Source organism: Procambarus clarkii, chromosome 17 (assembly GCF_040958095.1).
Source record: "Procambarus clarkii isolate CNS0578487 chromosome 17, FALCON_Pclarkii_2.0, whole genome shotgun sequence".
Classification (NCBI taxonomy): Eukaryota; Metazoa; Arthropoda; class Malacostraca; order Decapoda; family Cambaridae; genus Procambarus; species Procambarus clarkii.
This window is the reverse complement of record NC_091166.1, coordinates 43,922,346-44,066,524: the sequence shown is the minus strand read 5'-3', so window position 1 is coordinate 44,066,524 and position 144,179 is coordinate 43,922,346. Positions and strand designations below refer to the sequence as shown.

Sequence of the window (144,179 nt, the reverse complement as noted above, 5' to 3'; positions counted from 1 at the left end):
GAGCGAGAGCGAGAGAGAGAGAGAGAGAGAGAGAGAGAGCGAGAGAGAGAGAGAGAGAGAGCGAGAGCGAGAGAGAGAGAGAGAGAGAGAGAGAGAGAGAGCGAGAGAGAGAGAGAGAGAGCGCGAGAGAGAGAGAGAGAGAGAGAGAGAGAGAGAGAGAGAGAGAGAGAGAGAGAGAGAGAGAGAGAGAGAGAGAGAGAGCGAGAGAGAGAGAGAGAGAGAGCGAGAGAGAGAGAGAGAGAGAGAGAGAGAGAGAGAGAGAGAGAGCGAGAGAGAGAGAGAGAGAGAGCGCGAGAGAGAGAGAGAGAGAGCGAGAGAGAGAGAGAGAGAGAGAGAGAGAGAGAGAGAGAGAGAGCGAGAGAGAGAGAGAGAGAGAGCGAGAGAGAGAGAGAGAGAGAGAGAGAGAGAGAGAGAGAGAGAGAGAGAGAGAGAGAGAGAGAGAGAGAGAGAGAGAGAGAGAGAGAGAGAGAGAGAACAGTGATATACCTAAAATAATTAACATATGTTAAGCCGCGCATATATTCTCAATTTAACAAAATCCCAAAGCTAACCAAATGACAGAAACATATTAACAACATCACCCCGAACCATAAGCTAAGAAGTTAACATTTCTCAACCCAAGAATTTAGCATATTTCACACAGAGAAGTTACAATATTTCACCCCGCCTTAAGGAGTGTAACCAAGCAGACCTGCATTAGAAATTCAGATTCCAGCAGACCATATAAGCAGACAAGGGACCCACCACACCTCGGCCCCACCCGCCTGGGTGTGTGCTGGGCAGATGGGTCTCAGCCGACACAAGCCATGGTGACCAATGGTCAGGAAAAAAAGGTAGTTTATGAAGAAAGGGCGAATTGCCTGTACGACTGTTTAGTCTCTGGAGGGAATATGAGGGCAGGATTAAGAGGTGATTTACGGGACAAGCGCTGGGATATGAGGACAAGGAGCTGGGATATGAGGACAAGGAGCTGGGATATGAGGACAAGGAGCTGGAGTATGAGGACAAGGAGCTGAGGTATGAGGACAAGGAGCTGAGGTATGAGGACAGGGTGAAGGAACGGTGCCCAACCACTTGGATCATCGGGGGATCGAACGCCGAACTGCATTAGTTGTCTCAAAAATGAACCAAAAACAATAAACCAGAAAAAAAATCCCCCAAATGTCCCCAAGTTCCCCAATTCTTGTCCCAACTATCAGTACCTTAAATTATTGCAATCGGCTCACAATCGAATGGTGCCGAGTTCGATTCCCAAACCAGGCAGAAACAAATGGGCAAAGTTTCTTTCACCCTGAATGCCCCTGTTACCTAGCAGTAAATAGGTACCTGGGAGTTAGTCAGCTGTCACGGGCTGCTTCCTGGGGGGGGGGGGGGGGTGGAAAAAAGTAGTTAGTAAACAGGTGATTGACAGTTGAGAGGCGGGCCGAAAGAGCAAAGCTCAACCCCCGCAAACACAACTAGGTGAATACACACACACACACCACAACACACACACACCACAACACAGCACAACACACAATGCTACAAACTAAGAAGTATTAACAGGAAATACAAGAAATCGCTCACCATCTTCCATAGTGAGGAAGCCGAATCAGAAAACACATACAGCATGGCCGGGAGAATCACCAGAGGACACATAACATGGGAGGGGAACCGGACCAGGGGACACATGTAACACGGGCGCAACACAACAAGATGAAACACGCGGAAACTGGAAGCCGAGCTAAGCCGTCCTCACATAAGAGTTGTTCTGTTGTTTCACGGCGCGGAGAGCCAGCAGGTGGAATGCAAAAGGTGTTAGAGAGGGGGACTAACATATGCATACATGGATTCAAATGCAGATACAACACACAGAAAAGGGGGTTGAAGGGGGAGGGGGGTGGGGTTGGATATCATTGCTCAAGATAACTGATGGGTAAAAGCCGGAGCCCAGGGACTAGAGCTCAGTTTTTTTTCTAACACTCGGGAATGTTAACAAGTCGTGTTGACGCCAAATTTACGATCAAGGGACGTGATTCCTCCGAAACCTGTACATCTGTCATCAGCCATCTTGACGTTATCTTGAGATGATTTCGGGGACTTAGTGTCCTCGCGGCCCGGTCCTCGACCAGGCTTCCTTATTTGTTACACTCCCCCAGGAAGCAGCCCGTAGCAGCTGTCTACCTCCCAGCTACCTATTTACTGCTAGGTGAACAGAGGCATCAGGGTGAAAGAAACTATGGCCACATTTTTTCCGCTTCCGCTGGGGATCGAACCCGGAACCTTAGAACTACGAATTCAGAGCGCTGTTAACTCAGCCGTCAGGCCCCAAGCCTGTCTAGAGGAAACTCTGAGGAAATAAGAAAAGCAAGAATAGAATATATACATGTAGCTACTGCTGTAGAGGTCTCGAGAGGCATGTGAGTGCTGCTGTAGAGGTCTCGAGAGGCATGTGAGTGCTGCTGTAGAGGTCTCGAGAGGCATGTGGGTGCTGCTGTAGAGGTCTCGAGAGGCATGTGGGTGCTGCTGTAGAGGTCTCGAGAGGCATGTGAGTGCTGCTGTAGAGGTCTCGAGAGGCATGTGAGTGCTGCTGTAGAGGTCTCGAGAGGCATGTGAGTGCTGCTGTAGAGGTCTCGAGAGGCATGTGGGTACTGCTGTAGAGGCCTCCAGAGGCATGTGGGTACTGCTGTAGAGGCCTCGAGAGGCATGTGGGTACTGCTGTAGAGGCCTCGAGAGGCATGTGGGTACTGCTGTAGAGGCCTCGAGAGGCATGTGGGTACTGCTGTAGAGGCCTCGAGAGGCATGTGGGTACTGCTGTAGAGGTCTCGAGAGGCATGTGGGTGCTGCTGTAGAGGTCTCGAGAGGCATGTGGGTACTGCTGTAGAGGTCTCGAGAGGCATGTGAGTGCTGCTGTAGAGGTCTCGAGAGGCATGTGAGTGCTGCTGTAGAGGTCTCGAGAGGCATGTGAGTGCTGCTGTAGAGGTCTCGAGAGGCATGTGAGTGCTGCTGTAGAGGTCTCGAGAGGCATGTGAGTGCTGCTGTAGAGGTCTCGAGAGGCATGTGAGTGCTGCTGTAGAGGTCTCGAGAGGCATGTGAGTGCTGCTGTAGAGGTCTCGAGAGGCATGTGAGTGCTGCTGTAGAGGTCTCGAGAGGCATGTGGGTACTGCTGTAGAGGCCTCCAGAGGCATGTGGGTACTGCTGTAGAGGCCTCCAGAGGCATGTGGGTACTGCTGTAGAGGCCTCCAGAGGCATGTGGGTACTGTTGTAGAGGCCTCCAGAGGCATGTGGGTACTGTTGTAGAGGCCTCCAGAGGCATGTGGGTACTGTTGTAGAGGCCTCCAGAGGCATGTGGGTACTGCTGTAGAAGCCTCCAGAGGCATGTGGGTGCTGTTGTAGAGGCCTCCAGAGGCATGTGGGTACTGCTGTAGAGGCCTCCAGAGGCATGTGGGTGCTGCTGTAGAGGCCTCCAGAGGCATGTGGGTACTGCTGTAGAGGCTTCCAGAGGCATGTGGGTACTGCTGTAGAGGCCTCCAGAGGCATGTGGGTACTGCTGTAGAGGCTTCCAGAGGCATGTGGGTACTGCTGTAGAGGCCTCCAGAGGCATGTGGGTACTGCTGTAGAGGCCTCCAGAGGCATGTGGGTACTGCTGTAGAGGCCTCCAGAGGCATGTGGGTACTGCTGTAGAGGCCTCCAGAGGCATGCGGGTACTGCTGTAGAGGCCTCTAGAGATGTTACGTTACTACCGTAGTGACCTCCAAGAGAGGCTTATCCAACAGAGTCTATGCGGGAGTGAGGTCTATACCTCTTTAATAAAAACAGTTCAATTTATCCTGGCATATCTATCTTAAGTTCGCATCCTCTGAGACTATGTTGCACCACGAAGTTTCTCTCCATCGCCTCTACCAGCTTTGACCTCCATGTGCGTGACGGGGGGAGCCAAGAGGCGACGAATCCCCCCCTCCCCAATCGTGCCCACATAGCTTTTTACCCCCCCCCCCCCTCCCCCCCAGCCCCAATCCTCTCCTTCCAATCCTCCCAGTCCACATCCGTTCCACTTTTAACCGACTTCTCCAGTCGCCACGACATTTATCGAGCCTTACGTTATTTGACAGGAAGGCAGGAACGTTGGTTATTGAAATGTGCACCAGGGTGCTAGGACATCCCCCCCACCCCCCCCTCCCCAGCCTTCCTAGCAGTGTTTCTGTCCTTGCTGCGTTGCTGGGACCAGCTAGGCACGCGCCCAGAGAATGGAGAAAAGAATGGGATTGGAAAACGACGCGATAACGAAGGAAATGGAAAACTTGGGTGAAAAATGAATTAGGGAAATGCAGAAAAGTTTGAGAAATTATATAAAAAAATGAAAAACAGAGAAATGGAGGAAAAGCGAATTGGAAATTATGGTAGTATCTTGGAAAGGAAGGAAATAAAAGGGAGAGAGACATAATTTGGAATGTTCAGAGGAATGTTATGAAACAAATGGAAAGGTAGGAAAGTGAAAGAATATACGAAACCTATATTAGAATGGAAGGGGGAGGGAATGCGGAAAAGAGGGAAGAGGAAAGTGGGAAGGTGAACGAATATTAAGAGCAGGAACAGTTAAGTGTTCTGGATGTTCTATCTTGGTCTTCCGAGAACACATGGATTAAGAACACTGCACAACACGTTTTGGTCCAAGGGGCAACTTACATAACTTCATCCTTCTTGGTGAGGTATTCGGTGGGTCAAGGTGCCTAGGCTTCCTTTCACCTCTGCCGCTGAATATGTTGACAGGTTCAACGAAACACGTTTTAGTGTCAGGTCACATAAACCTGTAAAGTGAAGTTTGGAGAGTAAATTGTTCAACTTCCTTCTGAAGTTCAGAACAAATGATATATAATGATTCATGCTAATATATCTGACTTATATATATATATATATATATATATATATATATATATATATATATATATATATATATATATATATATATATATATATGTGTGTGTACTCAGATATGTCTAGCCGCTTTCCCTCTCTTGCCCGTTTCATCTCCCTTCTTCTTCTTCTCCCCATTATTACGCAATCCCCCTTCCCCGTCCATTCTCTTTCCCTCGACCCTCACATCCCCCCCCTTTCTCTCACTTCTACCCTCTTCCCTCCGTCTCTCTCAGAATATGCTATATTGCAAACAGCTACCCGGCTGTGCTCAGGTCTCTCTCTCCGCTCTCCCCCTCATCTCTTCCCCTCTTCCAACATCCCTCTTTTATCCTTCTCTTTCTCTCTCTCTATCTCTCTCTCTTTCGGAAAAGTTAATATTACAAAGCACTGAAATTGATAAATAAGTAAACAAAAAACACAGCCTCTATTTCAGATTTGACTTCATTATATCGCAGGGAAGGAGGGAGGGGGGCGCTGTACATGTCGATATTTCTGAAAGTGTGGCACTGGGGCCAACCCCGACTAGCCTATGACGCTTTCATACCCTCCATGTGTCATATTAGAAACCTGGATGAGAGACTATGCGAAAGACAAAGTCCTCCAGCTTTGACCAAACATTATTATCCATTGCTATGAGACACACAAAACAAATTTTGCTCTAGTAAATTTAAATTACTCATCAGTGAGAACAGCCACCCCTTTCCCCAGTCAAGCCGCCCACAAAGTCCCAAAACTTAGAGTTAAAAACTATAAGGGGGAATCCATGGTGCTGAATCTCCTAAAACCAATTTAGCTCCCTAACCCCCCCAAACACAGAGAATAGGAGCAAATGCCATAGAAAACGCGCGCCCGGGAACCCCCGCTACCCCCCTGCTAATGTATATTCCAGTCATATCACCCAGACAATAGCAGAGCATTGAAATAAAAGTTTATTGGGCGTCCTTTTATTTCCCTCTCTTGCAATTAAATTCGAGACTATTCGCCCTTGTGAGTGATTGCAATTAAACGTCTAGAAAATGGCAATAAAAGAAGGGACAAAATACCCCTATTGCTGTTGATATTGTTGCTGTTCAAGATGGGGGTTTTTTCCCTTCCTGGGTAGGGGAAAAAAGGGGCAATGGTGGTTGCCTTCCATGCAACTTGACCTTAGATGGAACGTGACCTCAGATGGAACGTGACCTTAGATGAACGTGACCTCAGATGAACGTGACCTCAGATGAACGTGACCTCAGATGAACGTGACCTGAGATGAACGTGACCTCAGATGGACGTGACCTCAGATGGAACGTCATATTTCCACTGCGAATAATTTTTTTTCCTCGAAGCATTGACGATTAAGGTATTAATTCTGGAATGCGAATTTAATCATTTTCAATTGGTGTAAGCTCCGTCCATGAACGTGGGGTTGACGACGGGGCCAAACAATTGTCTTCAGGGTGGGAGATTTATCTCCCACATGGGATGCTGCGCTAAATTTAACATCTTTAACATCTGGTACGGTTCCAGCGGTTCTTTTGTTAACAGGAAGACTGGTAATACGAACACTGGGAAACAACCATTCGACTTCCAATGGACTTTTCAACGGCTTACAAGCGTTCCATTCAATAGAACTAAGGAAACTGTAGTTACTATATATTATAAGGAATATATACTGAACGCCAATTTTTTTTTATAGCGTTTCTAAATGTATACTTTTATACGGTTTAGCTTCGGCTCCTAAACACTGGATATTCAGAGTTTAAATTTGGAATACTTAAAGAGCTCTATGGTCATAGAGACTCAGAGCTCTATGGTCATAGAGAATCAGAATTCTCTCACGATAATTTACCTCAAGAGGAGTTTATATAATTATCGCGATTATCTCTTACTTTCTTCCTAAACTTTCCACATTAATAACTGGGCTAACTAATATTTAAGCTGTGGTACCTCTCCTCAACCCTTCTTAAGCCTTACCGACAATCGCTCAAATAATATATATATATATATATATATATATATATATATATATATATATATATATATATATATATATATATATATATATATATACACATATATATATATTAAAAAACAACCCATTCTCCTCTCTAGACAGTACTTTGTGTAAATATGTGGACCATCGTACATATAGTGACATAATGGACAATTAGATAGTAGCATTTGGTACTATTCACTTTATAAAATCTATAGAAAATCAAAGTAAAAATCAAACTTAAATATTCCTAGGCCTAGTATAGCATATATCTGTACTATATTAGGCCTATAGCATGTTTAAGTTAGGTTTTATTGAGAGCATAAATAAAAAAATCCTTTAATGGTTTGTCCAAATTCAATAGTGTCAAGTTCTACTCTCTAACAGTCCACTATGTCAATATGTACCCCCAATATGTACCCCCTAATATGTACCTTGACCTTGAGGTTACCTTGAGGTGCTTCCGGGGCTTAGCGTCCCCGCGGCCCGGTCGTCGACCAGGCCTCCTGGTTGCTGGTTGACTGTAGGAGGGTGACTACTTCCTATCCTTCCACACATGTAGTTCTATAATTGGCCACCAGGGCGCATCAACGCCAAATTTCAAAGAATTCATCTCAATTCATCACCCAGACTCCCCCCCCCCATTACAATAGAAAAGCTCTACAAGGAAAACACAAAAACATAATCCATCTCTGAGACAATCTTTGGAGGAGAACGGGTATCGAACCAGACGCGCGCGCCTTAACCCGCTGGACCACGACGTGTTAAATATTACATAGCCTGGGGAAAGTTTCACGAAGCTGTTACGCAAGTACTTACGAACGTGTACATCTCTTCTCAATCTTTGGCGGCTTTGTTTACAATTATTAGACAGTTAATGAGCTCTGAATCACCAGGAGGCTGTTTATAACAATAACAACAGTTGATTGGGAAGTTTTCATGCTTGTAAACTGTTTAATAAATGCAAACAAAACCGCCAAAGATTGAGAAAAGATGTACACGTTCGTAAGTGCTTGCGTAACTGCTTCGTGAATCTGGCCCCTGGTATATCCGTCCGGATCCACTTGGGGGGGGGGGCTTCAGGGCACCGAGCAGGTAGCCAATCCAAGTTTTACAAGAAACCAGCATACCCTCCCTTCTCATCGCCAAGACACTGGTTCGATACCCCATACTGGTCCAAAGATTTTCTCACAGAAAACTATCTTATCATTTTTCCAACTAATGCCAATTATCAAGCGATACGGAGATATATTAACTTGAAACTGACACCCAGAGATAAAGATATAAAATATCTATCAACAAATCTATGCATCACACACACACACACACACACACACACACACACACACCAGTTGATTGACAGTTGAGAGGCGGGACCAAAGAGCCAAAGCTCAACCCCCGCAAGCACAATTAGGTGAGCACACGGCCCAAATGTGTCTCATTATTGTCCCCAAATCATTCCCAATTTTCCCATGCCCCTAATTCGTCCTAATTTTCACATATTCTTTCTATATTCGCATGTTTCTTTCCTCATCTGTGTGTCACCCCCCCCCTCCACGGCAGAGGATGCCTCAACTTAGTCTATCTCCTATCTACCTTATCCCCAATCCCCTTCCTCAATCCTACCTTCCCTTTCCCTCCTTCCCCTTTCCCTCCTTCCCCTTCCCTCACCTTCTCCTTCCCTCACTCGCCTCTCCTTCCACCCCTTCACTCCCTCCCTGCCAACACGGAATCCCAAGTTTTTTTTTCTCCTCCTCCACCAGACACCTCGAGAATTTTCTTATTCCAGATTCCACTCCCTCCTTCACCGCGCCGTCCTCTGCCTCCTCATTCCCTGATTCCCAATTCCCAATTCCCACCCAACAATGTCTCTCGCGCGAACGCTGCCACGCCGAGATGGAAAGAAAACTAATTTTGGGAATTCATTTCACCCCTGAGTGGGCAGGAAACAATGGCTGAAGGAGGTGGTATATTATTTCGAATAATTACAATACTTGGTGCATTGAATTTTGTGGAGAACAAGGAGGGGGGGGGGATGGGGGGACAGGGGGGTATATTGGGGACAGCCCCCACCAAGAGTCTGAGATGAAATGGGTCGTCTGCTTTCTCGAAGACCTTTGGCACACACCTTGTAGTGGGTGAGTATGGGGGGGGGGTGATAGTGGTTGTGTACTGGGGAGAGGTCGGTGATGGTGGTTTGGGGGGGGGGTGATTGTGGTGGTGTTCTGTGGCTGGTAGTGGTGGTGTTCTGACAAAATGTCGCCAGGGTGGGTTCACTCGGTGCAAATGGTCTCCGGGTAAGGATTGTACACACACACACACACACACACACACACACACACACACACACACACACCTGGAGAGAAGGAACTTCGTGACAAATCGCCAACATGGGTTCAGGGAGGGTAAATCTTGCCTTACAGGCTTGATAGAATTCTATGATCAGGTGACAAAGATTAAGCAAGAAAGAGAGGGCTGGGCGGACTGCATTTTCTTGGATTGTCGGAAAGCCTTTGACACAGTACCACATAAGAGGCTGGTATATAAGCTGGAGAGACAGGCAGGTGTAGCTGGTAAGGTGCTCCAGTGGATAAGGGAGTATCTAAGCAATAGGAAGCAGAGAGTTACAGTGAGGGGTGAGACCTCCGATTGGCGTGAAGTCACCAGTGGAGTCCCACAGGGCTCTGTACTCGGTCCTATCTTGTTTCTGATATATGTAAATGATCTCCCGGAGGGTATCGATTCATTTCTCTCAATGTTTGCGGACGATGCTAAAATTATGAGAAGGATTAAAACAGAAGAGGACTGTTTGAGGCTTCAAGAAGACCTAGACATGCTGAAGGAATGGTCGAACAAATGGTTGTTAGAGTTTAACCCAACCAAATGTAATGTAATGAAGATAGGTGTAGGGAGCAGGAGGCCAGATACAAGGTATCGTCTGGGAGAGGAAATTCTTCAGGAGTCAGAGAAGGAAAAAGACTTGGGGGTTGATATCACGCCAGAGCTGTCTCCTGCAGCACATATCAAGCGGATAACATCAGCGGCATATGCCAGGCTGGCCAACATACGAACGGCATTCAGAAACTTGTGTAAAGAATCATTCAGAACTTTGTATACCACATATGTCAGGCCAATCCTGGAGTATGCAGCCCCAGCATGGAGTCCATATCTAGTCAAGGATAAGACTAAACTGGAAAAGGTTCAAAGGTTTGCCACCAGACTAGTACCCGAGCTGAGAGGTATAAGCTACGAGGAGAGACTACGGGAATTAAACCTCACTTCGCTGGAAGACAGAAGAGTTAGGGGGGACATGATCACCACATTCAAGATTCTGAAGGGAATTGATAGGGTAGATAAAGACAGGCTATTTAACACAAGGGGAACACGCACAAGGGGACACAGGTGGAAACTGAGTGCCCAAATGAGCCACAGAGATATTAGAAAGAACTTTTTTAGTGTCAGAGTGGTTGACAAATGGAATGCATTAGGGGGTGATGTGGTGGAGGCTGACTCCATACACAGTTTCAAGTGTAGATATGATAGAGCCCAATAGACTCAGGAATCTGTACACCAGTTGATTGACGGTTGAGAGGCGGGACCAAAGAGCCAGAGCTCAACCCCCGCAAACACAACTAGGTGAGTACACACACACACAAAAGCCTGCAAAACCTTTGACCCAGTACCCTATAAGAGGCTGGTGCATAAGTTGGAGAAACAGACAAAAGTAACTGATAGGGTGCTCCAGTGGATAAGAGAGTACCTAAGGAACAGAAAGCAGAGAGTTACTGTGAGGGGTGAGACCTCAGACTGGCGTGAAGTCACCAGTGGAGTCCCACAGGGCTCTGTACTCGGACCTATCCTGTTTCTGATATACGTAAATGATCTTCCAGAGGGTAGATAAAATCAATTTATTTAACACAAGGAACACACGAACAAGGGGACACAGATGGAGAAGTGAGTACCCACAGATGATCCATAGAAATATTAGAAATAATTTTTTTTAGTGTCAGAGTAGTTAACAAATGAAATTCATTAGGAAGTGATATGGTGGAGGCAGACTCCATATATAGTCTGAAATGTAGATATGACAGAGCCCAATAGGCTCAGGAATCTGTACACCGGTTGACTGACTATTCAGAAACGGGACCAAAGAGCCGAAGCTCAACCCCCCGCAAGCACAACTAGCTGAGTACCCACACTGAAATCTCATACAAGCACCCATATAATACACCAGTACAAATACACCAATATAAATACACAACAATACACACTACACACATACACACTCTGCACACCATTCAACTCATCACAATAAAAAGTGAAATTACATCAGCCGACGAAACAAGACAGGAAGAGGGAGGGGTGGAAGGGTAAGCCATTCCCCCTTGAGATAGTTCAATGCTTTCCACTTCCTTTCTGTCTGTGAAGATCCCAAGAGGAAAAGAGTAATTACAATCCCTTCACCGCTGCCACAGACACATCCACACACACAGACGCCGCCACAAGCTTCCCGAGCGGCAAGTGATCGGGAGATGTGATCAGGAGATGTGATCGGGAGATGTGATCAGGGAGATGACTGGGAGATGCTTCAGCCCTCATTATGGGCTCCAAAAAAATCGTGCGCGTGTGCGGGCGCGAGAGAGTAGAGGAGACGGAGAAGTACTATCAGAAAAGTCTTCGGAAAAGACACTATGAAAACAGACCACCAGAAAGGCTCTAGGAGACAGAGACTAGGAGACACAGACTAGGAGACAGAGACTAGGAGACAGAGACTAGGAGACAGAGACTAGGAGACAGAGACTAGGAGACAGAGACTAGGAGACAGACTCTAGGAGAAAGACTCTAGGAGACAGAGACTAGGAGACAGAGACTAGGAGACAGACTCTAGGAGACAGACTCTTTAGTCTTTCAACTAAAAAAAAAAAACAAAAAATTCCCCGGAGGCCAACCTAGGGTAAAGTCGTGTAAAAGGAGATAAAGAATTAGACAAGAGGGCGTCGGATGATAATTCAAGACGGCTAATGAATGCTGATTCGGTTCTTATTGCGTGTCTGGGGTCCAGGCGGGAAATGGCCGGTAATTTGAGACTAGTGTCAACATATTCAGTCCAAACTTTTCCTATTTAGATGTGCTGGTTCCTTGATGGTGGTGGCTTTGTGGGAGATGACTGTGGGGGGGGAGTTGGGGGTAGGTGGGGGTTGGTTAGTTGGATGGTTGAGGGGGGGGGATATATAATGGTTTGAGAGGTGATGGTGTTTGGTTTACGGGCTATTCATGCCCGTGCTACCTCTTGGGTGGCTTAATCTTTATCAATCTATCAATCGGTGGTGTTTGGGGTTGGAATGGGGGCGTTGGGATGGGAATTATTCAAGCAAAAACCTAACAGACATGTTTCGGAAAACACAGATATGTCTCTATTGACGCTGGTTGTAAACTAGTTGGTTGGTCGTGTTCTAGGGAAGTGTATTAGGCAAAGGATTGAAATGAAACGTGTGAAGAATTCTGAGCATGCTGCAGACGTCAGAAGCGAGGCTGTTGCATGCTGCAGACGTCAGAAGCGAGGCTGTTGCATGCTGCAGACGTCAGAAGCGAGGCTGTTGCATGCTGCAGACGTCAGAAGCGAGGCTGTTGCATGCTGCAGACGTCAGAAGCGAGGCTGTTGCATGCTGCAGACGTCAGAAGCGAGGCTGTTGCATGCTGCAGACGTCAGAAGCGAGGCTGTTGCATGCTGCAGACGTCAGAAGCGAGGCTGTTGCATGCTGCAGACGTCAGAAACAAGGCTGTTGCATGCTGCAGACGTCAGAAACAAGGCTGCTGCATGCTGCAGACGTCAGAAACAAGGCTGTTGCATGCTGCAGACGTCAGAAACAAGGCTGCTGCATGCTGCAGACGTCAGAAACAAGGCTGCTGTAGGCTGCAGGTCTTTGACGTCTGCAGCCTATTTTACCCGCTAGTCCTCACACTCAAGTGATACTTTACCAGGTATAGTTACCAGCCACTCAAGCGCTTGCTTGGCTACCCCAGTAATCCTGCCGCCCCCCTTCAACCCAGTAATCCAGCACTCAAATGCTACCGCCCCTCAACCTGTCCTGGGCGCCCCCAGGCTCCTCTGAGCCAATCTTTCACTGATGCTATCTTTTAGTGCCACTTGCAACAAATATATTCACCTTCATTAGGGTTGAAAACAGGCCCATTCTTTTCCTTAATCTTCTCCTCTTTACGGGAGATCAGAAACATGGAATATCTGGCTGAGATTGTGATAACCTCCTTGGACTCAAGAAAGAGCTTTCTTGATATCTTAAAACTGTTCTGCGTGGGTGTCAAATATCTCTGTTCTTCAAGAACTTTCTTGGTTTTGCTCTCCTGTTTGTTCTTTGCTCAGTTTAATTGGTTTTTCTTGTTTTAATTTATGTTGGTCTAGACTTCTCAAATTTTTTGCTTGTACCTATGATTGTTTTGTTTAAGTATTTGCTTGGGTTACAATTTTGTTGAGATTATTCTCCAATTCAGCGTTCGTTTGACGATTAGTTGTGTTTAAGTTGCAATTTAACACTGTTCTCTCTCTGCATTTATCTGTACCTTTCTGCAATTGTTCAAACTTGGGCCTTTCAAAATCTTCGGCTCCTCTCACGAGAAGCCTGCACACACACACACACACACGCACACACACACACGCACACACACACACACACACACACACACACACACACACACACACACACACACACAGTTACGAGGAAAGGCTGCGGGAAATGCACCTTACGACACTGAAAGTCAGAAGAGTGAGGGGAGACATGATCACTACCTACAAAATCCTCAGGGGAATTGACAGGGTAAACAAGGATAAACTATTCGACACTGGTGGGACGCGAACATGGGGACACAGGTGGAAACTGAGTACCCAGATGAGCCACAGGGACGTTAGAAAGAACTTTTTCTCAAGAAATTGATAGGGTAGATAAAGACAGGCTATTTAACACAAGGGGCACACGCACTAGAGGACACAGGTGGAAACTGAGTGCCCAAATGAGCCACAGAGATATTAGAAAGAACTTTTTTAGTGCCAGAGTGGTAGACAAATGGAATGCATTAGAAAGTGATGTGGTGAAGGCTGACTCCATACAGTTTCAAGTGTAGATATGATAGAGCCCAGTAGGCTCAAGAACCTGTACACCAGTTGATTGACAGTTGAGAGGCGGGACCAAAGAGCCAGAGCTCAACCCCCGCAAGCACAAATAGGTGAGTACGCACATACACACACACACACACTCCCTGATAGGGGCCCTGACGGCTGAGTGGACACACCTCTGGGGTCGTAGTCCTAAGGGGCCCGGGTTCAATCCCCGGCGAAGGCGGAATTCCCAGAGGAATTACTGGCCCACGTCCATGTCATATAATTTATAGGGAGCCGGTTGGCCGAGCGGACAGCACGCTGGACTTGTGATCCTGTGGTCCTGGGTTCGATCCCAGGCGCCGGCGAGAAACAATGGGCAGAGTTTCTTTCACCCTATGCCCCTATTACCTAGCAGTAAAATAGGTACCTGGGTGTTAGTCAGCTGTCACGGGCTGCTTCCTGGGGGTGGAGGCCTGGTCGAGGACTGGGCCGCGGGGACACTAAAGCCCCGAAATCATCTCAAAATAACCACAAGATAGATCATTAATGGGCAGTGAGGCTAGCCTCACATTCTATGCCCGTTCTCTAATTTTTTATAGAGAAGGTGGTGGAGGCCAAGACCGTCAGTAGTTTCAAAGCGTTATATGACAAAGAGTGCTGGGAAGACGGGACACCACGAGCGTAGCTCTCATCCTGTAACTACACTTAGGTAATTACACACACACACACACACACACACACACACACACACACACACACACGCACACGCACACACACACACACACACACACACACACACACACACACACACACGCACCACAAAATCCAATATACAAGCAACTCCCAAGGAAAAGGCATAAAGGTTGAACAGGACGATATAAGTCTGGCCGAATATCAGCAGGATATCCGCCGCCTTCCTGGAGGCTGGAGGCGGTGATGGAGGGGAGGGAGGGAGTGATGGAGATGTGGGAGGGAGTGATGGAGGTGTGGGAGGGAGTGATGGAGATGTGGGAGTGATGGAGGGGAGGGAGGGAGTGATGGAGGTGTGGGAGGGAGTGATGGAGATGTGGGAGTGATGGAGGGGAGGGAGGGAGTGATGGAGGTGTGGGAGGGAGTGATGGAGATGTGGGAGGGAGTGATGGAGATGTGGGAGGGAGTGATGGAGGGGAGGGAGGGAGTGATGGAGGTGTGGGAGGGAGTGATGGAGGGGAGGGAGGGAGTGATGGAGACGTGGGAGGGAGTGATGGAGGTGTGGGAGGGAGTGATGGAGGTGTGGGAGGGAGTGATGGAGGGGAGGGAGGGAGTGATGGAGATGTGGGAGGGAGTGATGGAGGTGTGGGAGGAAGTGATGGAGATGTGGGAGGGAGTGATGGAAGAGTGTAAGCTGGAGGGAGTGCTGAAGGAAGCTCCACCATCACCACCACCATCACCACCACTATCACCACCACCATCACCACCATCCCGTTCAAGCAATGAGGCGTCGGGCTAAATTGCTGCATCGCCTTACGTTTTTCAATTGGAAAATTTACATAAGGGAGAATTTCTGCGTGTGTTGCGTTGCTTGCAAGGCGTCGCGGGCAGGACGGGCTACACCGAGGCTGGGACAGAGGATGGGAAAGGAGGCGTGTGTGGTGGAACAGATGACAAGCGTTGAATGCGAGAGAGAGGGAACAGACGTGAAACTGCGTACGAGAAACGCAATGAAATGGGAGGGGGGCGACATTTAAATTTAAATGTGACAGTAATTTAACTTCACCCGCGATATGCGTACAGAATTAACAACTGAATTAGGCAGATGTATCGTCACTTCCAACCAGCACGGCAACATAATGTAACTAGAGGTTTGAACCCTGAACACCTTCTTAACATGTTCCCCAATACTCTAGCTTCCTCAAGGACCTACAAGACAGGTACGATAGCTCAAGGTACGATAGCTCAAGGTACGATAGCTCAAGGTGCTATATTTCACCTCCCAATTGTTCCTTTTCACGTTAAGACACCTATTCAAGTGTCAACCATCGTAGACTCTATCACTAAAGAAGGTAAAAATATATCTGGTTTCAGCGTGCGAAACATGTCCATCCCCAACCCACAGGCCTTCCACAACAGCCGCAGAAAACAGCACCAAGTTAATAAAAAAAGATTTTCACCTTCTTCAGTAGGTTAGATATATATATTAACATGTCCCCCAACCCACATATACGAGATGGAATGAGGTCACGACGTTTCAGTCCGTCTCGGACCATTAACAAGAGGGGACCGAAACGTCGTCGTACGTCCTTTATTTTCACGTATGTGTGTGTGTGTTGGGTGACTAGTTTTCAGCCCCGGTATTGTGACAGTGTCTTTATATAGGAGTTTGGCTAGATACACATAGGAGCTGCCTCGTATAGGGTAATAAGAGCTGCCTCGCATTGGCCAAAAGGAGCCTCGTATTGGCCAATAGGAGCCTCGTATTGGCCAATAGGAGCCTCGTATTGGCCAATAGGAGCCTCGTATTGGCCGATAGGAGCCTCGTATTGGCCGATAGGAGCCTCGTATTGGCCTATAGGAGCCTCGTATTGGCCAATTGGAGCATCGTATAGGGCAATAGGAGCCACCTTGTATAGGCCAAGAGGTGCTGCCTCGTATACGCCAATAGCAGCTCATATAGTCCAATACGACGTCTATAGTTTCCTTAATTCTTACATTATGAAAAACACGAAGAAATTAAAATAAAAATAAAACACAAAAATCCTAATCCAAGCATATCCAAGTGAGGAATATAACTGGTCAAGATGACCACGAATGAGAAAGCTAAGGTTTAGAGAGCGCCACGGGAGAAATGTTGTGAAAACTGAAATTTGAAAGCTGTGAAACACTTATCTTTTAAACAAGCTTGTTAAGCCAGTATTGATTGTTCCCGTTAAACAAGACTGTCAAGCCAGTATTGCTAGTTCCTCTTAAACAAGCTTGTTAAGCCAGTATTGATAGTTCCCGTTAAACAAGACTGTCAAGCCAGTATTGCTAGTTCCTCTTAAACAAGCTTGTTAAGCCAGTATTGATTGTTCCCGTTAAACAAGACTGTCAAGCCAGTATTGCTAGTTCCTCTTAAACAAGCTTGTTAAGCCAGTATTGATTGTTCCCGTTAAACAAGACTGTCAAGCCAGTATTGCTAGTTCCTCTTAAACAAGTTTGTTAAGCCAGTATTGATTGTTCCCGTTAAACAAGACTGTCAAGCCAGTATTGCTAGTTCCTCTTAAACAAGCTTGTTAAGCCAGTATTGATAGTTCCCGTTAAACAAGACTGTCAAGCCAGTATTGCTAGTTCCTCTTAAACAAGCTTGTTAAGCCAGTATTGATAGTTCCCGTTAAACAAGACTGTCAAGCCAGTATTGCTAGTTCCTCTTAAACAAGCTTGTTAAGCCAGTATTGATAGTTCCCGTTAAACAAGACTGTCAAGCCAGTATTGCTAGTTCCTCTTAAACAAGCTTGTTAAGCCAGTATTGATAGTTCCCGTTAAACAAGACTGTCAAGCCAGTATTGCTAGTTCCTCTTAAACAAGCTTGTTAAGCCAGAATTGCTAGTTCCCATTAAGCCAGCTTGCCAAGCCAGTATGACGCCATGACTAAGGTACCGGTGTACAACTGGGATATTCCCGTACAACCGTTTAATAAGCTGTTAAACCAGGTGGCCCAATCTTCCGATTTGCCACTCCGTTAAAAATACAACTGTCTTCCCTAACCTAACACGTACGAATCCCAGCGACTCGTCTAACCTATCGAGACCGATGCATAGAAAACGACAATATTATTTTCAAGTCGCATTTTTAACGGATTGGCCGAAACCGTAAAGAAATGCGACGGTTGGGTGAAAGAGAATAGTTTGGACAGATAGAGGTAGACAGTAAGGACGGGTTGAACTAGCAGACGTAGACTAAACTAGTCTACGTAGACTAGATGTAGACAAAATTAACGCGGGTATCATTCTCTGCTTGCAATCACCCTCTTCAAACAGCTAAATGAATAGAAACGAATACAATCTTTTTAAATTCTTTCCGGTAAAACACAGGCAAAATGGATCAAAACAAACACCTGAAGACCACCGGAATGTGTTGTGTGTTTGGAAAGCGCTATACGAGACACCATGAGGCCAGAGCCAGGAAACTGTGCCCAATCACTTCCACCACAGAGCGATGGAACGCCAACCTTGCAAGAAACAACGGGCTCACCATAGCCCGTAGTACTTGGAACTTTTAGTTCCAAGTGGCGAATCTTAAACAACAACAACCTTGTAAGAAGCAAGACTGCCGCTTCGCCGATCGGTCAATAGACAAAATACTGGAGAGACTGGTTAAAGATCCGCGCATTAATGGCATAGTTATGAGACCCAGTAAATAAGTTTATTAACGGAGAGCTGTTATAAGTTGTGATCATATAACTCATTCTTCCAGAGGGTGGGGATTCCCGGCCAGTTACAGCCATACACCGAGGCTACAGTAACTCATACAGTTACTACGGGCTCACCATAGCCCGTGCTACCTGGGATTTTTCTTCCAGGTAGCGAATCTTAAACAACAACAAACATCATACTGTTACAGCCATACATCGAGGCTATAGTAACTCATACAGTTACAGCCATACACCGACAGATGGAATCGGCGACAGTAATTTACCTCTGAATACAAAACATGTCTCCACCGCCACCACCTTCACTGTAAACAATGACAATCTTAAAAAAAATCTCAAGTCCTTAAAAGACTCTTCCTTTAGGTTCTAATAATGTAAGGAAATTGCATCAATTTACATATTTCTAGCAACAGATCAAATTAGTAAAATGGTTTTTGAGAGTCGTAGTCAGTCCTATCACACCGGCCTAACACCCTTCACCCTCACCATACACCCTTACCATACACCCTCACCATACACCCTCACCATACACCCTCACCATACACCCTCGCCATACACCCTCACCATACACCCTCACCATACACCCTCACCATACACCCTGCCAGCACCCACAGTTCCGTCTTAAGCCAAGCCGACCGCCACTTCTTCAGACGCTCAGACCAGACAAAGGGCGCCGTTTAAGACCGCGCCGTAGAAATCGTTAATTAGTTTTGCATTCAAATGACTCATTCGTATTGCCTCGCTTGTCTTTAATTATTGATCTAAAGGAAGAGAGGCACCTCCATTCCCCTTTGTCACGGTCACTCCCTATAACTATCGCTCGCAAGAACCCACTCCTTTCCCCCTTCCCAAACCTCCCCACAATTCAACCCTCTTCGTAACAGAATCCCAGAGCCTTGCAATGCAGCCAAGAGCTACAGACAGACTACGAGGCCACCCACAACAGCCCCCCACATCACAGCGTGGAGAGGGAAGGGGCCGCGACACACGAAATAAGGACGTTGGGGCTAGGAACGCCAAACGGATCGAAGGAAGTTGGCAACTTTGTGTAATTCTTGGGTTTGGGGGGAAGAGCGTTTCTCTTCCTTCAACCGGAGTTTGACACAAGAGGCTGCAGGCTAAATGATGAGAGAACTCTGAGGCGGGAATCATCTGGAAGAAGGGAAGAGGGAGGAGGAGGAGGGAAGGAGCGGGTGCAGAGGATGGAGATGATGGAGGGAATGAGAACAGACATGAAGGAAATGCAAACAATAGCAACTATTGACTCAAAACAAAAAACTCGGCATGGAAACAATGGAATTAGAGGAGAAGGAAATGAAGAATATCATGTTAAATACGAATGTATTTTAACATGATATTTTAATAAAATATACATATTTTAACATGTATTTTAACATGATGTTAAAATACGAATGTATTTTAACATAAATTCAGTAATATGAAACGCAAATGCATAGTAAAGTAGTTGATCGGTTGATCAAAAATAGAGTATCAAAAACACTTATCTAACATCTGAATTAGGTTTGCAATCTCAGTTCAATTTCTAATGTGAAAAAGCCCAAACAGGAGTGGATAAAGCTCTGTGGTTGAACGGGGCCACAGGGGGGGCTTCTCCCTACATGATGGCACACTTTTAGTCTGTCTGCTATCCGTAGAACAAAACATTTTCTTCACACGCCACACCCGCCTGCCCTGGATTACATATTCATTAGAATATGTAATTATCCCACATATTCATCAGAATATGTAATCACCCCCTCCCCCCTTTCCAGGCTCCCGATGGAGGGAAGGAGAAGGAACAGTGTTCCAAGAGGTTGGAACAGTGTTCCAAGTGGAAAGAGAGAAGTGTTCCAAGATTGAAGGGCGGAATGAAGGTATGATTCGGGGAATAAAAAGGGAATGAAACAATGAATGAATGAAGGAAATCACTAAAAATCACACGAACACTTATAATTATAAAGTCGGAAATTATTTGTATACATTATGATACACAAATAATATATATATATATATATATATATATATATATATATATATATATATATATATATATATATATATAGGGTGGTAGGAGAAAAGCACACAGAAACTGTATTGGAGGGGATCTAAACATTCCCTCTAATGCGTTATGCGTGGTTTCCTCCGAGGCTATGGGTCCCCCTTCTTCCAGCTAAAGGTGGTACTCCCTTCCTATATATATATATATATATATATATATATATATATATATATATATATATATATATATATATATATATATATATATATATATATATATATATATATGGCAACAACAATAGGGTGATGCCAACACCAATAATAGGGTCAGAGAGGCAAAAATTCCCAAAAAGTACAATTTTGACTAGCAAGTAAAAGAATATCTTCAGACCACCGGAGTGTCTAACCTCAGAAATATATAAAACATATTAATTACGCATGATAACAACCTGAGAATTTTTCTATATCCGTGATAACCAGACACTCGTTAATATCCTGTACTATAGACGATTCGATATCTTAGCTACAAGAATCCTGGCCAAGCGCTTTCGTAGGATTGCTAACTCTTTTGTATCTTCAAATTTATATTTGAATAAATTTCCAATATTTTGAAAAGCGACGTTTCGGGAATAGTGGAATACTATGTTAATGATATGGGACTCGTCGTCAGCTCACTTGGGCAGTCTTGTTCACCAAGACACAGGTTCAAATCCTCCCCTACACGGCTTCAATTGATTTTCTGGATAATAATAATTATAATTTATTTATACTAAATATTACAAAGGTTTTTTCTTCCCCCTCTCAGCTGCTACTCTTCTCTTCCTTATGAAAGAGAAAATTTTACTTTATATTTCATACACCAAAGGAAAATAATAATATATTCAATCTAAAAACGGTAATTACAAAATTAATTAATCCTATTAATCCTAATTATTTACATGCATTATTTTCATAGTCAAATAATGACTATGGACATAGTCAACCACACTAAAGAGGACATAAACATTTCATTCACCTGGAGAATGAAATGGGCTGTAGGAGACTCGAACCCTGACCCCTCCACAAGTGTGAGGCAGAAGCTCTATCGACTGGGCTATGAGTGGTCGCAATAAGGAAAACTAATAAGATCATATCAATAATTTATATGCCATGGGCGTGGATCACTAACTCCTCTGAGGTACAGTAGCAGTCAGGGGAAGTCGAAAATTCCAGTTGGCCAGCGGTTAGTTGTTTCTGAAATCTTTCCTTATTGAGACGATTCATAGCCCAGTTGACAGAGCTTCTGCCTCACACTAAGGGGGTCGGTAGTTCGAGTCCCCCCTTAGAGCCCATGTGAATGAAATACCCGAAATTTTTGGTCCCTCTCAGAATTTTTAAATATTTGAGAAATCCTACAAGGGAGAAAATTTACTAAAATGCTTCAGATGGACAGCAACAAACTTTCCATCTCTAGAAATGTAGGAGAAAATGGATTGAATAGAATTTAAACTTATTTCTTAGTTAATACTATTTAAGTTGTCAAAGTTTCAAAGTCTCGAAACTATAAAAGTTCTTCACTCACTCAACAAAAGTGACATATAACAACAGAATATAATACTACTACAATACTCTTTCTTGTATATAATATTTCAATCCATGCATAAATTTAAATACTACAACAGGGAAACAAATACAATAAGAGATACATTAACAATTACTGGTGTGACCTCAGCGTACCCAGTCTGAACTGATTAGGCTGGGTCACTACAGCTGTATAAAAATACAACCCACAACAATAACTTGCAAACAGCATGGAGTGTGCTAGTCTCCTAAACAACCGGGTTAAACCGCTTCAAATACATAGTTACGTTACATAATACATAGTTACGTTACATAATACATAGTTACGTTACATAATACATAGTTACGTTACATACGTTCGTTACATAACGAAACGAAGCGTAAAGAAATTTTGAAGAATAACACTTTACGACACTTTCACACGAACATAAACACGCACGAAAAATATATATATATATATATATATATATATATATATATATATATATATATATATATATATATATATATATATATATATATATATATATATATATATATATATATATAAAAGCAGAGAGACGCACCTCCACAAAAGCCTCGAGCATCATTTCAACACATCCCTAAATCCTTTATTAAAAAGCCTAGGTGAATATTTTCCAATTCAGAGAAGTATTTCCTACGTCCATTACCCCCTTGTGAAAATATACTAACAATCTCTCTCTCCACTATTATATTCTCCTCCGACTAAATGCCGGGCTTACCATCCACTTTCTTCAAGATTTTGGCCAAATTCCGCCCCTTTGTTTCTTTCTCCGGACGGAGCGATAATCAGCAACCACAGACATTAGAATAATTGCTATGTTGCTTCTGGTGAATTTCAGTTCATTATTGGTGACACTTTAGTCTATCAACGGAGGTGTATTTGTCCTGCATATGCATACGACACAAGGGCCCACAAGCCGCTGGCTCCCTGGCGAGGCATAATCACCTTCCCGGAGGAGAGACACAGGGTCGGTTCCCGGCCATGGGAGGGGTGAGTGGGCCACGTTCCACATGCCACGGGAAGGGAGAGTGACATGCGTAATTGTTGGATATTCTTGATTGTTTGCTATGACAAGACATCAAGAAACAGTGAAAGGTTTTATCCCAACGTGTCGCCGGCAATTTACTCACCACTTGAAAACCTTTTGTTGGGGGAGGGAAGGGGGGGAGGACTACGGCTGAGAGATAATGGTCGTGTCATTTCTTTCTCCTGCTGAAGGCGCTGACGCGGGTGGAGATTTGTTCTAAATTCTGCAAGAGCGTCGCGCGGCGGCGGGTTCTCTCCTGGTGGTGGTAGGGGGGTGTGGCGGTGGAACGGGTGGTGGGGGGGGATGGTGGAAGTAAGGGGGGGGGGGAAGGGGGGGGCGGTGGAACGGTAGTATGAAAGAGAAGGGGGGTGAGGGATGGTGGCTGGCTGGCAGTTTACACCCCCCCCCCCTCTCCTCTCCTCTTCCATTCCTTCCCCCCCCCCCGTCACTTCCTCTTCCCTCCTGTTCCAGCTTCTCTACTGAAGATTATGACTGGCGGTGACTTAACACTTTTCCATCCTTGGATTCCCAGATTGAGAATAAGGAAGATGGAAAAGGAATGGAAGGGAATGAGGGACTGGAAGGTGGAGGGGGAATGGAACGAATACAAGGGAATGTGGCAATGGAAGGGGATGCATGAGGGGGATAGGGGAATGCAAGAATGAAGTGGACGGGGAAATGGAAGGAGATGGGGAAATGGAAAGGGATGGGTGGATGGAGCATACCTGGAAAGGATTTCGGGAGTTCTTCTACTCCCCGAGCCCGGCATGGGGCTAGGCTCGACTTGTGAGAGCTTGGTCCAACAGGCTGTTGCTTGGAGCAGCCCGCAGGCCCACATACCCACTACAGCCTGGTTGGTCCGGCACTTCTTGCAGGAATTTATCTAAATGTTTCTTGAAGACCTTTGTTCCGGCAATATTTCTAATGCTTGCTGGGAGGGTGTTGAACAGCCGTGGATTCCTCATGTTCAGACAGTGTTCTCTGATTGTGCCTATGGCACCTCTACTCCTCACTGGTTCTATTATGCACTTCCTTCCGTATCTTTCGCTCCAGTATGTTTTTGATCTCTGGATTTGAACGTTCTCATAATCCATCTCATCCATTTTCCTATCAGTCACTATATTTGTAAATTCCCATATCTTTTACAAGTTGATTTCCTTCTGTGAGTAAGTCTGATTGTGTCCTGTACCCTGTGTTTCCTTTTAAGTTCCTTGTTTCCACCATACCTCAGTACCTGGGGCCAGATTCACGAAGCAGTTACGCAAGCACTTATTAACCTGTGCATCTTTTCTCAATCTTTGGCGTCTTTGTTTACAATTATTAAACAATTAATTAGTTCCGAAGCACCAGGAGGCTGTTTATAACAATAACAATAGTTGATTGGCAAGTTTTCATGCTTGTAAACTGTTTAATAAATTTAACCAAAGCCGTCAAAGATTGAGGAAAGATGTACACGTTCGTAAGTACTTGCGTAACTGCTTTGTGAATCTGACCCCTGGCACCGTTAAACATCATATTTTCCGTTGATCAATCGAAGACTATATTTATATCGGCTTGTAGCTTTTCAATGTTTTCTACAGAGGCAATTTTCAAGTTGATTTTTGCATCATCTGCAAAGGATGACACGAAGCTGTGACTTGTATTTTTGCCTATATATGAGATAAGAATGAAAAACAGGAGTGGTGCAAGGACTGTGCCCAGGGTTACAGAGCTTTTCACTGCACTTGGACTTGATATTATTTGATTGACTGTTACTCTTTACATCCTGTTTGACAAAGTTGAAATTCAACGCTCCACTTTACCCCGTTATTCCTATTGATCTAATTTAATGGGCTATCAATAGGAACTATTGAAACGCCAACCCTGCAAGAAGCCTGGCTGTCAATGTACCCTCCAATTACTTACAGAGATGGCATAATTGGAAAATTTGTAATCAATTACACCAATTATAGGACAACTGTAACTAACACCAATAATAGTAACCAATGAAACACTGTGAATAATTCTAAACACTAATATATATATATATATATATATATATATATATATATATATATATATATATATATATATATATATATATATATATATATATATATATATATATATATATGAATTCTCTTCCAAACACAACAAAGAAAAATGACATAATTACACCCAGACAAACACACATGAATCAAAAATCAAAGACTAACACATACTCACACCTCAAAATTCACACACCAACTCCCTCAAAACCCCAGACAAACACACACGAACCAACAATGAGATTGTACCACAGCCACACCCACAATCATCCCCGCCAAACTCTCACCCTCGTCAGGCCACAAGAACGTATATATATATCTATCAAAACAATCCCCCCCCCCTATATATATATATAAGGTAGATAACAGACCACATACTCCAGCCATATTTGTCTTGATAAAGGAAGCCAGTTTGGTCCCCCAGAGACCCACGGGCGTTATGGCAGCCCAATTCGGGCGGCACCGGGATTAGTGGATGATAAAGTATCGGGGAATCGCAGTTTTTTTTGGTTCGCTATAGCTCCCCTACGTACAAATTACAGGGTACTATGGGAAAGGTACAGCCGCTCACTAATATCCCCCCCGTTTTCTATGGTTAGGTTAGGTTAGGTTAGGTTAGGGTGCTTGGGTTCGTGGGGTTCCTGGTTGGGTTAGTACTTTGTTTTTTGTACGTTGAGGCACATGCAGTTCATGGATTGAGATTAGAGGGTAGTTGATGGTAGACACGAGGCCAGACATGAGTAGATGGCATGAGGTAGTTGATGCTGAGGTAGATAGTAGACGAAACATAGGTAGACAGTAGATAATGAAGAATTTAAATAATGGCATCACAATCGACTGGAGAGAACACACGTGAAAAATATCGAGGGATGGTGAGAGTGATTGACAGGACTAGTTGATGGTGATAGTGAGATCCACCACGAGTTGATGGTGATAGTGAGGGCCAGCACAAGTTGATGGTGATAGTGAGATCCACCACGAGTTGATGGTGATAGTGAGATCCACCACGAGTTGATGGTGATAGTGAGGGCCAGCACAAGTTGATGGTGATAGTGAGGGCCAGCACAAGTTGATGGTAATAGTGAGGGCCACCACGAGTTGATAGTGAGGGCCAGCACAAGTTGACGAGGATAGTGAGGGGCCACCATGAGTTGATGGTGATAGACAGACAATCAAAAAGACAGAGAGGGGGAAGAGAGTAAAAAAAATGAGAGATTAGGAGGTAAAAATGATTGAAGGAATGGGGGAGTGAGAGGGTGAGATGTAGAGGAATAGTGTGAGAGGACGGGAAAGGGAGAGGAAGGGAGGGAAGAGGTAGGGGGAGAAAGAGGAAAAGTAGTTAGAGAGATAATTAAGGAGGAGGGGGGGGGGGTGAAGGGAGAGATTAGTCATTCTTCATTTAGAAACATATGAATAATTCTTATTCCATAATAATTGTAATATATCACTAGCTAGCTAGCTAAAGAACGATATACATAGTCCTTCGCTATACATGCAACATCTAGTATGTATAATGTTATGATTTTAACGTAATGTATTTTCTTTCGGTCTATGACTCATGTATACATGAGGAAAAGAGTCAAAGAATCTTTCTAATGTCTCTGTGGCACATTTGGGTAATCTAGTTTCCACCTGTGTCCCCTCCCTTGTGCGTGTACACATCCCCCCCCCCCCGTGTTAAATAATCCGTCCTTGTCTATACTGTCAATTCCCCTTGAGAATTTTATATGTGGTGATCATGTCTCTCCGAACTCTTCTGTTTCTCATCCTTCTGAAGATGTGTTATTAAATACGAAAGTACTTAAGGACATTCCTGTCTTGATCCTTCCTTCGTGGTCTGACATTATCATATATATATATATATATATATATATATATATATATATATATATATATATATATATATATATATATATATATATATATATATATATATATATATATGTAGAACTGTAGTGTGAGTATGTAGCGTAAGTTCGCCATCATCTCCCAAACACAGCAGGGAGCATTCCCCCCCTTTTCCCAGCATCCGTAGCCTCCCCCCCCCTCCCATCATCCTAGCCCCCCTCCCCCCTTCCCATCATCCCAGCCCCCCTCCCCCCCTCATCCACAGTATAGACCACCCGGACATTTGCGGCAAAATAGTGCCATTCAAAACTTGCAGTGGGACATTCGGGAACAATCCGACTATCATACATTAGTTGGCCCATCATAATTACCAACTCCAGCTTTAAAGCTCTGCTTCTCTCTCCTCTCTCTCTCCTCTCTCTCCTCTCTCTCTCTCTCACTAACCAGCATCCTCACTATTCCTTATCTCTAACTGGCAATACTGGATCATCTCTATTAACGGAACGTGGATGTGCGTTACTCCCCGTGTCGTTAGGCGGTATGCAAATGAGGTTAATGATCTTTTATCTAAATATTGGGAGGCGTTAGCCATCTCCCGAGGCCCGAGCTCATTAGTAAAGGACTTCGGCGTAACTGCAAGAGCGATATACCGCACCTCCCTGGAGGCGCGGGCACCGCACCTCCCTGGAGGCGCGGGCACCGCACCTCCCTGGAGGCGCGGGCACCGCACCGCACCGCGCCGCACCCGCAATCATGTTTCTCGTAATACCATCACTGGTGTGCAATTCCTGGCCTTCGCTATCCGTTATTCAGCTTCCCGCTTACGACTCCCCTTTGGCTAGTCCCGCCTATCCTGTCGGCCGGATACTGCCTCCTATCGATTTGGAGATGAGCCGGCCCGATGTTAATGTTTTAATTCATAATAAATGACTGCAATTAACGGCCGCGAGATATCATAATTTTGAGTCAATGTGGTAAATTGCGTCGGGATCGGCAGGAGATTCGAACAGTGTCCGAGAGGCGCATCCGGAGCCTCAAGCCCGTCTGAGCAACCCGCACGGAGCCTTCCAGACGTGGAGAATAAGGTCCGTTTTGGATAGATTCCGTCCCCGGAGGAGGGAGGGATAGGCCGATGCGGCAGATGATGAGGGAAATAAAGATTAGGAGAAAGGGAAATGTGTAAGCGTAAGATACAAGGTGATTAATGGATATAGACAGAAGTGGAGCCCAGCGCGCATAAGAGAAGGGAAAAATAGTGGTGATTTGTGGCTGAGGAGCACGATGGGGGGTGTTGGGTGGGGGTGAGGGGTGTTGCTGGGGGGGCTGTTTGGTGGGGGGGCAGTTTGGTGGGGGGGGGGCTGTTTGTTGGGGGGGGGCTGTTTGGTGGGGGGGGCTGTTTGGTGGGGGGGCTGTTTGGTGGGGGGGGGCTGTTTGGTGGGGGGGGGCTGTTTGGTGGGGGGGGGGCTGTTTGGTGGGGGGGGCTGTTTGGTGGGGGGGGGGCTGTTTGGTGGGGGGGGGGCTGTTTGGTGAGGGGGTAACATTAGGCTTTTAAGGAGCTTGTTGAACGGGCGGAACAAATCTTTGGAATTGTGAAAGGAGGAGGGAACTTCCTTCATGACGAATGAAGAATGAGTTGAACAGGGAGTGAGGGAGATACTCGGGCTGTGAGGCAGGATATACTCAGTGTTACGAGTGGCGGGTATACTCTGGTATAAGGTGGCACCCCTGGCCTAGTATAACACAGTCACGGGTCTCTTGACAGGTAAAAAAAAAAAATGTAAAATGGACACACACACACACGCAGTAAGAGAGTTCACCCTATGTAAGGGCACCCTCCACGTCGATACCCAGGCGGGATGTTGCCTTTCACCTGATACATCTGTTCACCTAGCAGTAAAGAGGGTATGTGGCAACAGTTGCTTGTTGCTGCGGCTATAGTTTCTTGTGCACCCCCATTGTCATCCTGTGAGCGCAAAAATGATAAGAGAGTGCACAAAAGGTTTTGATCAGACCTCAACTCTGATTATTTCATTCACAATAACTTCTCTCCTGCACACCTTATAATGTCAGCTCGTTACAGAGATTGTTCCATATCAATAGCTCTGTATTTACAATGAAACATTATACATTAATGGTAGACTTTTTTGTCCTAATGGTCAATTATTTTAGCCATGGAGGAATGACTGGGTCAGAGGTATGCCTGTCTTTATTATAATTACTAGTCTTCACACTACACAGCTTATTCCTTAGTCTCATATGTCGTTAATCTACTGGAAGTGCAACATGGATACAGCACAAGGAATTCAGATATTTTATCCTTAGTAATAAGATGGTTTACCTTTTCATGCAGCGTAAGTTTGGATTTATCTTTTAAATGGATTAATTTGTATTATAGTTTGAGATGTTATATGTGTCCCTGACTTTGTCCACACACTTTGTACTTTACTTCATCTAGAGATGAAGTTAGAGGGTTAGAGATCGAGTTGGCAGCTTGGAATGTGTAGTTAGTTGTTAAGACCTCGACCAAAGAAGGTGATTAAGGTGCGTTTTATATGTTATAAGTAGAACCTTATACAAGCCCAAGTGCCAGAAATACTTGGAACCAAGTCTCATTCGAACTGTGACAACGTCTGTTTGTCTGCTGATTTTCTTACTTGCTGGGGCACGTAATAGTCTGCTGACCTTGTTACTTGACCTTGAAGTAATAGTTTAATAGTAATCAAGAGGGCCGCTGGGCCATTGATCCTCGGAAGCTACACAAGGTAGACACAACGTAGGTAGTCCCTCCCTCCATCACTCCATCATCTACCCAATCCATTATTTCCCTTCATATATCTCCATCATCCTGCAGCTTCCTCACATCATCTCCCTCACTATATCCTCACCATTCCCTCTCAACTCATCCTTATAAACCCAATACCTATAAACCTTCTCTCTCTCTCCGTCCCTCCCTTCCCCTTCACGTTCCCTTCCATCCTTCCTCCATTCCACAATCCCTCCCTCCCTTCTCCCCCCAACAAGGATTTAAACCCCGACTCTCCTAAGGGGGGATTTTTCTGTCCCCGTGACGTCACCCTGACTGCCTTCACCAGAATTTTCTCACCCAATAAATCCACAACTTAATGTAATTAGTCATATTGTTAATCCCCGCGCGACTACCGTAAATCCGATAGAAATCCTTCGCTATCTTAGGCACCCCCCGCCCCTCCCACCTTACCAAGCTCAGGATAAATCCCATCTTGATGACAATTTGGGGATTGTTGATGTTAGTGGGAATGTTTGGTGGTAATGTGGGAGTAGTTTATGGCTTTGAGACGTGGGAGGTTATATTCTTCACACACAAGATGCACTTGGATCCTCTAGACTGTGGCTGGTGTGGCGGATAGCACGGTTATTAGACCTTTTTCTCCAGGGTGGGGGGGGGGATTGAGGAAGGGGGATTGGGTAGGGGGTAATGAGAGGAAGGGGGAAGGACGTACGTGGGGGGGGGGGAGGGGAGGGGGGTACTGATTGGAAGGGACAGGAGTGGATAAGAATAATTTTTTTTTAGTTTATTTTTCGACTACAGACGAAGCAATGGCTACATACATTTACTTACATTTACAGGCTACATTTACTTACATTTACAGGCTACATTTACTTACATTTACAGGCTACATTTACTTACATTTACAGGCTACATTTACTTACATTTACAGGCTACATTTACTTACATTTACAGGCTAGAGACATTTACAATGGTAACCAGAATATGTCTTATTTTCTTCTGTCCTCCTTGGACAGGGTTAGAGAGCGGGTTGACAGCTTGTAGTGTGTGTGTAGTCAGTTGCTAAGACACCGACCAAAGAAGGTGATTAAGGTTTTATAAGTTATTATACGTCACATATAATACACACCTGGCTCACTACATAGTCAGTCTTGACTACGATAGGTAATGGGGGGTGGGGGGGGGGTAGTGAGGGGCAGGGAAGAGGAGGAGGAGGAGGAGGGGTTGTCTGCAGGGAGGGGCAGGGAAGAGGAGGAGGAGGAGGGGTTGTCTGCAGGGAGGGGCAGGGAAGAGGAGGAGGAGGAGGGGTTGTCTGCAGGGAGGGGCAGGGAAGAGGAGGAGGAGGAGGAGGGGTTGTCTGCAGGGAGGGGCAGTGGAAAAGGAGAAGGTAGAAGAGGGGTGGGATATAGGGTATTTACACATTTAGCAGGTGTTAAAAACGTATCTGAGAGAGCAAAATAAATCTAGATAAAACATTGAGGCGATTTATTGGACAGAACTCTTTTTAATGGACAGAATGAGCCTGGTCCTCCCAGGCAGAGAGAGAGAGAGAGAGAGAGAGAGAGAGAGAGACAGAGAGAGAGAGAGAGAGAGAGAGAGAGAGAGAGAGAGAGAGAGAGAGAGAGAGAGAGAGAGAGAGAGAGAGAGAGAGAGAGAGAGAGAGAGAGAGAGAGGTGAGAGAGATGGAGGTGGAAGAGGAAATGGCTGATAAAGAAGGAAGAGTGCGAAGAAACAGTAGAATGAGAGTAAAGGTAGGCGGAAAAACACGGAGAAAATTACGATAACAGAATACTCAATTACACACATTCTTAAACGAACGTAGGTTCGAACCCTCGTCACGGCCCTTGTGGATTTATTCAGAAAACTTAACATTTACATAATGGGATCAGTAATCATACAGATGCTACGTGTTGTACCTGGAGTTATGAAAAGTCACGTTAGAAAACCCGAAGGCTCTCTCCTCAATCTCCACTCAGTCCAACCACTTGGGCTGGACGGTAGAGCGACGGTCGGGCTACTTGCAGGTGTGGCTTCGTTCAATCCCCGACTGTCCACAAGTGGTTGAGGCACCATTCCTTTCCCCCCGTCCCATCCCAGATCCTTATCCTGATCCCTTCAAATGGCTATATAGTCATAATGGCTTGGCGCTTTCTCCTGATAGCTCCATTACCCCCCCCCCTACCCCCTCTGAGTTCACACTACGCAGCAGGGACAATTTGAACCAGTTTTTATAACTGCATTGAAAAAAAGGTGCACAAGAACTTATCAAGCAAGAAGACCCGACTTTTTTTCTACTTTATGTTTATTTTTCTACTGCATCTACCAAGTACTACTACTACTACTACTACTACTACTGCTGCTGTTGTATAGCTGCTGATGCTTCAACCACTTCCGGCAATTTGTACTGCATACATTTTCACCTAAGCTGACATAAGTTAGATGTAAAGAAGAACTTAGAACCTATTTTAAAGTGCATATTTTAACATGTATCACAAGTACAGTCTGGGTTTGCTATACAACATGAATGCTTTGATATGCTTGCAATATATGTCAGACTATTTTATGCATTCCCAAGTATACTTCATGTATAAATCAGTGTTGCCTAATGTATTTTCAAACTGTATGCCAGTAACCAACCCCTTCTCCTGTTGAGATAGTAGTTTGCGTAACAATGTTCACCATAGTACAAAGCTTGCCGTGCTAAGCAATTAGATAGTAGAACTGATTAGTAATCCAATTAACTATCGGAATATTGAAATTACCTGTAATTACCCCCTCAGCTTATCACCTCGTTTCCCTTTTAAGTGATTTAATTGTGTTATAAAGAGGAATAGTTTTCACGATTTGGTATTGTTGGGAACATAGATTACACGGAACTATGTATCCTCCTAATTACCACAATGGATTTCAGCGTGGGCTTCTGCACTCTGTTTATGTATCTTAGTTGCCTGTAAATTTGGACTAATAACACCATCTCCTCTCTCGAGTAAACGGGCTTTGCTTAAGGCGAGTGAGGTGTGTGTGTGTGTGTGTGTGTGTGTGTGTGTGTGTGTGTGTGTGTGTGTGTGTGTGTGTACTCACCTAATTGTGCATGCGGGGGTTGAGCTTTGGCTCTTTGGTCCCGCCTCTCAACTGTCAATCAACTGGTGTACAGATTCCTGAGCCTACTGGGCTCTATCATATCTACATTTGAAACTGTAGTGTGTGTGTGAAACCAGTGTGTGTGTGTGTGTGTGTGTGAGAGAGAGAGAGAGAGAGAGAGAGAGAGAGAGAGAGAGAGAGAGAGAGAGAGAGAGAGAGAGAGAGAGAGAGAGAGATAGAGACAGAGAGACAGAGACGAAAAGTGACTGATTTTACAAACCAAACAGCCAGACACACACAGACAACATAAACCAGAGAAAGGAAACCTACCCACCAACAAGACATGACTATGCTCTGTGCTCTCCCACACCAGCTGAAGCAAGAAAGAAAGAGTAAACACCCTCAATTAAAGACATCAGTAAAGCCGCTTTTCGTACCTCTTTTTACACTCTCAGTGACCCTTAAGTTAGCCACAAATAATGGCCAAAATCGGCGAACTTGTCACACAATTCCCCTCCTGTGTGCGATAGTTAGACCAACAATTTCTAGTAGTTAGATAATATTTTAGGTAATTTAAGGTGGGATTAGATACTGGTTTTAAGAGTAATGATACCGTAAATACTGTGGCGGGGGCGAGGTGCGGCGAATTAAGATAATTTGTGTGCAGGAACGGGATTAAGTAGGTGTCTCCTAAAGTTTGTTATTGATGGTGTAATTAATGTTGAAGGAACGTTTAACAATACAGCCAAGGGGGGAGGGGGTGCATGGGGAGGGGGGAGGAGGGGATGTAATGCACTCTCTGGCAACTACCATTCTTGACACACTGTAAAATGTACTCACAGAACTTAACGAGCAATTGCAACAGATATTATAACAAGTTAGAGTAACTTGCCATCATATTTTTGTCCCCCAGTGTAAAGATAATAATTAGATTAGACAAATCTAAATGATTCAAGCTTTAAAATGGTCTCATATTTTCATTAAAACTATTTTAAAAGGCCTTTTTTCTAAGGGCCATTTACCAAAGGAGCGAAAGACGCATTTACGAAGTTGATGCTGCAATGGAGTGTCGGAACATTATCCTCGTCCAACACTAGATAAACAACAAAGATGTCTTGTTAACTGTCGTAAAGCTGACGAGGCATCATATTTACACCTGGAATGTGTCCTCGATTAACGGTGATCAATGGTCAATTATGGGAAGCATTTTTGAAACTGAGAGTAAATCACTGTGAATTATATTTATTTAAATAACATATTAAGGCTTCATACGATGATTTTTTGGGAAGTTTAATATACTCACAACGCCACACACACACACACACACACACACACACACACACACACACACACACACGCACTTTTCCCTTTACATAACCTTGAACAATTCTTCCTGCTTGCCTTGAGGTTACATTGAGGTTACCTTCAGGTGTTCCCGGGGCTTAGCGTCCCCGCGGCCCGGTCGTCGACCAGGCCTCCTCGTTGGCAATGCTACCCCCTACCTTCTCAATTACATTATATTTGAATTAATTAAATATACAGCTTTGATACTAATATAAAACTGCATTGAGAAGTTAGGAGATGAATCTTCAAGCTTTGTGGAGGCTGGGAGAAAATCGAGGAATTTCTAGTGCCACTCCAGGGACCTGAAAGAGGTGGCTGGAAGTCCTTGGATTTAAGCGCCGTTTTCTTATGTCTGGAACACAACAAACTATTTTCTGTGTTTTGCCAGAGGAGCCAAGAGTGCTTGATCCATCCGAACCAAAGTGACACTCAAAAAGAGTCCAATTCTCTATACTTGTTGCGCCTCTGTACTTGTCGAAGGGCGCCAATCAGACAGCCACACCAGCTGTCAGTAGTCACTCACACCAGCTGTCAGTAGTCACTTACACCAGCTGTCAGTAGTCACTTACACCAGCTGTCAGTAGTCACACCAGCTGTCAGTAGTCACTCACACCAGCTGTCAGTAGTCACTCACACCAGCTGTCAGTAGTCACTCACACCAGCTGTCAGTAGTCACTCACACCAGCTGTCAGTAGTCACTCACACCAGCTGTCAGTAGTCACTCACACCAGCTGTCAGTAGTCACTCACACCAGCTGTCAGCAGTCACTCACACCAGCTGTCAGCAGTCACTCACACCAGCTGTCAGTAGTCACTCACACCAGCTGTCAGTAATCACTCACACCAGCTGTCAGTAGTCACTCACACCAGCTGTCAGTAATCACTCACACCAGCTGTCAGTAGTCACTCACACCAGCTGTCAGTAATATCTCACACCAGCTGTCAGTAGTCACTCACACCAGCTGTCAGTAATCACTCACACCAGCTGTCAATAGTCACTCATACCAGCTGCCTTCCACTCTTCCTTTGAGAAGTTGTACCATCTCGACCACATCAGAACGACCATGATTCAAGAAACAGAAAAAACGTGTGAGATTCTCTACACGCGGTCTACAGACCTTTTCGCACAAACTGGTCGATTCTTAGAACGTCTTAGAGTTCGATCCCCGATGGTCCAAGTGGTTGGGGCCCCTCACACGCGTCGGGTCCAGGGTTCGAGTCTCCTAGAGAGAGAGCTGACTGGATTGTTTATTTCCAGGGACGTCTGGATGAAAATTTATATATAGAGGTGAATATTGATGATAATTGTGCTGTGACGAGGTGACGGAGGGAGGGAGGGAGAAGGGAGAGAAAGAGAAGAAAAGGGAGAGGGCTAACACGAGACGACGTGGGATAGAATGGAACAGTTTTTGTTAAGGGGGAAAGGATGCGTTTGGTTAATATGTTAAGAGCCAGAGATGGGCTGAACCACAGAGGGAAAGGTGGTGTAGATAACTTTCCCATTCACCTATTTTCCTTTCCTATATCATCCCCCCTCCCTCCCATATTTTTTTCTTTCCCACATTCCCTCTCCAATCATCCCTTCCTACATCACCTCTTTATTCCCAATATATACTTTCTCTCCTGTACCTCCTCTTCCTCTACCATTCCTCCCTTCCCTCTCCCACACAGACTCTTCCTCTCCCACATCCACTCTCTCTCTCTTTCCCATAACAATCCCCGGGAGAGCGCTTAACCAGGCCAGGAAGCAATCTCTATGGCTCCTACGTCTTTCACAATCAGGGTCCTCCCTCTACAATCCTCCTCATCCCATGTCTTCCTCTCTCTCACTCCTCACCTCTTCCTACATTCCCCTCCCATATTTCCCCTGATATATCTCCTCCTTTCCATTCTACTGAAACAATAATTGCACAACCTATCCCTTATAGCCAAACACTTCTATACACCTCTACTCACATTCCATTTCTTTTCCATCTTTCACGCGTTCAATTTTAACTCCACTCTATTCGCATTCCCTATCCTACCGATCCCACATTCCCTAACGATCCAACCCCTTCCACGTTACATCCCCGTCCCTCCCCTTTCCACATTCATTAGCAACCCCCCCTTCCTCTTTCTTCCAACAAACCATTAACATCAACAATATTCAAAATGTCTTCAGACCAGAGACATATAATTTGCTCTTCTCTGTCCTTCCTCTGTTCTTCACTTTCTATCCATGATTTTTCTCTATTATCTCTTTCTGATTTTCCCCTCATTCTTCTCTTTCATATAAGTCATGTCTCAGTGAGTCTGTATTAGGTGTGATCCGTGTCTACCTTGTACCTGGTTGGGGTTCTGGGAGTTGTTCTACTCCCGAAGCCCAACCCGAGGCCAGGCTTGACTTGTGAGAGCTTGGTCCACCAGGCGGTTGCTTGGAGCGGCCCGCAAGCCCACATATCCACCATAGCCCGGTTGGTCCGGGAGTCCTTGAAGAAAACTATCCGCTTTTCTCTCGAAGATGTCTACGTTTGGTCCGGCAATCTTTCTTATACTGGATGGGATGATATGTTGAACAACCATGGATCTTTGATGTTCATGCAGTGTTCTCTGATTGTGCTTATGGCTCCTCTGTTGTTCAGTGGCTCTGTTCTGCATTTCCTTCCATATGAACAAATCCACAAGGGCCGTAACGAGGGTTCGAACCTACGTCCGAGACGATCCTAGACGCTGCCTCAATCCTTCCATATCGTTCACTCCAGTACGTTGTTATTTTACTATGTAACATTTGGGACTTAGCCCTCCAGGATTTTCCATGTATACATTATTTGATATCTCTCTCGTCTCCTTTCTAGGGAGTACATTTGGAGAGCTTTGAGACTATCCCGATGATTTAGGAGCTATATCGAGTCTATGCGTGCCGTGTATGTTCCCTGTATTCTCTCTATTTCAACAATCTCTCCCGTTCTGACGGGAAAAATGAGTAGCGCGCAGTACTAAGGCGGATAGCACAAGTGATTTAGATAGTACAACTATTGTGATAGGATCCCTGAAGATTCTCCTTCTTCCCTGGATGTGAAGATTCTCGTAATCCATCCTGTCATTTTTTTCTGGCTGATGCTATATTTGCTTGGTCTCTATATTTTAAATTGTGTATGGAGTCTGCCTCAACCCCAACACTTCCTTCCATTTGTTAATTATTGTGACACTGAAAAAATTATTTCTTATAATTTCACTGGTCTGTAGTTCAGTGCCTCTTGCTTGTCACCCATTTTGTATATTGGGGACCACATTAGCTGCTTTCTTTGTGGTAGATCTCTTGTTTCCAGTGACATATTATACACCATTGAGAGTGGCAAGCAAAGTGGTTCTGCACACTCTTTTGTTATCCATGGGGAGATTTCGTCAGGTCCAACAGTCTTTTCCTCCGAGTTCTGTTTCCCATAGTATTTCTAATAGGAATGTTCTCATCTCATCATAGTTTCTTGTTCGGTACGCCAACCCTTTGCTTTCTGACAATTTCTTTGAGTAGCTTACTCCTACTTCCATCAGATGCTCAAATGTTAGTATACTGTAGTCAGTCACTTCCATGTGGGCTTCCAGCTTCCCTTATATCTGACTCGTTCAGGATGAGTATCAGAGGAAGTCTGGCCGGTTCATGTTTTCCTCTTATTCTTGAGGGTCCCTTGACGTGTTAGCTTAAAAAGTTTCTTCTTGCCGCGTTCAATAGTTTAGCTCTCCAGGAATCTGTTCCATTACGTGGGCCTCTGGTCTCCCAGTCTATCTTCCCATGGTTGAAGTCTCCCATGATTTAGAGACTGGATCCGTTCCTGCAGCGACAAAAGCTTCTCTCTCTATTATATTAATGGTAGCCATGTTATTCCTATCATATTCCTGCCTTGGTCTTTGGTAATTTAGTGGGGGGGGGGGGGGCGTGTATTCCTATAGTTTCTCACCCCAACTGCCATGGAGCCTGCTGTGTAGTCACAAAATCCTTCATAGCCCAGGATATCCATCTCTTTGCAACTCCTAACCACTTGGGGTGGACGGTAGAGCGACGGTCTCGCTTCCTGCAGGTTGGCGCTCAATCCCCGACCGTCCACAAGTGGTTAGGTACCATTCATTCCTCCCCGTTCCATCCGAAATCCTTATCCTGATCCCCTTCCAAGTGTTATATAGTCGTAATGGCTTGGCGCTTTCCCCCCTAATAGTTCCTCATCAGCAGAGCGACTCCTCCAATATTCTTAAAAAAACACACTAAAGGACTCACTAAAACATAAAGTCCCCCCCCCCCACCACTTACACACATAGATAACTTGTTAGTATTACTAACCACAAAGAATGGAACTCGTTTTGTTCAACTTTGATACGCTCAATAGTACGATCCCAACCCATAACCATACTTAAATGCGTTTCCTCTGACCATTCCTGGAAGACCAAGGCGGCTCCGTTAACAAAACTGAATATGTTGTTTTGACATATCCATACATTAATACATTGATTGTAACCCTGACATATATGTGCTTCCGCCTACAGTTTAGACCTATTGTCTTATGTATGACCCTCTGTCCTGCGTGACAGTGAATACCAACATTATCCTCACTTTTAATAATCAAAATCCTCAGATTAGGCAAAATTGTAATTAATTTTGTCAATAAAGATGTTAATAATAATAATAATAACTGAATTCCAAGACTTGAACCCATAAACACAGGGACATATTTTTTTAATCGAGAATGAAGCATTTGAATTCCATTTACTCCTTGTAGACACATGTGAGAGAAACAGAGCCAGAAGAGAATAAAACGTTCCCAATGTGGTCAGAAAATCGCGGTTGGGACACTAAACAAACAAAATAAACTGTTCCAACTACGGTCAGAGAAGACGGGAAACGGAAATCATCAGATATCCAATATGACAGCCGAGGATATACTTCCGTTTTGTTATGTTTGGCCAATTTCAATGGGAATCTCGGAAATTAATTGTTGGAACTTTAGAGTCGCAGTGAAAAGTTTATATATATATATATATATATATATATATATATATATATATATATATATATATATATATATATATATATATATAATCTTCTGAAAGACGTATTTTCCGGAAAAGATACCGCCCTAGAAAAGATACCTTCCGGTAAAGATACCTTATGAAAAATGGCGATGTTGAAAGCAGGACAGTATAGGGGGTGGAGGGGGGAGGGGGAAGGGGGGGGGAACTCCTCTTCCTCCTCCTCCCTCACCTCTTCCTTAACCCCCTCCCCCTCTTTCCCCCTCTCCCCCCTTCCCCCTTCCCCCCTCTCACTGAAAATCGTGAGCTCCGTCATCAAGGAAGTCAAAATGTCTTAAGCCGGCGGTCTCTCCATCTACTTATCACCGACATTGACAGACATGTTCATTTTCACCGTCTAACTGCTAATTAACGCCCTTTGTGGCGGTGACAGCCTCCCTCACTCCACGATCCTCCAAAATATTTCCAAATTAATTCCAATTAGTGTCGCCTTATCATGCTAGAGACAGGATGCGCAAGTGAAAGACCTTGCAATTTTGGTTTTCTTCCTTGTTTTTTGAGTTAGGATTCGTGTGTGTGTGCGGGTGCGTGTATGATAGCATTCAACTTTAATTAGTCAAATAAACCGCATTTGTACTTATTAAGGCGAAAGCCAAAGAGGTTTATATATATATATATATATATATATGGAGATTCACTCGTTCGTTCGACAAGGCCGAAGTTAATTTCTCCATCGTTAAGAGAGGCAGCTGTAATTATCTCATATTCCCACTGATGCGTCGAGGCAGTGGATGCTGGGAGCGGCGGCGGGAGGAGACGGAACTCTCGAGATTTCCGTGATCTGCTCTAAAACAGAGAGACTTATTAAGATGATTGAAAGATGCTAATTAGAAATCGTAATGGATTCATCGCGTGGCAGGAAAAAGTGACCTCAGTCGCCAAGAGCTACAAGAGTCAAAACACCTTGAAACGGTCCGGGCCGGCGTAGTTATGGAGTCGGGGAGGTAGGCGGCCAGGGACCGCAGAAAGGCACTGGCAGTTAGTGCTTATCTGCGTCTTGCGGGTGGCACTGAGAGATACCAAGTGACACGGAGAGATACCAAGTGACACGGAGAGATACCAAGTGGCACGGGGAGAGATACCGAGTGACACGGAGATATATTCATCACGTGAAGCACAAACATCGCCAACTACCAGCTTCGTAACTTTGTGTAAAAAAAAAAAAAAAAAAATTACTCATCTAGAAACGGCCCCTTTCCACTACCGCCCACAAGATGGGTATGGGGTGCATAATAAATGAACTAAACAAGAAACGGCACTTTTGTTTTGCTTGCTTACTCACTTACCCAATGTTGTCAACTTAATCTGTGCCTTACTCACCATTCTCATTAGTTGCAGCTTGGCCTAGAAGGGGGTAGGGGAAGAGAGATGAGGATAGGGGTATGGGAGGTGAGGATATAGTAGATAGAGGAGGTGAGGAGTGAGGAAGATATGGGATGAGGAGGATTGCATATGGAGGATCCTTATTTTCTCACCTTGCAACCCATTTCTGCCACAGGGAAGGTCTTGGTAGTTTGCTGTCCAAGTCTTGGTCCAGCCTCTCAGCCAGATGGAAATCTCTTCCTCCCTCGAGGAGAAATATTCAAACAGCGTCACTTACCTGAAAGGAAAACAGACTAGCGTGAGACACCTTTGGAATGTATTGAGCGAATACATACGATCATATGCGACCAAAGCCAAAGAGATTACATTGGTCCTAAACCATCTTTGAATTCAAGAGAAAAATAACTCAAATATTTTGGAAAGAAACCGAAAACAGGAAGAAAGTGTCATTTATACACGGACCAAAACAAATGAAAGTCGCGAATTAAAACAAAAATGAAGGCACGGAGCCTGGAACCACATGGCCCGGTGTGACTTACAACCCTCCTGCGAGATGGGGTGGAGGAGGACCTTTTAGCATCACAGCTACTTTATTACCTCTCGTGTTCATGATGATATCCTCATAGTGCACCCCAGACAGAGTTTGCCAGCACAGACTACTGATCACACGCCCCCCTGTATGACTAACCATCCTGTATGATATCTTGAGGTTATCTTGAGATGATTTCGGGGCTTTTTAGTGTCCCCGCGGCCCGGTCCTCGACCAGGCCTCCACCAAGACTGGGGGATATTTAGCACCACGTGGCTAGTTCTTGACACAGTCTGTACACCCTAAACTGAACAATAACAACACAGCTAACAAGAACACCAACAACTTACAAGAACAGCAACAAGAGACAAGAACAGCAACAAGAGACAACAGCAAGAGCCCCAAGACGAGGCGCGGCCTGTTATCTGGTGAGGAAGGAAGCACAATGTATCCAACCCAGGTCGTATTCTCTCGCCTCTTGAAACAAAGGAAAGGTTTTTCCTCTTCTATTCTCCAAAATGGGTTCTCATTACAGGAATGGTTTTGAATCTTACCAGCCAAAGGGATACAGACGAGGGAAAGGGGGTGGGGGGTGGGGGGTGGGGGGGTGGAATGGTAAGTAGGGGGGAGGTGGGGGTATATTTGGAGGTTAGCTTTGCTCTACATTTGTCACAACACCCTCCCCCAGTGATAGGCGAGAGGAGTGGGGATAGAGAGAGAGAAGATGATAGGGAGAAGGGAAGAGAGGTAGATGTTAGGGGAGGGGGAGAAAGGGAAGGGGAGGGGGAGAAAGGGAACGGGAGGGGGAGAAAGGGAAGGGGAGGGGGAGAAAGGGAAGGGGAGGGGGAGAAAGAAAAGAGGTGAGGGAGGCAGAAGCTGGTGCTCCTCTACAATCGTTTCAACACTCGGAGACACACACACATACGAGAGGAAGAGCAAGGGGGAGAAGAGAAGGAGAGGGGAGAGAATTGGAGGTGACAGAGGAGAGGAGAAGCAAGAGAAGAGAGTAAGGAGGAGGATAGAGGAAGGTGGTTGACGCTCTCTATACAATGATCACAAAACCTTGGCACCCATAACGACGGTCGTTCATGCTACTATCCTGCGTCTTAATCACCCTCTTTCTGAAGACTGTATGTAGCCAAACACGAGGGACTTGACTGTGGAGCTCGGTCAAGTGTCTCCCGCCACTGTTGACTATTCTCGGTTACTTCGGTCATGGTACATCTTACTAAGTGCTTCAGAATTCCTCTTTTTTCATAACTCTGATGAAGTTCCTTTATATCTCACTGCTTTGTTGATACTCTGTCTCTCAAGCTCAACATTTACTGTCAAGCTCGACCCTCACTGTCAAGCTCGACCCTCACTGTCAAGCTCGACCCCTCACTGTCAAGCTCGACCCTCACTGTCAAGCTCGACCCTCACTGTCAAGCTCGACCTTCACTGTCAAGCTCGACCCTCACTGTCAAGCTCGACCCTCGCTGTCAAGCTCGACCCCTCACTGTCAAGCTTGACCCCTCACTGTCAAGCTCGACCCTCACTGTCAAGCTCGACCCTCACTGTCAAGCTCGACCCTCACTGTCAAGCTAGACCCTCACTGTCAAGCTAGACCCTCACTGTCAAGCTCGACCCTCACTGTCAAGCTCGACCCTCACTGTCAAGCTCGACCCTCACTGTCAAGCTAGACCCTCACTGTCAAGCTAGACCCTCACTGTCAAGCTCGACCCTCACTGTCAAGCTAGACCCTCACTGTCAAGCTCGACCCTCACTGTCAAGCTCGACCCTCACTGTCAAGCTAGACCCTCACTGTCAAGCTCAAGATTGAATCCTCCAAAAAAACATAGTACACTAGTTATAGTCCAAGGAACCCACAGAACACTAAGTATGGTCCAAGAAATCCTCAGAACACCTGAAGATTTTCACATACTTAACCCAATTTTTCCCAGTAATTGCTACTGGGTACGTGCCCAGCATGGCTGGTCGGGGGTGAAATAAAATAAAGCGAGTGTAACGTATTATATGACGCCAATGTGAGCCCCTCTCCCCCCCCCCCCATCCTGTAAATATAAATCTGGCAATACCATTCTGACTCGACTCTAAATTATTCGTATTTTTGCCATATCGAAAATGTTAAGTCCTGATCATGCCAAAATGTTACAAAAAAACTTGTAATCCAAAGACTTATTTATCAGTTAAACCTTCAAAATTACTGTTACAGTATTTTGCATCATACTTTATGTATTGTGTATTAATGATGTCTGGTGATCATTGTTAATGGACAAGTATGTGATGTGTTCGTTTGAGAGAGAGAGAGAGAGAGAGAGAGAGAGAGAGAGAGAGAGAGAGAGAGAGAGAGAGAGAGAGAGAGAGACGAGAGAGAGAGACGAGAGAAAAAGACACGAGAGAGAGACGAGAGAGAGAGAGAGAGAGAGAGAGAGAGAGAGAGAGAGAGAGAGAGAGAGAGAGAGAGAGAGAGAGAGAGAGAGAGAGAGAGACGAGAGACATGAGAGAGAGACGTTTCAACCCAAATGATAATTTGTGTGAATATTTCATTCTCAGACCAGAGAAATAATAATATTGTTGAGGTGTTTAACTAGACTCTGGCGTCACACTGGCTGCCTCTACAAACATTACCACTGTATCTCAGTGCTCCTTTCAACATTGTTCCATTCAACATTGTTCCATCCAGCAATGCTCCTTTCATCATTATTATTTTCAACATTGTTTCTTTCTCATCTCTGCTGTTGAACATCACAAACATTAAATCTCATTCATGTCGCCTCATTATATAATAAAAATAAAAAATGACTCCCTTAAATCATTATTCATCAATCAACGAGGCTTCTCGTTGATTGATGGATTTATTTTTCATCTTTTCAATTTTCATCTATTCCATTGCTACCAACCGCTCCTTGCGGTAGCTGCTACACCATTCCCAGCACATTTCTGGCACCAGTTCATTCTCCTCAACATTCCCAGCACATTTCTGGCACCAGTTCATTCTCCTCAACATTTTACAAATGACATTCTTCTTTATACCCATTCCATCGGTTCCAGCCAACCCCTTCCTCATCAACCATCAACCGTTTCACCCCCCTCCCCATCCCTCCCCAAATGTCCTTTCCAAGAATCTACCATCCATTCCCGTCAACCCAACTGGCAACCCATTTCAACGTCTTCTACTCACCCCTTTCAATTTTAAAAATCCAAGCAACACCCCCCTTTCCACCGCCATCAACCCATCACTACATCTACATTCATCAACGCCTGACACCCCCCAAATTACCCCAGGCTTCCTACAAACCCCCTCCCTCTTTCCCCTAGGTGAAGACCCTCTCGAAGGGGTTGAAGGGGGTTGTCGATCAGGAGAGGTTTACCCGAGAGAGCCTGAGACAGAATCAAGAGGTTCATCTCCAGCTTGGCAGGAACAGAACGCTTCTCATCAGCCCCGAGATGACTTGGTTAAGGCTGTATCGACTTCGAAATTTTAATGTCTCTCTGGAGTGCCGTTGTGGCCGCGTGTGTGAGTGTGTTGGAGGGGTGTTGGGGAGTGTTGGGGAGTGTTGGGGAGTGTTGGGGAGTGTTGGGGAGTGTTGGAGGGTGTTGGGGGATGTTGGGGGGTGTTGGGGGGTGTTGGGGGATGTTGGGGGGTGTTGGGGAGTGTTGGGGAGTGTTGGGGAGTGTTGGGGGGTGTTGGGGGGTGTTGGGGGGTGTTGGGGAGTGTTGGGGGGTGTTGGGGGGTGTTGGGGGGTGTTGGGGGGTGTTGGGAGGTGTTGGGGGGTGTTGGAGAGTGTTGGGGGGTGTTGGGGGGTGTTGGGGGGTGTTGGAGGGTGTTGTGGAGTGTTGGAGGGTGTTGGAGGGTGTTGGAGGGTGTTGGGGGGTGTTGGAGGGTGTTGGTGGAGTGTTGAATGGTGTTGGGGAGTGCTGGAGTGTGTTGGAGAGTGTTGGAGGGTGTTGGTTAGTGTTGGAGTTTCATTCCAATATCTCTTTCTCATCACCGCCCTATCACTCGATAAGAGTGAGAAACTACGGAATAATTGGGAAGATGAATAAAGCATGAAAAAACATTCGCTAATAACTCATCACTGGCTGACCGAATTAGGACTGTTGAGTAGCGATGAGCCAAATCATCATAACACAATACATGGTGAGAAAATGAGAAGTTAGGAATGACATGATGGGTCATCTCGTAAATTAAATGATGAATAAGGTAGGAACTAAGACACCTAAGTTACTAATGGTAATGAAACTCATTCATGCACCAAAAATGAGTGATATTGATCGAGTGATGAGTAATGAGTAGGGCAAATCTAAGTGATGGTAAAGCAGTTCGTCTGGTGATACCGATCAATGGGTGAGGGAGAGGAGATAAGCCTCCCCCATTGACTCTGGCAACATGAGTAATATTGATCGGTGGAGGTGCCAGTAGGAAGGATTTATTGATCGCTGGTAGCTTGGCTCCCCATGCTTCATTGACAGCGTATTGATCCAGTCATTTATTGCATACATTCTCTTGTCTCGTGGGGTGTGTGGTGATTGGGTGGAGTGGTAGTGGATGGGTGGTGGTTGATGGGTGGTGGTGGTGATGGGGTGGAGTGGTAGTGGATGGGTGGTGGTTGATGGGTGGTGGTGGTGATGGGGTGGAGTGGTAGTGGATGGGTGGTGGTTGATGGGTGGTGGTGGTGATGGGGTGGAGTGGTAGTGGATGGGTGGTGGTTGATGGGTGGTGGTGGTGATGGGGTGGAGTGGTAGTGGATGGGTGGTGGTTGATGGGTGGTGGTGGTTGATGGGTGGTGGTGGTGGGGGAGGGGGGGAGGGTTTGGTGTGGTGGTAGTGGTGGTAGTGGCTCCCCCCCACCACGTGGTGTGGTGGGGAGGAACTGTAATGGAAGGATATATCCACTGATGTCTCTGTCCACTCTGAATCTTTGTCTTCAACTATTGAAATTCTTGGGTTATGTATTGGTGCCCTGTGCCTGTCACTTTGGCCATTTTCTCCACCTTTTCTCTGTCTCTTTCGGCCCGCCTCTCAACTGTCAATCAACTTAATTTCTGTTTTTTTCTGCCTCCCAGGTACCTATTTACTGCTGGTTGAACAGGACATCAGGGTTAAGGAAACTCTGTCCATTTGTTTCAGCCATCGCCGGGGATCGATCTCCGGGCCATAGGATTACGTGTGTCAAGCGCTGTCCACTCAGCCAGCAGGCCCTTGTGTGGTTGATGTGATGTAGTTGTGTAGTTTGCAGTGATTAACTGTGGGTCTGCCAGTGTCTGTGTGTGGTTGTGTGGTCGTGGTAGTGGTGGTGCTTCCATGAATGCCTATCGTTTGAAAAGTCGTATAATGACTATACAGTTGTGTGGTGACTTGGTGTGGTGGGGGTTTACTAACCCAAAGCTAGAACCAATAACTTATTTAAACAATATTACTTCTTCAATCTTTATAATTATGAACTATAATGTATCCGTTTCCTCTTGAAAACATTAAAGAATTTTTTTTAAAACAAATAAATGAAAAAGGACATATTTACAAAATAAATGTATTGTGATCCATGAAGGCACTCAAGATCAAATATTGAAAATACGTATATAAAACAAAATATCTGAATTTTTATCTGATTTTTTAGTAATGTCAGATTTTGCGTGTAAGAGTCGACTGTAAGACAGACTAACGAGGTCAATATCTCCCCCGTCTGCTGCTTCTGGGGTGGTAATATTATCGCCCCTCCTTCCTCATTTCCTCTTTCGTCCCATTTTCCACTACTCACATTCTCTCTCTCTCCCGTTCTCACACCTTCTCTCACACTACATCTCGCTCTCTCTCTCTGCTGCTTCTGGGGTGGTAATATTATCACCCCTCCTTCCTCATTTCCTCTTTCGTCCCATTTTCCACTACTCACATTCTCTCTCTCTCCCATTCTCACACCTTCTCTCACACTACATCTCTCTCTGTCTCATTCTTTCATTCAGTCTCGGGGTTTCAATTCATTCTGTCACACAGTATAAACTTCAACTTTCGCTAATTCCGTCTTTCACTCTTTTTATTACCTCATTTCTATCTTGTTCCCTCTCAATTCTTCTTTCTCCACCATTCTTCCTCTTCATTTTTTTTTTAATTTGGTTAAGTGACTCAGGTCAATGACCTTTCCATCTTCCTTACACTACTCTCTTCCATTTTTCTTGTCATCTTCCTTTCCTTTTAATTCTCCCTTTCCCTTCGTTACATTTCCCATCATCCTGTTTACTCTCCCTTTCCCGAGGTCTCCTTTGATTCCTATTTCCCCTTTGTCCTACAGTTGCCTTTCCCTATTCCATCTCTCTTATCTATGCATCCCTCCCTTCATTTCTCTCTCTCATTACAAACTTACTTTCCTTCACACAACTGCCTTTACCTCTACCAATTCCCCTTCCACAACAACTTCCTTGTACCTATCACTCCATACCTACACCCCCACCAGTACCTTCCCCCCCCCTCATACACTCTACACCCCCCCCCCCCCCGCTCCCACACCCCTTCCTCATCCTCTACTCCCCATTCCCATGAGGTTCCCAGCACCCATAATTACCCTTCCCTCCTACCCTTAACCTCACAACCCCATTCCCCACCTCTCCCTTTCACCCCACAACCCATTCCCCCCTCTCCCCCCTCTCAATGGAGTTCTCCACCCCTCCCCTTCACCCTACAACCCCACTCCTTTTCCCCAAATTCCCCACACCCCCTCCTCCTTCCCCCCTACTCCCTCCCCAATACGGTTTTTTAACAAAGCCATCTGGTTGTATATGAGCCGACATTTTTCCCCGCCAAGATTGTAATAAGGAATTTCATATCGGCCAGACTGTTGTGGACGCAGTTGTGATTTTACTTGATTCTGAATGTCACTTTCCCCGCCGACTCATGCCTAGGGAGATATTTTTCCCCTCTTATTGTTATTGTTATTTATCTGAGGACTCGAGGCGCTGGAAGTGAAGGAGGGGGGGGGGGAGGACTTGGGGAGGGGGAGGACTTGGGGAGGGGGGGGGGACTTGGGGAGGGGGGAGGACTTGGGGAGGGGGGAGGACTTGGGTAGGGGGAGGACTTGGGTAGGGGGAGGAGGACTTGGGGAGGGGGAGGACTTGGGGAGGGGGAGGACTTGGGGGGGAGGACTTGGGGAGGGGGAGGACTTGGGGAGGGGGAGGACTTGAGGAGGGGGAGGACTTGGGGAGGAGAGAACTTGGGGAGAGGGAGGACTTGGGGAAAGGACTTGGGGAGGGGGAGGACTTGGGGAGGGGGAGGAGGACTTGGGTAGGGGGAGGAGGACTTGGGTAGGGGGAGGAGGACTTGGGGAGGACTTAGGGAGGCACGATGTGGGGAAGGGGGGATATAGCATGGGAGAAAGGGACCACGTGAGCAGAGGGGAATAGTGTGTGTTTGTATGTGGGGGAACCATCATCACCAACCACCACCAACCACCATCACCAACCACCATCACCAACCACCATCACCACCACCCATCACCCCCACCACCTCATCTCCCCCCACAAAGCCCACACGCCACCATGAATGGCCTTCTATCCATCTACGGCAAGAGTCTAAAGTAAGTTGAACAGCGGATGAAAGAGGGAGAGAGAGGGCCAACATTGCTCAATGTCTCTCTCCCACGAAAAATGACCAAGATGATCTTACTGCCTGTGATCCTAGGGAGGTAGGGAGGTAGGGAGGGAGGGAGAGAGGGAGGGAGAGTGAGGGAGGGGTGAGGGAGGAAGGGAAGGCAGGGACAGGAGGAGGAGGAGGAAGAAAGGGAGATAAATGATTGGAAATAAGGTAAGAATGCGACAAATAGGTGAAAGAATAATACAAACCAGTACGAGCAATGAGGAAGAGAATGACTGACAATGAGGAAGAGAATGACTGACAATGAGGAAGACAATGACTGACAATGAGGAAGAGAATGACTGACAATGAGGAAGAGAATGACTGACAATGAGGAAGAGAATGACTGACAATGAGGAAGAGAATGACTGACAATGAGGAAGAGAATGACTGACAATGAGGAAGAGAATGACTGACAATGAGGAAGAGAATGACTGACAATGAGGAAGACAATGACTGACAATGAGGAAGACAATGACTGACAATGAGGAAGAGAATGACTGACAATGAGGAAGACAATGACTGACAATGAGGAAGACAATGACTGACAATGAGGAAGAGAATGACTGACAATGAGGAAGAGAATGACTGACAATGAGGAAGACAATGACTGACAATGAGGAAGACAATGACTGACAATGAAGAGAATGACTGACAATGAGGAAGACAATGACTGACAATGAAGAGAATGACTGACAATGAAGAGAATGACTGACAATGAAGAGAATGACTGACAATGAGGAAGGGATGAAATGGAATGAAATAAAATATGAGGAAATGAAGGAAAGAGGAACAAGGTAAGGGAGATGGGGAATGGTAAAAAAAAGACAGAAATGGGAGGAGGAAAGAGGCAGGAAATGAAGAAAAGATGGGGAGGAAAAGAGAGAGAGAGAGAGAGAGAGAGAGAGAGAGAGAGAGAGAGAGAGAGAGAGAGACGGACAATAAAACAAGGGGGGGACTTAGAAAGTTGACAATGTTTTGATCAACTTTAATTTATATTAAGAATCCTTACATTACTTTAAGAACCGTTAGGCAAATCAAGTAAAGGCATATTTCAAGCAGTTTCCTTTCTCGCAATTCTGTGAATAATAATAATAATAAAATAATGTTATTGACATTAAATATATCACTATCAATATTTTCTGACCACTATAGTCCAATACACCAAAAACTCCTGCCCTGGGCCAGGATTAATCACCCATTTACTCACACACTTACGAAACCTCTACATCTTTCCTTAATCATGGCGATTGTGTTTACATTTATTAAACAGTTTATGAGCTCCGAAGCATTATACGAGGTTGTTTACAACAGTAATAACCCTTGAGTTGTGAAGTTGTGATGCGGGTTCTGCTGGAGGAGCCTGTCTGCTCCTTCAGCAGTGTCTTCTGCTTCTCCAGCAGTGCCTTCTGCTTCTCCAACAGTGCCTTCTGCTTCTCCAACAGTGTCTTCTGCTTCTCCAGCAGTGTCTTCTGCTTCTCCAGCGGTGTCTTCTGCTTCTCCAGCAGTGTCTTCTGCTTCTCCAGCAGTGTCTTCTGCTTCTCCAACAGTGCCTCCTGCTCCTCCAACAGTGCCTCCTCCTCCTCCAACAGTGCCTCCTGCTCCTCCAACAGTGCCTCCTCCTCCTCCAACAGTGCCTCCTCCTCCACCTGCCCCTCATCTTACAGGGGCAAATGACTGACGCCACCACCTTCCATCACACAAACACCACAGGTAATCTCTCAGGTTTCATACAAGACATTCGTTCCCTCCCCAAAAGAAAATATATAAGCTACTTACACCAGTGAGAAGCCCTTCTCCAGGATTGCCGGGAAAAGGCTTATAACGAGTCATTACGAATCCGAACAGCCCAATACCGCGGTATTAAGGACCGTCCGGTTGGCGGCGTACGATGATGCTAGAAACGAGAGATAAACTCCAAAAATGTTATCCTCCGCTGAACTCAAATTACAAATTAAATGAGGTTGTTGCAGTTGCTCAAACCACCACATATATATTAGGTCCGTGTGTGTGTGTGTGTGTGTATGTGTGTGTGTGTCGACATGGTGAGTGTGTGGAGTTCGAGACTCACCCGGAATGGGAATTTCCGGAATGGTTTGAGATATTTATTTGAGAGAGAAGAGGGCAACTCCGACTCGATTCCCAGGATGACACTTGGAGTCATTAAGAAGTAAATTATCGTCCAAATATTAGATTTTCAAAGTCGTATTTTTTTTGGCTTCTTAAGAAACCTCTTGAGTTGAATCAACGTATTTTGTGTCTTTATTTTGTCGTACGACGCTGCTTGAAAACTTTCTCGTTCAACCTTCAAAAATATACATTAACAATACACTAGGAAGATATACACACTACACGCGTTAGTGTGTATTTTTTCCTTCATAAATACCTGTAATAAAAAGTATATATTTATACAAAATTGCATAATGACACTAGTTGCCTCACACTGTATACACATCAAATACAATATTGCTGTAATGCAATACACGTATTATACAAATCCTTCACTACTCCACCAGTTATACAACATTAAACATACTCAACCCAACTTCACAAATACAATACGCGATTCAGCCTCAAGGAATACGATACAATATCTGTCCTCAAGAATACGACACAATATCTGCCGTCAAGAATACGATACAAAATCTGTCCTCAAGAATACGATACAATATCTGCCTTCAAGAATACGATACAATATCTGTCCTCAAGAATACGATACAATATCTGCCGTCAAGAATACGATACAATATCTGCCGTCAAGAATACAATACAATATCTGCCCCTCAAGAATACGATACACTGTCCAGCCTCAAGAATAAGACACATGATACAGCTTCAAGAACACGACACATTATCCCGGTTCATCCAGCTTCACAATAGGTCGCTTCGTCTCGCCCCAGAGTTATCTGAATCGCATAAAAAAGACGATCTGGGTGAAGCTGCCATTCCGGCCTGGCATTACTCGGATCCGTATTAAGTTAAAGAGCTGAAAAACGTAGCTCCCCCGAGGGCAATAATGGGCTGGTGGTACTGGAGGATTAATTGATTGTTGAGAGTGTGTGTGTGTGTGTGTGTGTGTGTGTGTGTGTGTGTGTGTGTGTGTGTGTGTGTGTGTGTGTGTGTGTGTGTGTGTATTCACCTAGTTGTGCTTTGCGGGGGTTGAGCTCTGCTCTTTCGGCCCGCTTCTCAACTGTTTCTAACTACTACTAATTTTTTTTCCACACCAAACACACACACCAGGAAGCAGCCCGTGACAGCTGACTAACTCCCAGGTACCTATTTACTGCTGGGTAACAGGGGCATCAGGGTAAAAGAAACTTTGCCCATTGTTTCATCGCCGGGAATCGAACCCGGGCCACAGGAATTACGTGTACAGCGTGTTGTCCACACAGCCACCGGCGTGTGTGTGTGTGTGTAATTACCTAAGTGTAGTTACAGGATGAGAGCTACGCTCGTGGTGTCCCGTCTTCCCAGTACTCTTTGTCGTATAACGCTTTGAAACTACTGACGGTCTTGGCCTCCACCACCTTCTCACCTAACTTGTTCCAACCGTCTACCACTCTGCAAAAGTGAACCTTCTTATGTTCTTTATCAGTTTGAACCTGTGTTCAAACTGATAAAAAGTTCTTGAAACTGCAGTTTTCAAGAATTTTTCTTTGTCTATTTTGTCGATTCCTGTTGCTACTTTGTATGTTGTAATCATATCACTCCTTTTTCTTCTAGATTTGGTATATTTAACACTTCTAGCCTCTTCTAGCCAAAACACAAATAGGTGAATACACACGTACACACACACACACACACACACACACACAAATACACAGACACACACACACAGACACACACACACACACACACACACACACACACACACACACAAATACACAGACACACACACACACACACACACTCTCTAATACATCTCTCTCTCTAGGCCTCAGGTTATTAGCCAGGAGAATGTATACAGCCCTTTCCCTTCTCTTTTTTTTCCTTCCCCTCCTTCCTCATTCCTCTCACCACCTCCTCCCCCCCCTCCCTCCCCTGACACATGGTGATACGTGGCGGTGATACAGGGAGACCCGGGGCGATGTGGTTCTTGTTTATACCTCATTCTTGTCCCTGTCCAGACCAGCTGCTGAAATTGCACGTCTCCGCCTTCATCTGCATGGTGTGTGTGTGTGTGTGTGTGTGTGTGTGTGTGTCTGTGTGTGTGTGTGTGTGTGTGTGTGTGTGTGTGTGTGTGTGTGTGTGTGTGTGTGTGTGTGTACTCACCTAGTTGTACTCACCTAGTTGTGTCTGCAGGATTGAGCATTGACTCTTGGATCCCGCCTTTCGAGCATCGGTTGCTTACAGCAATGACTCCTGTCCCATTTCCCTATCATACCTGGTGTTAAAATTATGAATAGTATTTGCTTCCACAACCTGTTCCTGAAGTGCATTCCATTTTCCCACTACTCTCACGCTAAAAGAAAACTTCCTAACATCTCTGTGACTCATCTGAGTTTCATGCTTCCATCCATGTCCCCTCGTTCTGTTACTATTCCGTGTGAACATTTCGTCTATGTCCACTCTGTCAATCCCTCTGAGTATCTTATACGTTCCTATCATGTTCCCCCTCTCCCTTCTTTCTAGTGTCGTAAGGCACAGTTCCCTCAGGCGCTCCTCATACCCCATCCCTCGTAGCTCTGGGACGAGTCTCGTTGCAAACCTCTGAACCTTTTCCAGTTTCATTATATGCTTCATGCTTATATGTTTCATTATATGTGTGTGTGCAAGCGGAAGCATACTTGTTCTTTACCAGAAACATCAGAAGAAGAATCAACACGTTCAGAACGAGTAATTACCATTAAACACGTGCTAACCCTTCAGGAGCGACAATCAACGGTTGTCGCAAGAATTAAAATGACTGTTTTACCGTTATGATGCATAGTGTTTACTTTAGCAATGCATTGAGTTGCATCCTGGATATCTAAGACCTGTCCTTACGCCAGGCTCCTTAAAGCGGCGGCCGACCGATCCCCACGTCCCCCGCCCCCATCTAAGATGCATTCAACAATTTATAATTCGTCAACATAGGACATCAGTGAGAGAACAGTACAACTACTGGGATTGAACTTGTGGCTCGTGGCTTTGCAATGAAACCATATTGCAGACGAGCGAACTTTTCCTAAGTAGCAAACCTGAACGATCAGACACGCGTGTATGCTCTCTGCTCCAGTATGTAAAGTTTCGTGACTGACTCGCCACGTTTCGAACACTACAGTTCGAGCATTCAACATGGGTAAACAGCACCAGATCAAAGGGTGAAGAATGTCTATGTTTTCAATACACATTCAATAATTCAATATGTTTTCAAGCTTTAATACGAACCTGGGTTTCAAACTGACCAACACCGTCCATAGATTGACCAGACCGCACACTAGAAGGTGAAGGGACGACGACGTTTCTACTTGAGAATGGTTCAGGACGGACCGAAACGTCGTCATCACTTCACCTTCTAGTGTGTAGTCTGGTCAACATACTTTAGCCACGTTATTGTGACTCATCGCCTGCACCGTCCATAGACACTAAAGAGAACTGACAAGGACATCCTCCTTAGAGAACTTAAGAGGACGAGAGGACGTAAGTGGAAGCTGGAAACGCGAATGAGTCGAAGAAATAGGATGAAATACCCCCTACCTTCCACGGGCGGTCAGGAAGTGCAATGCGATGAAAGATGTTCTGAAAACCACCGCCATCCACACCTTTATAAATTCGACAAAGAACTCGAAAGAACTTAAATTAGAACGCTACGTGAACAAGACGGGTATAGTGTATAGACGGGGGCACGAAGATATATACTATATATCTCTATAGACCTCACTATATAGACCTCACTCGCCCCGTAGTCATATATAAGTAAATATCATCAAACTACTTAAGATGCAAACAACCAAATAACCACATAGCTCCTCCCCCCTCCCCCCCAGCAACGCTATACACAACAGAAAACTCGAGCTGGTCAAGATACCCTTGTATCGGGTCAGAAGATAGCGAGAGCCAGACGACACACACACACACAAACTGGTGATTGAAAACTAGCCCTCGCCCGTAAACGAGGACCCTCGCGCAGACTTTCTCATCTAATTATCTTTCTCCCCGTTATTACCTGCAGGTCTCGTATTGGGAATTCATGTGTCCAGCGCCCTAGACCCCAAGCCCGGCACGTAAACAAACGCAGCCTTCACCCTTACGAACACGAGTGCTTAGGGGCCAAAATCACGCCGGTGTTTCCCTGGCGGCTTGCACATCACGCCGCGCCCCGCCGACTATGACAATATATGCAAATCAAAACAAAAACTGGGAATGCCGACTTGAATTCTAGCCAAAGTTCATGCTTTGGGGCCCCATTGAGTTTCGCTCCCTGAATGCTGAGCGAAATTTCAAGCTGCGTGTTTACCGTGACACTTTTCTCACTTTTCCGCAGGAATCAAAACGGTGCCCAAAAACTTGTAAAAATATTCCGAATTCATTCAAGAAGTTTCTCGCTATCTCGGATATCAGGTCGGGGTCCGCCAAGTAATTTCACGATGGGGGGGAGTTGGCATGGGGGGGTATGGGGGGGCTAAAGCTTAACGAGGAGGGGTGGAGGCTTTATGAAGTGAGGGAGAAAGAAGGAGAGGAGGGGGAGGGGGGCTGTAAGCTTTGCGAGGAGAAAAGCTTTGCGAGGTAGGGGGAGAGGGGGGGGGGGGAAATTTAACGAGGGGGGGGGGGGAATGGCCATATGTCTGGGAGTGAGGGGGTTAATAGGGGAGGGGGAGGGGGGAGATAACTAGAGGCAAGAAGAGGGGGATGATGAGGGGAGGCAGTGAGGGCAACGAGGGGGGGATAGTTTCTAGTCAATCATCATCCTGCATCTCTGAATGCAGGATGATATCAAGCAATCTTCATCGACGACGAGATTGATAGTGAGCAGGAGGAGGGGGGCATAACCCCCCCCCCCCACCGCAATCAACCCTTCCAGCAGGTGTGTCTACCACCACGTGCTCCTAAGGGGTTTCAGTAGTTTAGTGCCTTCGCTACCCAGGGACTCGCCTCACAAACTCCCAAACAGAACCTGAGTACAACGTTCATTCGGCGAAGTGTTACTCTCGTACAACGTCGTAAGAACGTAACTCTGGCGTTACAAAAACGCTGCGGCTAGGTCACGTGTGTCACGGGTTTTGTTTACAAGTTGGGACCCCTTCTTTCTCATGACGTCATTAATAACCACAATGTAAATATTATTTCTTGGGTAGCAAGTGTTATTTCCCGATTGCTTATGCCTAAAATTATAGAAAATAGTTATTATTCCCCTTAAACTTAGCTTTTGAGACCAGGATAGTTATATGTATAAATTTATATATTTCCAAAGACATGTGAATTTCCGTCTTCTTGTCCAGTGAGAACAACAACTTATGAGGGCACAGTTACAAACCCATTAAGATTTACACTTAGATTCAACAGAGCAGAAGAAGTTGTTAAACACATACGGCAAAATCTTACTGAAGCGACCATACGAGTCATAAATACTCATACTCCGCCCAAGTAAAACAGAAACAAGCAACACTTAGTGGGCCAGCCAGAGGCTTAGGGCCCGCGCAGGAATATCCCTGCCAAAAAAAAAACCAACTTATGAATCAAAATAAACATGCCTTTACACCTAAGTTATATCAAAATGACCACAGAAGATTTAGAATGTGAGTAATTTTTGAAGATTTACGAGTATACTGTAAATCACTTTCATTAATCATCCCCCCCCCCCACAGATGTAGTCTCCCATCATGGTCCCATTACACCTGTCCTTGGGTGTATCCTGTGTATCCTGGATACAGTGTATCCCGGTAGAAGGACCCCCCTCCCCTCGCTCTTCGGAATGTATTCTCATCTTGTAATACTCAAGATTAGTATCAAGAACATGGACTCTGAGGGACCATATCCTACGGCCCATTGTGCCGTAGTTCTTCACAACAGTCTCAGCCAGTTCGACGTAGTTTTAGAACCTATGACTGGCCAAGCAGCAGCCCTGAAGCACTGCGTCACGGCTGTTTCAAGACTCTTGCTCTTTCCTCAGTGAGGTTCTTGGGGCGGGGGGGGGGGGGGGTCCTTACACCCCATGCAGATGTGTATCCCCCTTAGGCAACAGGAACTATACTGAACTGGTGGGGTTACAGCCCTTACAATACCGTGGTACATCTCTGAGACAATTATCTTTGACAGGGGTAAGATAGCTGCTATAGAAACCTGTGTGTTATTTCGTACTTAACCTATGAAGGTGATTTTTAAGGTACTTTCACAAGCTCAGGTTATAGTTACAGGCGTACGCCACATGCGTATACACTCGCACATGCACACGCGTGCACACAAACAATAAACACACAAAGCCTAATAATGCGACAAAGCAAACTTAATCAACGTCTAAAACTAACATAGACGCCCGAAGACCAGAACGTAATATCCAATATTGACTCAAACTCGCCTGCAACCCTTAAACACTTCAGACCTGCAACCCTTTAGACTTGCAACCCCCCCTCCAAACCCTCAGACCTGCAATTTCTCAAGCTTTCCATCCACCAGCCTTTTAATACCGGATGTTATCACTTCCGCAACTCTTCAATCCTGTAACCATTCAATACTGAAACCATTCAATCCGTCAAACATAAAAATCATCCATCTCTAATTCAATGTCCCGAAATCAACCCATTAAGAGAAACAAAGCAAGGAGGCCTTATCACAACTAGTTGATAAGGATGGAAGGCTGGAACACGGGTTGAGGAGGCTGGAACACGGGTTGAAGAGTCTGGAACACGGGTTGAAGAGGCTGGAACACGGGTTGAAGAGTCTGGAACACGGGTTGAGGAGGCTGGAACACGGGTTGAAGAGGCTGGAACACGGGTTGAAGAGGCTGGAACACGGGTTGAAGAGGCTGGAACACGGGTTGAAGAGGCTGGAACACGGGTTGAAGAGGCTGGAACACGGGTTGAAGAGGCTGGAACACGGGTTGAAGAGGCTGGAACACGAGTTGTAGAGTCTGGAACACGAGTTGTAGAGTCTGGAACACGGGTTGAAGAGGCTGGAACACGGGTTGAAGAAGCTGGAACACGGGTTGAAGAGTCTGGAACACGAGTTGTAGAGTCTAGAACACGAGTTGTAGAGTCTAGAACACGGGTTGAAGAGGCTGGAACACGGGTTGAAGAGTCTGGAACACGGGTTGAAGAGGCTGGAACACGGGTTGAAGAAGCTGGAACACTGGTTGAAGAGTCTGGAACACGAGTTGAAGAGGCTGGAACACGGGTTGAAGAGGCTGGAACACGGGTTGAAGAGGCTGGAACACGGGTTGAAGAGGCTGGAACACGGGTTGAAGAGGCTGGAACACACAGAGTTGACCCAGCTGATCCTGGGGCCGTGAAACTTTTTCTCCCAAGTCTCCCCCTCTCTCCCACATTTTTGCTGGTTTGCGTTTAATTGAAACACCGACCGAGGCAATGGGATGGGGAAGGGTGTGGAGAGTAGAGGAGGAGAGGAATGGGGAAGGGGGAGAGAAGGAGGTGGGTGGGGGAGAGGGGGAAGAAAATGCAGAAGAATGTAATGAGGTTTGTGAAGATGGATATGAGAAGCATAGAGTGCAGAAAAGGAGAGGTTTGAAGAGTGTCGAAGAAAGGGTATGTTATTTTTACACATTAATTACTCGTCAATGCTCTGTAACTTCAAAATGGTATAAGGATACCTTAGTCTCTCTCTCTCTCTCTCTCTCTCTTATTGGTGTCTGGAAAGTCGTTAATCTATCTGTACAAGATCGTACAGGAAATCTTACCATTATGAAGGGAAAGTCTGTTTCTTTCAAAGCTTCGGTGAAGCTTGATCTCTTGTGCCCTGAACGTACAGAATTGTTTGAAGATCCCCTAAACCGTTCCTTGGTTTAAGATCCCTTAAACCAAGGAATTTGAAGGATCTTATGTATGAACAAAGCAAGCAATATACTACAGGATTCACATCTAGAAGTGTTTAGAGTGTTTTAGAAGAAGTTTGGAATCTGAGAAGTCCTTGACTGGCATGAAAATGGTGTTACGGATTAAAGGAACATGTCGCCAAGATACGCGGGATCGTTGGTTGGTTTCCAGCGCAGGCGAGACATACATGAAGTCATTAATCCTCGGTGCCTTCGTTACTCTTTGTGATGGGTTACAGCACTTCTGTTTGAGGCTGTTACAGTGCTGCGTTTAGTCACCCGTTACAATGACCGTTAATCATCCGTTAGCTTAATTGCCATCAAAGTTTGGAATCGCTAATAGGAGGAAAAAAAAGCACACACACACTGTGTGGTTTAAAAGTCAACTGTTTAGTGGTATGGTTGTTTGTGGTTTGTTGGGGGAGAGGGGGGTTACCTTGAGGTGCTTCCGGGGCTTAGCGTCCCCGCGGTCCGGTCGTCGACCAGGCCTCCTGGTTGCTGAACTGATCAACCAGGCTGTTGGACGCGGCTGCTCGCAGCCTGGTTGGGGGGGGGGGGGGTGAGGAGGTTGATCGCCAGTGGCCGTCTGTGGTGGCAAGGTACGGGTAGTTAGTGGTGGTGCTCTGTGATTGGTGGTTGGTTGTGGGGAGCTAAAGTTGTTAGTGGTTGTTTGGATGGTTTCCTTGTTATGACTAGGTTTAAGACAGTTAAGATGGTGTGTTATTTTTAAGACGGTGTACTCACCTAGTTGTGCTTGCGGGGGGAAGGGGGGGATTGAGCTTCGGCTCTTTGGTCCTGTCAATCAACTGGTGTACAGGTTCCTGGGCTTATTGAGCTCTATCATATCTACACTTGAAACTGAGTATATGGAGTCAGCCTCCACCACATCACTGCCTAGTGCATTCCATTTGTTAACTACCCTGACACTAAAATAGTTCTTTCTAATGTCTCTGTGGCTCATTTCGGTACTCAGTTTCCACCTGTGTCCCCTAGTGCATTTGTCCCTTGTGTTAAATAGACTGTCTGTATCTACCCTATCAATTCCTTTGAGAACCTTATATGTGGTGATCATGTCTCCACTAAGGCTTCAGTCTTCCAGCGAGGTGAGGTTTAGTTCCAGTAGTCTCTCCTCGTAGCTCATACCCCTCAACTCAGGTACAATATAGTCTGGTGGCATACCTCTGAACCTTCTCCAATTTAGTCTAGTGCTTCACGAGATATGGACTCCATGCTGAACCTGCATACTCCAGGATTGGTCTGACATATGTTGAGGTTCTGAATGATTCCTTACACAAGTTTCTAAAGACCTGTTCTTATGTGGCCACCCTGGCATATGCCGCTGATGATATCCCCTTGATGTGGGCTTCACGGGACAGGTGTGTTTGTTTATTAATATTATGGTAAACTTTCTAAAAGTAATATATATATATATATATATATATATATATATATATATATATATATATATATAGCGAACAGCTACAGCTGTCACCAGGTGATGTAACATGCACCATTTAACGCGCCACAAATAAGGGCCAACGTGGTGTGCCAATTTCCCGGACGTCGTGGCAGGAGTTACGGCTCTCAGGGCCAGGCACTGATTCAAGAGCAAGAGCGTGGCACTCAGCGCCGCTCGCTCTTGTTTATCGGTTGTCACGAATATATTAAGAGCTCATTAATCGACTCTCAAAGATACATTGAGAGACATCGCAAACACTATAATACATGTATGAATAAGAACAAGGCATGCTTGTTTCTATATATGTATGTATACATAAGTAACCACACTGCAAAAGTATATATATATATATATATATATATATATATATATATATATATATATATATATATATATATATATATATATATATATATATATATATATATTGGACGCTTGTAGTGCACTGCTAAGTACTTTAAAACAAGCCTCAAAAAAGGTAGCCGAACAAGGCTAAGTTTGAACTTTCTAAACGACTTTAAAGTTCCCTTAATCTTATTAAGACGATAAGGGAGATGGGCAGCGATAGTTATCGACTTCCCTCGCTCTTATAAACCATGTAGAACCCCTTCCCCCCCCCCCACCACCCCACCCTCCCTCGTTTATCTTAGGCACTCTTGGCCGAGACAGTTTAACTCAACTGAACGACGTGATTCGTTTTAACTGCCAAACTGGTCTTATAGACGATGGGTCCGGTAGGTTGCCACGACGACAGAGAGCCAAGCCGGAAAGGGGGGTGCCACGAGAAAAAAAGAGAGACACCAAACTCATTGCATATGCACGCCTTGTTGCAATTGATGGGGAGGGGGGGAGAGGGGGGGGGGATTGGGGGAGGGAGGGGGGGATTGGGGGGAGGGGGGAGGGGGAAGAAGTCAGTGGATTGCGATTAATTAGGCTGTCACGTTTTACGGGTGGTCGAGTTCGCGATGGTAGACGGGGAATCCGTATGCGGTTAAAAATCATCTTCAAAGGATTAGCGAGTGTGTGTGTGTGTGTGTGTGTGTGTGTGTGTGTGTGTGTGTGTGTGTGTGTGTGTGTGTGTGTGTGTGTGTGTGTGTGTGTGCATTGTAGTGTAGGCTTTCCTTCTCTCCCTTCCCTCCCTCTGTCCTTACCTCAGTGTTGGGGGTGGAGGGAGGAGAGTAGGTGAAGGGGGGGGGTTCATAGGGAGTTTATAAGATTGTGATGGAGGAAGAGAGAGAGGGAGGTAGGTGGGAGGGGGTGAAGGAAGAAATTATAACGAAGAGAAAGAATAGTGAAGACGTAAAATATACCGGGAATGAAGAAAGGAACAGGAGAAAGGGGGAAGAGGGTAGATAGAGGAAGGAAGGAAGGAAGGAAGGAAGGAAGGAAGGAAGGAAGGAAGGAAGGAAGGAAGGAAGGAAGGAAGGAAGGAAGGAAGGGATGGAGAGAAGAGAAATAGAAATATTCACACCGTGTCCATTGCCTTCAATCATATGGTGATAATTATGCTTGAGAGTCGTTAACTTACTCACCATTTGACTCATAATTTCCACTGTGACTCCGAGGCCTAATTTGCTGTCATTTTTTTAACCACTCATTAACCCTATTTAAATGCAAATTAATATATTTGAAATTTGGTAATTGCTCGATTACACTGCTTAAATCAACATGTTAAAATTTTATAGTACTTCAAACCCATCTTCTTAAAATGATAGTACTTGTACCAATTACTTCGACTAACGTACAAAAGTGGACTGTTGTGTGATTACTTCTGTAGAGAAGGAAAAAATATGCCAAATACCACATTTAAACACTCCTAGGCCTAGAGTGTAGCATATATGTGAACTATATTAGGCCTAAGATAGCGTAGATTAGGCTCAAGTTAGGGTGGTTTAGTTACTTTTCCAAATGTCTGGTTATATTTGGCAAAATTTAATAATGCCAAACCCGAACACTGCATGATAAACCCTTCCTCTGGCCCTGGGGAATTGTTTGGCTTCAGTTTCTATATTTATTTAATAACATCCTCCCTGGTAACTGCTAAACTAGTCAACCTATCAACCTATTCTCTTCCTCACTCACAAGTAGACTTGTTTGGCTGAAGGCATAATGTTAAGTTCCTCATTAGTAAATACAGAGATAAAATATTGATTACAAATACTACTCATCTCTTCTTCATTATCTGTTATCTGACCTGTCTCAGGTTTTAATGGACTAATCCTTTCTCTAATCTTTGTTCGACATAACTGAAAAAAATACTTTAGGATTTGTCTTTGCTTGCCCTGCTATGCGAACTTCATAGTTTCTTTTTAGCCCTTCTTATCTCTTTTTTTTTTTAAACATTTCTAACCAGTTGGACGAATTCATGTCCTAAACTGACTTCCCCATTCTTAATCATGGGGATGGAACATTCTTAGTCTGTCTGCTATCCTGCAGCCACAGTTGACAAGCTACTGTCAACTCCCTCTCAGGGTGGCAGGAGCACCACATTCCCTGCACCAGAGAAGGATGGTGCTGTGAGGGGGAAGGAATACGGTGCCGACAAATATTCAAATAAAAAGGGTAAAATGAAAGGTGAATACTAATAGAAAAGTAGAAATGAGAAAATAAAGAGATGGAAAGGGGGGATGGGAGGCGAGCTGAGAGATGAAGGAAGGTTGCCAGAGAAGGAGCGTAGAATGAAAAAAAGGTGGAAAAGGGAGAGAAAGAAAACTTAAGAAGAATAGGAAGGATAAAAGAGGGCACGAGAGAAGCAAATAACAGGGATGGAGGAATGACAAGAGCAAGACCGATATAGAAAGGGAGAAAATACGAGAAAGGAAGAAAAGGGAGTGAAAGCGAATTAAAGGAAAAAGAAAACTTGAGATGGAAAGACAGGAGGAGAGATATAAAATGAGGAAGAATTAAAGAAGAGAGGGATAATTATCACCTAATATAACTGACGAATGTGATCATCCTGAGGCGTTGGTCTGATCCCTTCTAATAACTTTTAATAACTTTAATAACTTCTTATTAATAATCCCTTCTAATAACTCCCTTCTAACTTTTAATGTAATTAAGATAATTGATCATGCTCAAGGAGCATTTCTGAACGCTAAAAAAATGCTCAGTAAATACCTGTGGACTATTGCTGGGAATGCTGGAAAATGTGGAGAAATAAATATATATATATAAAAACTAGTAATGAACATGTAAACATTGACAATTAACATGTATGTACAACATAAAAACATTGGTAATAAAAAGTATATGAGCATTAGCCAAAAAAATAAAAAATAAAAAAAAATTAACGATCCAAAATTATTTTTTCCCTTTTCTTGAAGAAATAATAAAAAAATTCTTGCTGCTCCTCTCACCACTACGTCGTTTTCTTTTACGGAATGGACCAATCCGTTAAAAAAGCGACGCATTAGTAAAAATTAAAGCATCGTATCATCGACATTCGATATGCACCTTGATAGGTAAGGTGCTTTGCTTGAATTCCTACGTATCTGCTTAGACAGAAACAGTTTTATTTCTTACGGAGTGGCAAAAACCGAGAGAATGAGACTGCCGAAGACCAGCACTTGGGACCATGGTGCTGGGACCGTGATATTTCGGGCCGGGGATCGATCTCCGGTAAACTCGTCCTCCTAATAGCACGTCGCATTTTGACGTACACTCTACCTAAGGCCAAAAATCGTCGTAGCGGCTCGCGAAAATTGACATACTGTCCCGTTTTCTGTTTTGGGTCCTCTGGTAGGATAGGATAGGATAAGGGCAGTTTAGTACGACAGTTTCTTGACGTTGGGGGAAAACATTAGGAGGACGGGCTGCTCCGGCCCCGAGCTCTAAAGCCATAATATCTATCCGAGATTCCCATCTCCCCCGTTTCTTGTCTAGCCGGTCCAAACACCTTCATATTCTTAGATTCTTGGTACATTCCTTCTCCTGGGTGGAGTCCAGGAATTGCTCTCTCTCTCTCTCTCTCCTTGCTTCCTCCTTCTCTTCCTCTTCATTCACTGGTCCTTATCTTTGTTTTCCTCTTCAGATTAAATGGTTCACTCTTTGTTGCATAGTTCTATTCCTACCTTTCGTTCGCAAGCCCTACTCTCACCTCTCTTTGTCACCCACTCCGTATTGCAACCCTCTCTCTCTCTCTCTCTCTCTCTCTCTCTCTCTCTCTCTCTCTCTCTCTCTCTCTCTCTCTCTCTCTCTCTCTCTCTCCCACTTATCTCTGTCCCTTCTACCTTTCTCAACGTTTATCTTCCCATTTTCTCTCTGCCACGGAACAGGAACAGCACCTTCCCTTCCATGGCTTGCGCCCCCCCCCCACTTCCCCCTCTCGTACACAACGAACACCCTATATATATTCTCTCTTCTTCTTCTTCTTTGTGTTTTTGTTTTCTTCCTTCGTCTAGCACCACTAAATGGAATACTATCTTTCCGCGTGTGTTGTGATAGGGAGGAGGGGGGGGGGGGGAAGAAAGGGGGGGGGAGAAAGGGGGGAGGGAAGAGGGGGGGAAGGCGGGAAGAGGAGGAGGGGGGGGGGGGAGGAGGAGGGGGGGAGATGGGGGAGCCCTTCCTTCATTCCTTCCTTCGTAAGTGGAAGACAATCCTTCCTTATAAGGGGGAGAGGGGATTTCCTTCAATCCACCCACCCCCCTCCCACCCTCTAAGTATAAATGTTTTTCCTGTGTGTGGTTGGGGGGGCAGGGGGGTTGGGGAGTAGGGGGGTTGGGGGGGTGGTTACCGTGTCGAAGTGAGTGATAGTTGATAGTTGCTCCTCGAGCCCCTCTAGGTCTTCCTTCCAAACGATAACTAACAATGTTGTGTGTACTCACCTAATTGTACTCACCTAATTGTGCTTGCGGGGGTTGAGCTCTGGCTCTTTGGTCCCGCGCCATCCCCCTTTGTGTGTGACGCGCTCCATGTTCCTCACGGGTGGAAAAAAAAAATAAAGAGCCTTGTCCCCTCCTGTTTAACCCGTTGTAGAGTCATTGTGAGAGAGTGTTACCTCGCCTGTAACCTCGTCATTGCCATGAGGGTTAAGCAGATTAATAACCCCCCCATAACTGTTCTTAATTATTCCAATTATCCTCATATTGTACTCGTTCTTGTGTACCTCATTCTCATATATATCCTCATAATATTCTCTCGATTCTTCTCTAGCTTCTCATTCATCAATCTCATCTAGGAGCCGGTCGGCCGACCGGACAGCACGCTGGACTTGTGATCCTGTGGTCCCGGGTTCGATCCCAGGCACCGGCGAGACACAATGGGCAGAGTTTCTTTCACCCTATGCCCCTCTTACCTAGCAGTAAAATAGGTACCTGGGTGTTAGTCAGCTGTCACGGGCTGCTTCCTGGGGGTGGAGGCCTGGTCGAGGACCGGGCCGCGGGGACACTAGAGCCCCGAAATCATCTCAAGATAACCATCTTCCCTATCTTTTCATTTATTTTCCATATAAGCACATTTCTCTTTCCTCATCGCCAACTTTCTCTCCATTATCTGCTCTTTTCTCTCCTCTATCTCATCTCTCTCCCCCCCCCCGTGCCAACTTTCTCTCCATTATCTGCTCTTTTCTCTCCTCTATCTCATCTCTCTCCCCCCCCCCCCCACCCCCCGTGCCTCACATTCCCCAGCCCCTCACGTGTTCAACAGGTTGTGAACATGACGGAAAACGTTCAAAAGTGAACAAATCGTATCACTGACGTCACTTAGGATATTCCGTCTTAATTACTTTAATTGGATTGTCTACTTGAGTGATCATCACAATCTCAAATTAATTAATTGGTTACAACTCCTTGGTTTGTTAATTGAACCGGTTTGGGAGTCTTAAACTCCCTCCTTGGCTTCTTGTTTGTTGGTCTCTGTTTATCGTCTACATTATTTTAATAAAAGGAAAAATAAAATTACGTTAATATTGAATTTACTTGTTTGTTTTATTTAACTATTATTATCTTTATTTTTATTTAACTATTTTATATAGCTATTATTTCTCCCATTATTAATCACAGCTATTATTTCTTCTATTCATCATCCACTTCCCTCTATAATATTCCATCTATATTATATTTATTTGCCATTCCTTCTCTCCTCTTCCACTGCTCCTCCATCGGCTCCTCAGCCTCCCTCCATCTAGGCTATCAATTCACCTATTATCTGCCATTAGCTGACTCCATCACCTCGTTCCATCACAAAGCTGGGCTGTTGATGGTCTTAATATCTATTACGAAGTTGCTCTCTATCTCCCTCTCTCTCTTCCTATCCTCAATCCCTTCTTGTATCTTATTCCTCTCTCTCCCTCCCTCTTCCTCCATCCCTTCCTTTATCAAACTATTCGTTATTACGTCTTTTTCTCGATCTATCATTCTTATCATGTCTCACTAGTTGAAGGTATCCCTCAGTTTTTTTCCCCTATGATTTTTTTTCTCTGATTTATTCATAACATCATTCCCAGCCGGGTTAATTCCCAGCCGGGTTTATTCCCAATCAATACTTTTGAGTCACTTAAAACTTTTTTCTCTCCTGGATATATATTTATACAATTTATTCCATAGCCTTACAGTGAATCATATATCACAAGTTTCTTCCCTGGAATATAATATTACATGGATTGAAAGCTAATTAAAAATAAAACTTTCAAATTTATTTTATATCTTTGTTCCATTGTATAATGTTTCATATTTTATATTTTGATTCATTCAAAACACACAGGCGCACGCGCACACACAATGAGGGAGAAAGACCTGGGGGTTGATATCACGCCAGACCTGTCCCCTGAAGCCTATATCAAGAGGATAACATCAGCGGCATATGCCAGGCTGGTCAACCCAAGAACGGCCTTTAGAAACTTGTGTAAGAATTCATTCAGAACTTTGTATACCATGTATGTCAGACCAATCCTGGAGTATGCAGCTCCAGCATGGAGTCCATATCTAGTCAAGCATAAGACTAAACTGGAAAAGGTTCAAAGGTTTGCCACCAGACTAGTACCCGAACTGTGGGGTATGAGCTACGAAGAGAGGTTACGGGAATTAAACCTCACGTCGCTGGAAGACAAGTTATTGGGGACATGATCACCACATACAAGATTCTTAAAAGAATCGATAAAGTAAAGACGCTATTTAACACAAGGGGCACACGCACTAGGGGACACAGGTGGAAATTGAGTGTCCAAATGAGCCATAGAGATATTAGAAAGAATTTTGTTATTGTCATAGTTGACAAATGGAATGCATTAGGAAGTGATGTGGTGGAGGTTGACTCCATACACAGTTTTAAGTGTAGATTTGATAGAGCCCGATAGGCTCAGGAATCTGTACACCAGTTGATTGACGGTTGAGAGGCGGGACCAAAGAGCCAAAGCTCAACCCCCGCAAACACAACTAGACGAGTACACTCCCACGACTGAATTAGTACATAATAACGTTTAACTTGGATTTGTAAAACAGACAACAAGTGGGATTCGAACTGGGGGTTTGAGAATACAGCAGTTCCACATACTGACCACCGTACCGCCACAGTCCTAACCAAATGGACCGTGAGAAGCAAAACAAACTAATGGTTGTAGAAGCCAATCACAACCACCTATAGAATTTAAAACCCACTTTTTACCATGACAATTGTTAACCCTTAGGACCAAGATTCGTCACACACTTACGAAACCTCTACATCTTTCCTTAATCACGGCAGCCTTGTTGACATTTATTAAACAGTTTACAACCTTGTAAATTTTGTTGACCAGACCACACACTAGAAGTTGAAGGGACGACGACGTTTCGGTCCGTCCTGGACCATTCTCAAGTCGATAACAATATACTCTAAAATATTACTGTATACTGCAAAAATAACAACCTTGTAAAAACTGCACAACCCCAGGGTTATTACTGAAAAGATGTACAGGTTTCGGAAGCGGTTGGGTATGGTCGACATAGCACCATAACCCGTCTGCGGGAAGCCTTAACCGGCTACATGTTAAATATTGACACTAACGTCGCTATCATGTCTTAAGCCTACACCGTAAACCCGCTGTTTTCATTCGGGAACGAAACCGGTTTCATTCACGTCTAATGTAAATCCTCGGAAGCCTAATGTATAGGCCTATGTACAAAATAAATATTTGCTTTTTGCGTACAAAAAAAGTTACTGTAGAACTTAGATGTATTTCTGACTGACTTTCTAGCGGAGTTTTCAGCGCTGTAATTGTACTGTTTTGTTTGGTGGTATAAGTAGAAGTGGGATAGGTGGACAAGCTGGTGTGTGAGTGGTTATCACCTGCATGTGTGGCCCACGTGTGTGGCCCACGTGTGGCCCACGTGTGTGGCCTAGTGTGGTCCACGTGTGTGGCTTAGTGTGGCGCACCTGTATGGCCCACTGTGAATCCCACGGGTGATGCACTATAGAGTGTATAACACTCCAATGTAGCCTTTGACAGCATACCTCTGTTGTGTAACTCTCCAGTGTACAACTGTAGCCTAGCTCCCTGGTGTAGCCCCCAGAGCATAGCCCACCAGCATAGCCCACCAGCATAGCCCTCCAGCATAGCCCACCAGCATAGCCCTCTTCCAGCATAGCCCTCCAGCATAGCCCTCCAGCATAGCCCAGCAGCATAGCCCTCCAGCATAGCCCTCCAGCATAGCCCACCAGCATAGCCCTCCAGCAGCATAGCCCTCCAGCATAGCCCTCCAGCAGCATAGCCCTCCAGCATAGCCCTCCAGCATAGCCCACCAGCATAGCCCACCAGCATAGCCCTCCAGCATAGCCCTCCAGCATAGCCCAGCAGCATAGCCCTCCAGCATAGCCCTCCAGCATAGCCCACCAGCATAGCCCTCCAGCAGCATAGCCCTCCAGCATAGCCCTCCAGCAGCATAGCCCTCCAGCATAGCCCACCAGCATAGCCTTCCACTATAACCCAGCCCACCTGGCGCTTCTCCAAGGACGTGATAATTAGCCTTGTTTTCCTTTGCAGTCTGGCTTTCCCCTTGAGTTGCCGGTTCGACCCCCCCGTCTTTGTGTGTTCCCCTCGCCAGAGAGCGTCTTCACTACGCCCCACTGCCCAATAAACCCGCCCACGGTATATGAATATGCACTCTCTCATTATATACATACTGCATTGAGGGAGGGATAGACAACCTGGCTGGCTGGTTGGCTGGGTAGTTAGATGGCTGGTTGGATGGCTGGATGGTTGGCTGGATGGCTGGATGGCTGGATGTTTTAGATAAGAAAGGATTAACCTGTAAAGAAAGTTCAACGGAAGCTGAAGAAGTTTGAAGATGTTAGGTTAGGGTGGAGTATGATTTGACAAGGAGTTGGGGATGATTGACAGGGGGGTTAGGGATGATTGACAGGGGGGTTGGAGTATGGTTTGACAGGGAGTTGGGGATGATTGACAGGTGTTGGGGATGATTGGCAGGGATTGGGGATGGTTGACAGGTGGTTGGAGATGATTGACAGGGGTTGGGGATGGTTGACAGGGGTTGGGGATGATTGACAGGGGGTTGAGGAATGGTTGAAGGGGGTTGGGGGAGGGATAATAAGGGGAATACTGAAAGGATAAGGAAAGATATTTGATAGTATGCTGAAATATGTTCAATTGTTTGAGAGGAAAGTCTTCCAGAAGCAAGAAATGAGATGGGAAGTGTGGCAGATTGAAAGGGAAGGGGTGAGGAGGAGAGAGAGGTGAACCGCGAAGCTAGGAACTGCAACGGAAGGAATAAATGACGGATAAATGAAAAAGAGAGTGAAATGGTATTGGAAGGTTAGGTAAGGTCGGTGTTTTCTATGAAGCTTTTCAAGGTAAACTAAAATATTCACAATAAATTAGTATGTCACATATGCACGTATTTAATAAGTCAATAGCGACTATACGAAAGTGCGAAAACAGGATGTAAATGGAGGCATGAGAGAGAGGGGAATGGGAGAAGGGTGAAGATAAGGAGGCTGTAAGGTAAGAAGAAGAAGGGTTAGAGGAACAGGATAATTAGAGATGACAGAGTGAGGGGGAAGAGAGAGAGAGAGAGAGAGAGAGAGAGAGAGAGAGAGAGAGAGAGAGAGAGAGAGAGAGAGAGAGAGAGAGAGAGAGAGAGAGAGACGCACAAATGAATAAACGTAATCATTAGCTAATATCTTTTCCTTCAAAGAAAAATAAATGATCTGCAAACAGGAATTACCCAACAGACAGGCATGTCAACGGCCCGTTAGACACACACAGGGAACATAATGATATGATAATCCCCAAAATCACCTGGAAAAAAAAGAATAAAACATTATAGTCTCACAAAGAAGATTTTTTGTTTAAATTTTAATAACAGAGAAACAAGTTAACAAAAAAAAAATATATATATATACACGGATGATTAAAACGTTTTAAATGCCAATTTCCGAAACAAAACAAAAATGAGCAATTTAAAATGAAAAAAAACATTTAGTGAATAAAGAGTTGACATTCCAAGAAAACGCTCACCATCTTAGGACCTCTCCCCCCCCTCCCATAACCAATGGCCCCCCTACGCCCCCTTCCCTAACCCCCCCCCCCCCTGTTACCAAGAACCCCTCCCCCTCTTTCCCCCCCCCCATCGCAGCCGCCCTCGTCTCAAAACACCCAATGTTTAATGTGCTTTAAATGCTCATTAAGAGTTGAAATAGGCTTTCTTGAGCGGCTCCGCGTCTCAAAATTGGATTAGGGCGGTCGCGATGGAAGGGTGTACAAATACTCATAATTAGACACGCTCCATAAGACCCCCAAAGGCGATGATGGCGTTGAAGGGAAACAATTCCAGACTTTGAACTTTTCGCAATTGCAAAAACATATTATTCGGCTGCGAGAGACCGATGTGGTGAGGAAGGGAGGGTGGGGAGGGGGTGGGGGGAAGGGATTGAGGGAAAGTGGGAGAGATAGGGAGGGAAAGAGGGAAGGAGATATGTATATATATAGAGGGAGGAAAGAAGTTAACATAGGGAGGTAGATACATGGAGGGGGGAAGAGATAGGGTAAGTGATAGAGAGGTAAAAATAGAAGATGTAGAGGGAGAAAGGCAAGAGCAGTGAACAAAGGGTGTGAAGAATAGGGGAAGGATGGGAGGGTAAGTCACGGGACGTCTTAAGAATGAGAAAGGGGAGAGACAGGCAAGCGGCTCTAAGGAAGGGAGGAGTCTTGATGGTGGAAGGAATGAGAGGGAGACTAATGAGGAAGGAGGGGGGGGGACAGAGGGAGATAATGGGGGGGGAGGGAGGGGGACGAAGGGAGATAATGGGGGGGGAGGGAGGGGGACGAAGGGAGATAATGGGGGGGGAGGGAGGGGAGACGAAGGGAGATAATGGGGGGGAGGGAGGGGAGACGAAGGGAGATAATGGGGGGAGGGAGGGGGACGAAGGGAGATAATGGGGGGGGGAGGGAGGGGGACGAAGGGAGATAATGGGGGGGGAGGGAGGGGGACGAAGGGAGATAATGGGGGGGGGAGGGAGGGGGACGAAGGGAGATAATGGGGGGGAGGGAGGGGGACGAAGGGAGATAATGGGGGGGGAGGGAGGGGGACGAAGGGAGATAATGGGGGAAAGGGAGGGGGGGGGGGGGGTAGACACAGAATAAAAGTATTAAAAATAATATCTTATTTACGTTTCATGTTGTTGTTCTCATCAGAGGCCGTCTTGATATTTTTCCCGCCAAAATCAGGTAAATATTAGGCCACGTACCACGTGGAACCTCTAAATGGCTTTGTTTACTTTCTTGTCCAGAGTGTTCGATGGTGTAGTAATATTAGCGTTAAGCGATATCTACGACTCAATAGGTTCATTAGTTGATTTGGTCGAGCGTAGTGCTATAGATAAGGTCTGGCCGAGTGACATTAGAATCCATACAGTTGCTGTGCAATATATTCACATTTGCGTTCCGAGTCCTCCAACACGAATTGCCCAACCGGAGGTGAATAGGCTCCGTGGGTCAACAGGACCACAAGATATATCCTTAAGAGGACAGAGTGCACTTAGTCTATCGCCTATCCTTAGTTTACAATAGGGGCATTCTCAAGCCACAGAGATATATAGACACTTATCATGATTAACAATACACATATGGGGCCTTATAGCCTGGTGGACAGCGCGCAGGACTCGTAATTCTGTGGCGCGGGTTCGATTCCCGCACGAGGCAGAAACAAATGAGCAAATTTTCTTTCACCCTGAATGGCCCTGTTACCTAGCAGTAAATAGGTACCTGGGAGTTAGTCAGCTGTCACGGGCTGCTTCCTGGGGTGTGTGTGTGTGGGAAAAGAAAAAGTAGTTAGTAAACAGTTGATTGACAGTTGAGAGGCGGGCCGAAAGAGCAAAGCTCAACCCCCGCAAACACAACTAGGTGAACACAACTAGGTGAACACAACTAGGTGAACACATATATGCTCTCAACCTCAGGTTAGGGAGACAGCTGACGAGGCCCTTCAAAGAATCTCTATCAAAGGTTGTGCAATGTTTTCAGCACAAGTTGTGCATCACAACACATGTTGCAACCTCAACGACTGCCACAACTCTCTCCTTATCAACTTATTCTATACATTGTACTCTTGTGCAGATTGTGTCTGTACATGTGTGTATATTTACTATTAATGCCTGTAGGATCCAGTAGTTAGCTCTTGGACCCCGCCTTTCTAACTGTTAGGTCGTCTGATGTACCGACTCACGACTTATTTTTCTATCTTATCTACTACAAATCTCCCCTTCTCTCTCTCTCTCTTACACACACATCCATCCCCAGGAAGTAGTCCGGAGCAGCTGTCTAACTCCCAGGTACCTATTTACTGCTAGGTGAATAGGAGCATCAGGTAAAAGAATCGAACCCGGGCCATTAGGACTACGACCCCAGAGCGCTGTTTACTCCGATACGAGGACCAGGACGTGTGTGTGTGTGTGTGTGTACCACATACACACACACTCACCTGTGTAGGTGTGTGTATGGAGTATGGGACAAACACAGGCTGGTCGGGATATTTCTAAGCTAAATGACTTTAAGAAATAATAGTCTGAAACCCTATACCAACACGATTTTCAAGAACTCGAACGAATTTTGAAATGAAATCGCGGGTGTGATGTCCGCAGACTTCACAGCTAACTGGGAATCACCAAGGAAGATATCCTCACAGTGTACCCAAAATTTGCCAGTGCAGGCTACTAAACACATGGCCCTGTATGACTAACCATCCTGCGAGATGGGGACTTGTATTACCACTGCTGCCTTATTCAATCTTGTGTTGATATCCTCAAAATGCTTCCGGAGTCTGCCAGTGCAGACTGCCTATCACATGCCTCTGTATGACTAACCAACCTGTGTGATGGGGATTTTTTTAGCATCACCTAGTTAGCTTTTTTGACACACTGTACTCCACTTCATATAGTCTAGGGTAGCTGCACTAATGCAGATAATAAAAAAATAATTTTTAATAAAAAAAATAATTCATTTATCTTAGAGAAATAGATCGGTAAAATTAACATAAATATTCAAAAAAAGAGAAAGGGGGAAAATTATGTGTCGTGTCTAACAGCCGGAACCGGACTACTTGGCCTAGTATACAAGGACCGATTTGCCTAACAGTAAGAGTGATTTTCCCTATTTTAAAATATTTCATTCCAAAATGATTTATTCCAATTAATATTCTTATATTACATTAAAGGCATGAATTTCTGATTTAGTTATGTTAGGATAGGATAAGCTAGGTAGGTTAGGTTAGGTTAGGTTAGGATAGGATAAGCTAGGTAGGTTAGGTTAGGTTAGGTTAGGTTAGGTTAGGATAGGATAAGCTAGGTAGGTTAGGTTAGGTTAGGTTAGGTTAGGTTAAGTTAAGGTTGACCAAATTTCGATGTTAGCCTTAACTCATTATAAATAATTTATAATCATATATAGTGTAATATAAAGCTTCATCATTTCATGAGAAAATAGTACTGAAAAATATAATATACCAGGAAAACTCTGCTTCTTACGCACCTTGGCCTATTAGGTACAAAACTATATATATATATATATATATATATATATATATATATATATATATATATATATATATATATATATATATATATATATATATATATATATATATTTCACGAAAAATCTGCTTGGTAAGCAACTCTGGCTATTAGACACGCCATATATATATAATAAAACTCGCACATTAGGCCGACATGCCCGCTATATAATGCAAGTGCTCCCGCCCGCCCGCACGCCCGCCCGCCCGCACGCCCAAACAATGTCTCTGGAGGATATAAAAACACATTTTCTCGACACAGTCCGTCACCAGGACACGATCAAAGCCAAGCAAGTGTCGCTCATCTGAAGGTGGTGCATCTTGGCCCTCCTGTGAGGCACCAGGCCCTGGGAGGGATAGGTCTGGAGGCCAGGAAGGAGAGGAGGAATGGGGCCCAACCACTTGTGGACAGTCGGGGGATTGAACGCCGACCTGCATGACCTGCACGTCGCTCTACCGTCCAGCCCAACTGGTTAGGAGACTTAATTTGGAGTTTTGTATTATGTCCCATAATGCACTTGTCAAAATGGTGATTCAAATATTTAAATCGTCCTTCCAGCGCCATCTTTAATGACCGTTGGGACTACGTCACATCCGTTTCTCCCATTAAATAAACGGTAAATCATCTTATGGTCATTATCCGTTCAAAATAATTAGATGATAGTTAACTGGAGAGTTGGGGTAATTCTTCATAGATGATAAAGGACGCATCACCAAATTGGTTCCAAATTAGAGAGGAGAAATGAGACAGGAAATGAATTGCCTCGTCAAGCCATGGAACCCAACAATTAACAATCCCAGGATATTAACAATCAACAGTCCACTGGGCATCAACAATTACCTAGTACTTTTATCAGCATCAATACTGTGTCTCAGAAGTCAAACAATCAACTGTATCCAACATCTAACAATAATCCACAAACCCATAGAGGCTATTCAACAATCAAACCTCTAAGCCACAACTGACAATCCCCAGGTTTCAACAATGAGCAAGAAAGCTCCAACAATCGATCGTCTCAAACAATCAACTGTCACCAGGTCAGAGTAATGAACAATGAAAGTGGAAGAAACAAATCAAGTCCCACAATCCCAATATAGTCCCCACAGACCCCACCACTTAACAATCCCCGGACTTTAACAATCAAGAGTACCCCAGTATATACAACAAAGACTCCGGGTCTTAACAATCTAGTCCACAGGCACCAACACTCGACTGTCTCTGGTCCGCAACAATCAAGTCACTGGTTCCCTACAATCAACAGTTCCTGGTCCCCCAACAATCAGCAGCTCTTGTCCCCAACAATAAACAGTTCATGAACTCCAAATCAGTAGGCCCCGGGCCCCAACAATCAACAGTCTTTAGTCCCAAAGCACCACCAGTCCAAACAATCAAGCCCTTGAGGTCCAACAATCTAGAATCTGGTCCCTAACAATCAAGGGACCAAATACTCTCAACAGTGTCTGGTCTTCGAGGCCCAACAATCAACAGTGTCTGGTGATCAAATCCCCCCACCCCCCAACAATCAGCAGTAAACTCCAACAATCGGCCGAGGGACCCCACAATCAGGGAAGCAGCACCTTGTATTCCAAAACTTGGCCTCGGCTCACAGCCAGCGCTTTATTTAGCTATCAAAGCCGGTGTTCCAAGGGGAGATAGATCCTTGCTATGTGCCGTAACTCTTCGTCGCCTTTCGAGTCCCGGTTCGTTCCCCAACTCATCGCCAGAGAACCCCCTGAACCACCATTCGACACTTGTTAGGGGTCGTTAGTTCCCTCAGGAGTCTTTGATACCACTTGTGTGTTCTATGGGTTCGTTCTATGGGTTCTATGGTTCGTTGTTGACTAAAGCGGCTTCCGTTGCGGTCGAAGCCATGTGCCAGGAGAACGGAGGAGTCTTGATCAAGCAACAGCAATGGTCTCGACCGATCAAAGTGCAGGGCTGAGGGAAGACGTGTGCTAACGGTTGCCATTGGCACGGACTTCGGTTACTCTGGCGTTCTTCGACGACGACGAGGACATCGACGAGGATTCGGTTACAGTGTCTCCGCTTTGCGACTTGATGGGTCAAGAGATATTCCGGCTCGAGCGACCCACTAATCCGGTTTAGTTGTAGGTTTAACGTCCCACTTAACACGCCGCTTCCATATAACCGACTTCCGAACATACAACTTGTAGTTATAAAAACTTTACCACACACACACACACACACACACACACACGCACACACCCACACACACACGCACACACACACCCACACGCAGGTAATTGGTAACCCTTTAGACCCCCATTACAAAACCCAGGGATTAATATTCCCTACTCAATCGCCCCCTTTTCTGATTATATACACTATCGTTTAAGTAATCCCCAATTAACATTCTTCCGAGGCAGCTGCGAACCCAAGGCGAAGCCGCCGTCTCAAACGAAGGTGTTAGAATTCCCTTGTAATGAGCGTTTGGAATTGAGTTGTAATTGGGCTCGTTTACATAGGGATTAGCACCGACCACGAAAACTAACGACTACGCCTAATTGTTCATTGATAGAACGCCGGAGCGTCGTCTTGGGACTAGTGGTAGAGGAGCAGGAGGAAGGGGGAGTGGAGGAGAAGCCTTGTGTGGAGGAGATACATAGTGTGGAGGAGACGCCTTGTGTGGAGGAGATACCTTGTGTGGAGGAGATACCTTGTGTGGAGGAGATACCTTGTGTGGAGGAGACGCCTTGTGTGGAGGAGACGCCTTGTGTGGAGGAGACGCCTTGTGTGGAGGAGACGCCTTGTGTGGAGGAGACGCCTTGTGTGGAGGAGACGCCTTGTGTGGAGGAGACGTCTTGTGTGGAGGAGACGCCTTGTGTGGAGGAGACGCCTTGTGTGGAGGAGACGTCTTGTGTGGAGGAGACGTCTTGTGTGGAGGAGACGCCTTGTGTGGAGGAGACGCCTTGTGTGGAGGAGACGCCTTGTGTGGAGGAGACGCCTTGTGTGGAGGAGACGCCTTGTGTGCAGGAGACGCCTTGTGTGGAGGAGACGCCTTGTGTGGAGGAGACGCCTTGTGTGGAGGAGACGCCTTGTGTGGAGGAGACGCCTTGTGTGGAGGAGATACATAGTGTGGAGATACATAGTGTGGAGGAGATACATAGTGTGGAGGAGACGTCTTGTGTGGAGGAGATACATAGTGTGGAGGAGACGTCTTGTGTGGAGGAGATACATAGTGTGGAGGAGATACATAGTGTGGAGGAGATACATAGTGTGGAGGAGATACATAGTGTGGAGGAGATACATAGTGTGGAGGAGACGCCTTGTGTGGAGGAGACGTCTTGTGTGGAGGAGATACATAGTGTGGAGGAGATACATAGTGTGGAGGAGATACATAGTGTGGAGGAGATACATAGTGTGGAGGAGCCACCTTGTAGCTGTATTTACTGTTTATGTCTGCAGCATCGAGCTCTTAGCTCTTGGGCCCCGCCTTTCTAACCGTCGACCGTCCATTCTTCAGCCACGCGGTTAAATATTCCTCTATCATATTTACTACATATAATTCTCTCACACATTCCCAGGAAGCAGCCGTTAACACCTGTCTCTCAGGTACCTATTTACTGCTAGGTGAACAGACGCATCAGGTGGAAAGAAACTCTGCCCATTTCCTTCGGCACCGACCGGTAATCGAACCCGGGGTATTTAGATTACGACTCCAGAGCGCTCTCAACCAGGTTGTCAAGACCTGAGCGCTGTCCAGGTTCTGTGGTCAAGGCGGGTATATATGTCCCGGTTCTGCGGTCAAGGCGGGTATATATGTCCCGGTTCTGTGGTCAAGGCGGGTACATATGTACCGGTTCTGCGGTCAAGGCGGGTATATATGTCCCGGTTCTGTGGTCAAGGCGGGTACATATGTACCGGTTCTGTGGTCAAGGCGGGTATATATGTCCCGGTTCTGTGGTCAAGGCGGGTACATATGTCCCGGTTCTGTGGTCAAGGCGGGTACATATGTACCGGTTCTGCGGTCAAGGCGGGTATATATGTCCCGGTTCTGTGGTCAAGGCGGGTACATATGTACCGGTTCTGTGGTCAAGGCGGGTATATATGTCCCGGTTCTGTGGTCAAGGCGGGTACATATGTCCCGGTTCTGTGGTCAAGGCGGGTATATATGTCCCGGTTCTGTGGTCAAGGAACCCGCACAAACCCGCCATCTTTGCCGGTACACTTGACAGGTCTCGAGAGCTGATCAAATCAACGAGATTATCAAATTAATCAAATCAAATTAATTATTAATTAATTAATCATTAATATTATAATCATATTATAATAATATATCATATAATATTATAATCATTAATTAATAAAAATTAATTAATCAAATTAATCAAATTGATTATCAAATAAAATCAAATTAAAATATACAAATGAACTTTAAAAACCTTTATCAGACTCATGAGCTCACAAGAGACGTGTTTTAAACACGTCAGGTGTATGTCACATGTGGGAATGTCAGGTGTGTATACATGGGTTAATTTAGGAGCAAACAATAGCCACAATCCAGGGGCCAGGATTCGCCAATCATTTACGCAGCTCTTTACGAAACCTCTATAATCTTTCCTCGATCATAGCGGCTTTTCAATTTATTAAAACAGTTTACGAGTTTGCAAACCAAAGGTTGTTATTGTTATAAACAACCTCGTTTAGTGCTTCGGTGGGGGGGGGGGGGTAATAATAACCTGTTTAAAGTAAACAAAACCGCCATGTGATTTAGGCAAGATGAACAGGTTTCGCAAATGGTAGCATAAGGCCTTGATAAATAAGAACATAAGAATGAAGGTAACTGCAGAAGGCCTATTGGCCCATACGAGGCAGCTCCTATTTATATCCACCCAATCTCATTCATATATATATATATATATATATATATATATATATATATATATATATATATATATATATATAATAAAAAAAAGGGGGTGGTAGGAGAAGTGAACACTCTTTCGTATTCAGAGTTAAATGTCAAGTTTTTCCCTGAGTGCTCTGTGTTCCCTTCTCTGAGGCTGTGGGTCCCTATAATTACACCAGTGGTGGTACCCCCCTTATATATATATATATATATATATATAAAGAACATAAGAACATAACAAATCATACCTGTAGAGATGGAGGGAATACTTAAGTATCCCCAAGAGCGCTCACACTGCGCCACCCGTCTCCCAACCGTGCGCAGTTTACAATACAAACGTCCACATTCGAGTTCCGCCAGTCGTGAAAAGGCGCAAAGTGATACCCTGGCTGTTTTATGAGAATATAATCCAATTGTACGCAAGTAATACATTTTCAAAACATCAGCAAATGAGTTCCCGAGAAAGCTGAGGCTAAAATTGCATTAGGTCTATGAATTAGATAGGCGAAGCCTAATTAAAATCCGTTGAAAAAGAACACAGGATGAGGCAGAGGTGTTTGGGTACTTTAGAAGGGGGGGCTAACCTGCTCTCTCTCAAGAACTATACAAACCTATTTAAAACAACAGTATTCTTAAAATTCACTTGTCAGACGACAATGAAACTAAAAGATTTGAGTTTTATAATTTTTTTTTAGCTTTTCTGTTCTAATGTTGTGAATATATATATATATATATATATATATATATATATATATATATATATATATATATATATATATATATATATATATATATATATATATATTGCAATTACGTTCATCTTGGATACGAACCTAGTAGAGCAACCCAACTAACCTGAACTTTCCTGATGGCTATCATCTCTAGTGGCTCTCGACGGGAACACACTTGTTAAAGGTCCCTCTTAACCAATCGAGGGCGATGATAATTATACTGTACTAGCGCAATCAATCCGTCCTCGACTTCAGTCCATTCCATCCAGCGGTCGACCCCACAGACGTATTCATAAATTTTTTACATGCTATTGACTCAAAACGGGAATTTTCTCAAGTATAAATTAATATTATAATATATTAGCATATTGTGTATATATAGGCATAGGTTAGGTTAGGTGTTTAGGTTCTGTTGGCGATTATTTGTATTTGTAGTACGTGGGTGAAGCATTTATAGCGTTGTGATTCGAACAAAATTCGTCAATGAAGCACTTGTTCCGGAAGTGTTCGGACGTCAGCAGTTGTGAGTCGTGTGTAAACCGTTTTTCATTCATAAACAGGGGGTTTGGCGGGTGCATGGAATCACTTTTGGATCTTTGTTTGGAGGACGGGCTGGAATGAAAAACGGTTTACACAGGACTAACAACTGATGACGTCCGAACACTTCCGGAACAAGTGCTTCATTGACGAATTTTGTTCGAACCACAACGCTATAAATGCTTCACCCACGTACTACAAATACAAATAATCGCCAACGGAACCTAAACACCTAACCTAACCAATGCCTATATATGCACAATATGTTAATATAACATAACATAAATTTATATTTCAGAATATTCCTATTTTGAATGAACAGCATGTTAAAATTGATGAATGTGTCTTTGGGGTCGACCGTTGGATGGAATGAACTTGATCTGAGGACGGGTTGGTTCGAAACCGTGCAAACCGAGGCCACTAAACGAAGCGGTTACTCCGACTCTAACTGCTGTCAATGCCGGAAGCTTCCTCGAGGGTTTCTATATGTCAATCCTATCTATTGTGGATAATGATAGACAAACATCCAGGAGACTCATTTACGTTAATCCCATAATAGACACTAATTTACAAAATCAAAACCTGCATATGTTTACATTCAGATATCAATTGTTTTACAAGAGCGTGAGCTCCGTCGTCATGCCTTTACATAGTAAATGTTCTCCAAATGTTTACTTTACATAGTAAATGTTCCCAAATGTTTACTTTACACAGTAAATGTTCCCAAATGTTTACTTTACATAGTAAATGTTCCCAAATGTTTACTTTACATAGTAAATGTTCCCCAATGTTTACTTTACATAGTAAATGTTCCCAAATGTTTACTTGACATAGCAAATGTTACATAGTTCCCCTGAGAGTGACAACATGTACCGCCTCCGCTCTAAGCCGACGTCTCTCCCGCCAATTACCGGACAATATTAACTCCAAAACGCATAATGTACTTAAAATCGTCAGCAACGCTTAGCTAATACGTGTTTACAGCGTTAAAATTCTACACTCAAATATGAATTGTAATCTGCGGGCTTGTTTAGACTAATCCCGCGTAACAGCGTTTCGCCAAGAACCAGCTTAATTACCAAATGATGTTAAACCACTTTGGCTGGATGGTATACCGCGTCGGCTTCGCTTCTTGCAGGTTCGCGCTCAATACCCCGATGATCCACGGGGTTGGGTGAAGTTCCATCACTCCGTCCTCCATTCCCAGCTCCTATCCTGTCCTTATATCCCTTCCCTGTGTTATGTAGTCATTCCTTGAGGTCAGCTTTCTTTTACATTCTCTTTTACTACTCGCGTCAACCCGTCCTCAGGCAAGGCTCGTTAATGCGGCGGCTGTTCCCTGAGACACGTCAATGTTAACGTACCGTGTATTACTATCAGGTTTTCTCTCATATAAATTAATATTATTATATATTACAACCCATACTCCAAATAGAATGTTCGGTGTTGCTCTGAATACATACACCCTCAACTCCATCACAATATAAATGTTGCATAAAGATATTCAGCATTTATGCATGAATGTTGCATAGTGCAATCTTAAGTCGCAAACGTATTTATCGAGTTATTTTGCCAACATCAATTTTCCATCACCGATGAATAATTAAACAGCTAAAACACAATTATTATGTTGTGGCCATTACTGAACTAACCACCTACGAAACCTGTATCTCTTTCAACAAATCATAGCGGCTGTTATGCATAATTATTACACAGTTAAGGAGCTTCATAAGACCATCCAGCCATAAGATTATCTGTATAACCAATTTATCCGCCATTGTTTATCCCCATTACTCCCTATTCTGTAATGAAGATAAGCTCAGGAAAGTTCTCAGGACGCCTCTATCAACCTTATCGCTTAGCAAATACAACACCAGCACGAACGACGACAATTTTCAACCAAAATGTACGACATTACACGAAAGTTGTCACGAAAATATGGTGGAGGTTTGTATTAAGTCCTCTCTATCTCTCTCTCTTGGTTCTTGAAGACCGTATTTAACACACACACACACACTCGTGTTCTATATTAGTTTGTGGTTAAAGTGTGTGTGTACGGTTGATGTTATTACGGGTTATTCATGCCCGTGCCACCTCTTGGGGTGGTTCAATTTTCAGCATCGGTGGATATAATGCCCCAGACGGGTTGGCTGGCGTCGTATCCAACCCTACTGTCACCTGTTGGGGGGCGGTGAGTCACAATAACGTGGCCGTAGATGGCCTGTTCTTTGTTTGCCTGTTCCTTATTTGCCTGTTCTTTGTTTGTCTGTTCTTCATTTGCCTGTTCTTCATTTGCCTGCCCTTCATTTGTCTGTTCTTCAATTGCCTGTTCTTCAATTGCCTGCCCTTCATTTGTCTGTTCTTCATTTGCAACCTGATAATGGTCAAGGACGGACCGAAACGTCCTCGTTTTCTGGTCGGTGGTTCGGTCATCACTTCACCTGTTGCATGTTTTCCTGTGTCGGGTTCGAGCGATCCGTGAGAAATGCAACTTATTAGTGCTAGTTACAAGCGTCGTTATATCGACGTTTGTCCCCGCCGCATCGTCCTCGATATGTTTGGTGGGTTGCTTGGGTTCGCGTGGATAAAAATGGATTGCTTGGGTTCGCAATGGGTTCGTTAGGATAGAAACAGTTGCATTTCGTTACGGAGTGGCGAGAAAATGGGTTAAATATATACACGAATGTTGACTAGACCACACACACTAGAAGGTGAAGGGACGACGACGTTTCCGTCCGTCCTGGATCATTCTCAAGTCACAATCGACTTGAAGAATGGTCCAGGACGGACCGAAACGTCGTCGTCGTCCCTTCACCTTCTAGTGTGTGTGGTCTGGTCAACATACTTCAGCCACGTTATTGTGACTCATCGCCTGCATATATATATACGAAGATCTCCTCTTTTTCTCTCTTTGTGGGAGTTGGAAAACCTGTTCAAAATTAACATGATGTTCAGAGGAACTATGAACATGGTCAAGGGAAGCAATACTTGCCTGGGATAGAGAAACAAGGGAATTATCAGGGATAGAACGAGGAGTTAGGGGGGGGGGAGAGATTTAGGGAGATTGGGAAGCATGAATGGATAGGAGACGAGGCTAGGGGGGGAAGGGGATTGTTGAAAATGGTAGGGGGGTGATTTATGGATGGAAAGGGGTGGTGATTGTGGAGAGAGATAAAGTATTGTAATTGGGGTAAGGTAATTCCTGAAGGGAATAGAGCAATTGTCGAGGCTTGGGGGGGGGGGGGGATAGGGTAATTGTTGATGGGGGGTATGAGGATATTTGAGGTGGGTAACTTGGGGTGTTAAGGTGATTGTTAAGGGAGTAAGGGGATTGTCAACAGGGGTAGGAGGATTGTGGAGGTTGGTAAGGGGACTGATATGCAGGGGGTAGCTGGATTTTGGAGTTCAGGTGGATTTTCGAAACGGGGGAAGGAGGATTGTAGGGGGGGAGTGTAGGATTACACAGAGGGGGGGGGGGTTGAGGAATAGTTTAGAGAAGTACAGGGATGCTAGAGAGTAGGAGTAGCAGGATTGTAAGAAAGGAAACAATGGATTGTAGTACTGAGATTTTGAAGTATATGCTGATTGTGGATGAGGGGGGGGGGGTAGCAATACTGAGGAGTCAGGTAGAAGTCCTGTGACGTAGAGCCCAGAGGCAGACCTCAGAAGCCAAGAAGAGGACCAGGCACACCTACCTAGGAGTCCCAAGGTGAGAGAAAGGGGTTCTCTCACGAAGGCAAGAGCTCATGAACATCGTCATAGGAGTAAAAACCCCGAATTACCTGTCAAGACATCAAACCACAAGCAGGTGTGTGTTGAAGTCAAATTAATTACCATGACCAGAGGGGAGAAGGAGGAGGAATCCAACCTTGGTTCACGTTCGGAACAATATATATATATATATATAATGCTTGAACAGTGACTAATCCTCGAGATAATTAGCGCTGATGAGTGGTCGATACAGCTGCATAATAATTTAGGGGTTACAGTGCTGTTTTATTCACCGTCGTTAGTAATGACACGCTGACACGGGTTAGCGTGTTTGAGGGATGTCTGTGAATCTGTCATTTGTAATTGCCGCCAGGGCCCAGGTCCTCACTGGCTCGCTTTCATTAGTTAGTGACAGACCATCAGGGTGCGGTCCCTCCCTCCCTCACTCACTCACTCACTCACTCACTCACTCACTCACTCACTCACTCACTCACTCACTCTCTCACTCTCTCACTCTCTCTCTCTCTCTCTCTCTCTCTCTCGTGCGTAGGGTCGTAGATACTAAAAAACCTGATTTACTGCTGAGGATACTGCAGTGCCCAACCGCGTTCTGCACGTGAGGGGTAGATGAACCTACAGCAGTGGTGGGTGGGGAGGAGTTTCCTAGTGAGGAGGAGTTTCCTGGTGAGGGGGGAGAAGAACTTGAGCTTCTATAACCTACATTCATTACTGTCAATCACCTAATCACGTATATAGTATATTAAGTAGCATGCTACGTATAATATGTAGTATAGTAGGTATAATATGCAATATATTATGCCATAGTATGCAGTATGCTATGTATACGAGAGTCAAAACTACACACACACGACCATGTATTCATCACGGCTGCCTGTCCTTACTATACCATATATCACAATATATACAATATATATACATACTATACCACGTATCACAATATACACAACGCTCCTATGTAAACCACAATGCACGCACATACACCACAATGCACATACACAAACACGATACACACACACACATATACATATGTATATACCAGAAGGCACACGTATGTACACAACAATGCAGTATATCCTACAACATTTAGACTCGCATACACTAATTAACAACATTTCTGTATAATGACGCAGATAAATCCACCCTCACGGTGGCTAAATACACAGGGTCATCACGAACCATCGCCACCAACCCGTTGTCGTATCAATGAATTAAATTTTGTAGCTTTTGTCGAGGAAAATGAAACTGGGAGAGACAGGCGGAAGTGTCCTGAAGTCTGGGAAGGGAAGGCAAGGTGCCCAACCACTTGGACGGTCCGGGGGATTGAACACCCGCATGCATTACGCGAGACTGTTGCTCTACCGTCCACCCTAAGTGGTTGGGCAATTTTCCAGAGGTCTGGGGAGATTTTTTGGAGGGTTTTGGATCCGAGTGCAGTGGAGCCAGAGACCATTTAATACACTCTAGGTACCTTACTCAACTCTAATATCCATTTAAAAGATGCTAAGTAATTACTTAATACACTCACGTCCTCAGTGTACAATCTTGCTGCTGGTGTCACGAAGCCATAGGCTTACCTGGAAAAAACAATTAATGAAAATTAAAACAGATTTTGTTAAAATAATTTTGAATGATGTTTAATATATTTTAATTCACCAAGAGAAGTTTGGCTACAGCTGGGTGTCCAGCACAAAGGGAACCTCAGTTGTGTAGACCTGACAACAGTAATAAACGCCCAGATGGAGTCATCCTGCAGCCGTGGAGGGAAGGTAAACAGGTCGTGTAGGACTACACGTGTGCATCTACATTGGCTGATATCCTATCTACCTTACAGCACAGCTGAAGGAGGCGGGGCGGCCACCTTCAGGGAGACCCAGAAAACCAACAAGTACAGGGACCCAGAACGTTGTTACAGGTTCGTGCCGATAGGCTCTGAGACCTCTGGACTCCTGGGGTAAATGTGCACTTAAGTTCCTAAAGGAGGTGGGTGAGAAACTCATTAGGCAAACTAGAGACTCAAGAGCGGCCAGTATCCTGTTCCAGCGCCTGAATGTCTCGATCCAGAGAGGCAAGGCTTGCTGTATCTTGGACACGCACTCCACCTCTGAAGAGCTGGATGAGGTCTTCGAACAGTGATTGTTATATATATATATATATATATATATATATATATATATATATATATATATATATATATATATATATATATATATATATGTTTGTGTTTTCTTTAAACTGTAACACAATGTTTTAAATGTAATATATTTTAAATGAAATTATTTCAAGAAACATTTCGAAATAAATTACTTTAATGATAGTAATTGAATTCAAAAAGTTTCTAAATTAAAATAATTTTTAAAATGCCTTTCATAAAAATAAGTGAATTTCATTCAAAATATATTTCATTAGAATAATTTCATTCAAAATATATTTCATTAGAATAATTCCATTCAAAATATATTTAAAGTCATACCAAAATAAATATCAGACAAACATAAAACAGAAGTAAATAGACACAAAACAAAATACGCAATAAAGAATACGACACAAACAAAAGTTAATATATAAAAAAAAACTTGTACATAAACAAGGGAGTGAACAAGTCTTCTGAAAGTCAACATTTGCTTGCAACATTTTGATTGCACGAGCGACAGTTTCCACACCTGTTCATGCAAGGCACTACGGGCTCACCATAGCCCGTGCTACTTGGAACTTTCTGTTCCAAGTAGCGAATCTTTAACAACAACAACAACAACCTGTTCATGGTACACATATCAACATTAACGAGCAACAGTACCTTGTCATTTGTACTCTGTGGACCACCACGTATAGAATAAGACGTATCAGTTCCTCTGGACTGATACGGGATTGATACCGGATTGATACGATATTCTGATCTCTTTATCCAACTCTAAAAAAGAAAATCTGAAAAGCCATTTAAAATATTTGAATATAAAATATTTGAATATTTGAATATTTGAATTGAATTGAATATCTGCATTTCCATCTGTGTTCAATAAATACTAATTTGATCTATCATTTATCAATCATCTAATTGTTCACTTACGAAATCTGTACATCTCTAGTTCACAGTTGTTAATAAGTTGACGAGCTCTGAAACGCTCTACGAGGTTACTACAACAATTATAACCCTTTGGTTGTAAAGTTTCGAAGCTCCTAAACTCACGAATATATGTAAACTAAGCCGCTATGATCGAGAAAAGATGGTTTACAGGTACAGGTTTGGTAAATAGACTGATCTATGCTTCAGAAATCCTGGGACCGTAGAGTCTACCTTGGGATCACTGTCGTATTTTAAGTTTGGTGATTCCTGAAAGTATCTTCAGTTGCTTTCAGTATCTTCAGTGGCTTTCAGTATCTTCAGTTGCTTTCAGTATCTTCAGTGGCTTTCAGTATCTTCAGTGGCTTTCAGTATCTTCAGTTGCTTTCAGTATCTTCAGTGGCTTTCAGTATCTTAAGTGGCTTTCAGTATCTTCAGTTGCTTTCAGTACCTTCAGTTGCTTTCAGTAACTTCAGTGGCTTTCAGTATCTTCAATTGCTTTCAGTATCTTCAATTGCTTTCAGTATCTTCAGTGGCTTTCAGCCCCACATTGAGCTGGACAATCCAATTATATTTGTACTTCCTCTCCTCCATTTCCTCCCATTCTTCTCATTCTCCTCCAGTTGCCATCATGAGTGAGGCTCCCTCATAACCCATGAGTTGATGAGTGGTAATTGTGTTCTTACGTCCCTTCCCCACTCACTCACCCTCACTCACCTTGCTTCTCTCTCATCTATCACTCACCATACCATCTAATTACCAGTTTTATCCCTCTCCCTCTTCCCTGTCCATTTGGTCTCCTTCAGGCCCGTCACATCCATACCTGAACTTTTCAAACATTCCCAGAAACTCGGGTCCCATTCCTGGGATTTCTTGGGTTTTGGAATTAGTGTGTTTTGCTGAAGGTTTAACTGGAACACTCTAAGAGTAACTGTTGGAATTTTCTAAGAGTAACTGTTGGAATTTTCTAAGAGTAACTGTTGGAATTTTCTAAGAGTAACTGTTGGAACACTCTGAGAGTATCTGTGGAACACTCTGAGATTCTCTGTCTAACACTCTGAGAGAATCTATGGAACACTTTGAGCATAAATCAGCCTAAAAAGTTAATAAAAACAATATGAACCAAAATACTACTTTATGAAGATTTAGATTAAACCTAAACTCAATCAAATTCGATTCCTATACGTCAACCTCTCAACTCTACGTTGCCTGAAGGTTGGATAATGCTCCACAAATGCTCCAGACTCACCTTCCAAGCCCCCTGTGAAAATGAGTGTTGTCATGTAACTGTGATCAACTAATTAAAAAATTCAACATTTTCTAGCATCTTGGAACTGTGTTTCAAGAACTGATGTCAAAAACCTGAACTGAGTGGAGGTTTTTAGAGTGTTCAAAATTTTTGAACATACCGTAAGGACATTTCCACGTGTCATGGTGTGAGGGTAGGTAGTATGATGATAGAACAATATATCTTTCTTATGCTAAGTTAATATACACACTTTCCCCCCTGCCTTCTTCGGCATGATATGATACAGTCGACTCTTCTCACACTGACACACTAAAATAAACTCATGGAAAACACACACACACACACACACACACACACCCCTTGGTGAGTAAAACTAGGTGAATTCACACGTACTCACAAATAATTAACAAATAGCGTAATTAACAAATAGAATGCATTAGGCAGTGATGTGGTGGAGGCTGACTCCATACACAGTTTCAAATGTACATATGATAGAGCCCAGTAGGCTCAGGAACCTGTACACCAGTTGATTGACAGTTGAGAGGCGGGACCAAAGAGCCAGAGCTCAACCCACTCAAGCACAACTAAGTAAGTACATATACACACCATCATTGCATTAGACAAGAAGCAGCTAAAAGGCGGAGTCCAAAAACTAGAGCTCGATCCTGCAGGAACAAATAAATAAGTACACACACAAGCTATCTAACTCATAAACAGAACTGCTGGAATTATGTTCTCTAAATAAAACAAAATTTCTTTCTCTTACAATAAAAATGACTTGACTATTTAAGCCAATAAACAGTTTTTAGCTCTTAAAACCCATATTTAGTTTAATATATAGACGAAGAACTGACATACACCTGTACTGAAGAAGTACAGGTGTGTACACTTACACCTGTAAATGTACTTGTAAATGTACAGTGCGATTACTGTTTGTGTACTGTAAGGGGTTTGCGGGGGCCTTGAGGGACTTAAGAGACAATTGTCTAAGCTACTCCATTCTCTTGGGATATATATTATCATCTCAAAAGACTTACATGGACCTTGAGTCAATCCTTTTCCCCTTGTTAAACTTGTCAGAAAATGAGGAATATACTCTAAGATCAATATATGTTTCCGTAAGATTTTCCGGCTGTTCCTTGGAGGTCAGAAATGCATCAATTCAACCACAACACTTCGCTGTCTCAATGTCAGCTTCACACAGGTAATATTTCTTTAAAATATTAAAATACTCCTTTAAGGATATTTTCTTCTCTGTGTATTCTGAATGGCGAGGATAAGGATATAAAGTTTATATGCCAAGGGGCAGGGATAAAATCTTGGGGTAGCCACAATGTCTCTCGTTAGTGATATAGGGATAGAGAGGATAGGTCTTTGTGTGGATGGGCTCAGGTTAGGTGTACTATCTCTTTATTCTCGCCTACCTTCTCTATTATTCGTTCTCCTCTCCTCTTTATCTTACTCTTTTCTTATATATATATATATATATATATATATATATATATATATATATATATATATATATATATATATATATATATATATATGTATATATATATATATATATATATATATATATATATATATATATATATATATATATATATATATATATATGTACACACACACACACTTATTTCTTCTTTATCGTCCTCAATCCTTCCCTATCTATCTATCTCATGCTGTCGTATCTCGCTCTCTCCATCACGCCTTTCCTACATATACCCTTCATTCATTCCTCTCACCATCCCTCTCTCTCTCCCTCGCTCCTTCCCTCTCTCCCTCCTACTCTCCCTCCCTCAGGACGCGCAGGTTACACAAGAGGGAAGCCAAGATGACGCGCACTTCACATTATAGATTGAAATCAAAGACAACTATGACGAGAAGTAAAGGATATGATGACCAAAGCATCTCAGGAAAGTTAAGAAATTACGATGTTTCGCTCCGCCCTGGACCCCTTATCAAGCCGTGTGAGCCAAAGGAGCAAATACTGAGGCAATTTTCACATATATATATATACCATACGTGATGTTTCCGTTACGGGGTGAAGGCCGCTTTTGTGACGCTGGTTCAAGTCCAGACGGATCCCGTGCAAGTGTTCCAGAGGCCTCACGAGAGCCTCATACTCCAGGCCAACCTCATATTGCTCGATGCAATGCACATTATGTTGACTAATTAGGATCACTAGTTACGTTGGAAGGGGGGGGGGATAGGCTCTGCTCATGTCTTATACATTTGTGTGTGTAATTGCATCTCAATCCTAAGTAATCGCTTCATAGACGCCACAGAACACAGTGGTTCAGAAGCCATCCACCCACATATATACACATTCATAATATCATTAGAAACCACGTAATAAATTTATACTTTGTGGCGTTTAAAGACGCCTCATCACTAAGCTATTAGAGCCGTAATGGCTTGGTGTTCTGTGTTGATAGTTCCCTTCCCCGATCATCACCATGCACGGGGTTTCTATGCAACATTGCACCACAGACGAGTGTCACGAGTCTAACCAATCCCTGTCTAACCCCTTCTGTCACAGGGGGTGACAGAAACTATGATCATTTGTTTCTGTCGCGGCCTGGAATCGAACCTGGGCCCATGGATCGCGAGTCGATTACGCAGACCTCAAGCCACGCGTGTGTATTTATTATTTGGATTTCTTCACTTCTTCAAATCCTTCTTCACTCCCTATACTAACTCCTATACCCTCCCTTCCTTCCCCCTTCCGTCGTGAGCCCTGGCGTTAAGGAAGGGGAGGGGTGTTGGGAAGGGGTAAGGGGACGGTGGGAAGGGCAGCGAATGGAAAGGTGTATAAGGAGGGGCCGGTCAAGACATTCCCTTCCCAGAGGGGAGGGGAGATTCGTCGTAAAACATACCAATTACTCACACCTTTCCCAGCCTCCCACACCTGGGGGGGGGGGGGGGGTGCCGTATGCCTTCCCCAACCTGGTGGGGGAGGACCCAGGCAATCCGGCTCGACAACAGTCTGCTGAATCAACTGCTGAGATTCATCAGCAGAGGTAGGCAAGGAATAGTGTTTCTATGGAGAGAGAGAGAGAGAGAGAGAGAGAGAGAGAGAGAGAGAGAGAGAGAGAGAGAGAGAGAGAGAGAGAGAGAGAGAGAGAGAGAGAGAGAGAGGATAACACTATTAATACAAAGCATAATACTTTTTTTCTTCAATCGAGTCATACCCACACACACACACACAATTAACCAATCAATACCTGGAAAGGCGAGGCTTAGGAGCTAAAACTCGATCCTGCAAGTACATCTAGACGAGTATCCACACTACCCACTCACCCCCCCCCCCCAGACAAGCGTACGACACCTTAAGCAGGTTGTAAAAAAGTTACCCCCTTGAACCATTGTGGGTTACGGATGCCGGATCGAGGCCCCGCATGCCAAAGAAAATGGGGTCCGTAAGTCCGGTTTTACGTTTGCACAACTGCTTCCAACACTACAATTATCCGGCGTATTATAGAAGGGGAAGATTTAGAGGGAGTCGCACGGACGCCGCGGCTATCGTACCCCCAAAAAACCCCAAGCTTTAAAAGTCTTATAAACTTCGTATATTGTGATTTCTGTATAATGAATTCTTCCCACCTTATGTTTTTCTCTTTCCGTCTTTATTATAAATCTCACGCATCAAATTTTACTTTTTTTCTTTAAATAATAAAGACGCATTCCTGGTTAATATCTATGACAATTTAAACCATAGTTTTCAAGTGCAGGGACTTGTATTTTTAAACCCCTTCCGAACAGATATATTTAAAGTGTTGACCAAACCACACACTGGAAAGTGAAGGGACGACGACGACGTTTCGGTCCGTCCTGGACCATTCGCAATCGACTTGAGAATGGTCCAGGACGGACCGAAACATCGTCGTCCCTTCACTTTCTAGTGTGTGGTCTGGTCAACATATTTCAGCCACGTTATTGTGACTCCTCGTCTGCAGATATATTTAAACGTGTTTTAAAGTTATTTTGGTAGAGATGGGGGTTGAAAGCAGGGTGTATCCTCCCCTACCTACACCCACAGCTGTGAGCACTCACCCTTCTATCCACACAGACAATACCAATAGAGCCAGTTGGGCAGTGGTGGAAGCTTGAAAGACTCAAACGAGTCATAGAGATGTTAAGATGTTTTTTGTTCAGCACAAGATGGTGGGAGAATGGAATGAACCAAAGAAGCAGGTGATGGCAGAAAAGTATATTCATAATTTTAAAAGTAGATATGACAGAAGGCATCATTGTCTTAGACAACCGGTGACTAGAAAGGAGGCATCCAAGAGCCAATGCACGATCCTGCAGGCACAAATAGGTGAGTACACACACACACACACACACACACACACACACACACACACACACACACACACACACACACACACACACACACACACACACCAGCTCTTCGTCCTCACACACTCACCCCTGATCTCTTCCCCCCCCCCTCCACTTCAACCCAACCAACCCATCGTTTAACAGAGCCCCAAAGAGACCACTTTGAGCCCCTAAGCCAAGAGGCAATTTATTGCCAAACCTCGTAACGAGCCTCGTAGAAGTCAGTCAGGTCATTTGAATAATATTACGGTTTGGCACAAGCGAAGACGGCCTCGCGGGATTAAATAATTGAAGCATTAGTATTGAAAACTGCAAAGCACATTTACACGAGGCTCTTCTCCATGCTAATCTCGGTACACCGTCTAAATGCACTACGAACCTGAGCAAGTCAGACTTGAATCTCGAGAGATAAGCTTTCATCTCCTCTCAATAAATATATATTTTTTTTTCCTTCCCTGATACTTTAAAAACCAAGAAAGAGCAACTATATTTTCTCCTCATTTTCCTTGTGGTGTTTTACCTTTGAAATTCACGTGTGTTTATGTGTTTTTTTGGGCACATTTGTTTTTATATATATATCGTCGCAATTATAGTTTATATACGATACAATGGCCAAGAATTTTGTTAAATTATATACTGCAGATTTCTGTTGAAAATATACAATGCAGAAAACAATTCATAACAACTTGGCTGAACACAAATCACCCAACCCACGTGTAGCATGAAAGTGGGTACGTTTCGGTCCGTCCAGGACAGTAAAAGTGGCGACGTTTCGGTCCGTCTTGGACCCTTACCATGCCACGACTTGGTAATGGTCCAGGAGAGATCGAAACGTCGACACTTTGTGTGAGTTGTGTTATTAATTAATAGTGTATGGATCCCAGCACCGGTCCTTGAGGTACCCCGCTTGTTACCCTATGACCTTCCGCGTCCCCCACCATGACCCTCTGACTCCTGTCTGTCAGGCATTCCCTGACCCATGTCAGAACACAAATAGTTGAGAAATCTACTTTTACACTATTTCCTGTATCAACAACTGCTTGCCTTTGGCTGTCTGGTTAAAGTCGAATTCATTACATCATTCATATATCAACACGTTTGAGTATACCTGTGAGGTATACTCAAATACTCATACTCATCAAGGAGTACTCAATAAGGTAAACTCTACCATCACTGGAGTAACACAATTAATAGCCTAGCACAAGGGGCATGGGGGGTGGGGGTAAATTTATCTACCTTAGGTAGAGTCTGTAGACTCGTCGTTCCTGTTTAGCTGACTGTTGTAGTTGGCCGCATGGACATCAGTTCTTCCTCTTGATCCGGGTTGATTCGATATAGTCGCATTGGCTCGGTGCTTTCTTCTGATAATTCCTCTTCCCATCCGGGTAGATTATCTTCGATCTTGCTCGTTAATGCACCGTTGTGGAGTTGATCGAGGGTCCCATGCAGAGGCTTGCAACTCTGGTACACTGCAATGCTGGTTTACTGACTACTGCCATGTTGCAGTGGGAGGAGAGGCCTAGGAGGCTATACACTCTCCCAGGTCTCTCTCCCAGCTAGTAGATCGTCGACCAGGTCGCTACGAACTCCAGGAGCGGCTTGAAGCCCACTTAGCTGCCTTTCCTTAGCCTGTCTAGGACTTCGAGGCGGTAAACAGGTAGACTACGGCCTCGAAGTCTCAGCACTTCCGAACTCCGCTCTGACGGTCGCCCACCGCGTCTTCTGTCTTCGACTTCGATTAATGTCAGCTTCGGCGATGTCCTCAACTGGCAGACTCCTACTTGAAAGACAAGTGATACCTCCGTCCTCGACTGAGTCCCAGAGCATAGTGACACCCTCCATCCTTAAAGCAGTACCTAAATATATTAGAATTCCAAAATTACGAATCGGTCTACTGAAGAAAATAACGAAAACTAAACGTATACACGAATTATACCGGAATACAGGAAGGAAATTATGATGGAGGGAACTATCAGGGGGAAGCGCCAAGCCATTACGACCATATAGAGGGAACTATCAGGGGGAAGCGCCAAGCCATTACGATCATATAGAGGGAACTATCAGGGGGGAAGCGCCAAGCCATTACGACCATATAGGAGATGTAAGGAGTCACAATAAGGATTTGGGATGGGACAGGAGGGAAAAGGAATGATGATCCAACCCCTTGGACGGTCGGGGATTGAACGGCGATCTGCATGAAGCGAAACCGTCGCTCTACCGTCCAGCCCAAGTGATTGGGTTGAAATTATCTGATCCCCCATTATGAGAAGAAGCGCTTAGTATGACTATATGTCACATGGACGGGACATGAGAACAGGAGCTGGGATAGAAGAGAACGGTATGAAAGGAACGAAACCCCAACCACTTGGACCATAGGGAATCGAACACCGACTAGCAAGAAGCCAGGCCATCGACCAGCCCCAAATGGCCAGGGTTCACATACAAAATAAAACCGAAATATGAATGTAATTGGAAGAATTGTTGTAATAGGGGAGGATAGAGTGAGCGGGCCGCTAGTCGCAACCCATTACCCGAAGCAAATCCTGAGCGGGGAAGCTCCTACCATGAATCCTCAAAATTCGTAAACACTCTCCAGCCTCGCTACCCCAAACTAGTTTATCTACGGGTTCGCCAAACAAATCGTCCGACGCGCGAGTTTAGATTTAGAACCACAAAGTTAGAGAAATATAGGAGGGCGGGTGAAACGGGGCAGGGGTTCGCTATAGCGGGTTCCTTTGGGGTTCGAGTTAAGAGGGTTCGGGGTAACACACAGCGCTCCCAACAAACCATATATTAGTGGGCGATAAAATCAGCATGGACGCCTCCTAGCGGTGGAGGTGGTGTGGTTGTGGAGGTGGAGGTGGTGTGGTTGTGGAGGTGGAGGGGGTGTGGTTGTGGAGGTGGAGGGGGTGTGGTTGTGGAGGTGGTGGGGGTGTGGTTGTGGAGGTGGAGGGGGTGTGGTTGTGGAGGGGGTGTGGTTGTGGAGGTGGAGGGGGTGTGGTTGTGGAGGTGGAGGGGGTGTGGTTGTGGAGGTGGAGGGGGTGTGGTTGTGGAGGAGGCGTTGTTGTGGAGGGGGTGTGGTTGTGGAGGAGGCGTGGTTATGGAGGTAGAGAAGGTGGAGGTGTGGTTGTGGAGGGGGTGTGGTTGTGGTTGTAGAGGGGGTGTGGTTCTAAAGGTGTGGTTGTGGAAGGGGGTGTGGTTGTGGAAGGGTTGTGGTTGTGGAGGAGGCGTGGTTGTGGAGGGTGGGGGAAGGTGGTGGTGTGGATACTCATTGCTATAGACAACTAAATCTATAACTAGTCTATAGAATATAGACCGTCAGTTTAGTACGAACACAAGCTGAGCGAGAGACATACTAATTAGCGAAAATTAGCGGACTAGGTTACGGAAACCAACAAAATTCCCAACTGCAAATACCAATATACCACCCCGAAATGATCATGGGATGGAGGGTGGAAGATGGGTCGTTCTACCAGCTTATAAAAGGCAGGGCCCAAGAGCTATACGTCACCTTTAAGCGACAAACACACACACACACATACACACATCCAAGCTTCAACAGCTACGCACACACGCGTTCGGCTGCCAACAGCCCTGGAGAGGTAATTACTTCACTATTCTGATCACAACTACAAATGAAGCATTCATTTACATAGTCAGAGTCCCATCATAAATATCCCGATATGTTATTAACCACAATTTATCAGACTTGAGACGTGATTAATGACAATGGGATTGAAAATTGTCACGGTAATCACCACAATTCTCATTTTCTGTATTGTTTGCTTTCGTTTTCTATTTTCACCCTTTTGAGATTACTTGTAGCGTTTAGTAAGCCGGTTATTATTTAGTGTGTGTGTGTGTGTGTGTGTGTGTGTGTGTGTGTGTGTGTGTGTGTGTGTGTGTGTGTGTGTGTGTGTGTGTGTGTGTGTGTGTCTGTGTGTGTGAATCTCATACAGTGGTTTACTGTTGTTATTGCCCTATTCAAGTCATTTTAAATATACAATATTTTTTTCCCTTTATTTTTTTTATATAATTTTATTTTAGCTCGTCCTTAAATAATCTTCCCATTTTCCTTCGGGAATTAATTTTGGGCTCCATTATTCTCTTCGATTTAATTTCAAAATGATTTATTTGGATTTCTGAACTTTATTGTATTTTCCGTCTAAATTTTCTGCCTGAAGTTTTTTATTTTGTTATATTTATTCTATATTTTTATCTATAGTGTTCCCAGATTATGAGATTTTTTTTCGTTTTAACATTAATTCTTCGCTTTTCTATTTCATCGACTAGAAATAATTTTATTGGTTGCCATTAATTCCTTTTAACACTATTTTTTACAGTTTTTTTTTAATATAAAAAGATCACTATTAAAAGTATTTCTATCAACTTCCATCATCATCATCATTAGTCATTTTCATCATAACTCACCATTACCCATTATCCGCCTACATTATTTTTAGTCACCATAAGTTTCTATAAAGTCGTTATTCATCATCAACTGTCTGTTAGGGTCAATTGTCATCGTCTCACTATCATTCACTATACCTCACTATCATACCGTCACCACCAACCATCGTGTCATATGTCAAGCTAGTTAATCAGCTTGACATATGACACAATGTCAAGCTAGTTAAAATGGTGTCAGACACCATCTGACACCATTTAACAATGAAACTATTTGACACTGCTGACACCATTAGACCTTCATGACACTATCTGACCCCTCGTGACTCCATTTGACCCCTGAGGACATTATTTGACATTTGTGGCACCGTTTGGGCTCATATGAGACAATTTGACCCCCCACGAGACCATTCAACTTTGACACCAGTTGACACATTACACCATTTGACCCCTCCATGGCATTATTTGACCCCTCCATGGCATTATTTGACCCCTTGTGATGCCCCTACAAGGAGTCTAGGATAGAAGGGATAGGAGGAGGAGGGAGGATTATGGGAAGGAGGAAGAGGAGGGGGGAAGGAGGAATGGAAGAGGAAGGGGGAAGATATTTTTTTATCTTCCCTTTTTTCGTTTTTCTTTCAGCAAGAGAGACATTGTGCATATATAATGAAGAGTCCCTGGAAGTGTTCCCACAGGTCGAGTGGGACTGGGGTAGCTCCCCCCCCTCTCCCTTCACCACCGGGAGCGCCAGTCAACCGGTTGGGATTTCAGGACGAGCCGGAAGGAGCCGGTTTACAGTAAACCACCTTAAGCCGATATGAAATCAAGAACGTCTCCCCCATCGCTACTGACTCCGGTGACGATTTGAACTCTCGGCGATTGTGTAAGTTACCTGTTGTTGTTATTTTTAGAGATTTAGCTACTCGGAACATAAGTTCCAAGTAGCACGGGCTATGGTGAGCCCGTTGTGGACTTACCTGGCACAGGAGCGGGGCTGTAACTGTGTAAGTTATCTACCAGACATTATATATATATGTCTCCTCCCTACCTATCTCCTCAGGTAGGCTACCATTCTCCTCATCTCATTGTTGCTACTCCATCTACTCCTATTACACATCTCGGAAAAAACCCTCCTACTCTACCCCATTTCCCTCAATCCCTATACCACTTTCCTCCTTACCTATTCCAGTCCCAATCTCTTTCCCTATCCTCTCTCTCTCTCTCTCTGCCTCATACCTACCTTTCCCCCTCCTTCAGCTTCTCTCCCCTCCTACCTACCTACCTACCTACCCTCCCCCCTCCCCACATTACCCACTATGAATATGCATGCAGCTAATCGAGGGACTAGGCGGAGTCGGTCCAACCATGCAAAGTAATCGTTACATTGAAAGACGCACCAAAATTACATTTGCCTGCAGAAATTTACCTCTTGAATATTGTAATTAGCGCAAAAGACTTCAGACGAAGAGGTGCACATCCTGTGTAATGAGTTAGAGGGAGTGTGAATATGTAGATTTTCCAGCGGGAGGGAGGGAGGAGGGACAGACTTGAGGGAGAGGCGGAAAGAGGCAGATGGGATGGGATAGATGGAGATGGGGAAGCTGAGAGGGATGGGAGGATGATGCAGGGGGAAGAGCACGAATGGAGAAAAGTAAAAGGAAGGGAAGGCGAAATTTGACGCACCGTTTAAACAGATGTATAGGTTCTGCTCCTTGCAAACCGGAGTGGAAGAGCTGTATGGTTCAACAGGACAAGTCTCTTAAGTGTGTTTCCTATCCTTTAGCCGGAAGAGGGGCTTCACAAGCGGTCCTCAACTGACCTCCGGGTAGTCTAAGTAGGCAATCCATCCCATCCCTTCCCAACCCATGGGAAAGGGGTGGTCCAAAATTGGGAACAAAAAAGGAACGGAAGAGACGACGTGGAGTAAAGGACTCGAATGAGGAAGAAGAGTAGTTTGTACATTCCGAGGGGAATGATGGCCATGGGGTAGTGAGAGAGTGAGGGGTAGAGAGGGACTGAGGGGTAGTGAGGGAGTGTGGGGTAGTGAGGGAGTGAGGGGTAGTGAGGGAGTAGGGGAGAGAGTGAGGGGTAGTGAGGGACTGAGGGGTAGTGAGGGAGTGTGGGGTAGTGAGGGAGTAACACTTGGCAACATTGCAGTATAAGAGTTGCAATCATATGGAACAACAGAAGCCTGTCGACCACTTCACCTTCAAGATAGGTTTAACATCTTTACTTCCTAGTTCAAAGAAAGGCCTTAAACCGGAGGGGAATAAGCTCTGTGGGCCAGTAGGGCAACAAGGCTTGATCATAAGAAATCAAACACACTGAGTCTATACCCTATCCTCTGGTCATAGAGAGGTGTGAACCCGCAAACACAGCCCCGCTCCTGTGCCAGGTAAGTCCCCTACGGGCTCACCATAGCCCGTGCTACTTGGAACTTTTTGTTCCCAGTAGCTGAATCTCAACCAACAACCCGCGTGGCTCCTCCACGGTAGTAACGGTGAGAATACCTGCATGATTGACTAACCACGGGGTGGAGGGGGGATTGATGGTAGTGAGGATAGACTCCAGAGCATAAATTACCAGATGGCAGCATGATATATCAGAGTATCAGGATGTGGAGTGGAGTAATGGTGTCAGGAGTGATTTGTGGTGTTGCGGCGTGATGTGGGGGTGAGACCTGCAGTGTTGGGCAAGCGTCAGGTGTGTGTGGTACAAGGGTGATAATGACAGGTATGTGGCCTCCAGATTGACGACACACTGGGTGGGGGCATTTGGAAACGTCTAAATGCCCACTTGCTGCATTCAGAACTTTCAAGTAATATATATATATATATATATATATATATATATATATATATATATATATATATATATATATATATATATATATATATATATATATATATATATGAGCTCTTGCTCTTTCGGCTCGCCTCTCATCTGTCAATCAATCAACGATCAATTTTGGTTTTCACACACACCCACCCAGGAAGCAGCTCCGTAACAGCTGTCTAACTCCCAGGTACCTATTTACTGCTAGGTAACAGGGGCATCAGGGGTGAAAGAAACTCTGCCAAAGTTAAAACAAATATTTATATATATTAATATATTACAAAATAATACAATATTATATCAATAGTAACATAATTTTATGTTATGTTCGTTTAGGATAAAACAGAATAGGTAGGTTGGGTTGGGTTTCCTCATAGATTATAGGGAAGACGTATATACCTTTCCCAGGTCTTAGACCCTACTCCTCTATAGTTCTTTCATCTATCTTCATTCATTCATTCACCCTTTTGTCCATCTTTTCAGCTCAATTGGCAATGATATAATTTTCTCAATTTTACCTCCACCATTCCTCTCTCTCTCTCTCTCTCTCTCTCTCTCTCTCTCTCTCTCTCTCTCTCTCTCTCTCCCTCCCTCCCTCCTTACGTCCACCATTCCAAAAGGTTCCCAGGAGATCAAATATTTTCACACAACGCACACAAGGCCGGTATCAAAGGCGCATTAAACCCTATCTTAGTAGTCGTGTGGCGGCCGGATAAAACAGGAGTTAATCCTAGTTATTGATATCCGGCCACTGCGCATACACTCTAACTCTCCCTAAACCTTTAATATAAGCTCATTTTCTCTAATTACTTCGATCTTATGCCAGTGATTACGAGTCATAATAATGAACCTTAACGAAACACTTAGGAAGGATCAAAATATTGTCCCAAACTCAGGTTTGAATTTATTCATGTAAGTTAATAACATAATTGTTGCAAAGGTTAGTTGGTGGGAGAGGGGGGGGGTAAGGTGGAAGGGGGAAGGGGGAGAGGAGGGGAAGAGAATCAGAAGAGGGAGGGAAGGGTGAGAATGGTAGCGGTGAGGGTGAGAAAGGAAAAGGAATTATGAGAATGATGAAAGGTAATGAGAAATGGAAGAAGGGAAGAGGGAATAAAGAATGAAATGGAGTATTACAATACTATCCTCGTTTAACCTCTCCCCCCTCCATTCAACCACCTCCCACATCACAACACCACTACCCTACACACACACACACACACACACACACACACACACACACACACACACACACACACACACACACACACACTCACCACACACACACCATCCACACACTCAAAATTCAAGCCCACATGAGTTTAAAAACAAACTTGGCTTGCATATCTATACGAGCCTCGACCCTATACTGAACCAATTTCGAGCCTATTCGTGTCTCAACGAGCCTATTCGTGTCTCAACGAGCCTATTCGTGTCTCAACCTTTCATGGGTAACAAGGCCCTTTCTGGTGCTATAAGAAATCCCATTAACGTGACGTACCAATGAGAAAAATCCGTAGAAACCATAATGAGGATTCGAACCTGCACACACACACACAATGAGTACTCACAAGCATATGCCCTAACCAACTCCGCCAAGACATGCTAAATACAAAATTTTTTAGCATGTCTACTCCCCAACACTCCTATGGAAAGTCGTGATAATTTCCTTCGTAAAACAAGTTCAAACCTGTCTTCAGTCCAGTGCAGTCCCAAGTCCAGTACAATCTCGACTATTATCAAGTCAACTATTATTGAGTTCAGGTACAGGTGGAAATCTTAGATATCTACCGGGAACCCAAAAATAGATTTACCTTAATATAAGCACCACCTGTTCTTCCACCTCTTTCCTCCAACACCTCGTCCTCGACCTCCTCCTCCTCTACATCACAAACAAATTAAACACTCAATAATCAAACTTGAAACCTAAAATTGGCGTTCCAAACCGAGTGTTCTCGCCCCAATGGTCCCGGCGTCTCTCCACTACTCCAGCCGTGGTTATGTTCCATCTTAAGAGAGGAAAGTTTCATACATATTTATAAGATAGGCGGGCAAGGCCGCCTTAGGATTTGCTAGAGAACAGTCCCCACGCCTTGCACGGTTCCTTTGTCTGGGCCGCCACGAGCTTCTGATCACAATTTTACCTCAAAACCATTTGAATATTCATCAATGTGTTGAAAGGAGGAAAGTTTAGCTGCGATAATTGATGTCGCCCTGAGCGGTAAACCCTCCACCCCCCCATCAATCCCCTCTCCCCCCCCTCACCTTCACTTTCCTATTCTCCATCACTATTCCTTTCCCTTCCCACCGCCCTTCTTATCCTTGCACAGTTTCCTTCCTATACCTGATTCTTCCGCCCTTTCTTCGGGTTCTCTTTCACTCTCCTTTTCTTTCTTACTATCTTTGTCTTTTAAGACTTTCTTTTGTTCTTCTTTGGTTATATCTTTTGTTCTCTTCATTCCCCATCGCCACCTCTTCCTTCTTCCTCCCCTTCCACAGCCTTCTCTCATTTTCCCTGTCATTCCCTTCCATTATTATCATCTTTGGCTTTCTCATCTCTCTTCTTCGTAACATTTCCTTAACTTTTTTCCCTTCCTATACCCTTCCCACCCCCGTCTCCCCTTCTCCCTATTCTCGTCTCTTTTTCTCTCCCAGTGCCCTTCTTTTCCATCAATATTTTTTTCCCACTTCTTTCCCGTTGTATCTTTTCCATTTCCCCTTCTTTCTTCAGCACTCACGTTTCGCTCTATAGCCCCTTTCCTCTCCTCTCTATCCCTCATCTACTCCACCCCCCTTCCCCTCCTCGAGGAAGGGAAGGGATGGGAAGGGATGGGAGGGTTCCTCCCTCCCTTACCTACCCTGGAGGAAACATTGTAAACCTCTGCACAAGTTTGCAAATGATTTTTTTCTCATACTTTTTTTCCTTGGGCTGTTCCGTTTTCGTCAGCTGATGTGATTATTAAATTAATTGTTTGTTTTGGTCCGTGTGGTGGTTGTGAAGGAGGGGCGGAGGAAAATGGTGAGATGGAAGCTGATGGTGAGGAAAGGGAAGGAGGAGGAAGGGGAGGAAGAGGTGACTAAAAGACGGGAAAGAAAAGGAACAGGGGAATGATGCAGGAAAAACAGTAGCGGTGGGGAGAGGAATTGAGAGATAGGAGGGGGGGAAGCGTGAGGAAATAGTGAATACGGAAGAACAGGGGGGCCAATAGGACTTTCGAATTATGGGGTTCACACACCTGTAGTGCAGCTGTAGCGACGATAGAGCCCACATGCAAGAGCACCGGAGTGTAGTGGACCCTCACCCCATACATGATACCTGTTCCTAATTTACGGGGCTATTCATGCCCGTGCCACCTCTTAGATTGGCCTAATTGTCGTCAATGTTCCTTAAGCATTCTAGTGTCTCCCTGTGTCGTGTGGATGTCTCTAAAGTAGTCACATTCGTGACGGAACGTTGACAATATAGAAAGACAAAGTGAACTAGTGTTATACATTTACTTTTATGTAGAAAGGAGGGAATTATCAAGGAAAAGGGCCAAGCCATTACGACTATATAGCAGTTGGAAGGGGTCAGGATAAGGATTTGGGATGGAACGGGGGGTATGTAGAATGGAAATATCCCTTAGTAACAATTTAAATAATACTGATATATATATTTTTTACATGACACGTTTATATATATATATATATATATATATAAACGTGTCTGGGAGTCACATATCGTACGTAATAGCCAGAGTTGCCTAACATGCCGAATTTTTGTGAAATATATAATTTTTCGACAACAAATTTCTTATGAAATGATAAAGTTTTCATTGTATTATATATATATATGATTGCAATTTCACGATATTTGAGTCAAAACTAACATAGAAATGTGATCAAACCTGACCTAACCTAATCTAACCACACACACACACACACACACACACACACACACACACACACACACACACTAAAAATAAAAATAAAAGTTGCCATACCAGCATGGCGACCACGTGGCACCTGGCGCCATGACGACGCAGACCGATGCCATCACCATGGCGACGGCGCCGCACAGCTGACCACGTAAATAAAAGCCCCAAAACGTGGCCAGGCATCCCGGTGATGGACGGCCTATTACCTATCGTTTTCTAGTCCATTAGGTGCTCCTCCCGCACCCCATTACCCATTGACGGCACCCAGCTTCCTCCCTTTCCTCTCCCAGATGACAACACATTTTCACATACGGCTCTTCTGTCCTTCCTCTTTCCTATTTACCCATTTCCTTCTTTTCTATTTCCCCCATTTCCTTTTATACTATTTCGTGATGCTGAGGGTTTCTGCTTTTTTGTAGAGTCGGTCTCCAGCTCCTGGAACCTACTTTTCTATTGACGGGCGCACCTGTTCTTTTACTCTTTGGACCTTTGAAACCGTGTTATCTTGAGGGTATCTTGAGGTTATCTTGAGATGATTTCGGGGCTTAGCGTCCCCGCGGCCCGGTCCTCGAGCAGGCCTCCTTTTTGTTATACATCCCCCCAGGAAGCAGCCCGTAGCAGCTGTCTAACTCCCAGGTACCTATTTACTGCTAAGGTGAACAGGTGCATTAGGGTAAAAGACACATTTTGCTCATTTTTCTCCGCCTCCACCGGGGATCGAACCCGGAACCTCGGGACTACAAATCCGAAGCGCTGTCCACTCAGCTGTTAGGCCCCTGTTAGCTGTTAGGGGGAGCGTATCATACCTGGGAACTTTCTTCAGTTTCCTTTTGCGTTCCATTCTTGTGCTGCATACTCAAACATTGGTCTAATGTATGTTGCGTATAGCATTCTAAAAAGACTTGATGTTCAGGTTCCTTGATCCTCACGTTTCCTAAGCATGTGGCGGTGGTGTTATTTGGTTCGTGTGCGCCTCGAATATGATTTTATTTTATTATTTTTTATTTTTATTTTTTACTTATTTAGGTATACCGCACCTCCTTGTCTTTCGTCTATTTCTTGCGGAAATTACCCCTCTCAGATGGTACTTTATGCCCTCATAGATGGGGCTTTGTGAGTATAGTGTTTCTACCACCCATCTGCATTACCTTACATTTGCTGGGATTGAAATCAAACAACCACTACACCCATTTTTTTTTAGATTATGCACACGATACATCCAGACACAAGTAAAACATACTCTAGTTTTCTATTCTATTTAACTTCATTAATTTAATGTCGCCTGTATTCCGATTTGACAAACGTCAAATATGAAGTGGTTTTGGCTAACCAAACGCTTACTTACAACCAACCTAACCAGTCGAGGTCTATGCATGTAAGTCCCAGAATGGACTAATAATATCCCATCCCAAATCCTTATCCTGATCCCTTCCAAGTGCTATATAGTCGTATTGGCTTGGCGCTTTCCCCCTGATAATTCTCTCCCTTCCCTCCTGCCTCACCCCCCCTCTCTCTCACCCCCCCCCCTCTCTCACCACAACCCCCCCCCCTCTCTCACCACACCCCCCCCCCTCTCTCACCACACCCCCCCCTCTCTCACCACAACCCCCCCCCCTCTCTCACCACAACCCCCCCCCCTCTCTCACCACAACCCCCCCCCTCTCTCTCACCACAACCCCCCCCCCTCTCTCACCACACCCCCCCCCTCACATACAACCATCCCCAGGAATCCCTGTAGGAGAAGAGGTAAAGGAAGCCATATATATCTTCAGAGTAATGGCCCAAATTACCAGTGACTCGGAACACAGACATTTGACATGAGAGTTTTCTCTGGGGAGTATTGTTGTAAACCTCGCGAGGGGTAAACCGCAGCCAAGATAAACCTCGCGAGGGTAAACCGCAAACATGAAAAATCTGAGGAGGGTAAACCCACACCCAAGATAAAGTTGATCAGCTTAATCCTCACAAGATTCGACAAAGTAAACCACGACAAAACAAACAAACGTCACTAGAATACTCAACACTATAAACCTCAGAGTATACGAGGATCACAGTATACCAGGTATACTGTGATCTGTATACTGTGAGTATACCAAGGAACACCCTCTCTCCCCCCAAAGCCAAAAAAAAAATAATAATTACCAAACCAATCATTCAGAGATTGCAATTGGTTTTCCATTTTCTCAGACTGGAAGCTTCTTCAGCAGCTCGAGGGCTACGCCAACGACCTCAAGACGCCACCCACAACAGTCAGGTAACCCCCCCTGGTACCTCTTTACTGGAAGGTGAATATAGGGATCCTCTTTCCTTCCCTCTCCCGCTACTCGACACGAAAAAACCACGTTTTCGGTTTCAGGTCAACGCCAAAGAGTTTCTGAGAACCAAAACATACAGGTAAAATGATGACCTTATAATTGAGAGGTTGAGATTCGTTTCAGGCTCTAAACTACAGTAAATAAAACGACATGAGAGAGAGAGGAGCAAGGGAGAGAGTGAAGGGGAGAGAGAGAGAGAGATGGGAGGGGTGGAAGAGAGAGAGAGACGCAAGAAAGAGAGTGGAAGCGAGACCATGAAATCGCAAGCACATTTTCGTGAAGCACATTACACGGCTCCAAGTGCTTCGCTACAGTTTTGAGTTATGAGAAGATTAACTAACAGATTCACCCCTTCCCCCTTCCCCCCCCCCTGCCCCCCCCCCCTGGCTTTAGGTAAGACATCAACCAGCTCACCAGCCTGGGCCACCCCATCCCTGCCCCCCCTCTCCCCCTCCCCTCCAATAACACACTCATGTCAAATGGACTTTACTGGAGTTGCGTGAACACTGCCCCCTTGTTTGGGATGCAACTTGCAAGCATGCTCAACAAGGCGGCAAGCACAGGACCCTGCCTCGCTCCCCCGCGCTTCAAAGCTCCAGGGTCCCAGAGACCACTACACACGGGCAAAATCATACGGTCTTGAATTCACTCCATCATTACCAGAGCAAGACCCTACACGCGTGAGGAGACACCACTGGAAATACCACCAGTGGTGTTGTCAGTCCTTTTATCATCTTTCATCACATCGAATTAAAGGAAAGGTGACCTATCGGAGACGGCACTAAGTCAGTACTTGGTTGATGATTGATGAAGATTAAGCCACCCCAGGAGGTGGCACGGGCATGAATAGCCCGTAAGTGGTAACATTTTTGTTCAGTAAATGTATACTGTTAAGTCAATATGACTATGTTGGAACTGAAATGGAATATAAGGAGCTGGGATATGAGGCCATATAGTGAAAGAACGGTGCCAAATCGTTTCGACCATCAAGGACTGAACGCCTATGCTGCAAGAAGCGAGACCAGTCTCTGTACCCACCGGTTCAAGTTTGACAATTAGGATTAAACGATTTAAAAATGATGTTAAGGAAACATAACCCAGGATCACTGGTGTAAATGTACAAGAGTTATTAAACTGTTCTATGGCCTCACACACTCGAGTCGTGCCTTCAATGTGGAGAGCTAAACCGGAGGAGACTAGGCTCTGTCTAAAATAGGATAAAACCATTCATCCCTGAAGGATGAAGCGCTCTTAGTCTGTCTCCTATTCTTCCGTAATTAGACGTCAAAAGTTTTACTCTGCTACTTCCTGGGTTCTCTGAGCACGGAATGAACCCCCCGCAGAAGGTAGCATTAAAAGGGAGGAAGAAAGAGAAGTAGGAGAGGAATGGAGAAGGGAGAAGTTAGTGGGGAAGGAAGGAAGGAAGGAAGGAAGGAAGGAAGGAAGGTAGGAAGGAAGGAAGGAAGGAAGGAAGGAAGGAAGGAAGGAAGGAAGGAAGGAAGGAAGGAAGGAAGGAAGGAAGGAAGGAAGGAAGGAGGAGAGGTAAGGAATAAAGAAAATTAGATTAGCGCTGACTGAACCTCACAAGTTGGTCTCAGAGAAGGTACAGAAATGTTAGTACTAAGATATCATACAAACAGAACTCGAACCAACGCAACATATTTTGAACCTCAAAGCCAACTATTGCATTCCCAGTGGCGCAGTGGTAACACACCTCGCCGCCGCTCTTCCCGAGCGATTTGGCCTGGGGTTCGTATATCCTGGCCGGGGAGGATTGACTAGGCGCCAATCCTTAACTGCCCGCCTCTGTTCGCCCAAGCAATGAATGGGGGTACCTGGACATTCCAGTATTTGTTTCACTGGAATACGACCCGTTAAACGATTTGGCGGGTCGTACTCCAGAGAATGTTAAGACTCAGTCGATTAAGGCAGCGTTTGTGATGATCTCGGACATAGGTTCGAATCCTCCTCACGGCCCTTGTTGATATGTTCATTTCTAAGATCAAGGACCTGCACAAAATGCTATGTGCACGCTAGTGACTTTACAAGAATGTAAGTACTTTTGTATATAAACAAATACTTAAACAATGCCTCACATTCTGAGCATTATCAAAGTGGAAACAAATTCGAACCTGTCTGTCCCTTAGTCACACACAAACCCTCCCTCCCTCTCACTCTCTCTCTCTCCCTCCCTCTCACTCTCTCTCTCTCCCACCCCCTCACTCTCTCTCTCTCCCTCTCCCCCTCCCTCCCTCCTTCCTCCATGACATGCCCTAGTGTCTCTAGCAGATACACAATTCCTCACCACCTGAGAGAAACAAAACCCATCAATGCTGAAGCAATAACCCTCCTCGGGGCCACCAAACAACGCGAAGGCTTCAAATAAATGTGCCCACAAGTTTTATCCCCCAACGCTTCACATTTTTCCATAAAAGAAATGTACGAGAAAATAATTTTGAAGCGATTATGTGAGCTAAATGAGTCAATTAACACAATGAAAACTTAAAGCCTCTTATTACAAACTACCGGTGTTAATTCAAAAGGAAAAATGTAACTTTTTTTTCTTTCTCTACACGGGAAATAACACGAGTTAAACATACCGATAGTGGCGGGGACGACGGGCTGAGGGAACTGACAGGTGTGGAGAACGACAACACCTGAGAGAATTGAGAACGACAACACCTGAGGGCACAGACACGTGCTGAGGACGACACAACACCTGAGGGCACATACACGTGCTGATGACGACACAACACCTGAGGGCACAGACACGTGCTGAGGACGACACAACACCTGAGGACCACAGACACGTGCTGAGGACGACACAACACCTGAGGAAACACCTGTCCTCACATTTAATACATCATAATACTGACGTTCTTGACCATAAAGTGCTTATTCTAGCGCTTTGATGAAATTAAAAGCTTTAATAATAATGACGCTTCCAGCAGACATATAAGCATATTCTTGAGTCTCCCAGACATATTCTTAGTCTCCCAGACATATTCTTAGTCTCCCAGACATATTCTTAGTCTCCCAGACATATTCTTAGTCTCCCAGACATATTCTTAGTCTCCCAGACATATTCTTAGTCTCCCAGACACATTCTTAGCCTTACAAACATGATCTGTACCAGAGAATGATAATGTTTGACAAATGTTCTCTCGTTCTTGCCAGCCCAATCACTTGGGCTGGACGGTAGAGCGACGGTCTCGCTTCATACAGGTCGGCGTTCAATCCCCCCGACTGTCCACAAGTGGTTGGGCACCATTCCTTTACCCCCCGTCGCAAATAAATATCCTGACCCCCCTTCCCAGTGCTATATAGTCGAAATGGCTTGGTACTTTCTCCTCATAACTCCCGTGACAGCTGACTAACACCCAGGTACCTATTTTACTGCTAGGTAACAGGGGCATAGGGTGAAAGAAACTCTGCCCATTGTTTCTCGCCGGCGCCTGGGATCGAACCCAGGATCACAAGTACAGCGTGCTGTCCGCTCGGCCGACCGGCTCCCGGGTGGGGGAAGGGGGAGCGTCTTAAACTGGATCAGGTTGACAATTCGAAGGGAATTATTGCGTGTCTCTGCGAAACCTGTAGGTCTTTCCTCGATCATCTTACTGTGCATTGAATAATAGTTTATGAGTCTCTGGAGATGCTGGGAAGGTCGTCCTAGAACCATGGTTATTATTATTGACAACCTCGTAGACTGTTGAATACAAACCCGCCATGATTGAGGAAAGATGTAAAGGTTTTGTAGGTAGACACTCAAGTGCTTGTTGAGTCATGGTCATGAAGGTCATGACACAGGGGTCAGCATACACTTCAACAGGCCAAGTGGAGTGCCACTTGGCCTGTTGAAGAACTTACTACTTAACAAGAACAGAGAAGCAAAGTGACACTATTCTTAACTAGCGTCACAAGATTTGTCACTTGCTTAGCTAAACTCTGGGCTTCATTACACACAGATTAAGGCAGCATCTGAGATCCTCTAGGGACGTAGGTTCGAATCCTCGTCACGGCCCTTGTGGATTTGTTCTTATGGGCTTCAGCTCCTGAACCCATTATGTGCCTCTGTGACCCTCCCCACCACCGCCCTACGGGATGGGTATTGGGTGAATAATAAAGAAAATGAAAATAATCTTAACAGGTACTGGTCTGGTCTTAACAGATAACAAGAGGCCTGGTCGACGACCGGGCCGCGGGGACGCTAAGCCCCGGAAGCACCTCAAGGTACTGTACACATAGCTGTTCATTGCCAAAGCTGAACCAAACACGAGAGAACATGAGAAAGTGACAATATATTAATTCTGACGCGATTATGATCGCTATTAAAAAAGCTGACACGTGTTGGGGTATTAAAATGATTGCTCTTTATTCTAAATAATATATATTTATGAGGGCAATTGGCACTATATTTAACGAGTAAATCATCGTTTTAGCTTCATTGTAGAGATGCAAAGAGGAAGGTTATGCACGCACACGCACACACACACACACACAAACACACACACACAATGCGTCAATGCTGGGATCCAAGAGTCAATGCTCGATCCTGCAGACACAACTAGGTGAGTACACACACACACACACACACACACACACACACACACACACACACACACACATTAGGTGAGTACACACACACACACACATACACACACACGCATGCAGCTCCAGGGGTCACACAGTTAACTTGATCGCTGCGTCAATGCGACTCGGATAATATAACAACATTTAAAACAAAACTATTCCGCTTTTCATTGATAACAAACACACACACACATTTAAACTACTAAGTTCTTTTACGTTATACATTAAAGTTTTACCGTAAGCAACAAAAGTTCTTAAATATCAGCAAAAACAAAACACCTTCGTATAACAAAGTTCATTTAAATAAAACAGTTTCCAGGTTATTTCTACCTATTTTCTGCTACCTAAATATTTCGACAATTATAATAATATTCCTAACTAGAACGAAGAACTTGGACAAAAAAACTGTAATAAGTTTTAAAACAATAAAGGGAATATGTGAAGTAAAATGCGAAGCCGTAACAAGGTAGTTTTGTACAGGTTTGAGTACGTCATTCTCTATCTTAACTACTGTATCATGTCTATTACAATACTTGTACACTACTTGTAAATGAGGCTTATTTATTAATCCATGTTCTCTCTCTCTCTCTCTCTCTCTCTCTCTCTCTCTCTCTCTCTCTCTCTCCTCTCTCTTCTCTCACTCTCTCTCTCTCTCCCCTTTGCCTACCCATCTTTTCATTACTCTACCGTCTACCGTCCAGCCACTTGGGCTGGACGGTAGAGCGACAATCTCACTTCATGCAGGCCGGCGTTCAATCCCCAACCATCCAAGTGCTATATATATATAGTCGTAAATGGCTTAGCGCTTTCCCCCTGATAATTCCCTCCCTCTCCCCCCCACCCCACACCCCCATTCCCCCCCCCCCCTCCTCCCCCCGCCACGGACCCCTACTGGTCGTAATCACTTCCTCATCAGGGCATTAAAATCCCCCTCCCTCCCTCCCCCCCTCCCCCCCGCACCATCGTTGACGTCCCTGCTTTTAAATGTCCGTGTGTCCAATTTGTTGCAGGTTGCAGGTTCGAGGCAGGTCATGCAAGACTCGACATTACGCCCCGGCCCTTCGTTAGGGCCACATTTCCACGTGGTAACAATGCGACGTTCGCCCTTACGCACACAGCGGTGTAGAAGCGTTAGTTGAAGGCACAAAAAAAAACATATACATGAGACGGGTGTTTTTTTTTTTTTTATTAAAGGACTTTAATTTATAAATCACTAATCTGGCGCTAATTAGGCCTGATCGACACTGATTAGGATTGATCGACACTGATAACAGGCGCGGCATTCGACGGATTATAAAGGTATATTGGAGTTAATGTACTCCCCGGTCTGATGGCTGGGGGGGGGGGGGGGAAGGGGGGAGAGATTTTGTTTGTTTGTTTTTTAGCACACATCGACACATTGTCGACTCCGGTGAACGGGTCGACAATGATGCTTTGTGTGAGGTGACAAAATGATGTCGGTGTTTCGGTGTGTGTGTGTGTGTGATGGTAATTGTGTGTGTATATCCTCACCATTGGGTGTGTGTGTGTGTGTGTGTGTGTATGTGTGTGTGTGTGTGTGTGTGTGTGTGTGTGTGTGTGTGTGTGTGTGTGTGTGTGTGTGTGTGTGTGAGTGTGTGTGTGTGTGAGTGTGTGTGTGTGTGTGTGTGTGTGTGTGTGTGTTGTGTGTATACTCACCTAATTGTGCTTGCGGGGGTTGAGCTCTGGCTCTTTGGTCCCGTCTCTCAACCGTCAATCAACAGGTGTACAGGTTCCTGAGCCTATTGGGCTCTATGTGTGTGTGTGTGTGTGAGTGTGGTGGTGGAGTGGTGGCTATCCTCCTCGAGTGGGAGGATAACGAAGATACAGTACAATGACTTCTTCAGTGTTGCCAGTGGAACAAACTCTCTCTACGACCAGTTGTGGAACACTTTCCTCTCTCCACCTGAACTCTGTATACCAGAGTATACCAGAGTATACCAGAGTATACGAGAGTATTCAATGACCCAGCACATCAGCATGACATGTCGACATGCTGTCATAGCGTGTCGACATGCTGTCATAGCGTGTCGACATGCTGTCATAGCGTGTCGACATGCTGTCATAGCGTGTCGACATGCTGTCATAGCGTGTCGACATGCTGTCATAGCGTGTCGACATGCTGTCATAGCGTGTCGACATGCTGTCATAGCGTGTCGACATGCTGTCATAGCGTGTGAACATGCTGTCATAGCGTGTCGACATGCTGTCATAGCGTGTCAACATGCTGTCATACGACATGCTGTCATTAGCGTGTCGACATGCTTGTCATAGCGTGTCGACATGCTGTCATAGCGTGTCGACATGCTGTCATAGCGTGTCGACATGCTGTCATAGCGTGTCGACATGCTGTCATAGCGTGTCGACATGCTGTCATAGCGTGTGAACATGCTGTCATAGCGTGTCGACATGCTGTCATAGCGTGTCAACATGCTGTCATAGCGTGTCGACATGCTGTCATAGCGTGTCGACATGCTGTCATAGCGTGTCGACATGCTGTCATAGCGTGTCGACATGCTGTCATAGCGTGTCGACATGCTGTCATAGCGTGTCGACATGCTGTCATAGCGTGTGAACATGCTGTCATAGCGTGTCGACATGCTGTCATAGCGTGTCAACATGCTGTCATAGCGTGTCGACATGCTGTCATAGCGTGTCGACATGCTGTCATAGCGTGTCGACATGCTGTCATAGCGTGTCGACATGCTGTCATAGCGTGTCGACATGACATGCTAACATGCAAGTAGCTTTCCTTCAAGGGTGTCGACTCAACGTCAGGTTTCATCAAGGATCTACACAACTACTTACGAAACCTCTACATCTTTCCTCGACCATGGAGCCTTTGTTCACATTTATTAAACCGTTGATGAGTTTCGAAGCATTTTGAGGATGTTTTGAAGAAACAGAAATAACGGCAGAAGCAACAGAGGCAAGAATAACGATAGCAGCAACAGAGAGACGAATAACGATAACAGGACAAACAGCAGCAGCAACGGGATTACCGTATGAAGACACGCTAGAGATAACACGGTCACTGGAGCAAGATAACCAACAGATAACCAGCCAGCAAACAAAACAATTCTCACAGACATCCACCCCCCCCCCCAAAAAAAAAAATTACATATATATAGCAAATATACATACTGTATACACAATACAACGGACTTAAATGCCCGAGAACGCGTACCTCAACACCACACAAATATATATATATATATATATATATATATATATATATATATATATATATATATATATATATATATATATATATATGTCGTACCTAGTAGCCAGAACTCACTTCTCTGCCTACTATTCAAGGCCCGATTTGCCTAATAAGCCAAGTTTTCCTGAATTAATATATTTACTATAATTTTTTTCTTATGAAATGATAAAGCTACCCTTTTCTCTATGTATGAGGTCAATTTTTTTTTATTGGAGTTAAAATTAACGTAGATATATGACCGAACCTAACCAACCCTACCTAACCTAACCTAACCTATATTTATAGGTAAGGTTAGGTTAGGTAGCCAAAAAAAGCTAGGTTAGGTTAGGTTAGGTAGGTTAGGTAGACGAAAAAACATTAATTCATGAAAACTTGGCTTATTAGGCAAATCGGGCCTTGAATAGTAGGCTGAGAAGTGCGTTCTGGCTACTAGGTACGACATATATATATATACATACACACACTGAGCCAAATGGTCCCACAATTCCAGCATCTTTCTTTGTCTATCTTCGATAATTCCTCCACTTCTCAGATGAAACATTTCCTTTCTACCGAGTTGTTTTGATACAAGTAAATTATTTTAATATAAACGCAGTAGACAAGGACAAAGTCTGGGACGGAGAGAGAGACGTGCAATGCTTAGAAGTAGACTTGAGAGTCCCGAACTGAACCAATTAAACTTCTTATCACGTATAAAGTCTGGGCCCCTCTCAAGAAGTGCTGGAAATCGCATTTGCAACAGAACTCAACCGTTTGTGATACAGACTGTGAGGGATGTCAGGGCACAGAGCACCTACACAGAAGCTGTGTGTGTGTGTGTGTGTGTGTGTGTGTGTGTGTGTGTGTGTGTGTGTGTGTGTGTGTGTGTGTGTGTGTGTGTGTGTGTGTGTGATACAGACTTGGCAATGACGAACACACAGAGACCATAAGTTTACTAAATTTAAAAAATAACTAAAAGGAGGGTCTGTAATACAATTTTCTTTGGATATAAACAGATTGGAGAAAGAGAAAAAAAATACTGAAATGTCATTCCAGATGAGTCCCCCGTCACACAAACTACTGAACTATACTCTTCCAGATCACACAACGCCCACAAAGAGACAATAAAGCAAGAACCAAACATAATAAAAAAAACACTCACACACACTTGAACGCGCAACTGACTGCCTATGCTAATCAACCCCCCCACCCCCCACCCCCCTTTCCCTTCCATAACCCCCCCCTTACCCTTTCCCTTCCGTCACATCCACACAAACACGCACCTTGTTACCCCCCTCCCCCCACAACACCATCACTCCTACAGAGCCTCTAGTATAGCAGGAACATTAGAGGCCCCACGACCGGGTCCACCTCCTCACCTTTCCTCTGTAGTCATCGGGTAATGAAATAAAATACTCAAACTACCTCGTTCCCGACGCATATAACCACTTCCCAGAAGCTCTTCCTATATCGGTGCAATTATCGGCCGCCGCCGAGTATATATATATAAGGCTGACGAACGCGGTCGTGTAGACACGAAAGCCAACACGAACTGCAACCCGTGCGTCGAGGAGGGGGTCGTTATACCCCTGTTGCCCCGAGGTGGGAGTGGCAGCAATGTGTGGCGGTATTGACGAAATTAGAGAGAATTCTGCCCCGGCGGACGAGCCACAAAGGGCGTAAGTCGCACTCGGCTGACATGCGAAGGCGCTGGATAGGTCACATAGGGCATTAAGTTGCCTATCAGCGTCCTGCATCATGCAACAACCCTACTATCCCCCCCCCCATCCCTAGCCTGTTGCCACAGGTGAATCATGGACACCTATTTACATACCCCGGTCCATTCTATCCCCTCTGGTGGCCAATTTACACACACACACACACACACATGTACAGTTACAGTGTCTATGATTAACTCCATTTTTACTTGTAACTTTTTTTTTGTGATGCAGGTTCGCGTTCGATCCCCTGTGGTGATTGGAGCATTCGACCACTTAAGTCCCATCCAGCTTTCTTATATCCCTTCCAAGTGTTATATAGTTATACTGGCTTAAAGCCTTTTCTTCCATAATTAAGTACCATTCATAATGCACATTTTAAATGCACAACAGAATCTTAAACAGAAGATGTAGGACACTAAACATGGAGTATACGGTATCAGAAGCCTGTAGTATAGGGTGTCAGGAGCCTGAAGTATAGGGTGTCAGAAGCCTGAAGTATAGGGTGTCAGGAGCCTGTAGTATAGGGTGTCAGAAGCTGTAGTATAGGGTGTCAGGAGCCTGTAGTATAGGGTGTCAGGAGCCTGAAGTATAGGGTGTCAGAAGCCTGAAGTATAGGGTGTCAGAAGCCTGTAGTATAGGGTGTCAGGAGCCTGTAGTATAGGGTGTCAGAAGCCTGTAAGTATAGGGTGTCAGAAGCCTGTAGTATAGGGTGTCAGGAGCCTGTAGTATAGGGTGTCAGAAGCCTGTAGTATAGGTGTCAGAACCCTGTAGTATAGAATGTCAGTATAAGCTATTATAGTGGCCTTAATAACCTGCCGCCACCCCCAACAGGTCAATAGATCATAATCCCAACACCACACCTAGATTCAAATGTTGTAGGCTGACTCATTTGACCCACAACACCTTAGGCGAGACACCGCAAGACAAGATATTATTGCTTCAAATGATCTGTTTGCAACGGTAATTTACAAACAATAGGGATCCGATGTACAAAATTAGAGACTAGGAATAGTGATCACTGCTGTGTCCTTGTGAAGGACATTTGCCCTTTGTTCATCATGAACAAAATTGTTCATCGTGAATTAATTTATGTTCATCTCAAATTGTTGATCCTTTATCGTTATGTCGTGGGAGTCAAATGATTTTGTGAGCCACACACACACACACACACATTGGGGGACCTGTGGCTGAGCGGACAGCACGCTGGACGCGTAATCCTGTGGTCCCGGGTTCGATTCCCGGCGAGAAACGATGGACAGTTTTTTTTCACCTTGATGCCCCTGTTACCTAGTAGTAAATAGGTACCTGGGAGTTAGTCAGCTGTCACGGGCTGCTTTCTGGGTGTGTGTGTGTGTGTGTTGTGGTAAAAAAATAGTAGTTAGTAACAGTTGATTGACAGTTGAGAGGCGAGCCGAAAGAGCAGAGTTCAACCCCCGCAAGCACAACTAGGTGAATACAACTAGGTGAAAATACACACACACACACACACACACACACACACACACACACACACACACACACACACACACACACACACACACACACACACACACACATACCTGATTATATTTTTTATTTTAAAACATTTATTTTAATAAAAGAAATGTGCAATGAAAATACATTTTCTAATACCAAAAATAATGTATATATACCTGTTGTTTAATACACTTAACCAGACACCCCCCCTTTCGCTACACCCACCCCACACACACACACACACCTTCGTTACACCCCCCTCCCCCCTTCGTTACACCCCACTCCTCCCCCCCACTCGCACCTCAACAATACTTCTCCCCCCCACCCCAACTCCCACACCTCAATACACACACCCCCCCCTCAAACCCATTACGGTTCTGCCCCTCCCCGCCCATTCCCCCCCACAACCCCCCACCAGGCGTGGCACAGGGGACAGGCAGACGGCTGTACTGACCAGCGCCAATAATAGTTGCTATTTAAACGACCAATCGTCCTCATTTACATGGTTCCTCTGTTCCAGCCGTCCTCATTATGTTATTAAGGGCTATTAAGCCATTTCCATCACCCGCAATTCTCGGGTCGTTATCTGTGTGTGTGTGTGTGTGTGTGTGTGTGTGTGTGTGTGTGTGTGTGTGTGTGTGTGTGTGTGTGTACTTACCTAGTTGTGTCTGCAGGATCGAGCATTGACTCTTGGATCCCGCCTTTCGAGCATCGGTTGTTTACAGCAATGACTCTTGTTCCACTTCCCTATCATACCTGGTTATAAAATTATGAATAGTATTTGTTTCCACAACCTGTTCCTGAAGTGCATTCCATTTTCCCACTACTCTCTCGCGCGCGCGTGCGTGTGTGTGTGTGCGTGTGTGTGTGTGTGTGTGTGTGTGTGTGTGTGTGTGTGTGTGTGTGTGTGTGTGTGTGTGTGTGTGTGTGTGTGTGTGTGTGTGTGTATTCACCTAGTTGTGCTCTGCGGGGGTTGAGCTCTGTTCTTTCGGCCCGCCTCTCAACTGTCAATCAAGCAACAGTTACTAACTACTATTTTTTTCACACACACACACACAGGAAGTAGCTCGTAACAGCTGTCTAACTCCCAGGTACCTATTTACTGCTAGGTAACAGAGGCATAAGGTTGAAAGAAACTCTGCCCATCTGTTTCCGCCGGCGGCCGCGATCGAACCCGGACCCTGGGATTACGAGTCTCAGGAGCTGTCCATTCAGCCACGGCCCCTGTACGGGGTGGCTGTGTATGTGTGTGTGTGTGTGTGTGTGTGTGTGTGTGTGTGTGTGTGTGTGTGTGTGTGTGTGTGTGTGTGTGTGTGTGTGTGTGTGTGTGTGTACTCACCTAATTGTGCTTGCGGGGGTTGAGTTCTGGCTCTTTGGTCCCGCCTCTCAATAGGTATGATGTGTGCGTGTGTGTGTGTAATATGTATGTATACATGTGTATGTGTGCATGTATATAAGCATGCATGAATGTGCGCCTGTTCGCGCTATTTAAAGTGGAGGAAGTTGCAGATATGGATCAATAACATTACATATAGCAAACCAAGACGCCGGCCAACAGGTAACCACCTCGTTAGGGATCATCCTCACCTCTAGATAATCTCACCTGCGATACAAAGGGACCTTACGGATTGGCAGCGATAACCCAGCCATCATGAGTTATCCTGTACGATAACACAGGAGCCACAGGTGATGATGGGGGTCACCGCCCCCCCTCTCCCCGACTGTGTATATCACACCACCTTAGGCGACACAGGTAATTGGCTCCCAGTACACACACACACACACACACAAAGAGCCAAACCTCAACCCCCGCAAGCACAATTAGGTGAGTACACACACACACACACACACACACACACACACACACACACACACACACACACACACACACACACACACACACACACACACCTGTAACCCCCAACTGCTGGGAGTCGAACCTATTGAGACCAAAATTTAGGGGCAGACTGCGTGACTTTCCACACAGTGATGAGCCGATGAAGAAGGTAGAGAGGGGGGGGGGACCCACCCTTGACACCCTTAGCCTGCCAGTCAGTCAATAACCAGTTAGCAAGTCAGCGGAATAGCCAGCCATTAGCTAGTTAGTCAATTAATAGCCAGCAATTAGCCTCTAAGCCAGCCAGCTAGCTCAGCATGGCGCAAAAACTAGCCAGCTAGTTCAGGCTGGCACAAGAACTAGCCAGCTAGTTCAACTAGTCAATTAGAAACCACGGAACCAGGTCCCCAGAAGCGCAGACTCGGGAGGCCTGCTGTGATTAAGGCATCGTATAAACACGAAAGTTACTAGCAAATCTGTGTCACATGTGACAGCGGTGACGTGCATGTGACGCAGCGGTGACGCGTTGTGGGTCACAGCATTATGAGGATATCCTCAAGAACACGAGAGGTAATAAAGTAATTGCAAAGTTCCAGGTACCGCATGCCAACGGGTCTGAATGGTCTAATAACTGGGCATTCGGTGATGTAGTGTGGGAGATCATGCCGTAGTTCCTGCTCACAGAGTTTGCACCTGGAGTGCTCAGGATTGGGAGATCCGTCACCTGTAGCCACCTGCCACAGGTAACCCAACCTGATCCTGGCAACCACTGTGTCGCACAGTCTGGTCCACGTTTTGTGCTGCCCAGATACATAGGTTTCAGGCCTAAACCAAATATAGCTTTTTATACTGGTGCTTTCAGGCCGTTGGGAGTAAGTAATTTATCTCCTATAGGACCTGAGTGTTTGGAACAATATTGTGTTAACAACAGAGATTAGGCACCACTGCAGTTTTCCATCTTGCACATAATCTCTGTACCTTTCGTAACTTTGTTCATGGTTTCCATAGCATGCACTCGGGCTTGCAAAGTCATACTGAACCCATTTGGAAGAGAACTCTCGAAATCGGCAGTCACTCTTTGACCAATTCCCACTGTATCGGACGCGTTCACATCCTCCCTGGCCATATATGTATCCTATATATATATATATATATATATATATATATATATATATATATATATATATATATATATATATATATATATATATAGGATACATATATGGTGTGTATCGCATGCATGCATGGCTGGTGCGCCTATGTGCCAAAAACCTTTTGTTTTGTAATGATTACGAAAGCAGCACTGGGCTGCCAACCTACTCTATATATACAATAGTCACGGAATTTAGGCCAGGCGGCAGAGTGCGCGTAGACCTTGAGGTGATTCCGGGGATCAATGCCCGAGCGGCCCGGTCTCTCAGCAGGCCTCCTGGTTATAGTGGCCTAGTTAATGTTTTCCTCCATGCTGACCAACTCGTGCTCACCATCTTATGAATGCTGACTCGAGCAATGCACTACACAGCCATTCATCCAATAGATGGATGAAAAATAGATGAAAAGGAGAAGAGAAGCACAGAAAAGTAATCAACAATTCATACAACAGACATTTTAAGGATAAGGGAAGAAGGGGGGATGGTAAGGGAGTATGAGGGGGAGGGGGAGGGGGAAGGATGAGGAGTGAGGGGGAGATGAGGAGGGGGGAGATGGGGGTGGAAATACTTTACTTATGATAAAGGAAAGAGAAATTCTTCAGGCAACAATTTAGGAAGCAATATACAGTGATATTCAGCGCAGTTCGGGACAAAGCCGGCCATTCCTGACAATTTTAATTAATTAATTTTCCGTGAACTGGATACCGGTCAGCGATGGAGTGCGCAGCCTTCTGGAGACTAGTCTACGCAGCCCTTACAAACTCCACTGCGCTGCCCCCATAGAAAAGTCAGGTGCGCAGCCCCCATAGAAAACTCAGGTGCGCAGCCCCCATAGAAAACTCGTGTGCGCAGCCCCCAAAGCCAAAGACGCTGTCCTTTAAAAACACACAATTAAGGTATTACAGCCAAGAAGGTCAGGCATCCTTGAACCATACAGCAACACCTACAATACCTGCTCAACACCTGCTGGACATTGCGTGTTAAATGACCATAAATACAAGCCTGTGTTGCCACCTCCCGACCAGCGAAAAAAAAGAGGTGTTGCCAAGTGCAATGGAACATTTCTGTCGTTCGTGTGACGCAAACTTGCCATATGTCGTGGCGCCCCAACGCGACTTCCACCACCACGTTCGTGAGCGCATACCTCCCTTCCCCCGTTCAGGGTATTCGCGCGACACGCATACGGTTCAAGCGCACGAAATGCGTTAATGACTGCGCACGGCGCTGTTGGAACATTGCACTACGAATTGAAATATTAATAGAGAATCTAAGGGGGGGGGGGATTTTTCCAAGGCTCAGCAATTTATGGAGGACACGGAGGGCGATGGCTTCAATAAATCAGGCTGAGTAACGGCCAGTCTTGGATATTTTCAACTTTTTGCAAAATATATGTCACGTATGACATACACTTGACGCCGGCTTTCGTACACAAGGATATACATTATATACATTAGGTATTACGTGTACACACCACTCAATATACAAAGGATACAAATTACTGCATATATATATATATATATATATATATATATATATATATATATATATATATATATATATATATATATATATATATATGTTTATACATGCTTGATGTATCAACAGAGGAATGTTTAAACACACAAGTGGAAGCCATCCATCCTCCTCGGCCAAGCAGAGGATGGAGCCGGTGCTAATTTGCATAGTCCCTCCTGCAGATATTTTTCACTGAAGACAGTGGCCGGTGTTGAGCTCCGGCAGAACTATCAACACCAGGTTCACTGGCCCTCCTCCTCCTCCTCCTCCTCCTCCCACAGGAAGACCTTCAGTGGCCCTCCCCTCTTCGTTGCCTAAGCATTTCCGCGGCAGAAACATCCGGTAATAATTGTATCACTGGTACTGCTGTCTGGTAAGGATTGTGTCACTGGTATCGTTGTTTGGTAAGGATTGTAACACAAGTATTACTTTTTTTTACACGGGTGAGTACAGGAACAGACAACTGCTACAGGAGCAGACAACTGCTACAGGAGCAGACAACTGCTACAGGAGCAGACAACTGCTACAGGAGCAGACAACTGCTACAGGAGCAGACAACTGCTACAGGAGCAGACAACTGCTACAGGAGCAGACAACTGCTCACTCCTGTAAGCAGGCTGAGAGCTTTCCCTTCCCATAGTTTATGGTAAAGCCTTACTAGTTTCCCCCTCTGGAACACGACCCGGAAATCGGTTAACAACAACCACCAGGTCCCTAATTATTGCTGGGTGAATAGAGGCGTACAGTGAAGGATTGCAGGCCTCTAGTCAATCCTCCCCCGGCCTGGATACGAACCCTGGTCCAAATGGCTCAGGAAGCGTGGGGCGAGTGTGTTACCACTGCGCCAAGGGTCCCCGATTATGGTCGTAACCATATTATATATATATATATATATATTATATATATATATATATATATATATATATATATATATATATATATATATATATATATATATATATGGATGTGGAGACGACGACGTTTGGGTCCGTCCTGGATCATTATCAAGTTAGTTGTGATGGGAAGGAGTTTGATTGAGCTCAGCATATACTTTATATATTTTAAACCAACGGTTCATAACACAATAAAGTTAACTCGAGAATATTCTCTGTTTACAGTTGAGGTCCACTCCCCAGTTTGCAAGCATACTATTATCGGAACCGTAGTATGCTTTCAGACCATCACAAATATCTAGATAACTAACCAGGTGCTTTGGAGGGAAGGGAGTCTCGATCTGACGGATTTATTCTGAGAACAGGCTGAAGAACAGTGCCTTGTGATGCTTAGGAGAAGAACACTAAGAACAGCGTCTTGTAAACAAATGCCGTCAAGTGCCGCTCAAAAAAACGCCTAAGGCATCTTAATCAATTTACAAAGGCTTCGACGCGATTCAATCATTTATAAGGTGAGCACCTTAGGTGCAACTGGTTTACCTGTGCCTTACAAGGGTGTAGTGTGTTGTGTTTCTGTATGTAGTGAAAGGATGTGTACATAGAGTAGAATGCTGATATATAAACACACACACACGCACACACACACACACGCACACACACACACGCACACGCACACACACACACACACACACACACACACACACACACACACACACAGATATTAGAAAGAAATTTTTTAGTGTCAGAGTGGTTGACAAATGGAATGCATTAGGTGGTGATGTGGTGGAGGCTGACTCCATACACAGTTTCAAATGTAGATATGATATAGAGCCCGATAGGCTCAGGAATCTGTACACCTGTTGATTGACGGTTGAGAGGCGGGACCAAAGAGCCAGAGCTCAACCCCCGCAAACACAACTAGGTGAGTACACACACACACACACACACACACACACACACACACACACACACACACATACGTGTCCATATATACATTCAATAACGCTTGCATACATCATACGAACCCCCTCCCTTCCCTCTCATTCTTCCTTGCCCCCCTCCCTCCACTCCCCCCTCCCCCCCCCTCCCTCCACTCCCCCCTTCCCCCCTCCCTCCACTCCCCCCCCCCCTCCCCGTCGTGTACCAGATAATAACACATATAACACAGGACCAATTTACACAACAAGTAATACCCAACATGATGGCCTTTCCACCCGAGCCATGATCCAATAAATAATTTCTGCCCCCATTTAAATTAGCACAATTAGCCCAACTATTTTCAATACAAGTATATCAAGAGTCCGAGCTGACTGCACCAGTAATTAAACATTATCTCATTTTTATTCTAATTCAACTGCCACTATCAAGCATTCATTGTTTGCATCTCATTTGCATATTTGTTGATCATCGTTTTAATATATATATATTTTTGATCATTCTTCACCCCTTTAATTGATAAATGTAACACGCACTTCATCAGTTTATTAAAATGTCTGGTTTTTTTTTTTGCTTTGTATTCAATTATTTTTGCTTAATTTAAGAAGCTTATGACGGCTTTTTTGTTTTTTTTTTGCATTTGTCTTACAGCATAACAGCTTTCTTGGCCACCCACTCAACGTCCCACTGTCCTAGCAACCAATGTGTGTGACTCTAGTTGTGCTTGCGGGGGTTGAGCTCTGGCTCTTTGGTCCCGCCTCTCAACTGTCAGTCAACTGATGTACAGGTTCCTGAGCCTATTGGGCTCTATCATATCTACACTTGAAACTGTGTATGGAGTCAGCCTCCACCACATCACTGCCTAATGCATTCCATCCGTTAACTACTCTGACACTGTAAAATAAATCTTTTTCAGTGTGTACTCACCTAGTTGTGTTTGCGGGGGTTGAGCTCTGTCTCTTTGGCCCCGCCTCTCAACTGTCAATTAACCGGTTATGTCAGGGGATATGTACACTAAAGAGGTATACTCCGTTTATCGGAGTATGTATACTGAAGTATACTTCTTGGTAGGTCAGTAAGTTGATGTGACGGCCTTAATAACCCTGCCAAGGTTGACAAGCCTTAAGCCCAATACCAAACCTACGCCTGCATGCCTAACAACCCTAACAACCAATGGTTGTACAAGCAACCATCGCTTGTCATGGCTATTACCGTCCTAATAACTAACGTTTGTCCTAGCCATTGTCCTAGCAACCAAGTTAGAAATGATAAGGTTTGAGAGCAATTGACTAACATAATCATTAAGGAAGCCCCATGAACAACCCTAAATTATGCTTTATTCCCCAAAACGTGTTTAAATTTTAAGTAGATAACTAAATATTCCTGCGAATATACATATAAATATTATCTTTGCGATGTATATAAGGCATTTACACCATCTGCTATCCTCACTGGACACTGGGTAGTATCTTCACCTCTCTTCTTCCCCCTATTCTTTATTGTTGTCACCTCTGTTCTCCCCCTATTCTTTATTGATCTCTTGTATTCCCCACCTGCGTCTCCCCTACTGTGTAGCTCTCCACCATCTGGCACCAGCGGCGGGGAGTTGCAGACCACCATTGCAGAGAGGTTATCGGCGCAGCCATCTCCACCTATCGGCCAATAACGGGTTCGATTGGGAATCAATCAGCCAATAAGAACCTCGGGGCCCCAGGATTTCCACTCGCCACCGGCCAATCACGGAAGAGGCATGCCTCCTTGGCCAATCAGAAGGGCGGCAGCCAGGGAGATACGACACAAAAACTCGCACATCTTATGCATGATGACTAGACGCTTATGGTAAGTAAGCCTTTTCGCTGTCCGGAGTCTGCGCCTCGGCCCTTCTAGCGCCTCTGTGTTTCTTTGTTTAAGGGCGCTCTTTAAGGGGGGGGGGGGGGTTTGGGGATGAGTTACGCTTGTGTGGGGGGAGTCTGGGGGGGCGGGGGGGGGGGGGCACACATGGAGACGTTTATTAAGCTACTGGATGATGGTCAAGGTCTTTGGGGTCAAGGGGGGGTGTTCGAATACCATTTACCCGAGGAATAATTGATCGTGGTGGTGGTGGTGGGAAGGGGGTTTGATGTGTGGCAGGAATGGTGAGCCCTTTCCTATGTCTACCTCATCATCTTCCCCTTCCACTCCTTACACCCTTCCTTCCCCCCATCTATCCCTCGATCTCCCCCCTCTCCCTCTCTACCCCCTCGCCCTCTCCATCTCTGCTTGATACCTGCTTGATGGGGTTCTGGGAGTTCTTCTACTCCCCAAGCCCGGCCCGAGGCCAGGCTCGACTCTCTCTCTCTCTCTCGCAAACACAGACGATCGCTGAGCAACAAGTACAACAACAACACTCCCGCCAGAACGACAAACACAGACAGATCGCGCCGAACCTTTCATTAATGGTCAATTATGAAAGATAGATGTGCTTTTAAGTACGTGGAATATACGAGGGTCATCCAATTAGGTGCGCGGATGTCAGCCCTTGATTTGCAATATGTATTGCCTGTTGCACAGTGCAGCGGACACCGCGTTGTGCTGCTGGCTACCTCCGTCTGTGTGTCCCAGTCAAGAGGGTTCTACTGTATGGCTAGCGGGACGCCGGGTCATGTATGTGTGTGTGCTTACCTATACGTGACTAACGGGGGGGGGGGGAGGTTGTTGTTCTTTCAGATACTCAGAACGAAGTGTCCATGTAGCACCGGCTATGGTGAGCCCGTAATGTGTACTACGGGGGAGTGAGTTCTAGCTCTTTATACCCCCGCCTACTGGCCTTGTGGTACCCGTTGTGTTAAAGCTTCGTTAATGTCTGTTTGTAGTCACTTGTTTGTATTCACCTGTTTGTAGTCACCTGTTTGTGCCTGCGGGATCGAAGTTTTAGCTCCTCGGAACCCGCCTTTTCAACCGCCGGTTGTCTAATGCAATGACTTTTGGTCCCTTTTCTCTATATGACAAATGATGACAATTTCCTGGATGCGACCCACGACAGCTGCCTAACTCCCCACAGGTACTTAATTTTTGTTGCCAGGCGAATAGAGGCATCAGGTGAAAGGAAACCATGCCCAACCGTCTCCGTCCCTCCCGGGACTCGAACCCGGGATCCATGGCTGCGAGCCGAGGACGCAGTGGTCTACAGACCACCAATAATCATGGCGAGTATAGTGCCTTCATTATAGCTCGTAAGTCCGACCTTACAATGACAGGTGCTCACACTTGAGTACGTACTCGAGTGCTGATCAAACACACTAAACTCGTTATCGTCTTTCATGCGGGGATTGGCCCGTTGCCAAGCTCCAGGCAGGTAAGGAGCAGGCAGACCTAAATTGCTACAGCGTTATCAAGAGCCAACGCAGGCTTCACAACGGGCTTCCAATATAGCATCATTGCCTGGACAAATTTTGTGGTTGTTTAAGCATTTTTTGATAAACCGCGTATAATTTATTCTTGAAATTGCTTAGATGTTCATATATATATGATATTTGATCAATAATTTCATTCACATGCGGCATCGAAGATTCGAACTCGGGCCTCACAAGTACGAAACGAATGTTCTACCAACCACACCAATGAACGCTCACAATAAGAATCTCATAAGTACCTAACTGGTACTCATGACTTGAAACTTGAAACCTTCCCTGGAGTCTCTAAATAACATTTAGATTTTCCGAAAGACAAATTATTGCTAAGGTGAAAGGTCCCCGAGATAAAAAAAAAATATCATCCTTTTCTTTAACTTCGAAATATGTGGAATTTTTTGAGGAAAATTAAGAAGTCCTTAAGCACACTATTAGAAGAAGTCTTGCTGTGTAAATGCAACACATTTCACACGGCAGAACGGCAATATTTTATGTTGTATCTTTCGTGGCATCAAATTCCTCACCGTTGTCACAAAACTTCCAAAATTGCATCACCATTTCTTGTGCCAAGATCCTACGAGATTAATCCGAAATTTAATATCAAAACAGAAGCCGACCTCCCTAAGGCGAACCAACCGGCCACCACCACGCCACAACCGATCATTTTAATCCCAGCAGACAATAGAGCACCTTAACGAGCGGTTATCGACACGCTTCCCGCGAAGACTCGCTCAAGACTCCTCCAAGTGGCAAGGAGGGAAGTGGAGGAGGAGGAATCTAAGGAGGTCTGCGGCCTGCCGCACTTGTAAACCCAACCATCGCCCCGGGCGTCATTCTGGTTTCTTTTACAAGTAAACTTTACAGGGACGAACAAGAGGTTGAATTATTAACTCCGTCTTGTGTAGTGTCGCTGCCAGGATGGCGCGGAGATGTGGGGGGTGGGGGGAGAGGGGGGGAGAGGGGGGAAGAGGGGGGGAGAGGGGGGGAGAGGGGGGGAGATGGGGGGAGAGGGGGAGAGGGGGGAGGGGGGAGGGGAAGAGGGGGTAGAAAAGGTGTGGAAAGTGAGGGAGGGGGCTGAAAAGGGAGTGGGGGGGTGGGGGGGAGCGGCAGTAAAGGTGAGGTAAAGGGGGGGGGGGAGATGAGTAATAGTTGAGAGGTGGGAAGAAGGAAGAGATTAACGAATATGGAAGGAAAAGGTGAGAGAATTAGGAAAGTTGGAAGATGCTAAGAGCAGAGAAAGGCTACTAAAATCATCTTGAACCCACAAGGGGGGTTCAGCAGAGATAAGAGAGATGCTGAGGTGAGGAACGCTGAGGTGAGGAACGCTGAGGTGAGGAACGCTGAGGTGAGACACCATGACAATAAGAAGCCAGGGAGTAAGAGAGACAAAAATGGGGAGAAAGAGGAAGATGATGGAAATTAACAGAGAAAATAGAAAGAAAAGGAGTAACAAAAAACTACAACATTCAGAAAAAAACCACTAAAATAGGTCACACACGAAACGTTTGTGGCAGCTGTAAAATAGGACCAGGTCTCACCAACCACATACGAAGCCTATACATCATGGCAGGTTTGTTTACATCTAGTAAACCAGTTTACCACCTTCGGAACTCCACAACCCAAGGTTATTACTGTTGTAAACAACCTCGTAGTGCTTCCGAGCTCATAAACTCTTTCATAAATGTAAACAGGGGGTCACTATGACTGTTGAAAGATGTACAGGTTTCGTAAGTACCTCAAGAATCCTAACTCATTATTCTAAATTATTGTCGACTCTTTTTAAAGGTTCTCGATAACGAAATCCAAACAATTGGTACCAACACCAAATAAAAAAAAACGGTAATGACGTCATAACTATCCTAGACTTAGGGAGCCGGTCGGCCGAGCGGACAACACGCTGGACTTGTGATCCTGTGGTCCTGGGTTCGATCCCAGGCGCCGGCGAGAAACAATGGGCAGAGTTTCTTTCACGCTACGCCCCCTGTTACCTAGCAGTAAAATAGGTACCTGGGTGTTAGTCAGCTGTCACGGGCTGCTTCCTGGGGGGTGGAGGCCTGGTCGCGGACCGGGCCGCGGGGACACTAAAAAGCCCCGAAATCATCTCAAGATAACCTAGACCATGTAACCAACCTCCTGTGTGTGTGTGTGTTCAATGACTACCTAATGAGCAGGCGATGAGTCACAATAACGTGGCTAAAGTAGTTTGACCAGACCACACACTAGAAGGTGAAGGGACGACGACGACGTTTCGATCCGTCCTGGACCATTCTCAAGTCGATTGTGGAGAAGGTTTCGAAGGGACGAAACGTCGTCGTCCCTTCACCTTCTAGTGTGTGGTCTGGTCAAACTACATAATGAGCTTGCCAGCCTGCCTTCAATATGGTAGACGATATCCACCACAGACTGCTTGATCAATCCACAGCAAGAAAGGTCTTCGGTGAACAAAACTAACGCATTTAGGAATGCTAAATCCACTTGGGCTGGACGGTAGAGCGACGGTCTCGCTTCTTGCAGGTCGGCGTTCAATCCCCGACCGTCCACAAGTGGTTGGGCACCATTCCTTCCCCTCGCTCCTATCCTAAATCATTGTCCTCATTTCACTTCCAAAGTGTTATATATAGTCGTAATGGCTTAGTGCTTTCTCCTGATCATTTCCTTACCTTAGGAAAGGATACCCCTCCAAAGGACACCTGATCAACTAGGCTGTGACTCATACGTCAGGCTGCGAGCAGCCGCGTCCAACAGCCTGGTTGATCAGTCCAGCAACCAGGAGGCCTAGTCGACGACGGGGCCGCGGAGACGCTAAGCCCCGGAAGCACCTCAAGGTAAGGTAAACTCAAGGTAGGTGTCAGAACGGCCTGACGAAGGCACACCATGATGCTATAGTGAGAAACACTAACTCTAAATATTAAATACATATAAAATAGATTATATATTATAAACATATAAATTAAACATATAACAAAAACATTGAAACCTCTTGTCCAACAATTAACTAAGACCGTACACAGCACAATGACCAGTGCTGACATTTATATAAATACAAAATGATATACAAAATTATTTGACCGAATGATTTGTTGTCAAGATATAACGTATATTATAAGATCAACCTCTTTGGACAAAAAAAATTGCTGTACAGTTATCAAAACGACCAATAGAGGGGGGCGGGGGGAGTTCAAAGTCTCAAAATCAAAGGGACTCTTCTATTTGTGTTTCAGTAGACTGTTGATCTTAATGCAATAGTCACGTGACTCTCGAAGAAGTTTGAGAGTATCGTTCGCAAAATAAAAGAACTTAAGAAATACAAATAAAACAATAAACTAAACCAATAGTAAAGTCAACAATATTATTGATAAATTACTGCTAAAGAGACTTTACAAATTATTTGGAAGAGTAGCTGTGTGCACCCCAGATGTGCACATACCCACGCGCACACATACAGACAGACAGGCACAGACACACACACACAGGCACAGACACACACACACACAGGCACAGACACACACACACAGGCACAAACACACACACACACAGGCACAGACACACACACACACAGGCACAGACACACACACACAGGCACAGACACACACACACACATATACAGACAGGCACAGACACACACACACATATACAGACAGGCACAGACACACACACACATATACAGACAGGCACAGACACACACACACACACACATACAGACAGGCACAGACACACACACACACATGTACAGACAGGCACAGACACACACACACAGGCACAAACACACACGCACACACACACACACACACACACACACACACACACACACACACACACACACACACACACATTAACATACTTTATTCTTTGACACACACACACAGGCATAGACACACGCACATATACACACAAGCAGAGACACACACACACATATACACACAAGCAGAGACACACACACACATATACAGGCAGGCACAGACACAGACACACACACATATACAGACAGGCAGAGACACAGGCACAGACACACACACATTAACATACTTTATTCTTTGACACACACACAAACACACACCCACTTCTCAACCCTTCCCTGTTGATTACCCTCGCAAGCTTTCAACCAGATGAAACTCACCAAGGTGTTGGCCTCCTCCCCAATGTGCATACAGCTCTCTCGAGGCCCTCCAGACATGTGTATGATAGTCTATACACACTCTTGTATACTTGTATATCTCGACTGCAGATATTAAACAGTCAATCTGCTGGTAAATTTCTTTCTAAGGTTTAACCTGTTTACTTAACCCGTATTTCCTTTCCAACACGTGTATGGAGCCTGTCTCCACAATCCGACAGCACCGAGAAAGATGGGCAGACCGCGTATTTCTAGACTGCCAGAAAGCCTTTGACACAGCCGAGTATAGACTACTACACAAACTTGAGAAACAGGCAGGACTAAGTAGTGGAAGAGGGCGCAGGAGAGAGTACCTAACAGACAGGGATCAGTGTCTCAGGGTAAAACAAAAAAAAAGAGTCCCCCTAGCACGGTTGCACCGTTGGTGGCACCCAGAACTATCCCATAAAAAAAAGGCTAAACAGCGGGAAATGTTGCAGCGTAGAGAGTAAAGTATTGGGGGACTGCAAACGTGATAAAAGTATTGCATAACCACTGGAACGTGATTAATACACCCGCCACACAAACCTTCCCCGGCACTGAAGCTTTCTCGTTCAGCTTCAACCCGGAGTACAAACAGCCTAGTACAACAGCCTAGTGGACCAAACTCTCACAAGTCAAACCTGGCCTTGGGCCGGACTTGGGGAGTAGAAGAACTCCCAGAACCCCATCAACCAGGTAAACAATATGTAAACGTGAATAAATCTAGTTCTCGCAAACGGTGAAAGCACGGAGGCACCGGAATGATTATACCAGTAGCTGAGAGGACGCAACCTGCCGTGTCGGTACATTGTCTCTACATAACATTAACAAATATGTTTCAAATAATTTTCTATACTGTCTGATGAGGGGACAGGCGTTAACAAGGTAGCTAATTCCCAAAGGCTAAAGATCACGTTTTAAACATGATTCAAACAAGGGATTCATCAAATCACTTTGTTACAGCTCGTACCGTCATCAGAAATAATCTTGGTGTCCCCCCTAAAAAATAAACGTTAGAATACTATATATATATATATATATATATATATATATATATATATATATATATATATATATATATATATATATATATATATATATACATATATATATATATATATATATATATATATATATATATATATAAAACTGAAAACTCACAGTTGCATATAGTCCTGGGGACCATTCAGGCTTGTTCGCATATATATATATATATATATATATATATATATATATATATATATATATATATATATATATATATATATATATATATATATATATATATATATATATATATAACGCAGTCAACACCGTTTACTGTTATTTCGTGTCCTCAACAATAACAAAAAATGATCTTTTTACTGGAAAAATTAATAAAAGACGAAAATAAAAAAGGTATATTCACCTAGGTGAATATACCAGCTATTAAAAGCCAAGGTGCGATCGAGTTCCCATGTAGGCCGCTCCTTTGAAGCAGTGAATCCCCCCCCCCCAAGTATAACAATAGCGAATCGCACTTGTACAGTATTAAGAGGATCCAAGACTCTTTGTCTAGGAGGCGCCACCTGGGGATCCCTCCTTGCATTGTTTACCTTCTCTCAACACTAATGGTCTCAACACTACCAAAACTCAACTAGATTTTTTTTTTGTTTACATTTAACTGTGTAGTCGCTTCGGGTCAAACAATGCATTTGGTAGTTTGGTACAAACTGCCGTTTTCTATTAGGCGTGTGGGTACTTCAGCTTCAATAGCGTTTGTGGGTAGCATAACTAGTAACTGAATTCTTTGTACTTTCATCTGTCAATCATTATTAACGACGTTCAGAACAATATTGTATTATTATATTTTATTTTCAATAGTCTGTAAATATTGATATGAAGAAGCTAATTTTCTGGGTGTGTCAGGTCGGTAACATATTAACAATAGAACGGGGCCCCAACACTGGCCCCTGCGGCACTCCTGCTACCCCCACTCCAATCTGATATCTCCGCTTCCTTCCTCAAAGGTATTTTCCCTTAAACACCTTAAGATTCCTCCCGATGCACTAGCCTGCTTCCCTAGCTTGAGTTAGTCTTGTGCAGGACAGAATTAAGTCCAAATTATAAAAATCAATGTGTTGTCATTAGTATTAACTGAAATGTTCATGATTTTCCATTTATATTACCATTAAATGCAATCTTATCATTTTATTGTCTCAGGTTTTTATCTGTCATCTTATTTTAGAACTCCAACAAATTTGTCACGCAGGATTTCGTTTATTAAAACCGTGCTAGGGTTTATAGATCAAATTTAGAATGTTGAAAGTGTTCTACTAGACCTGCTTCGAATCAGTTACAAATGGGTTGGCTAGTTATAATTAGGTTTGTAGTTTAGTAGTTCTTGAATTCCCCCTTTTGTGTATGTTGGTACATTTTTTGGGTATGTTGGTACATTTTTTGTGTATGTTGGTACATTTTTTGTGTATGTTGGTAAATTTTTTGGGTATGTTGGTACATTTTTTTGGGTATGTTGGCACATTTTTTTGGGTATGTTGGCACATTTTTTTGGGTATGTTGGCACATTTTTTGGGTATGTTGGTACATTTTTTGGGTATGTTGGTACATTTTTTGGGTATGTTGGTACATTTTTTGGGTATGTTGGCACATTTTTTTGGGTATGTTGACCATTTTCCAATAGTCTGGAAGTTCCTCAGATTCCGAGGAGGAATTAAATACTTTGACATGGGTCTGCACGGAGCTTCCGCCTCCTCCTTTAATTGGGGGGGGGTGTAGTTGTTGAGTAATGAGCTGTAGTTCTGCTTTTGACTTACAGATATTAAGACATGTTTTTGCCAACTGTTGAAAATTGGATTGGTGCATTTGATATCAAGTACTTTGGCTATGTCAAATCTCCAATTGTTGTATTTGTCGATTACACTGGTGTCGCTGGAAGGATATCTCTGTTGACCAGATCACACACTAGAAGGTGTGGATATCTCTGACTGTGGGTTGAAATTATGTGATCTTTGATGAAGTCTTGTTCTTTGTAGAGTGTCAAGATGTTCCACGTTAAAGGTAGATCAGAGTGTGTAGTGTTGACTTCTCCATCCATGGTAGCGAGATGGTTCACCTTCTTGCTAGAGAAGGTGAAGAAGAGTCATCCCTGCTTGTGGGGTGACGTGAGGTTCAGCTCCTTCAGCCTTTCCTCGTAGCTCATACCTCTCAGTTCCGGGACAAGTCTGGTGGCATACCGCTGAATCTTCTCTTAACTTTGTCTTGTGTTTAACTAGATATAGACTCCAGGCTGGAGCTGCATACTCCAGGATGCAGTGTGTGTGTGTGTGTGTGTGTGTGTGTATGTGTGTGTGTGTGTGTGTGTGTGTGTGTGTGTGTGTGTGTGTAGGGTAAACAACTCAGCCTGAAGGTAAACAAGGCCAGTCACTACCTTCTCAACAATGAAGTCTGAGCCAATAAGCATGATCCCAGCCTAATCAAAGCCCCGTTACCCACTAAACAAAACCCCAAGACAAACAAGGACTCAAACAAAGGACAAACAACATAACCACCGTGAGATTAATCAACTTAGAAATTAATGAGGGAATTACAGGCGCAAAAAAAAGGCCGAATGAAATGTCGGGTCGACACGTTATAAATATTTGAACAACGGTAATGTAATGTTGGCCATTACTCCGGACCAGCAACAAGAGTCAATTTATTTGCATTGTATACTTGCTATCCGCTATGAGGCCCCGCGGGGCATAGCACACTTTTGCCCCAGCCTACCTTTGTCTTTCCTCTGGTATACTTTTATTTTATCTGTCTTTTTTTCCCTTCTCTTCCTCTTCCATCTCGTCTTGCTCCTGTTCCTTCTGCGGACTCTTCTTGTTCTAATACTTTTTTTTCTTTTTACCTTTCCTCCCTCCACTCTCTTTTTTCCGCCTCTCTTCTCTCGTTTCTCTCAGATCTCCCTCAAAGTCACAATAAAACTTGAGAGCATCAATAAGGGAGATTAGCTATCGTACCCCCCCCTACCTACCTACCTACCTACCTCCTCCCCTCATGCCTTATATCCTCCCCAAATCCGTCTCTACATAGGGAGCTCCTCCTTCACTCGGCCCCGGACACAGACCAATAGGGAAATCTTATCTCCAGTACAAAAGGAGGAATACTCCTATGAAACGCAGCCGGGCATAAACCTCTCTGATAATCATCGTCCCCCTGGCAACACCCCGCGTCTCTCACTTCATTCTTGTGTTGTCATTTGGGGCGAAAAATATTTTCTTTGCAGTCCTTTGTCGACATGTGGACGAGGGCATTGTTACAGGGTGAGCGGAGGTCCCCAGGGCAGCGTTGAACCGCCGACTTCATTATTTCTGGATTTCTGGCCGGAGAATCATTCTAGTTCTCTGACTTTCTCGTTGATAAGCATGCCCTGGTCTCCGTCTCTCTCTCTCTCTTTCTTCTTGTTTGATAAGCATGCCCTCGTCTCCGTCTCTCTCTCATTCTTTGATAAGCATGCCCTGGCCTCCCTCTCTCTCTCTCTTTTGATAAGCATGCCCTCGTCTCTCTCTGTCTCTCTCTAATAAGCATGCCCTCGTCTCTCTCTAATAAGCATGCCCCGTCACTACTTACAGCTCTTACCGTAAGCGTGGCATGTACATGAGTAATGGCTAAGGAGAAGAATGATGCCCACCAGCAAGCAAGAATGAGTGTGAGGACCCAGCCAACACGGGGTCCAACCACACACACACACCAGATGAACGCCACAGAGAGCAAAAGACAGGGGAAAAAAAAAAGAACCTGAGGATGAGGGGGAAGAAAGAACGAAGGGAGGAAAGATAATAACGCGAGAGGAAGAAAGGGTAGAAAGACAGGTGTGGGGGGGGGGGAAGAAAACAGAGAAAGGTAAAGAAAAATGGAAGATATAAAACTTAGGAACACAGAATATAAAAACGAAAGTAAACAAAAAAAAAGAAAAAAGGAAAATATAAGAAATTAAAATATGTAAATATAAGAAATAAAAAATATGTAAATACAAGAAATGAAAAAATATGTAAACATAAGAAATTAAAAATATGTAAAAAAAAAAAAGCAAAACAAGAAACACACGAAGGATGTAATAAAAACAAAGAAAAAACTAAATGGGAATAATAAAAGCGAATGAAGGGGAAGTAAATGAAGAAGAATGAAGTAAATGTCACACATTTACTAACATATTACTACATCATATATTAGTAATTCCAAAAAAATAAAACAGTTGAAGCCTCCATGTACCGATCCCCCCATTCTTCAGGTTCACGAAACAATGAACTGAGAGGAAGGGGGGAGGAGTAAGATAGGGGAGGGAGAGAGAGAGAGAGAGAGAGAGAGAGAGAGAGAGAGAGAGAGAGAGAGAGAGAGAGAGAGAGAGAGAGAGAGAGAGAGAGAGAGAGAGAGAGAGAGAGAATGAAACTGGAGGAAGTGAGAAAGAGAGTGCCACAAATCGGTGTTTATCAGGCACTGTGCTTGAGCCACACGACCCTTGACCTGCACTCTGGGCTTCGCAAATCCACTTGGAGATAACATTAAAGTTTCGTTTAATAACATAATATGAAAATCACTCATTCCACAAGAGGTCACAGATGATTATTAATCAACTTAATAACACTGGCAGAAAAAAGGATGAATTTGCTACAAAGAATCCAAACTTAGATCATAAATTTCTAGTGACCCACGAATGAAAACTCAAGTTATGGAAGTAATCCAAACTTAGGGCAAGAGACAAAAGTAGCCTGACGCCTATTGTATCGTGTGGATTTCATGGAAGGAATTTTCAGGCAACATACACCAATTCAAATAAGACAAATCCCAGTGGGCTTGGGTATGTTGTTGTTGTTAAAGATTCGCTACCTGAAAGAAAAAGATCCAGGTAACACGGGCTATGGTGAGCCCCGTAAAGGCTTGGGTAGCCGTCTCACGTGGTAAATATATTAGCAAAACACGAACCCCAGGAGCTGAAGCTTGTTTCCCGTAAAACACAAATTAGCAAGTGCAGATGAATGGCTACATATAGGTGAGTACAATTAAGCGAGTACAAGTGATAACCCAGGAAATGAAAACCTAAGAGATAAAGACCTTTTGTGCCCTCTGTAATGTTTTTGCGCTACCGCTCACAGGATGAGTATGGGGTGCATAATAAACTAGCCGCCTTCGGCGGCAACAATCAATCAATCAAGAGATAAACGCGTTCCAAGCGCGATAAAGGAATGAGAAAGGTTGGTATAGATTGTTGCTCACACCTTGCAACACTGCAATGTTGCTTAGCTTAAGAGACGGTAGTCACGGTCGCTCTCGTACACATTGTTGATGCAGTCATTATTGTGTGTCTGTGCCTTATCAAGACTGCAACTTATAGCTTAGCTAAATGAATCTTGGCTTTTAGTTTCTCAGTCTATTTTGTGCCTCTGTAACCCTTTTTTTCCCTATCTCCCACAGAATGGGTCTGGGGTCCACTACTACCACCACTGGATGGCTCTGGGGTCCACTACTACCACCCACTGGATGGCTCTGGGGTCCACTACTACCACCACTGGATGGTTGTGGGGTCCACTACTACCACTCACTGGATGGCTCTGGGGTCCACTACTACCACCACTAGGGTTACTTGTGTAAAGAAGGAAATGTAGATGTTTATCTCTCAGAATGTTTGGTAATATGTTTATTGTTTGTGATGTGTGTATATGTATGTATTAACACGATGTACTGAACGGGGTGAGAATAGCTTGAGCTACCTCATCCCTTTGTGTGTATTTTACCTCAATAAACTTATTTCAATTTCAATTTCAACCACCAGGGAGGGAACAAGGTGAGCAATGAACCAATCACTACACATAACAAAATCATGACCTCTGCAACAAATAATAATTGTCACTTCTCAATGTACGCAACAGCGCGGACTTGCAATACTTGAAATCAATAACTCCATCAACATTATCGAGTGTTATCATAAACTAAATAATTCCAACCAACGCTGAAGTCAAATAAAAATTAGAGAAATACCACAAATTTCTCCCTCGTTTAACACAAAAGGATTCGAGCACCGTTGACCATTGAATATTAATCTTAAAGTCATCCAAAAATATACGCAACATAACTCCTAATATTTGAGATATCCAATCATGATAAATCATATAGTTTAATTAATTAAACACCTGCAGTTAAACGAGCAAACACCTGTGCTGATGCTAAACTTTCGCATGTTTCTTTGTACTCCCAGAGGAGCCATGTTGCTTCCAGATGTCCCTATGTGTTTCAGTAAGTTCCTTATTGACTGTAGACGTTTCCAAGCACATGCTGAAGTCCTGTATCATCAATCCTTCAACATTACAAGTGTTCCCTGAAGTTGTAAGACGTGTCTAAGTGGTTTCTGGCATTCTGCAAGCTTTAATGAGTGTGACATGACATTCCTCCGTGAACCTTGAGGCTCTGTGATGTTCCTGCACATTCCCTGGACTCCCTGACCTCTTGCACGTCGCAAGATTTCAGGTTACTAAAGCATTCCACAAGGTTCTAGATACCTGTAACATTCCTCCAAAGTTCTAGATACCTGTAACATTCCCCCAAAGTTCTAGATACCTGCAACATTCCTCCAAAGTTCTAGATACCTGCAACATTTCCCCAAGGTTCCAGATACCTGCAACATTCCTCCAAAGTTCTAGATACCTGTAACATTCCCCAAGGTTCCAGATACCTGTAACATTCCCCAAGGTTCTAGATACCTCTAACATTTCCCCAAAGTTCTAACATTCCCCAAGGTTCCAATTTGGGGCAGCAGCAGCAGCAGCAGTCTCAGGAGCCGGCTGTCTAGTGGCCACATAAATTCAACCGATGCTATGTAAATTTCTCCTCATCTCCCACCGTCTCATTCTCCAATGAATATTTTTCACCTTTCTTCATTTCCACATTTTCCATGTAAATGAATTTTCCACATGGAAAATTCCACATGGAAATGAATTTTCCATGTGGAACCATTTCCATGTGGAAATGATTTTCCACACACACACACACTATTCGTGTGTGTGTGTGTGTGGTAAGTCCGCGTTACTGCCTCTCGTTATTAACGCTGTCTCGTTCCTGCTTCGTTTTTTCTCACACGCTACACTGTCTTGAATGATACGAATCGATTACGAAAACGCTGATTAATGTGGAAAAACTACTTTGAAAATTATAAGGTATACTGCGTTTATGACGGTTGGGCTTTTGTTCAGTTGTAACTAGACTAGGCTAGTAGTTATTGACGATGAAGACCATCTGTCGGTCGAAAATGCGTATAGGCCTATATAGGTTTATATAGGCTTCACTCATAGGCCCGGACCTTTGAGTGAAAATGATGCTATATTGAGTCATTTTCCCTTATCCAGTTATTATTTCCTTCCTTCCATTTTCATAACACCAATTTTGCATCTGTAACTATTTCTAGTCACATTAATTCCCGACTTATTTTCCCCCTTTCCTTCCCTCACTCCATTTTTTTATGTCGGTTAGCTTAGCATTTTAAAAGCACCGAATCACCTTCTGTGGTCGAGTGTTCAATAAACCCTTGAACTATATGTTTAACACTTCTCTAACCCTGTCCATGGAGGACAGAAGAAAATGTATATATGCTGGTTAGCATTGTAAATGTGTGGCCACGTCTGTGGTAGAAAAAAAAAAAATAAATAAAAAAATAAATCTATTTTTTTTCAAATGACGATGATTCCCCCTTTCATTCTCTACGATGCAATTCTCTTGTCTCCACCAACTCATATTCACTCATCATATCGTTCCATTTAAATCAAATTCTCTTATCTCGTTCGGTTTATTCTTCCGATTCTCTTGTTCTCTTTCCTGCTCTTCTCTTCTCTTCTCTTCTTCTTTCCTCCTGTGTTGGAGCCCAGCTCTTCCTCCTGGCGTTTCCTGCCTCTCGAAGCTGTCAAGTAACTCATTAAGGCGACTCGCCTGTCAAGGGGATGCTACCTGTCCTCACACGGCTTAATTGGCAGCTTTACCCCCCCCCCCCCCGTCCTCCCTACCTGGGGCTTCCAAGGTACCAGCTGTGTCGCTACGGTGATGCTGAACCAGCTGTGTTGCTACGGTGATGCTGAACCAGCTGTGTTGCTACGGTGATGGTGTACCAGCTGTGTTGCTACGGTGATGCTGTACCAGCTGTGTTGCTACGGTGATGCTGAACCAGCTGTGTTGCTACGGTGATGCTGAACCAGCTGTGTTGCTACGGTGATGCTGAACCAGTTGTGTTGCTACGGTGATGGTGTACCAGCTGTGTTGCTACGGTGATGGTGTACCAGCTGTGTCGCTACGGTGATGGTGTACCAGCTGTGTTGCTACGGTGATGGTGTACCAGCTGTGTCGCTACGGTGATGCTGAACCAGCTGTGTTGCTACGGTGATGCTGAACCAGCTGTGTTGCTACGGTGATGGTGTACCAGCTGTGTTGCTACGGTGATGCTGTACCAGCTGTGTTGCTACGGTGATGCTGAACCAGCTGTGTTGCTACGGTGATGCTGAACCAGCTGTGTTGCTACGGTGATGCTGAACCAGTTGTGTTGCTACGGTGATGGTGTACCAGCTGTGTTGCTACGGTGATGGTGTACCAGCTGTGTCGCTACGGTGATGGTGTACCAGCTGTGTTGCTACGGTGATGGTGTACCAGCTGTGTCGCTACGGTGATGCTGAACCAGCTGTGTTACTACGGTGATGCTGTACCAGCTGTGTTGCTACGGTGATGCTGAACCAGCTGTGTTACTACGGTGATGCTGTACCAGCTGTGTTGCTACGGTGATGGTGTACCAGCTGTGTCGCTACGGTGATGCTGAACCAGCTGTGTTGCTACGGTGATGGTGTACCAGCTGTGTTACTACGGTGATGCTGTACCAGCTGTGTTACTACGGTGATGCTGTACCAGCTGTGTTACTACGGTGATGCTGTACCAGCTGTGTTACTACGGTGATGCTGTACCAGCTGTGTTACTACGGTGATGCTGAACCAGCTGTGTTGCTACGCTGATGGTGTACCAGCTGTGTTGCTACGGTGATGCTGAACCAGCTGTGTTGCTACGGTGATGTTGTACCAGCTGTGTTGCTACGGTGATGCTGAACCAGCTGTGTTGCTACGGTGATGCTGAACCAGCTGTGTTGCTACGGTGATGGTGTACCAGCTGTGTTGCTACGGTGATGCTGTGCCAGCTGTGTTGCTACGGTGATGCTGTACCAGCTGCGTTGCTACGGTGATGCTGAACCAGCTGTGTTGCTACGGTGATGCTGTACCAGCTGTGACGTATGGTGCATGGTACTGGTGTATGGTGACATCCCCCCCCCCCCAGTGTCGTGGAGAGGGGAGGGGAGGATAGGCAGTAGGTATTTTAAAGGTAATTATTTATAGGTTCGAGTCGTTTGTGTATGATGTATCGTTGTGTATGTGCGTGGACTTGTGCTTGCATGTATATTTGCGTGTGTATATATATACTTCCGAATGTGTATACGTATGTGGGTTTTTGCATGTGTGTGTGTGTGTGTGTATTTAAGAGTGCGTCCATTCATGTTCATCATTCCTCTTTTCCTATTTTTTTTCATCATACCTGCTTTCGAAAATGTATATATATGTGTGTGTGTGTGTATTTAGTATTATCTGTTTTTATTGCACTTCATTTTCTACTGCCTCGAAAATTTTGTATGCCGTGATCATGTCACACTATTCTAGCACAGTGAAGCCATTTTCTCTCCCGGCATTTTTGTCATAGCCTTAACATTTGAGTTCTGAGTGACTGTGTTTTGGTTTGTTGTTGTGGGTAGTATTAGTGTTTAACAGTAGCCACAAACACCATAATTAGTGTTGTGGTGAGTTGAGGCCAATTCCGTTGACGCCACCTGAGGTTAGCCTTCTCTGGTGGATATCTGGGGCCAGATTCACGAAAGCACTTACGAACGTGTACATCTTTCCTCAATCTTTGACGGATTTGGTTACATTTATTAAACAGTTTACAAGCATGAAAACTTCCCAGTCAACTGTTGCTATTGTTATAAACAGCTTCCTGGTGCTTCGCAGCTCATTAACTGTTTAATAATTGTAAACAAAGCCGCCAAAGATTGAGAAAAGATGTACAGGTTTGTAAGTGTTTGCGTAAGTGCTTTCGTGAATCTGCCCCCTGTTTGTCAGCTGTAGTACTGTAACCATCTGACATGCCCGGCAACACACCCATCACAGCTCCGTTGATCAAGCACCATATAGACACCATCTACATTTTCTCCGTGAACACATTTACCAGTCTTCCTTCAACCTGTGTCCCCTCATCACCTCGTATTATCTCTACTTGTATAATCCAGTGAATCTATTATCCTTTCTTTCCTCACTTCCTATATATATATATATATATCTAATCTATCTCTGTGTTTTCGTCCCCCTTCCCAGCCACCAGGGAGCCGGTGGCTGAGCGGACAGAACACTGGACGCATGATCCTGTGGTCCCGGGTTCGATCCCGGGCGCCGGCGAGAAACAATGGACAGAGTTTCTTTCACCCCTGATGCCCCTGTTACCTAGCAGTAAATAGGTACCTGGGTGTTAGTCAGCTGTCACGGGCTGCTTCCTGGGGGTGTTCAAGTTCAAGTATGTTTATTGAGATAAGAAAGAAATACATCTCATAGGGATAGAGTAGCTTAGGCTATTTCTACCCCCCTCATCCTGGTGGGTGGAAGCCTGGTCGAGGACCGGGCCGCGGGGACACTAAAGCCCCGAAATCATCTCAAGATATCCTCAAGATATCCACATCTGCCTGGCCTCGTGGCCTCGGCCAAGCATCAACCAGGACAAGGTTGGCGGTGTGAAAAATGTTGTAATTATGCCGGCGGAGATCCATAGCGGAGCAGAGCGAGATAATTACCTCAAGAGTAACACAAGAGGACTCGCAGCCTCCGCCTTGGCCTCTTGCCTCCTCCCTGGCCCCCACAGGTCTCGTTGGCTCTCGCTCTATTATGTGGTCCCGTGCTTTCATCTTTCTTGTTGAGCCACTGCGCTACTGAGGGGCCTCCGAGGGGAGGGGGGGGGGAAGGGGAGGGGGTTGAGAGGGGGATAAATGATGGAAGAAAAGGTGGGTGGGGGGGGAGGGGGGTGGTGAGGTGTTAGGAGGATGATACAAAGGGTGATGTGAGGATATGAAGTGGATGACTGAACAAAACAGGTACGTGCGCGCGCGCATACACCCACACACACACACTAACAGGTCCCGCCTGTTGAGAGGCGGGACCAAAGAGCCAAAGCTCAACCCCTGCAAGCACAAATAGGTGAGTACTCACACACACACACACACACACACACACACACACACACACACACACACACACACACACACACACACACACACACACACACACACACGTGTAAAGCTGCACAGACTAGTAAAGCTATATTGCAAGCCTTACTTGCAATATTCCATTCTCCCATGTTGATTATACTGCACAAATTACCGCTGAATTGCACGCTACCAAAGGTGACCGCCAGCGGTGCGATAACGACCAGCTACATCCACCTTTATTCCAGAAACAATATCATCAGGTAATATAAAATCATACTAGATATGCTTCACTCATAATGCTTCATTATTACAAAGGTGATACACCTGTTTAAAGCTCCGGTGACATGCTCGATTAAATCCCTCAGTCAGGTCAATTTTGTTCAAAGTTTTGACCAGACGATTTTTTTGGCTGTAATACGAAAGTTTCTAATTTGAATATATATATATATATATATATATATATATATATATATATATATATATATATATATATATATATATATACGTCCAACAACGAGGGTTCGTATCGTATGATTTTTCCTAGTTAATGTAGCATTAATAAGTTATACCTTTCAACCTAGTATGTATTATGTGTGTGTGTGTGTGTGTGTGTGTGTGTGTGTGTGTGTGTTTTACTGTGGCTGTTGCTTTTCCGTTCTCGGTGTTGAATTATTTCTCATTAATGACAAGAGTTGGTATTAATGAGAAATGATGTCAAAGGCTCTTGGCAATCTTGAAGGATGCAGTAAGCCTTTTATCAGACCTTTCCTGTTTGCCCGCGGGCAGCCTTTGGGACAATTCCAGCAGGGTTGACAGGCGTGCCTCTCCTCCCCTGATGGATAAAAACTGATAGTAGTTGCAATAGTTTCCCCAGTTCCAGCTCCTGTGTCAGGTAAGTTCCACTACGGGCTCACCATAGCCCGTGCTACCTGGGAACTTTATGTTCCCAGTAGCTGAATCTATAACAACAACAACTATAGTTTCCAATCCTCTTCAGATGCGCTGTGAACCTCTTTCC

General features: G+C 44.7%; 4 protein-coding genes across 4 annotated transcripts; 1 reads left to right on the top strand and 3 right to left on the bottom strand.

The window, feature by feature from the left end:
* Positions 1-49,852: 49,852 nt before the first annotated feature.
* On the bottom strand, positions 49,853-54,124 carry LOC138365678 (calcium-binding and coiled-coil domain-containing protein 2-like). Its single transcript, XM_069326170.1, has 2 exons — positions 54,101-54,124; positions 49,853-50,227 (listed from the first exon to the last, which is right to left on the bottom strand). Exons 1-2 carry the CDS (start codon positions 54,122-54,124, stop codon positions 49,853-49,855), a joined length of 399 nt encoding a protein of 132 aa, XP_069182271.1.
* Positions 54,125-54,287: 163 nt separating this feature from the next.
* Positions 54,288-77,458, top strand: LOC138365677 (chondroitin proteoglycan 1-like). The gene is made up of 2 exons (XM_069326169.1): positions 54,288-54,384; positions 76,536-77,458. Exons 1-2 carry the CDS (start codon positions 54,288-54,290, stop codon positions 77,456-77,458), a joined length of 1,020 nt encoding a protein of 339 aa, XP_069182270.1.
* A 4,783-nt stretch (positions 77,459-82,241) lies between these two features.
* On the bottom strand, positions 82,242-102,218 carry LOC138365676 (glutamic acid-rich protein-like). Its single transcript, XM_069326168.1, has 4 exons — positions 102,104-102,218; positions 101,574-101,641; positions 86,661-86,774; positions 82,242-82,508 (listed from the first exon to the last, which is right to left on the bottom strand). The coding sequence occupies exons 1-4, from the start codon at positions 102,216-102,218 to the stop codon at positions 82,242-82,244; spliced, it is 564 nt and encodes a 187-aa protein (XP_069182269.1).
* A 10,600-nt stretch (positions 102,219-112,818) lies between these two features.
* LOC138365675 (uncharacterized) lies at positions 112,819-113,304 on the bottom strand. Its single transcript, XM_069326166.1, has one exon. The coding sequence runs from the start codon at positions 113,302-113,304 to the stop codon at positions 112,819-112,821; it is 486 nt and encodes a 161-aa protein (XP_069182267.1).
* Positions 113,305-144,179: the final 30,875 nt, after the last annotated feature.

Excerpts from the sequence above, each read along its gene's own strand:
- LOC138365677 (XM_069326169.1), top strand. The coding sequence starts at position 54,288 with ATGAAAGATGTTCTGAAAACCACCGCCATCCACACCTTTATAAATTCG. Across the intron at positions 54,385-76,535 it reads ACGCTACGTGAACAAGACGG|AACGCCGGAGCGTCGTCTTG; the intron begins GTATAGTGTATA and ends GTTCATTGATAG.
- LOC138365675 (XM_069326166.1), bottom strand. The coding sequence starts at position 113,304 with ATGTCGACACGCTATGACAGCATGTCGACACGCTATGACAGCATGTCG.
- LOC138365678 (XM_069326170.1), bottom strand. The coding sequence starts at position 54,124 with ATGAGTCACAATAACGTGGCTAAA. Across the intron at positions 50,228-54,100 it reads GTCACAATAACGTGGCTAAA|GTGGAGGAGGAGGCACTGTT; the intron begins GTATGTTGACCA and ends GATGAGGGGCAG.
- LOC138365676 (XM_069326168.1), bottom strand. The coding sequence starts at position 102,218 with ATGAAGAGAACAAAAGATATAACCAAAGAAGAACAAAAGAAAGTCTTA. Across the intron at positions 86,775-101,573 it reads CAGGTGGTGCTTATATTAAG|AGTTGGATAAAGAGATCAGA; the intron begins GTAAATCTATTT and ends TTTCTTTTTTAG. Across the intron at positions 82,509-86,660 it reads CACAGAGTACAAATGACAAG|GTTGCAAATGAAGAACAGAC; the intron begins GTACTGTTGCTC and ends GACCATTATCAG.